We start from the raw sequence: 144,179 nt of genomic DNA on the forward strand, positions 1-144,179 counted from the left end.
TATATTTTCATATTTTCATTATCTGGAGGACCCTTGCTACACTGGCTTGGATGGGAGATGCTGCTCTGTTCCTAATCTGAATAAGATTCCGAAGTTCATTTTTTTCTGCTGAGAATCATGGGTGGCTTGTTAGGAATTTATTTTTTCCTCCTCTAGCCTTCTTTCCTGTGATGTAAAATAATGAATGTATTGAAATGCAAAAAATGTTAATGTTAGGTCTTATATTCTTTATTGTAGATATTGTATCATGTTCCATATCCATGTAAGCTAAGTGCACGTGGATCCTGATGAAGTACTGGATGTATCTGAAAAGCATTGATCCACTAAGCTCTTGTGATCATAACTTCTAGGATATGGATTACCTTTTAAAAATTGCATGTGTTTTATTATATGAATAAAACAACTTTTACTTTTATATTATGTTTGTAGTGACACTTAATACATCCCCCTCCTCTAATCTTTCATGTAGGAGATTTGGAGGTGTGCATTATCTTTCCATTTGATACCATTGCAATTGTTTACCGTTTCTTTCATTTCAGAAAAATACACTAAAGGTTATTTTAGTGCACACAAACACAATATATTACCCATTTTTTGGGTACAATTTAAAAGATGTGGGTGCATCAATTAAATTGATACCAAACAAGTCAAGCTTTAAAATTGTATATGCCTGTGAAACAGAAAAAATAAGGTACTCAAAATTGTACATAGGTGACACTTTAACAGCTTTTACAGCTCGTTATTTTAAAATTAGCCAAGAATGATGGTCCTAGAACTATTGCTCTCACTATAACTTGTGCAGCATTATCTAATATGTGTGAAGCAAGTATTATTTTGGTGCGTAGGCACAGGTGAGGCCGGCCTTTACACTTGCATGTGTGTGTATCTTACGTGTACATGGGAACAGGGGGTTTTAAAATTATTGTTGGAGAAGAGAAGCTGCTCTGTGTGAAAGTCAAATCCAATAACTTGTAGGTGCCAGATTAATGGATGAGTGACAATTCAAACAGATCCAAACAAACACCCAAGTGAGCCCGATCAGCAAATAAGCGCCACCACCTTATTAAAAACTTGCTTACCAGATGGCAAACAAAATCAAACAGACGGCTTTAGCCCAGCCAAGGCCTTTGCTTGTGTGGAAAGATCGTCTGGACAAGAATGGATAAGACTGGTGCCCATATACTCCAAACGCCCTGATGCCGTGGAACTCCGATGGACCCCAGTATCTTGTAACTCCTTTTGTTATATCCACAATGCTCTCTCTGCTTACAGAAATTGCTTTATGTTTTTCCTTCCACCTCTGACTTTTTTCTTTTTATTAAAATTATTGTTGTTTTTCTTTTTTATTACTTTTAGTTAACTTCAATCTTTTTAACTGTTTTACTTCTCTTACACACTGTGTTACACACAATGTTCATATCACATAGGGAGCTGACAAATGTTTAAACGTTTGGGTTGGTGTTGTTCACCATGAATAGGTAAAGTTCAACAACATTACTGCAATCAATGCAGGGGGGTGATAATTTTTCTATATTCCATATACCCCTGTTAAGGGGTGGGGGTAGTTGGGGAAATTGTGGTACAAACATTGCTCAACCACTTATTTTCACCCCCCGGAACCGCAAGTGTAAATACGCCTAAGTATTTCTAAATACTTGTTTACTCACTAGTCTCTTATAGGATAATTTGTTTCACCCGAACTGTATCTGTTGTACGTTAGCATGCCAGCAAGCTGTGAATCATAGTGCAGATCTGTCTATTCAATCAACAGAGAACAACAGAGAATCAACTGGTAATGTACAATTCAAAACAATCTTTTTTTGTTTCAGCACTAATCTACAAAAGTTAGCGTCTGTGGTTATTTTGAGTATATTGTATAATGTTAAATTGTCTAAACAACTACACTGAAATCATAACCAGAATCAGGGCTTTACGCTATGATTCAAAAATGATTATCCTTTTTATCCTATTATAACAATAATATGCTATTTTACTGCTGTCATTATTGTTTTATTCATAATTATTTACTGCGCAATATATTGAAAGTATCTTCTAGATTCTTATGCCTGTTGAAACAAGCACTTATTTTTGAACTCTAAATAACAGACTGACCTTTGGCTTGTTTCACGCTAGCACAAGCACATCGCTGTTGTACTAGACAATTACAGTTTATTCATTAATCATATGATGTAAATAACTGTTTTCTATAAACTTTCCACGTCATGCATATCTTATTACTCCAAACAGGTAATTAAGAGTTCAGCTGTTTAATCCAACTTCAAAGTGTCCATTGCCTAACATCTTTCATAAAGACGCACCATCTTTCATAACACAATGGTCTATTCTACGAGGTATAGAATTTTTGTTCCAGTGCATGCTAATCTAACATTGTGTATACTACAGCATGTAATAAACCACAGTTTATAATATTGTCAGATCTCTCTTATTAGAGCCTAACTCTGGAACGATAGTGCCCAATTGGCAGGCTTTTGCATTACTCGGCCCTCTTGTATTACGTGTGCATGTAAGTGGGGTTGTGAAAGTCAGAACTTGATGCTCCAGTACAATGTACTTATTTACTATTCATCTTTCTTTTCATACTTGCCATTTATAGCAGGTGCCTAGTGGATTAAATATCCACAATGCTAACTGTTCATACTGTAGATACTCTCTCATTGCAAGTTTTATATCTCACAACAATAATCAGTGCCTCTTGTCCTCTTCTTATCCACTCTAATAATTTAATTCATTTGAGATATGGTGAGGAAGAGTTAACATATCTGGCAAGTTGTTTACTTCTGTCTGTAAACTCATTGGTAAGATTTTAGCTACCACTTCCTGCCCTTGTAAAACCTGTAAAAAATATTGGGGAATACTTTCAGTGGGACAGCAAGGCATGGACAGTAATCATTTTTCTATGCCTTTCTCATTCTATTACAAATCTTGTTTTGGTTTTGTTTATGTCCCCATTGAAGAGACTTCCTGTTCTGGCAGAAAGAGAAAGGAAGTCTCTTTAACGAGGACAGAGGTGGCCAATAAAGTCTGGCAGGGACATTAATCATTCTCTATTTTATCTAAAATGAAACAAAAGTTTTGGCTGGGGTTTGTATGGAAAATGAGTAAAAAATGTGTAGACAATAAATATGCCACCGTTGTCATCTATTTATTGTTACTACTAGGGTTGAGTTTGCAGAAGGCAGATGTCATGCGATTGCACTCTGCACAAATGACCCAAAAGTAAAACATACCAAACACACAGAACACAGAAAATGGCGTAAATTGGCCGCGGCACTTTTATTGATTTCAAATTTAACCCATTTAGCAAATAACAAATAAATCAATTATATTCTCATATGACAATCAGATAATGCTTAGTCATAATCACTCAAGAAAAACTGAGCTATAAATTTATAATAAAGTCCCCCTTGATACAAAGGTGATGAACCACATAAAGTGCTTGTTGGACGGGCAGGGGGGTGGGTGGGTAGCTCTTCTTGCACAAACAGTACAGCCAAAAGGCTGACCACCAGCCAAGGCCCCCTTATATACTGAAGACACCCTGCTTGATCACTTTGGGGCAGAATTAACCTGCCACGGGTGCATCCTAATTAATAAAGGGAAGAGAATTAGGCCAATAGAATATTAGCCCAGCACACTTAACCCATACAAAAAGAGGAGGAGGGGGGAAGGGCAGAGGCAAGCCCATGACAGGTGTGCACAAATAAATTGTGCCCACTTTGTTACATGGGAGTGCATTCTGCACAAATGACCCAAAAGAAAAACATACCAAATTCAACCAAATGAATACAAATGAAAATACAGAACACAGAAAATGGCATAAATTGGCCATGGCACTTTTATTGATTTTAAATTCAGACCATTTAGCAAACAACAAATAAATCCATTATATTCTCATATGATGAACAGATAATGCTTAGCCATAACGACTCAAGCAAAACATAATGATCAATTTATAATAGATTTCCCAAAAAGCTGGGACGTTGATGCAGCCAAAGACCCGGCTTACCTCAAACCTGCGGCTCTCTCAGTACTGGCCCGGAAACCCACCTTCAAGGTCAACATGACGAAAGGAGATTCCCCCAATCATGGGCATAAACTTCTCCATGGAGTGGTTTATTCTTCTTATTTTCTCCAGACCCTTGTACTTAGGACAGAACCACCAAATATACCTAGGGACAATTTCGGAAAAAACCTGCATTTGGTGAGGCCATCTTAAAATGATAAAGATCATACCTGATCAAATGCATTACATCTAGAATTTTTGTACTACCTACTATACATCATTACCTCCCAGATAAACCACTAAAACAGATAGGAAGTGCCAGACCAAAAATAAATGAGAAATGTGATAGCATAAATTATGCCATTGGAGACCTCTTATTCCCTTCCATAAAACAATGAAACAGTGCGGATTGATATTTAAATTCTCTGAATAGCAATGCAAAGATGCCCTCCTTTGAGCCCAGAAAACAAATGAATGTCCAATGATCCAGACATAGTGCTTTAATCCTAAAATCAAACAGAAAGGTTAGGCCCAGCATAAATTCCAAACCGCTTAGACTCCCACCTACCCAACTTCTTAAATACTGCTGCGTCCAACCCAACCTACCCGCTTTAGTCACAGCCCCTGTATGAAATCAGTGAGGGATAAAATGATAATCTTGCAGACCCAAACACCAGAGACAGTTCTTGAGTACTGCAAGAATATGAAACTTTGTGACAGGAGAGCCATCCAAGTGTATAAATTAATTCCCCACCTTTTCAGGTCAGACGCTTAAAAATTCTCTAGCGACTAGGACTTGGCAAATAGGCCTGTTTGGACAAGAAAATAAAGAAAGCCAAACCCCTCTCCCTAATTAGTCCATTTTGGATTTCTGAATATACAACTGCAAACTGACATCCCCAAGAATCAAACGAAGAAGCATTAAAGTAGAACTATAGGCAAAACTTTTTTTTTCATTTTGGATAGAGCAAGGGGGGTTATAATCCCTGTCAGATTTTTTATGCCATCTGTGTCCCATTGCAGAGAGTTTCCTTTACTTCCTGTCCCATAGCAAAACAGAAAATGAGAGGAAATCCCTGCAAATTAAGGGAATTCCTTAGGGACCCCCAGCTTACCAGAACTAGTATCCCATTGGAGGGTCCCCCCTCTACTAAATTTCTGGGGACAACCCAAAATTTGGGATTTTTTTTAACTTTCACTTTCAATGATAATGGTAAACAGAACAAATAGAGAAGGTGAATTTCCTTAACGGAGGCACAGACAGCAATAAAAACTGATAGGTTTTCTAATCCCTCTCCACTCCAAAACTAAAAAAAAAGGTTTTCCTTTAGTTGTACTTTAACCCCAACTCCCCTCTCTTATTGTGCTGGACCAGTTCCAAGATGCGCATAGCACCAAAAAACGCAATAACAAAAATGGCACAAAAAAAGCAGGGCCTCATATGTGGAAAAACATACCGAACAAACTGCGCGAGACAAGCCTGCCGAGATATCAATGGCTATAGGCCTGCAGTCATTCAAGACAGTACGAACACGCTTATAGACTTTAACTGCTTGTTTGACCAGGAAAAAAAATTACCACAAGCCGGAAAACCCATAATTTTAAATAAAAAGGAAACACCTGCCAAAACTTTGGACAAGTAGCTATGGGAAACTCCTTCCTCAAAAAAGCCACATAAGAATGCCAAAATTTAGCTTTCCGAAGGTGAGGCAAAAGAAAAACCCATGCATTTGCAAAAAAGACACCCACTTAACCCATGCAGCCGAATAATCAGCCCATGTTTTGGGGGCAGCAGAATTTTTTACCACTACAGCAACTGCATTCAAACCAAGTCTAATAAATGATCCAGGCATGGAAAGCTGACCAAGTCTGCATCTGGATGAAGACTGCAAAAATGATGCATCTAGGAGCAAGATAAAGCATCTGCTACATCATTAGCATGCCCAGGCACATATTGAGCCTTCACCCAAGCATTTCATTTTAAACAAAGAAAAACAAAATAACGCTAAATTTAATGACCGGGGAATTTAGAAGACAGACAGTTAACAGCAAAGACCACTCCTTTGTTGTCAGAGCAAATGACAATACGCTTGTTGACAAATGCCACAATGACCAGGAAAAGTTCTAAAAGAACAATGTTTTTGGTAAGCTTACGGGAGAACCAGGAGTTTGGCCAACCCCCACCAGTGCGATTGCCAAATTGCTGCAAAACCCTGCGTCTCTGTAGCATCCGTGAACAGTCTGAAATCAGTCGTTAAAACAAAATCATTTTAAAAATAGGACTTACCATTATAAAAATCCAAAAATCTGCCAGAGACTAACAAATCATCCTTTAAATCACTAGTTAATCTAATGTGGGAGAAGGGGGACTTGAGCTCAGCTGTGGCTAGGTACAATCTCCTTGAAAAGATTCTGCCTGCTGGCATCACTTTACAAGCAAATGCTAGCACACTGAAGAGGGATTGCAGTTCCTTTAACCACTTCAGCCCTGGACCATTTGCCTGGCCAAAGACCAGAGCCCTTTTTGTGATTCGGCATTGCGTCGCTTTAACTGAAAATTGCGCGGTCATGCGATGTAGCTCCCAAACAAAATTGACGTCCTTTTTCCCCACAAATAGAGCTTTCTTTTGGTGGTATTTTTATAACCTCTGCAGTTTTTATTTTTTGCGCTATAAACAAAAAAAGAGCGTCAATTTTGAAAAAAACGCAATATTTTTACTTTTTGCTATAATAAATATCCCCCAAAAATATATAAAAAAAAAATTTTTTCCTCAGTTTAGGCCGATATGTATTCTTCTACATATTTTTGGTAAAAAAAACGCAATAAGCGTTTATTGATTCGTTTGCGCAAAAGTTATAGCGTCTACAAAATAGTGGATAGTTTTATGGCATTTTTATTAAGAATTGTTTTTGGAAGCGATCAGCAAATTTTATCATAACTGCGACATTATGGCAGAGACATCGGACACTTTTGGCACTATTTTGGGACCATTCACTTTTATACAGTGATCAGTGCTATAAAAATGCATTGATTACTGTGTAAATGTGACTGGAAGTGAAAGGGTTAACCAGGAGGGGGCGCTGAAGGGGTTAAGTGTGTCCTAGGGATGTGTTCTAACTGTAGAAGGGATGGGCTACATGTGTCACGACACTGATTACCGCTCCCGATCACAGGGAGCTGTGATCAGTGTCCTGTCACTAGGTAGAATGGGGAAATGCTTGTTTACATCAGCATTTCCCTGTTCTTCCTCTCCATGAGATGATTGCGGGTTTTCCCGTGGACATCGAGTCCGCGGGATCCGCGATCACCCTCATGGACCTCGTGGCGGGTGTGCGCGTGCCCACAATGCAGCTTCTTATAGGCAATGTACAGGTACGTTAATATGCCTGTACGTGCCATTCTGCCGACGTATGACAGTGTGAGCCGGTCGGCAAGGGGTTAACAAAAAAATAAATGGAAGATTTGGCTTTAGCAATTTTTAGCAACTTTATTCAACGGAAGTCTAAATTCCCCCGCTGCCATGTCTATATGAATTACCAAAAATTCTACCGAAGCAGAGGGGAAGACAGTTTTCTCCTCTGTCAGGGGAACCCCAAAATGGCTCATGAGGGAACAAAATAGCTGGAAGGAATAAAAACAGACTGCCGAATCAGCAGGGCCAATAAACAAAAAATCATCTAGATAAGGAACCGCATTATCAAAACCTCATCCAAAAAGGAAAGCGCAATGTAAAAAAGAAGACAAACTTTCGAAATAAGCGCACGAGAGGAAGCAACCTATGGGCAAGCACATGCCATAAAAAAGTATAATCCAAGCAAAAACCTAATGAATTGTAAGATACAGGGGAAATGGGGAGTAACTGAAATGCAGATTTAATGTTGGCTTTCGCCGTTAAAGCGCCCTGGCCAAAAGCCCTAATTTTCCTCAAAAGATGAATAAGAAACTCATCAATTTCATCATTCACGGAACCCCCTTTCGGATATGAAAGATGATGTATAATTCTAAATGAATTAGATTCCTTCTTGGGGACTGCACCTAAAGGGGAAATCCTAAAATTATGAAACAGAGGAGAAAGACAAGGACCTGCAATGCGACCCTCTGAAATTTTCTTTAGCTAATTTAAGATTGCCCACAACCCTGCATCCCACCCCGGAAAACCTAGGGATGTAAAAACACTGAGAAAAACCATCAGAGAGGAACTGTGCTATCTCCCAGTTTGGAAACCGATCCAGCCACAGATGCATATTTTCCACTCTCATTGGTTTTCGTGCTTTTGGGAAAATTTGCTCACGGAGGCACTGAGGCCCTGGACCTTTTAAAACATCTGGACAAGGGGTGCGATCCTGAATAAAAGGAACACTCATGCTTGTACTTGCATGTTGTGTTCCACTTGCACTGCGTTTAATCACAGGCATGACTCCTAGAAGCAGAGGTATGATGGGATTTGTAGTTTCACCACAGCTGGAGTGCCGAAGTTGCCTACCCCTGCTGTAAGGAGATGCATTAGAATCCTCCAGTGGCGTCTTGGGCATGGGAGTCGCTGAGGCAAAATTAAATTGAACCATAGGCCCATATCCTTCATCCCCCATTTCAGGCTGGGGTAAATGGACAATTTCTGCCTAAATGATTCATGTTATTGGAACCTGCCCAAGCCACTGAAGTTTTTGTATGCTTCAAGCACATTTTCCTGGTGCTGAAACAAACCACTAAACCTATCCAGGTGCTTCTCTCCCAGAATACTAGAAAAAATGCAGTAGGCCTGAAGCCAGTTATTAAAGGTTATTGGTACAGTCCTACGCCTATCTTCCTCACCCCGCTCATCCGGCTTTCTATCTGCCCTGGAAAGAAATTCCTTTGCAGAAGGAAGGAGGGACAGTAGGTCCACAAAATCCCCCTTCCAAATTCTCTCCTTTACAGTCATGGACAAATGGTAGCCAAGCGGGGAGATCTCACATGGCAGGGCTTCCTTATAACATGTCTCTGGCACAGGAGCAGTGGTTGAGGAAGGGTTAACTGCAACCACACTGTCAAACAGGGAAGAGTCAACACTTCCGGGGGCATCAGGCGGAACCCATATATTTGCAGGGGTATTTGCAGGGGTAGCATGCTGTACACCTGACTGGCTAAAGATCACAGCAGCTAACCTAGCTAAAGAACACATAATACTTTTTATCATAGAATCATTGGTGCACTCACTTGCATGACCAGCAGGGGCACAGGAACACTGGCTTCACAGGCCAGCTGCTGCTACCTCCACAGAAAGGCCATCCGAAGGAGGAAGGGGGGCATTCACCTCAGATGTCACAGAAACCGCTGTCTGTAGTTGCTGTTCTGGCCCACACCAAGCCCACTCAGGAGAACAGCTGGCTTCAGAAGGAAGCGTCTGTTGCCTCGGAGATGGCTGCTTCCCATCGGTTCCTCTGCTGCCACTTCTCACAGGGAACAGAGATAAGGCCCACCTCTTCCTCTGCCCTTGGTGGCCCGAGGTCCTCGTACGGCGGCTGTCGTTCTCTGCCTCAATAGGCCGTGCACTCCCACTCTGGCGGTCAACTTTTAGGAGCGCCGCGTAGCTGACCCAGATTTGCCGCAGTTCTTCCTCTCGTCACCTACCCACTTCCCGAACTTGACCTGCTGGTCTCTGCTGCCCTCTGCTCCACCCCTGATCCCTGCTCCAGACACCGCTGCAGCCATTCTTCCCCACTGATGGATGCTGCTTTCTCCAGGGGAAGCCTAACTAAACTTCCATGACAGATAAGCAGGGGCGAGGAACGTGTTCAAAAACTCTTCCTTATCTCTTCTTGCTCAAACCGTCTAGCCAAAAGGCTGACCACCAGTTGAGGCCTCCTTATATACTGAAGACACCTGGCTTGATCACCTTAAGGCAGAATTAACCTGCCACAGTGCATCCTAATTAATAAAGGGGAGAGAACAAGGCCAATACAATACTAGCCCAGCACACTATAACCCATACAAAAAGAGGAGGAGGGGGGAAAGGCAGAGGCAAGCCCATGACAGGTATGCACAAAAAAATTGTGCCCACTCTGTTACATTCTTGTTCCGCTAAGCTTTGGGCAGGAGATTCACCGCTGATGCTACCAAGGGACAAGGGAGCACGTGACACTATTGACTTAACCACTTCAGCCCCAGAAGAATTTGCCCCCTCAATTACCAGAGCATTTTTTTGCGATACGGCACTGCGTCGCTTTAACTGATGATGCTATACCCAAACAAAATTGACATCCTTTTTTTCCCACAAATAGAGCTTTCTTTTGGTGGTATTTGATCACCTCTGCGGCTTTTATTTTTTGTGCTATAAACAAAAAAAGAGCGACGATTTTGAAAAAAACTTTTTTTTTTACTTTCTGCTATAATACACATCCAGAAAAAATATAAAAAAAAAATATATTCATCAGTTTAAGTTGATATATATTCTTCTACATATTTTTGGTAAAAAAAATTTAAATAGGCGTATTTTGAGTGGTTTGCGCAAAAGTTATCGCGTCTACAAACTACGGGATCGATTTAGGGACTTTTATTTTTTTTTATTATATATGTAAAGTACTAATGCACTACTAGAAGTGTAAACGATCAGAGTAATAAAGTGCTTAGTGCAAAAGCTGTATAAAGCTGCTGAACTTCTATAGTGTTGCCAGCACCAATGAAAGTATATAAGATAGAGTTAAGCAGCGCTGAATATTCTAAAGCATTTTTTTAAATATAAAGTTCTAATATATTACAAATATCTCAGTTCCCAGTGTGCAAAACAGTGCAATACAATAACGTCAAACAAATTGGCCAACAAATAAATACAAGGATGAGTTATCCAATAATAAAGTGTATCCAAAGTATCAAAAAATAATAAAAAAGTGTCTCTTTGAGTATATAAATGCAAAAAGTATGTGCAAAAAAATGACAAAACAGGGGGAAAAGGAGAGGAGAGAGAGTCCAATTGTAGATAAAAAATGATAGCCTATAGATATCCTTCTCCAATCCACACCCAGTGTGTGCTAGCCTCTCACCTTAAAAATAGACCCCAAATGGGTCTAGTCGCGCATCAACGGACGTATGACACCAATATGTTCTATAGGCCCTCCATAGATATAGTAAATTGAGCGTGCTTTGTCACCCTGAGACAGGAAGTGCATTACTGGCCGGATCGCTAGGTGAAAATAAAAGGGAAAAAAAAGCATCTAAGGACTGGCTCTTCTCTTCTACCCTGTGGTCTTGGAGAAAATATTTTAGAGGAGCTGTTCGTGGACCTTGGATTCTATGGAGAAACAGTCTTGATACTTCAGTGATCATTTGTCCAGGATCCATCCACGGAGGAGGAAAAGAACATACCGGTGTCATACGTCTGTTGATGCACGACTAGACCCATTTGGGGTCTATTTTTAAGATGAGAGGCTGCAGTAGCACACACTGGGTGTGGATTGGAGAAGGATATCTATAGGCTATCGTATTTAATCTACAGTTGGACTCTCTCTCCTTTCCTTTTCCCCCTGTTTTTTCATTTTTTTTGCACATACTTTTTGCATTTATACACTCAAAGAGACCATTTTTTATTATTATTATTATATTTTTTTTATCGTTTTTACTGGTAATGGCAGCGATCTGCGTTCTTTAGCAGGACTGCGACATAAATCTGACCCCAAATCACACTTTTTGGGGACCAGTGACAATATTACATTGATCAGTGCTATAAAAATGCACTGATCAATGTAAAAATGACACTGGCAGGCAAGGGGTTAACACTAGGGGGCGATCAAGGGGTTAAGTGTGTTCCCTCAGCGTGTTCTAACTGTAGGGGGGATGGGCTTACTGAAACATGACAGAGATCACTGCTCCCGATCACAGGGAGCAGTAGATCCCTGTCATGTCACTAGGCAGAACAGGGAAATGCCTTGTTTACATAGACAGTTCCCCATTCTGCCTCTGCTCGCTGCGATCGTGGGACGCTGGCGGACATTGAGTCTGAGGGACATGTGGGCATGCTCCCGCGGTGGCACATGCACACCCACTATCCTGCTTTTACGGACTGATGTACATGTATGTAAGTTTGCGCAGGAGAGCCATTCTGATGACATATATTGGCGTGAGCCGGTCGGCAAGTGGTTAATATGGCCACAGGGATGGATCTAGCCTGTTTGATCTGGAAGTGTAGTAAGCAGGGGCACAGTCTGTGGGCTTAATGTCAACATGCTATCATTTTATCCTATCCTTTCCTCTCTTAGTTCCCTACATCTCTATGTGGCTGCAATAAAAAGCATATCTATTAGGCCAGTGTTTCTCAACCTTTTTTTGTCATGACATCTTTCCAAACTATGCACAATCCTTATACACCCCAGTCCTGAACTGCATTTATTGGGCCGAAGGACGCTGACATCTGCACTGAATGATCATGCCACTCTCTCCTTGGTGCCACATGGGGCCATTCCCCCTTCACATAAGAGCCTACCCATCACTTCAGAATCAGCCCCCGTTACATCACAGTCCCCCCATTACATTGCCTATTTCCTTGTCAAAAGAAGTTTATTGCGTATACAATGTTATAAAGATACATAAAGTAAGTTTACAAGGATCTATAAAGTAAGCTCATTGTTTTACAGTAGGGTTTATATAGGTAAATATCATGAAATTTCAAATATTAAACATTGGGTTCACGTAAACCTAAATTAAAGATATATATAATTTCCTTAGTTACTTTTGTAGGTATTTAAATGATTTATACCTACTATACATATTGTTTACAAGTAAAGTGTATATAGGTCAAATAAATTCTGATAATGAGCTTTAATCGTAAGGTGGAGAAAAGGAAAGAGAAAGAAGAAAAAGGGTTGAAAGGTAGAGGTATGGTCCACAAGGCTGTCCCGCTCGTCAGTTTATTATTCTTTTTAGTTCTCTTTGAAGCCTTAGAATGGGTGTCTCTGTAAGTCATTTAATCTGTTACCATGGCAACAGGACAGAGTCATTGAAGTTTGACAGGAACTGTTGTTTTATCCAAGGATGCCAACGTTTTTCAAATTTTGGAATTTGATTTTGATCGATGGCTACCATCTTAGCATGGGACATTGTATTATTCATTCTGTGAATTGTTTCTGCTAGTACCAATGTAGGAGATTTCCATGCCTTGGCCACTGTTTGTTTTGCAGCCGTTATTAGTTGGATCATAAGTTTGAATTGAGAGAGCGTTAATCATTCCGGTTTTAGATTAAGTAAAGTTATATATGGATCTGGTTGTATTATTTTTTTAAATATTTTAGATGCAATCACGAAGACTTCCTTCCAGAAGGTTTGGATTACTGGGCACGTCCACCATATGTGTAAATATGTGCCTATTTCTGGGCATCCTCGAAAACAAAGAGCTGAGGTATTAGGTGAATATTTTGCCACTCTAGCGGGTACAAGGTACCAGCGAGTTAGGACTTTATAATTTGTCTCCAGTGCTAAGATGTTGGGTGAAGATGACTTAGATGTGAGCCATATGTTAGACCAGTCCGTGTCTTCTAAAGTTCATCCCAGGTCCTCCTCCCACCTCTGAACGTAAGAGGGTCTATTAAGATTTGCTACTCCATATAATTGATTATAAAGTGATGAAATTGTACCTTTAGCAAATGGATCTTTTGTACAGATTGATTCAAAAATGGATAATTGGGATAATGGTGTATCCCCCTTTAGGAATGGTGTATAGAAATTTTTGATTTGGAGATATCTAAATATCTCAGAGTTTGGTAGATCATATTTTTCTCTAAGCGATGGGAATGAAAGGAATGATTTAGATGCTATGAAGTCATTTAGTGTCTGAATGCCTGATGTTGTCCAAGCTTTAAAAGAATTTGGGTAGATCCATGCCGGATAAAAGGCCGGATTTCTGATAAAAGAAAGGAGAGGATTGTGTGGAGATTGTAACTGATATTTGGTTTTTAGTTTATCCCAGAGAGATAAGAAGTGTTTAGTTATGGGATTATGAATTTTAAAGCGGTGTTTAGGATCAAGCCATAATAAATTTGTTATTAATAGAGGGTCATTTTCTGAAGCCTCTATAAATACCCATAATGGGATTTCCTGTTTTGCATGTTATTTGGACAGACTGGCCAAATGTGCTGCTCTGTAGTAGTTAGTAAAATTAGGGTATCCCAGGCCTCCTTTATTTTTGGGAAGATGTAGTGTGTATAGGTATACCTGGTTTAGAAGAGCCCCATATAAATTAAGTTGCTCTTTTTTGTACTATTCTCAAAAAATAGGAAGGAATTGGAATAGGGAGGACTCTGAATAGATAAAGCAATTTGGGTAGAATAGTCATTTTGATTGCATTAATCTTCCCTATCCAGGATAAAGGAAGTTGCGACCATTGTTTTATTAGATTTGTGATCTGTCTTAATACAGGAGGATAATTGGTTGAGAATAAGTGAGAATGAGATGCTGTTAAATGAATTCCAAGATATGGGATTGATTTTTCTGCCCATGTGAATGGGAGTGCAGCCCTAGCCAGGATCAATTCCATGTTTGTGAGTGAAATATTAAGCACTAGGCATTTCTTAGGATTAATCATAAGGCCGGATAGGGCTGCAAACCCATCAAGAGCTGGTATTAAGTTAGGACCAGAGACCTGTGGTGATGATAGAAAAAGTAATATATCGTCTGCAAATATACATAATTTGTGTGTAATACCTCCTACTTCAATGCCAGTTATAGTTTGGTTTGTTCTGATATATTGGGCCATGGGTTCAAGTATAAGGGCAAATAATAAGGGAGATAATGGGCAACCCTGTCGGGTACCTCTTTCGATATTAAAGGCTTCAGATTTGTATCCAGCATATTTTATATAGGCTTTGGGTTTATTATATAATGCTTTGATCCATGTTAAAAAGTGGGGTCCAAAACCCCATTTTTGTAATGAATATTGCATATATTGCCAGGATACTGTGTCAAATGCCCTCTTAATATCGAGAGATAGAAAACATAAAGGGATTTTCCGTTTTTTAGCAATATGTGCCAATAACACTGCCCTGCGTATATTATCGCCTGCCTGTCTATTTGGCATGAAGCCTACTTGATCTCTATGTATTAATTTTCCTATAATGCTATTGAGGCGTTTTGCTATTATTTTTGCTAATAATTTAATATCGAGGTTTAACAGAGAGATAGGCCGATAATTCACACAGGAAGTATCATCAGAAAGGGGTTTTGGGATCATACAAACAATTGCCATTAGTGTTTCTTGCCGAAAAGAATGTCCATCTAGAAGTTTGTTAAAAGTTTCAGTGAGAATGGGAGAGAGTATTTCTGAGAATGTTTTATAGTATAAAGCCGAGTAGCCGTCTGGGCCTGGTCTTTTGTTAAGTTTTAGGTCTTTTATGGCGTTAGCAACTTCATCTATAGTTATAGGCTCATCCAAACTGCTTTTTTGATTCTGAGATAACTCAGGTAAGGTTATTTTTGAGAAGAAGGATTCAGCCTCTGTAGGATTAAATTCATTGTTTGTCTTGTATAAAGTTGCGAGATGTGAGTGAAATTTATGGACTATTTTAACTGGATTACAAGTGTAAACATTTTTTGATAATTTCAAACGTATTGGTTTGAAAGATTTGTTAGTTGAATTTAATGCCCGAGCCAAATATGTACCTGGTTTGTTTGTATTCATGTAGAAATTGTGTTTGGAGCGTTTGAGGGATTTATCAACTGACTCAGTGAGAAATAGATCGTATTCCAATCTAGATTTTTCCAGATGAGATTTTGTACTCTGAGATGGATTATCTTGAAATGATATGTAGGCTGCATTAAAATTGAGTTCTAGTTTTTTTGCTAGATTTTTGCGTTCCCGTTTAAATAGTGCCATTTGTCTTTGTATTGTACCACGCAAGACAGGCTTATGAGCTTCCCACAGTGTTATTGGGGAGATGTCTGTTGTATTATTAATTGATATGTATTCCTTTAAAGCTTGTTCAATGGCCATCTGATGTAGTGGGTGTTTGAGCATTATGTCCGGTAAGTACCACGTTGGGTCATGCGCTTTTGGTATGGCTGAGGCTATAGTAGTGTATACTGCATTATGGTCAGACCACGGAATCGGAATTATATCTGATGACATAATTTCTGGTATCATTCCTATTGTTAGAAAAATATGATCTATTCTGGTGAAGGTTTGATGAGGGTGCGAGAAATAAGTGAATTTCTTTTTCATTGGGTTACTTTCTCTCCATGAATCTACCAGATTGTATTTGGAAAGAAGTTGAGAAAAAGGTAATCTAGAGGTTATTTTGGATGGTGTAAAAGGTGATTTATCTAGAAATGGGAGGAGGACCTGGTTCGAATCCCCACACATTATCACTGTTCCTATTTTGTGTGTATTAATCACTTGTAATATATGTGAGAGGAATGGTGTAGGTTGTTTGTTAGGAGCGTAGTAGGAAATCACCGTGATTGCTGTACCCATTATATAACCCATGAGTATCAGGTATCTACCTTCTGGGTCTTTAATTTCTGATGATAAGGTGAATGGTGTGGATCGGTGAAATGCAATTAGAGTTCCCCTTTGCTTGGTACAGGCAGAAGCCGTGTAAATTTGTTGATAAAAAGGAGAAATATATTTTGGAGTAGAATCTTTGGTGAAGTGTGTTTCTTGGAGGCATACTATGTGAGCCTTCTTGTTATGGAAAGTACGGAAGGCTTTGGTCCTTTTTTGAGGGACATTTATTCCCTGAACATTCAGGGAAAGTATATTCAGTGGTGCCATGGCAATAGATCAAATAGTTTTGACTTACTTTTTGTTATGCAGAGCTGACTGCGCAGATCAACCTGTGTGGACTGAAGAGATGAATAGATAGAAAAGAAACCAGTGAATTCTGGAGTAAAGAGTAAACAAAAAACATATGAGATTAGATGATACATTGTATAAATTATTTTTTGCAAGTAATCACAATTTACCCGTGAAAGAGAATAAATATCTCTCTCAGGGGAATAAGTGCCTTCGTCACACTCCCACATAATATGGTTGGGAGAATGAGGAGGGCTAATGGGGGTACACGGATCTTCCGCTTACAGGAGAGAAGTGCTATGTCAAAAGACATCAAAATGATGTTTCATTAATTGGAGTGCAGAATATAGTTTTTGTTGAAATTATTTATTCCAGGGTGGTTGTATATGGTTAGTCTTGCCCTAGGCTAAATAATTCAGTTATAAAGGTACTGTTAATAACTTTGGTATTGATGAAGATAGTTTGAATTATTTTGGGATTTTAACCCTTTTAGAGTAAACAATTACATATTTTATTCATACGTAACTGTTTAGATATGTTAACTCATAAAATTGAGGTTGTATTGCTTCAGATTAGAATAAACAAAAACATAATTCTAGGAACTAGTTAGGTAATAATATATTTGTTTTAAGAAAAGAAAGAAAAAGCTTCCATTACTTCTGGATTATTGAACATATTTGTCCTAAAAAGTAATAAATCTATTGTTATTACCTGATAATATATAACTGAACAAGAATTTCCTTATTTCACTTATATATTCTAAGGCTATATGAATCAGAAGTAATAAGAAATATAACTGGAATGTAACATGATCCCACACAGTGTGTGACTATCAGAATGCAGTTACATTCAGTTAAAAATTTGTTTTTTTATAGAGAACCATCTCTTAGTATAATAAATGAAGAGATATCAGGAATTAGGATGTCAGTCCATTGAATCTTCTTGGTCCATGGATGATGTGGCATAACGGCCTCTTTTGTGAGAATGATGATTCCCATTTTGTTCTGAAATTTTCTGGGTGCTGCCTGAAGGTGAAGATGATGCCATTCTTCTGCGTGTGGGAGTGTTGCTGCTTGTGGGTTCTGTCAGATTTAATTTTAAAAGGGTTTGTTGTAGTTCATCTGCTGATCTGCTTCTGTAAATTGTACCTTGGTAGTTAAATCTGACTGAAAAGGGGAAGCCCCCTTGATACATAATGTTGTGGTGTTGCAGTTCCATTAGTTGGGGTTTCATGGATCGTCTTTTAGTAATAGTAAGTTGGGATAGGTCAGCAAAAATTTGATAATTGTGTCCTTGAAAATTAAGTTCCTTTTTTTCTCTTGCAGCAATTAGTATTTGTTCTTTCGTTCTGTAATAATGAAATTTTGTGATTATATCACGTGGGGGTCCATCTTTCTTTTTGGCTGTGAGGGCTCTGTGTACTCTGTCCAGTTCTAAACGTTCAATAGGGATATCTGGCTTTAGTTCTTGTAATAGAGCAGTAATAGTAGATTGCAGGTCTGTCACAGTTTCAGGTATTCCCCTTATGCGTAAGTTTGAACGTCTGGCTCTATTTTTGTAATCTTCGAGCTTAGTTTGAAGTATTAAATTCTCTTCTTTTAATTGTTCCAATTCTGTTATATTTACTTGGGTTGTAATTTCAATTTCATCCATTTTTATTTCTAAGGCTGCGGTGCGGTTTCCCAGCTCTCTTATTTCTTTGGTTAGGCTTTTTGTTATTTGGTCTGAGGTTTGTTTTAAAGCCTTATGAAGCATCTTTTCAAATTGTAATAATATTACTGGGGATACTGAGGAGGCTTGTGGAGAAGTTTGTGAGAGGATTTGTTCTGTATCTGACTCAAATGGAGAGTCTTGCTGTGACATTTTCTGTCTGTGAGAGCGCCCTGATGCTGTATCTTGTAAGGGGACTGGAGCTCCTTCAGCTGCAGTGAGTACCTGTGAGCTCTTTGTGAGGTGATTTTTATTTCTGCCACGGTTTCCTCCCAGTACCATATTTCCTGCCCAAACTTTCACAGTTTGTTCCCTGGGGCAAAAAGGTTCAAATGGATACCTTTTGAGCCTGCAGGCTCCGCTTTGTCCTTCTCTTCTCTCCTCAGCGGTGTGGAGCTCTAACAATGCATGTCTGCTCCGCTAGGCTCCGCCTCCTGCCCTCCTACATTGCCTATTTCAAATCGGATATGTCTCCATCCCTTCAGAATTCCCCATCCTATTGGAGTCCCCCATCCCAGCATCTTAACAGAGTCCCCCATCGCAACAGTCCCCCTATCACAAAAGCGTTTCCCCCATTACAACAGAGTCCTGTCATCACAACAGAGCCCCCCATCACAATAAAGTCCCCCCCTTCACAACATTGTCCCCCTTTCACAAATAGCAGTGAATGTTACCATGCAATGCATCCTGGTCTGCTCCCCTATACCATGGAAACAAATGATGTGGTGCAGGGGATAGGGGCAGGGCACTATGTAGCCATCCAAAATAAAAATTGCGCTAATCAATAAACCAATTAAATAAATAAATAGTGACCACACTAACAATTGATGAAAAATGCGTAAAAAATATTAACCAATTTGATGATTATATAGATAAATCTAATAGACAATTAATCGCTATAAACGATTAAATGGTAAGTGCTAACAACATACTAAAAGGATAATAAAGTGCAAAAAATAACAAAAAACAAAAACAAAGTATATAAATTATAAGTCCATATTGTGATGAAGCTCCATGATGAATAAAATATAAGCCACCACCAGGTGATAAGCTATCTTCAGTGTCACACCAAGAGTGGTAATCAGGGTCGTTTACCAGAAACTTGGGACCACCTATCGCTAGGATGGTTGAGTGGGCAGGCACAATAACCTCTGCAAGGTAATGGGGAAAACCCCTGAAGGTAGTCAAACCGCAGGTAGATCTTAAAATGGGCACCACTCCACTCACTGCGATATCTCTGGGTCATCCACAGAATTTGCATAGGAAGAAAAAAGGCTCCAATAGTGTGATACCATTCAAACCAAGTTTTTTTTAAGAAGAAAAAGCCAAATGGCTACTTACAAGATTAAAAATTGTATGCGCATAAAGAAAACCTCTTTGCCAGCAAACAAACGTACACCGTCCTTCCGGGATTACATGGGGCAAAATGATGTCAGCGCGTAGCTCCGCCCAACATGTTTCATCACACGTGACGTCTTCCAGCCCCTTCTTGCCCCTGGAAGACATCACATGTGATGAAACATGTCGGTAGGATTTTGTATATGTAGGTTTTCTATTTTTTTATTTTTGTTATTAGTTGAACTAGATACAGTTGTGTCTTTTTGCAACCTGACTAAATATGAAATGATGTACTTTCACTGACACCAATGCTGGGAGTTCTTATTGTGGCCACGGACACCAATGCTGGAGGTTATTACTATAACTAACACAGGGAGGGCATTATTATTGGAGTCACTGACACCAATACTGGGGTTATTAATGTGATCATTGATACAAGCTGAAAGTTATTGTTAAAGGCACTGAGACATGCTAGGGGTTATAATTTGGGTCCCTGACACCAATGCTGGGGGTTATTACTGCCAACACTGATACCAATGTTGGGGGTTATTATTGCATCCACTAACACCATTGCTGGGTGTTATTATGGCAGCCACTTACACCCATGCTGGGGGTTATTATTGACACCAATGCTGGGAGTTACTATTACTATCACTGACACCACTGATAGGGCTTATTTTACTTTAATTTATAGTTCAATATGCCTTGTGATATGCTTCAAGAAATGCAGCAGGACCAAAATTATTCTACATTGAGGTACATTAACCATTTGCTGACCGTATAACCTAGATATATATGACAGCAGGGTGGCTCAGCTGCGCCAGATCATGTACCTAGCACGTAATATGACACTTCCGGGTAGGGTTTGCCAGTGCACGCTGCCGGCGATCCAGCCGTGCTGTGATTAAACACAGCAGATGTCAATCTCTGGGTGCTGGCCAATGGATTACTGCCGACACCCGTTGATCATCATGAATTTACACAGGACAGGGCTCTTTCTATGTAAACAAGGCAGAGCCCTGTCGTGTCGGGGGGGAAGTAATAGATTTTCTTTCCCTGCAAAGCAGGAAAGAAAATCAGTTACTTCCCTTAGTGAAAGCACAAAGTACACATAAACTCTGGCTAGGCACACATTTAACCTTTTGATTGCCCTAGATCAGTGATGGCGAACCTTGGCACCCCAAATGTTTTCGAACTACATTTCCCATGATGCTCAACTATACTGCAGAGTGCATGAGCATCATGGGAAATGTAGTTCCAAAACATTTGGGGTGCCAAGGTTCGCCATCACTGCCCTAGATGTTTAACCCCTTCCCAGCCAGTGTCATTAGTACAGTGACAGTGCATATTTTTAGCACTGATTACTGTATTAGTGTCACTGGTTCCCAAAAAGTGTCAAAAGTGTCAGTTTGTGTCTGAATGTTGCAATATCGCAGTCCCGCAATAAGTCGCTGTTCACCGCCATTACTAGTAAATTAAAAAAAATTAAATAAATAATCCAGTATATAATTTGTAGACGCTATAACTTTTGCTCAAACCAATAAGCATATGCTTATTGGGATTTTTTACCAAAACTATGTAGCAGAATACATTTTGGCCTAAATTTATCAAGAAATTAGATTTTTTTTAATTGATGTGCTTTATAGCAGAAAGTAAAAAACCGTATTTTTTTTTTTCAAAATTGTTGGTCTTTTTTTGCTTATAGCGCAAAAAATATAAAAACTGCAGAGGTGATCAAATACCACCAAAAGAAAGCTCTATTTGTGGGAAAAAAGGGACATACATTTTATTTGGGTACAGTGTCACACGACCACGCAATTGTCTGTTAAAATAACGTAGTGCCGTTTAGCAAAAAATGGCCTGGTCATAAAGGGGGGTAAATCTTCCAGGGGTCAAATGAGTAAAGCCAATTCATTTTGAATGGGCTGTCTCTGGAGGTGTTGAGGTCTCATTTGAGACCCTCTATAATTTTCAGGTTGTCAGGAGCACAAAAAATGAATGTCTATGTATATTGGCCACCATTCAATTTGTCTGCAGCAACTAAATGCCAAAGAAAAGGGTGCTCAAGCCTATACTCTATGCAATTGATAGGGAGCTCACTTGGGTGTAAATCATCACAATTTTACTACTCAAAATGCAACCTCCTTTATTATTGTTAATGCACAAGTAGAAAGCTGCAAGATTTGGTTGAGCCACACAGACTGCGTACAAATAAAATAAAAATGTCTTTTAATATAGCACTTAGTAAAAAGGATATAAAAATCCTGCAACCTCTTTGCCCTAAATCTCGTAAGTTGTAATAAATGCTACACTTTTTTTTCCTAATGCATCCTAAGGAACTTGTACAGCATTTACAAGTGCATTTCCTACTGTTTCTTCACAGGTCCCAGGTCCCAAAGTGCCATTCCCTAAAACTTGCAAATAGCAGAGGTCACACCAGTCACTGTTAATCAATTGATTGGAGGAGGGAGTCCCAAGGTAGTGGATTTCTGTCCTGGGTTCAAGGTCTTTACATTCTGTGTATGCAAGCTGGGGTCAGAAGAGGTATACTTAATGCCAGCTGGGAGTGAACACACAAATATGGCTTTATGGGACCCTCTATGGCAGGGGCGGGCTGGGCTGGGGGGGGGGCAGAGTGGCAATTTCCCCCCCGGGCAACTCTGATGGGCAACATTTACTGATGGGCACTGAAAGGCAGCACTGATTGGTGTCACTGATGGACACTGATTGGTGTCACTAATGGGCACAGACTGGCGTCACTTGCTGGGCACTGCTAGGGCTGCACTGTAATCAGTGCCCTAATTATCTGTACAGTTTCCGCTGTGAGGAGATGCCACTGATTGGCTGTCCTCTCCTCACACTCTGTCAGTGTGGCTTAAGGCTGCCAGCCCTCCCCTGCTATACGGGGGGGGGGCATTTTCAGAATGAGAGCAATGCATCCACAGCCTTGGAGAGAAAGACACACAGTGATCATGGTAAGGCTGAGATCTGCAGCACTATATTTCTACTTCTGAGACTTTAGCACCTTGTCTGGTATTCGAGGGGTTAATACCAGCTCCCAGCTGCTGTTGCTGCAGATCACTTTTACAGTACAGTGAATATGCTGCCCACATTGCCAATGCCCTGTGGTGGTTCCTGGGCCATCCTATTCCTCTGAAGAGCCCAAGATCATGATAAATGCTTTCAGGTTTTTGAGCTGGAAGTGCTCAGGGAACATCTGCAATGAATGAACCCAGAAGTGACAAGCATTTCATCACTTCCAGGTTCAGAGCTGTCATTTCCCAGCTGCTGTGGCCAAGGAAGCAGCTACATGAGCACAATCTGTGCTTGATCAGCTGCAGTGGGGGCAGGTAAGACATTGATTGAACCACTGATGTCTTTATAAAGAAAACCAATCACCTGCCCATGCTTTCACTTATTAGCAATAAGGTTAAATAGAAATGAGAAAAAAGTCTAAAAATTAAATACAAATAATAATAAGAAAACATAAAATAGAGAAACTCTTTCACTCCACACACACACTAGAATGCAGACAGATGTGTTGGGCCATAATTCACAATTAACTCTACAGATAACCTTTAAAAGCTTTTTAAATCCTCACCTTTGGACAGTTCTGGGTTCTGTAGTTTATTGCCATTTCACAGACATGCACAACTTCAAGGCTTGATATATCTGGTATCTACTGTATTTACTAATTCTAATCCAATATTTTATATTTTGGAAAAAAATGTGTCTTACATTGCGTTTGTGTGAAATTCTTTTTAGTGTATTTTTAGTGTTTTTTAAATAATTTTATGACTATTGTATATATAGAGGATAAATCATTTGAAGCTTATGTTCAAATGAAGTTTACATTGAGTTGAAGCTTATGTTAGCTGCATAACGGCTGTTCTACTCACCTCTCTGATGGTCTATGTATCAGAAGCTTGTGTCTCCTGCCATGTGTTGTGGTTTCATTCTTTGCCCCATACACCACAACAAAATATACCAGTGACCCATGGATCCGAGAATAACACCACAGAATGTATATGGAATGCTGAAGAGTCTTACAGAGACGACGACAGTGGAATGTTGAAAAGGTTGGAGACAATGGCATTTACAAATGATAGCATAAGAGCTCTTCTTTTGCAGAGACTGCAATGAAATTGCTTTAGTCTGACAGGGTTACTTTAAACAATTGCCCCTTTTGCTCCACATAAATTGGGCATCCTTCTTTCCACAGATGAGGGGTGACTTGAGTTACCTTGAATTTTGTAGCAGAAATCCTGCCAGTAGTCTGTTGGTCATGCATGAGTCATCTGTGTAACAAAACTGATGTTCACTCATATAATTACTGGGCTAAACGTTTTGCCTGGAGTTAGACTTTAATTTAAATTAAAAAGTTATGAATGTTTTGCTATAATTTTAGTTCATAAATGTAGACAAAAGAATACATTTATATAAGTAACAGATGTATTTTTCCTTTACAAATTTTGGGGACTTTCCACATCTCCTACACTTGAATTTATGAAAATAAATATTTAGAGTCAATAGCTAGGTTCCAGTATTTGACATAAAAATGTTTAAATATGTACTAATAGAATGATAACAGAGGCCATTGAGACATTTATAAATTTAAAATTAATGTTTTTTTATACTGACAGTCAGGGGTGGATCCAGAGTCTAGTCTCGGGAGGGGCACTGCCAGAAAATATTTTTCTTTTAAGGGCAATTTATCGGGTCAATGGCTGGTGTTGGCGCTTTCATCATCACTGCACCATGGTTGTTATGGTGTCAGGATGATTGAAGCGCATTATTTATATTATTACATTGTAATATAAAATGAAATGGTTCAACTCACCATAATGCAGAATCAGTGGGAGCTCTAAGTGTGTCACTTTCCATGTCGACCTGCCTTCAGATGCAGCTTGTCACTTGCCTGCCACCAGATGCTGATTCTCACTTGCGATGTCACCTGCCACATGTTGCTGATTATCACTTGCCACGTCACCTGCCACACACTGCAGATTACACTTGCCACGTCATCTGCCACACATTGTGGATTACACTTGCCACATCACCTGCCACACATTGTGGATTACACTTGCCACGTCACCTGCCACACATTGGGGATTACACTTGCCACGTCAACTGCCACACATTGTGGATTACACTTGCCATGTCACCTGCCACACATTTTGGATTACACTTGCCACGTCACCTACCACACATTGGGGATTACACTTGCCACGTCACCTGCCACACATTGTGGATTACACTTGCCATGTCACCTGCCACACATTGGGGATTACACTTGCCACGTCACCTGCCATATGTTGCTGATTGTCACTTGCCACATCACCTGCCACACATTGTGGATTACACTTGCCATGTCACCTGCCACATGTTGCTGATTGTCACTTGCCACGTCACCTGCCACACATTGCAGATTACACTGGCCACGTCACCTGCCACATGTTGCTGATTGTCACTTGCCACGTCATCTGCCACACATTACAGATTACACTTGCCATGTCACCTGCCACACATTGGGGATTACACTTGCCATGTCACCTGCCACATGTTGCTGATTGTCACTTGCCACATCACCTGCCACACATTGCGGATTGCACTTGCCACACCACCTGCCACATGTTGCTGATTGTCACTTGCCACATCACCAGCCACACATTGCGGATTACACTTATGTCACCTGCCACATGTTGCTGATTGTCACATCACCTGCCACATGTAGCTTATTGTCATTGGCCTGCTAAGGTGCAGATTGTCAGAGTGAAGGCAGGCAGCAGAGAGATGATGTAATCTCTCTGCTCCCCGCCCACCAATTCACTGACTGGCCAGTCTCTTCACTCACCTGTGGACCGGCCCGCCCCCTCACTCGATGTCTGCCCTGCACGCCCGCACACTCACTTGGTGACCCCCCTCACTCATCTGCCGACCTGCCCGCTTAGGCTCTCTCTCACCTGCCAACCCCCGCTGACTGGCCCGCTCGCTCTTTAACCCGCACACTCGCTCTCCCGCCCGCTCACTCATCCGCTGACTGGCCTGACAATCACGAATTTCTCGGAGGGGGCAATTGCCCCATTGCCCCCCCTGGATCCGCCCCTGCTGACAGTAAGAGAATGTCAATGTACTGTCGGTGAAGATGACTACAGAATCCAGCAGCCTGCACATCGTGGGACATACTTCATTACAGGTTTTCTTCTAAGATTGCCCTGTATTTGGCTCCATCCATCTTCCCATCAACTCTGACCAGCTTCCCTGTCCCTGCTGAAGAAAATCATCCCCACAACATGATTCTGCCACCACCATGTTTCAAGATGGGGATGGTGAGTTCAGGGTGATGTGCAGTGTTAGTTTTCCACCACACATAGCATTTTACTTTTACTGACCAGAGCACCTTCTTCCACGCGTTTGCTGTGATTTCCACATGGCTTCTCGAAAACTGCAAACAGGACATCTTATGGCTTTCTTTCAACAATGGCTTTCTTCTTGCCACTCTTCCATAAAGGCCAGATTTGTAGAGTGCACGACGAATAGTTGTCCTGTGGACAGATTCTCTCTGCAGCTCCTCCAGAGTTACCATGGGCCTCTTGGCTGCTTCTCTGATTAAAGCTCTCCTTGCCTCGCCTCACCTGTCAGTTTAGGTGGACGGCCATGTCTTGGTAGGTTTGCAGTAGTGCCATACTCTTTCCATTTTTGGATGATGGAGTAAACAGTGCTGTGTGAGATGTTCAAAGCGTCAAAGCGTGGGATAGTTTTTTATAACGTAACCCTGCTTTAAACCTCTCCACAACTTTATCCCTGACCTGTCTGATGTGTTCCTTGGCCTTCATGATGCTGTTTGTTCACTAAGGTTCTCTAACACACCTCTGAAGGCTTCACAGAACAGCTGTATTTGTACTGAGATTAAATCACACACAGTTGGTTACACTAGATTTTAGTTAGGGATATCAGAGTAAAGGGGCCCGAATACAAATGCACGCCACACTTTTGAAAACCATTTATCATTTTCCTTCCACTTCACAATTATGTACCTCTTTGTGTTGGTCTATATCACATAAAATAACAATAAAATACGTTTACATTTTTGGTTGTAACATGACAAAATGTGGAAAATTTCAAAGGGTATAAATACTTCTTCAAGGCAGTGTACTTGTATAAAAAGTATCCTGTTCTCTTACTTCCTCTGCGTGAAATCCCTGGTGATCCTGCCAGTCATACTGCTTTCCTATTAGAAACTGACCACACTAAGCAGGAGAGCACAGTGTGGTCAGTTCCCTAGCTATGCTGGCAACTCATAAAAACTAGGGTGATTCCTCACAGATGGCTGTTGGTTTATATTTTACAAGAATATAGAACTGCTGCCCTATTGGTACAACTACCTAATTAGATAGAGTCTGAAATGAAAAGTGTTTAACAGTAGTAGGTGTGGTGGCGTTCTATTGGTTTAAAATGTGTGGTGCCCTTTAAATAAATATCTGATGTTTTATTTGTTTAGTTTTTATACCTCAAAGTGCTTTTTTATTTTGCATTTGCTCTTATTAATGAGATTAAAAAGTGACAGGTGATCTTAGTTGATCAAAAATAAATAAATAAAACCATAGAAATGTAATGAACTTTACAGAAAATATCCTTGGGTAAGCAACTTTGGTTATTTTCTTAACTGGTGAATTATTTAACAGTGATAGGTGCCTTTTTAAATAAATCGCCGACAATTTGATAAACCTTTGCTGTGCAAAAAAAACTCCTTAAACAACATTTATAGATAAAGGGACCAGTGCTCTTTAAAAAATATACAGGTAAACAAATAGTCTTTGGTAAATGTAAAATACTCAATGGGTTATGTGACAGGTGCTCTTCAATCGTGCAAATTAAAAATTCAAAAAATCATGCTTTTGCTGGTGCTTCTTGTAGTGCCCCCCCTATAGTACTGCACTCACCACCTGAAAAAAACCCCTCTAGCGGGTATTATACGTTCACAGTATATGCCACTGTGTAGCAGACCCAGATACACAAGTCTTTTTTCTCCTTCCTTATATTGAGATTAAGCCTCTCTGTTTCCTCCACGTGCAATGAAAAATTGCATCCAATAGCACAGTACGATTTTCACTCTGCATAACCTAGCAACTTCATGCCACATAATTGGAGGCTAATTTTGGTTAGTCCAACTATGCAAATTCGGTGGTCATGTTTGGATGGCCCAGGCCAGAACTTCTGTTTTGTTTGTACTCTTGTTTGTACAATAGAATTATTTTATTCATTGGTGGTTTAACCTTGTTCCACTTGACCGGTCATGTCACATAACCAGTGTGTCACAAATAATTTGATCGTACAAATAAAACGGTAGTTCCAGACTGGGTCATCCAAACATGGCCACTGAATTTGCATAGTTGGACTAACCAAAAATAGCTGTCAATTATGTGGCGTGAAGTTGCTAGGTTACCACATAATATATATATCCCGCAAGTGTAGCAAGATGGCTCAGCTGCTGATGATGTTGTGCTAACGAAACACGTAGGGCGGAGCTTCAATCATCATTGCGTCATTTCCTGCTGAAGCTGTGGAATGCATGGCATCCTGGACTTCCTGGTTCTAAATGCTTATTGTTTGCAGACAAAGTGTGAGTACATTTCCAACTGTTTGATCGCAATAAACAGAGTGAAAACGGTACTATGCTATTGGATGTAATTTTTCTCTGCATGTGGAAGAAACGGTGAGGCTGAATCTTTATATGAGGAAGGAGAGAAAAGACACGTGGATCTGGGTCTGCTACACAGTGGCATATACTGTGAACGTGGGATACCCCCTAGAGGAGAGTTTTTTTATGGTGAGCGCTGTACTATAGGGGAGCACTACAAGAAGCACCAGCACAAGCATGAATTTTTGATTTGCACGATTGAAGAGCACCTGTCACATAACCCATTGAGTGTCCAATCAAGGAAATTTTACATTTACCAAAGATTTTCTGTTTACCTGTATTTTTTTTAAAGAGCACTGGTCACTTTAACCTATAAATGTTGTTCAAGGATTTTTTTTTGCACAGCAAAGGTTTATCAAAGTGTCGGTGATTTATTTAAAGAGCATCTGTCACTTTATAAATTTGATAACAAAATGTTTACCCAAGGATATTTTCTGTAAAGTTCATCAAATTTCTATGGTTTTATTTATTTTTGATCAACTAAGAGCACCTGTCACTTTTTAATCTCATTAATAGGAGCAAATTCAAAATAAAAAAGCACTTTGAGGTATAAAAACTACACTAATCAAACACCAGATATTTACTTAAAGGGCACCACACATTTTAAACCAACAGAACAGCGCCACACTTACTGCTGTTAAACACTTTTCATGCTGGGAACTCAGCCTGCTCCCCTCCAATGATCAGACTTGTCCTGACAACCCCCCCTGCATAGCCATTCACTGGAAAGTTCAGTGTGCTGCTGCTTCTCTTCCCCTTTTCTCTAATGCAGCTGAAAACAGGGGCAACAGAAGAAATGTGATTACTTATAAAAAAAGGGGAACAAGGTAGTTTTTTTTATATCTACACACACATGTTTTGCGTTTCATTTCAATTTTATCCTCTTCCCGCCCGTCAAATGACGCGGCTTCTTTCTGGGTCGACATCATATGATGGCCCTCCAAAATGACTGCTCTCGTGCGGCCCCTGGGGGGGGGGCAGCGTGGCGACAGTGGCAACTCCATCTTGCTAGAACACAGTGTGACCCCGATCTGTGTAAAGAGCCGCGGCTCTAATTATGTGATCGGCTGTGTCAAATCACAGCCGGTCACATGTAAACATGGAGATGCCGGTAATCGGCGCTCCTCGCCTCACACTGACAGAGTGTGAGGAGAGGAGAGCCGATCAGTGGCATTTCCTCACAGAGGACATCTAAGGATGTAATCAGGGCACTGATCATCAGTGCCCTGATTACAATTAAGTGCCAAACAGTACCAGCAATGCCAGCAATGCCACAGCCAACAATCAGTGCCCACAATTGGCACCAATCTGTGCCTACAAGAGCTAGCAATCAGTGACCACAAGTGCAACAATCAGTGGCCATCTGTGATGCCAGACAGTGCTGGCTATCAGTGCTGCCCATCTATGCCCATCACTGTTGCCCATCAATGCTCATCACTGTTAACCATCAATGCCACCCATCAATGCCCATCAGTGCTGCCCATCAGTGCCGCCTATCCACACTGCCTATCTGTGCCCCGTGCCCACCAGTGCCATTTCAGTGCCACCTGATATATCACTGACATGTCAGTGCAACCTATCAGTGCCCATAAGTGTGGCATATTCGTGCCTCCTCATCAGTGCCACCTAATCAGCGCCCATAAGTGCCACCTCTTCAGTGCCCGTAAGTGCCACCTCATCAGTGCCCATCAGTGCTACCCCATCAGCTCTGACCCAAGAGTGATTAAATCTGACCAATAGAAAGCTCTATTTGTGTAAAGAAAATGATTAAAATTTCACATGGTTACAATGTAGCATGTCCGTGCAATTGTCATTCAAAATGTGACAGCGCTGAAAGCTGAAAAATGGCTTGGGCAGGAAGGGGGTGTAAGTGCCCTGTATTGAGGTAGTTAAACTAAATGGGTTGTTTTGCAAGCTGATAGTTTACAAACACTTAAAAATGGTTTTAAAGCTTTAAGGTTTTTCACCTTAATGCATAGATTGCTGTGCTGCAGCTGCCCCCAAGACCCCCCTTTTTCCTGCTTGAGCCCGATCCAATCCAGCGATGTGCATGTGAGCAATTGCTCCAGCTGCTGTCAAACAAAAGTTGTGACACGGGAGTGGGGCTGAGTCCTGCTGTCTGTGCCAATGGACACAGCAGCTGAACTCAAGCGTGATCTCACACCTGTCAATGCGTCAACTAATGGATGATTGACGCGCTGATGTCATCGCCGAGTACCTCTTCCTGAACGGGTGTTTTTGCAGGCCGGCCAGCTGCTGTGTTTTATACTTGCATCCTTGCTTTTAATTCCGTTTTTTTACCTAAGTGTAACCTTTATTCTAATACATTCTCAATACCAACTGATTTGCACTATGGAGAGCCGTCTTTTTATTTTTTTGGGTCCTCCCTGTTGATTGCCCATTTATCCACCGGACGGAGCCATCCTGTTTTGCCTTTTTCCACACTGTGAAGTCATATTAGAACGTTATTACTGACCGGGCACCTGGTTTACTTACAAGCTGATTTACAGCTTGTCTTTGGTAAGCGTTCAATTTACCTGGTGGTGGATTTTTCACATGGCGTCATCTGAAGAATTGTTTAGCCTTATTGCACTCCTATTGGATATCATTGGGATTTTACATTCAGACTTTATTTCACTGCTGGGACTTTTTATTGTTTATATTATTTTTTTCCTTAATCACTTAGGTTGTTTTCAGTGTTTATTTCTGACACATATGTGGGTCCTTCAGGCATCTATCTATATATTATTTCACCTGTTTATAGAGCGGTTCATGTTTATTTATTATCTTTCATCCAGTGCTGCACTGACGTTTATGGATTCTGAGTCATGGGGAAAGCAAAAGAATTGTCAAAGGATCTGCGGGAAAAGTTAGTTGAACTGTATAAAACAGGAAAGGGATCTAAAAAGACATTCAAGGAATTGAGAATGCCAATAAGCAGTGTTCAAACTCTAATCAAGAAGTGGAAAATGAGGGGTCCTGTTGAAATCAAACCACGGTCAGGTAGACCAACTAAAATTACGCAAAATTACTACGCAAATGCCACAAAGTATCCCTCTTACAATATGCCAGACAGCACAGAGACAAGCCTCAAACCTTTTGGCACAAAGTCATTTGGAGTGATAAGACCACCATAAACGCTACATTTGGAGAGGAGTCAAAAAGGCCTATAATGAAGGTTACACCATTCCTACTATGAAACGCAGAGGTGGATCGCTCATGTTTTGGGAATGTGTGAGCTACAAAGGCATAGGAAATTTGGTCAAAACTGATGGCAAGATGAATGCAGTATGTTATCAAAAAATACTGGAGGAACATTTGCATTCATCAGCCAGGAAGCTGCGCATGGGACTTACTTGGACATTCCAACATGACAATGATCCAAAACACAAGGCCAAGTCGACCTGTCATTGGCTACAGCAGAATAAAGTGAAGGTTCTGAAGTGGCCATCTCAGTCTCCTGACCTCAATATCATTGAGCCACTCTGGGGAGATCTCAAACGTGCAGTTCCTGCAAGACAGCCCAAGAAAATTTACAGGAACTGGAGGATTTTTGCCAAAAGGAATGGGAAGCTTTACCATCTGAGAAGATAAAGCGCTTCATCCACAAATACCACAAAAGACTTTAAGCTGTCATTGGTGTTAAAGGGGGCAATACACGGTATTAAGAACTGGGGTATGTAAACTTTTGATCATAGTCATTTGGTTCATTTCTGCTGTCATTATGATTTTAAAAGTGTAAACACAGTTGATTGATAATAAATGGCTTCAGCCAAACACTAACCATGAGTGAAAGAAAAGTTTTTGTGTTATCATTCATATTCTCGGAAAAATGGCCAAGAAATGGTAAATTCTGCCAGGGTATGTAAACTTATGATCATAACTGTATATACAAAACATACTATATAAATGCCCAGCTTTATGTCTTCTGTACTAAATCTCTTTTCTTTGTAATGTGCTTTCCATGCTGTATGCACCCACAAGCAATTTTATTTATTTGTTTTACTTTGTAATAAAAGGGATATGCCACTTTACATGATCTCAATACATCAATAGTGCATGCAGGAAGAGAAGTCATTATACTTGGTATTCAGAGGCATTGATTATAATACATTGTTTTATCATTGTTTTTGACAGAAATACACATTGTTTGGATGATGATAAATGATGTTGTGCTCCCTCAGTGATACACAATTCATAAGTACTAATTACATTTGGTCAAATGTAAGGGGCTTCCAGAGGCTTACAATAACAATAGTCTGGTGAAATTGCTTTGTGTGTATTTGAGACTTACAACCATAATTAGACCATTTTTTGCGATGTAACAAGATTGAGAGTGCTCATCAGACATAGTGTGCATTCATGCCCTATATGAAAAATGCTGGTTTAAAATCAAAGAGAAAGAAAAATATCTAAGATGAATTGAACTTACTTTTGGACATTTAGATGAAAGGAGTAATCTTCAGCTCTTTTTGATTCATGTATGCATCTAGAAATTATTTGCATTGATGTTTATTGAATATAAGTCAGTGTTAAATAGTTGGAAAAGTGTAACAATGGGCAAAATAAAAATGATATGGTATATGATGAAGTCTGTTAATAATGTTAAAACAGCAGTTTATGTTTTTGTTCTGAGAAACCCACTGTATCATATTTGTATAACCTGTTGATCCTGCCAGTAGATCCTTTTTTTCCACTTTTTTTTCACACCTTTCACAGACAAAGCTGTCCATCACAAGTTCCAGTGATGGGAATTGAAACAAATTATTTAACACTGACTTACAAAGAATGGATGCAATCTGTTACTAACATTAACACAAAATGTTTTCATCTTTCTAAGGTCCCTCTGAAACGTTGTTTAATTACCTATTGATTCTGTTAGAAGATTCATTATTTTTTTTAATATCCTGTAATAGGAACAGCATAGACAAAATGCAACAGTCGAACAAAACATAGGTACAACCAACACATTTTTTTTTTTGCGAGAAGTTGAGTACTAATTTTTACTTACAGCAGAATTTGACAATTGTGTAAAAAACTCCTGCGCTGTCAAAAGAACCCTATACTAAAGGGACACTGCTGCAACACACAAGACTGCTCCAAAACAGACAAAACAAAAGTAAATTAAGAGGGTGGTGGCTGCGCTGTGATAGAAAAGGGGAAGGGGGGAAAAAGGGGGGGGGAGGGGAGGAAGGGAGCTAGACTAAATGAATCAATAAATACCAAATGACCTGAAAATGTGAATAGATAATGCGAAAGCGTACTCACAAATGCGAATAAATAAATAAGGTGTACGCACAAACAGATATCGCTAAAAATTGTATAACAAAAGTGCTGTAATCAAACCAGATCAAATAAATAAACTGGAGGTGTATACCAGCAAAGAGTGTACAGGGGTATATGAATCTACTTCAAAAGGGGCATTAATCCAAAATCTATCAAAGTAACATAAAAAACTTATAAAATGAAATTACTAAAACCATGTGTATATAAATGTGCTAATATAATAATCAACTGATGGTATAAGTACACACGTGAATAATAGTTAACAATGTGAATAAAGAATATATATAAGTGTCCATAAAAATAGTCCCAGTGGTTGGTGTTGGTGACCCGCCAACACTTGGCGTAAAAAAAAATTATTATATACCAGAGAAAAAATAAAAATAAAATAAACAAAAATACGACAGTCCCATCACCAGATGTGATAATCCTGGATATAGATAGAATAATGATGATGAACCAGGGGGTAAAGAAAACAGTGTGCTGACAGGTGGGGGCACCTCCGTGTTCCCAGGCCCCTTACCTTACAGCTGTAAGGTATACAACATATGTAGAGGAGGCCCCGCAGACAGGGAAGTCCAACAGTACAGCAGGTGGTGTTGATTGGTAATGCCGTATATCATATGTAGAGACAAAGAACGAGTGGTATATAGTATAATACCGTTTGATGTAAAGATACAGGTGGGGGGGGGTTGCACTCACTTTTAAGTAATGAGCGCACGCCTCAACCCACGAGCGCCGAGCTCGTATAATCTCAGGCTCTGGATCTTCTGAGAGATTCTCCCCGCTTCCAATTCCTCACCACCCGTTGTGCAGAGTTATATTGTGCGGGATATAGAAAACAGAAACCGCACATAGCATAATCCCGTATATCATATACTTTATTAAAGCACTCACAAAAATTCATGCACTTACATTTAAAACACAGCTGGGGGTAAAACATCCACGAGCGCCGAGCTCGTCACATCCAGCTAGTGTGTGGCAGCGTCCCGTGCTCCTGACGCGTATCGTCACAACACGTGACTTCTTCAGAGGTTAGCACGGGATAGAAGGCCAATGCTTATAAAGGGTCCCTGCGTGATGGACACGCGGCGGCCATTTTCCCGAAGGGCGCTAATGTAAGGAATAGGGCAAGCAACCGGCGGCCATTTTCCCAGAGCTTATCTATATGTGTAATGTCAGACGGAGCAATGTGTCAAGCTTTTGAAACGCAGCCAATTATAAGATAATAGTCATGCCGGATAAACAGCCCAGGGCTGTGGGGGGGGGGAGGGGAGGGGGGGGCTGGGAGGATAAAAACATACTTAGATAAAAAAATCATTAAAAAAAATTCTTCATTGTATAAATACACTGATCGGCTCACTTAATATTAACAATGATAACCTAATCCATAAAAAACAGACAGAAAAAAATTTATTATAAAAAGAAAGAAGTAAATATATTAGATGTCATTTTAACACAACGATTTTTTCAGGGGTACTATTATAAGGACTGTAAATGAGCAACTGGTGGCCGTTTTCAGAATCCACCATACTAAACAGTGTCAGATGGGGTGATGTGTCAATGGTACAGCCTATTTATGAAAAATGAAAGATATAAGACATACCTGATGGGGACATAATCAGCTCAAGGTTGCAGGGATAAGAAAAACTGGGATATTTTTTAAAATATAAAAAACGGGGCATGCTTAAAAAAAAAAATATATAAATAAAAGTAAAAATAGCAATTACAGAATGCTCCCATATATAAATACAGGGAGCCCCTTATAAAATAGTAAACAGGCTGGTAAAAAGGTAATAGGGAAAAAAAGGGAATTATTTAATATTTAAACTCACCATTAAATGGTAATAGTGGACATAAAAAAGAGAGGAATACAATAATCCCTAAAAGATAAAAAAATGTATATCAAAAAAATCTCTGGAGCTCGGGAGGTGTCACACACCAACTATACCAATAATCACACCAAAAAAATATAATACAGGCAGAGAACAGTACAAAGCACAGAATTGGACTAGGACTCCTGGCCTGTAAATCCATAATAGAATGCATAGGTGGATGATTAAGTCATAGAGAGAGAAGAGTGCGGGAGGGGGAGGGGGGGGCTTAATACTAAAAGTCGCTTATGAAGCAATTTAGGTCGAACTCGATATTGAGTCCCTTTGGTGCTAAGGTGTCCATGGAATATATCCATTTGGACTCTAATTTGCTTAGAGCCCTCACTTTGTGGCCCCCTTGCCATGGTCTCCTGTAGGGTTCAATACCCCAAAATTTCAAATGCCTTGGGTCTCTATTACGATGTTTATCAAAATGCCTAGAGACATTATGCTTGTCGAAGCCATTTTTTTATATTTTGAACATGCTCCTTAATACGAATTCTTAATAATCTTTTAGTGCGGCCTACGTACTGGAGGCCACAACTGCACTCCAATACATAGAACCGCACCTTCGGTATTACATCCAATAAACTCGTTAATATTGAATTTGGTGCCATTACTGTTTGATTGAAATGAGAATACTTTTTGATTCGGGTGTTTTGCTCGGGTGCAGGCATAGCAGCGTTTGCAAGGATAAAATCCTTTTCCAGTGAAGAAGGAGAAAAGTTTTTTTGGGGGATCAATCACGCTTTTGACTAGTCGATCTCTCAGGGTAGATGCCCTTTTATATATAAATACAGGTTTTTCTGGTAATATTTCTCCCAGGCCTTTATCCGATTTAAGGATATGCCAATGACGGGATATGATACTTTCAATCTTCTTATGTTGGAAGTTATAATCAAAGATTAAAGGAACCTGATCCTGTTGACGGGTAGGTGTCTTATCCTCGAGTAGTCCCTGTCTTTGCATCCTTCCTACCTCCATTATTTGATCGTTTATGAATTCTTGGTCATATCCTTTTTCTACAAACCTTTTTCCAATCATCATGGCTTGCGCATGAAAATCCTCATCTAGAGTGCAGTTGCGTCTTAATCGCATTATCTGGCCTTTGGGAATGTTGAATAGCCAGTTTCTATGGTGGCAGCTGCTTAAAGGCAAATAGCTGTTACGGTCGACATTTTTGAAAAAAGTCTTGGTGATATATTGGTTATTGATACGTGAGATCTCCAAATCTAAGAATGAAATGGACACGTCAGCTGTAGCCATCCAGATGGTGCCGGTGTCATTTCTCCCTTCTAATAACTGGAGCATTTGTTTCGTATCTCTCAGGTAGGCTTTTGTACTTTGGACTGCAGGCTGAAGGTACTTGTCGATATACTCGCCCAGTCTTGCTGTAATCGATTCTATGCCATTGACAATTGGTCTATAAGGAGGGTTAGTTTTATCCTTATGGATTTTGGGTAGTGCGTAAATGATTGGTGTTCTGCAAGCCTCCGGGACCAAGTATTTAGCTTCTTTTTTAGTGAGTATGCATTTTTTTAGGCCTAGTTGGACTACCTGTTCAAGTTCTTTCTTCCATTTGAATATAGGGTTATTGGGGAGTATGGTATATGTATTCGAATCTCCTAATAGTTTCAGCATGCCATTGTGATATTGTTCCGTGGTCAAAACCACAATGCCACCACCTTTATCTGAAGGCCTGATAACAAGGTTCTTCCTTTTGGTAAGTTTTTGAATTCCAGTCCGTATCACTCTGGGTTCTTCTCTTTTTTTATATGTTAGGTTCTTAATTTCTTCCGTTACCAGGTCCTTAAACACCTCTATGTGGGTGTTGTTCTTAGGTTTAGGGTTATAGATGGATTTATTCCTCAGACTACTATGTAATATTGGATCTTCTTGCACAGTAATAGTACTAATGGGTTTATCCAATAAATATTTCTTAATGTTTAATTTTCTTACATATTTCTGAATACTAATGTATGTTTCAAATTTGTTTAAATTCTTTACAGGTGCGTATTTTAGCCCTTTATCCAACACTGTTAGTTCTTCCTGAGTTAATGGTATATCTGTGAGGTTGAAAATACCTTCCCCTAAGTTTCCCTTTTCCTTTTGTTTTCTCTTTCCTGCTCTGCAACCTCTTTTTCTGTGGGGCTTTTTTTCTTCTTTGTTTCTTCTATTCTTCTCGGTGGATGGTGATCCATTCTTCTCTCTAATAAAGATCTATTATGACCTTGTTCATATTGGTTATCATGTTGATATCTTGCATCTCTGTCTGGGTCTTGAAGATCTCTCAGAGGGGCATAATAATTATGCGTGTGAATCGGGCTGCGTTCCCTAGGCCTATAAGGTGCATATGGTTGGTCTCTACCTTCTCTAGGACTATGTTCCCTAGGCCTATAAGGTGCATATGGTGGATCTCTTCCTTCTCTGGGTCCATAATGGTAGTTTGGGCCCGGACTTCTATCGTGAGGCCTATAGTACTCGTGTTGCCCGTATTGATTTTCTCTTGTTTCATAATGTGTATAGGGATATGCTGGGTGTCTCTCTTGTCTATGTGGTTCTTGTGGCAGTCGTCTTACATCTCTGGATGCATTCGGGGGTTTTGTCCAGTAAGGTCTTCTGTTATCATTCCTTCTATTATTAGGTTTCTTCCATCCCTGTTATGGAGTACGTGGTGGGTAGAAAGGTTGTCTCCGGGTGTTATATGGAGTATTGTTGCTGGGATGTCTATATCTGGTATCATTATTTGGGTATCTTGAAGAATCATCTCTGGGGGTGTAATTCTCCGGCTGTTTCCAGAGGGTACCTGACCGAGATGGTCTAGGTATAGGAGATAGGTCTACTTGACCCGGATTAATTTTCACCATCTTTTCTGGAGTGGATGATGCAGAGATGGGTTCAATCTGCCCAATATTATTCTGCCATTTAAATACTAAATCTTTTTTAAAGTCGCCAATGTCTCTCGAGAATTTTTTGCTTTTTCTCTGCTGGACTTCGGCATCTTTTCTAGAGAGATCTTTATTAAGTTGCGTAGTAAGGCGTTGGAATTCCTCAGTATCTCTATATGCCTCAAGTTGTGTTTTAAGGTCAGATATTGTTTGATCTACCTTTCTAATTTTCTTCTGCTTTCTTTTCAGCAGAAATTTTAACAGTTCAATACCCTTCTCATTAAAAAATCTGAACCACTCGTCGATGGATTCTTGATCTATAAGGCCATCATTCAGAAGAACGTCCCATCTTAGATGTCTGGGCACAATATTTGCCTTGATGTATCTGTCAAAGGTGGTGACATCCCACCACATATTAACTTTTTTCTCCATATTGTGACCTAACTTACGTACCAGGCTTTCAATAGTACTGTCAGGTGTTTTCTCTTCACAACTAAAAACTGCATCTAGGTCAACTTCTCTACGTTCTATAAAGGTGAAAATATCCATAACTGCAGCAGGGGTTAGAAAAAGGAGTGGATAAAGAAAAAACTGTGTAAAAAACTCCTGCGCTGTCAAAAGAACCCTATACTAAAGGGACACTGCTGCAACACACAAGACTGCTCCAAAACAGACAAAACAAAAGTAAATTAAGAGGGTGGTGGCTGCGCTGTGATAGAAAAGGGGAAGGGGGGGAAAAAGGGGGGGGGGGGAGGGGGGAGGGGTGGGGGGAGGAAGGGAGCTAGACTAAATGAATCAATAAATACCAAATGACCTGAAAATGTGAATAGATAATGCGAAAGCGTACTCACAAATGCGAATAAATAAATAAGGTGTACGCACAAACAGATATCGCTAAAAATTGTATAACAAAAGTGCTGTAATCAAACCAGATCAAATAAATAAACTGGAGGTGTATACCAGCAAAGAGTGTACAGGGGTATATGAATCTACTTCAAAAGGGGCATTAATCCAAAATCTATCAAAGTAACATAAAAAACTTATCAAATGAAATTACTAAAACCATGTGTATATAAATGTGCTAATATAATAATCAACTGATGGTATAAGTACACACGTGAATAATAGTTAACAATGTGAATAAAGAATATATATAAGTGTCCATAAAAATAGTCCCAGTGGTTGGTGTTGGTGACCCGCCAACACTTGGCGTAAAAAAAATTATTATATACCAGAGAAAAAATAAAAATAAAATAAACAAAAATACGACAGTCCCATCACCGTGCTATCCTCTGAAGACGTCACGTGACGTGACGATACGCGTCAGGAGCACGGGACGCTGCCACACACTAGCTGGATGTGACGAGCTCGGCGCTCGTGGATGTTTTACCCCCCAGCTGTGTTTTAAATGTAAGTGCATGAACTTTTGTGAGTGCTTTAATAAAGTATATGATATACGGGATTATGCTATGTGCGGTTTCTGTTTTCTATATCCCGCACAATATAACTCTGCACAACGGGTGGTGAGGAATTGGAAGCAGGGAGAGTCTCTCAGAAGATCCAGAGCCTGGGATTATACGAGCTCGGCGCTCGTGGGTTGAGGCGTGCGCTCATTACTTAAAAGTGAGTGCAACCGCCCCCCCACCTGTATCTTTACATCAAACGGTATTATACTATATACCACTCGTTCTTTGTCTCTACATATGATATACGGCATTACCAATCAATGCCACCTGCTGTACCGTTGGACTTCCCCGTCTGTGGGGCCTCCTCTACATATGCTGTATACCTTACAGCTGTAAGGTAAGGGGCCTGGGAACACGGAGGTGCCCCCACCTGTCAGCACACTGTTTTCTTTCCCCCCTGGTTCATCATCATTATTCTATCTATATCCAGGATTATCACATCTGGTGATGGGACTGTCGTATTTTTGTTTATTTTATTTTTATTTTTTCTCTGGTATATAATAATTTTTTTTACGCCAAGTGTTGGCGGGTCACCAACACCAACCACTGGGACTATTTTTATGGACACTTATATATATTCATTATTCACATTGTTAACTATTATTCACGTGTGTACTTATACCATCAGTTGATTATTATATTAGCACATTTATATACACATGGTTTTAGTAATTTCATTTGATAAGTTTTTTATGTTACTTTGATAGATTTTGGATTAATGCCCCTTTTGAAGTAGATTCATATACCCCTGTACACTCTTTGCTGGTATACACCTCCAGTTTATTTATTTGATCTGGTTTGATTACAGCACTTTTGTTATACAATTTTTAGCGATATCTGTTTGTGCGTACACCTTATTTATTTATTTGCATTTGTGAGTACGCTTTCGCATTATCTATTCACATTTTCAGGTCATTTGGTATTTATTGATTCATTTAGTCTAGCTCCCTTCCTCCCCCCACCCCTCCCCCCCCCCCTTTTTCCCCCCCTTCCCCTTTTCTATCACAGCGCAGCCACCACCCTCTTAATTTAGAATTTGACAATTCTTACTATTTAGTTAAGGGTATATTATCAATTAGTGGTAGTGATGGGCCAAACAGACCCCTGTTCGGTTCGCACCAGAACTTCAGAACACCGCAAAAGTTCGGACCCGAATAACGAACCCCATTAACGTCAATGTGACCCGAAAGTCAAAAATCAAAAGTGCCCATTTTGAAGGCTTATATGCAAGTAATTCGGCATACAATGGTTATAGGGGTCCAGGTCCTGCCCTGGGGAACAGGTATCAATATAAAAAAGTTTGTGAAAAACTTCATTTTTAAATGAGCAGTGATTTTTTTTATTTTTAAAGTGAAAGTCTAAAAAGGAAAAAATCCTTCTAATATAGTGCCTGGGGGGTCCCCTTAGTCTACCTGTAAAGTGGCAGATCTGCACCATGTATACAATCTGCTGCAGCAATAATTGCATTAAAAAAAATCCAATAAAAAAGACATTTTCCCTACAAGCTGCCTTAATTTGCTCAGCAACAGCTGGGGAGCCAGTGTGTATGATGAGGCCACAATGTAATGCACTGGGAACAAGATTAGAGATTTTTTTAATACATTCTGGTGTCACTTTGACTTTGTATAGAAGTAACGGGTGCGTAAAAATTGGCCTTTGGGTGTCGGTGGCGCCTTCCCACCGTAACCCTATAGAGGTACTCTTGATAAAAGCAAGAATTGGCCTTGCTGTAAAAAATTGCAATGATATGCACCTGTCAAACAGGTGCAGAAAAATTACTCTTTGGGTGTCGGGGGCGCCTTCCCACTGTAACCCTATAGAGGTGCTCTTGATGAAGGCAAAAAAATTGCAATGATATGCAAATGATTGGTGTTTTTGCTATGTCTGATGTGCCTGAGATACAGTTTGCAGATCGCAACAGTGCGATCTGCTGCAGAAGTGCTGGAAAAGGCCCAGACAGCTGAGCTTTGGGGAGTGGGCCGGGAGATAACAGCTGCAGAATGTGATGGAATAGGGTGGCTGCTCTCTACTCTTTCTTGATGTTGGCTTCCTTGGGTTGTGCCGCTTCACCTTCAGTTTCCTCCTCTACTCTATCTGGCAACCTCATCATCATCATCTCCATCTCCTCCATCTTCATTAATACCACTGGAGACAACTTGGCAATACGCTGCGGCTTTGGGGAACTTGAATGCCAGTTTGTCTAGCAGTGTTCCTCCCTCTCTCTAGGCTCATGTTCCTGTAATCCTCAACCTCAGAACCAACATCTGAATCCAGTAATGGCTGGGCATCATCAAGGACCAAGTGGCTGACGCTGTGGTCAAAAAACTCAGCTGACTCCTCAATGGCTGATGTTGGGGCTATGGCAGGAATAGATGTTGACAAGGAGGCAGGTTTATCCACTCTGTCAACTGCAGGGGACTGCACACTTGTCTCTCCTTGCATGACAGAGGATGAGGAGGATGAGGAAGATTTAGTAAGCTGATCCACCACCTCATCTGCATGCTGTGGCTGGATAGCACAGGCAAACTCACTAAACAGAGGAAATTATGCCCTGCCTGAGGACTGACTACCACGTCCACCTTTGCCTGTGGAGGTATTTGTTGCTGACCCCCTTACAATGCCAAGGTAACATCTGCCTTTCTTGTTGTCCCCCCACACATTATTGGGAGGGAAGGGGCAGTGCTTATAAGCAAATATAGATGTAGTACATAGATGCATTTTAATCATTGTAAAGAGGTGTTTGGTGCACTTTAATTTGAATACTCACACTACACAGAAACACTCCATGGATACACTATAATATATTGAAAAATAATGCGCCAAACGTACAGTGACGCACAGAACTATATGGTGTTAAACTGGCAGTAACACACACAAAAGTAAATGGCGTTAAACTGGCAGTAACGCACAAAACTCTATGGCGGTAAACTGGCAGTAACGCAGAAAACTATATGGCGTTGAACTGGCAGTAACGCACACAGAACTATATGGCGTTAAACTGGCAGTAACGCACACAGGACTATATGGCGTTAAACTGGCAGTAACGCACACAGAAGTAAATGGCATTAAACTGTCAGTAACGCATAAAACTATATGGCGTTAAACTGGTAGTAACGCACACATAACAATATGGCGTTAAACTGGCAGTAACGCACACAGAACTATATGGCATTAAACTGGCAGTAATGCACACAGAACTATATGGCGTTAAACTGGCAGTAATGCACACATAGCAATATGGCATTAAACTGGCAGTAATGCACACAGAACTATATGGCGTTAAACTGGCAGTAATGCACACATAGCAATATGGCGTTAAACTGGCAGTAACGCACACAGAATTATATGGCGTTAAACTGGCATTAACGCACACATAGCAATATGGCGTTAAACTGGCAGTAATGCACACAGAATCATATGGCGTTAAACTGGCAGTAACACACACAGAAGTAAATGGCATTAAACTGGCAGTAACACACAGAACTATATGACGTTAAACTGGCAGTAATGCACACATAACAATATGGCATTAAACTGTCAGTGATGCACACAGAACTATATGGCGTTAAACTGGCAGTAACGCACACAGAACTATATGGCCGTAAACTGTCAGTAATGCACACAGAATTACATGGTGTTAAACTGGCAGTAACGCACACAAAACTATATGGCGTTAAACTGGCAGTAACGCACAAAATTATATGGTGTTAAACTGGCAGTAACGCACAAAATGATATGGCGTTAAACTGGTAGTAATGCACACAGACATGTATGGCGTTAACATGGCAGTAATGCACACAAAACCATATGGCCTTAAACTGGCAATAATGCACACAGAACTATATGGAGTTAAACTGGCAGTGACGCACACAAAACTATATGGCATTAAACTGGCAGTAACGCACACAGAAGTAAATGGTGTTAAACTGGCAGTAATGCAATCAAATAGACGGTGTTCAACTACACTGATGCGATCTGAACTGTCCCTACTCTAGCTATACACTAATGTAAAGATTACTGACACAGTCTCACTACACTACACTGAAACTATCTGAGCTGGCCCTACTCTACACTAGGGATGAGCTTTATGTTTGGGCCAAACATGAGTTCAAATCGAACATTGGCTGTTCGCCCATTCGCAGAATAGTGAACAATTTGGGGTGTTTGCGGCAAATTTGAAAGCCGTGGAACACCCTTTAAAAGTCTATGGGAGAAATCAAAAGTGCTAATTTTAAAGGTTAATATGCAAGTTAATGTCATAAAAAGTGTTTGGGGACCTGGGTCCTGCCCCAGGGGACATGTATCAATGCAAAAAAAGTTTTAAAAACGGCCATTTTTTCAGGAGCAATGATTTTAATAATGCTTAAAGTGAAACAATAAAAGTGAAATATTCCTTTAAATTTTGTACCTGGGGGTGTCTATAGAATGCCTGTAAAGTGGCGCATGTTTCTGGTGTTTAGAACAGTCCGAGAGCAAAATGACGTTGCTAAAGGAAAAAAAGTCATTTAAAACTACTCGCGGCTAAAATGAATTGTCTATGGAAGAAATCAAAAGTGCTAATTTTAAGGGATAATATGCAAGTTATTGTCATAAAAAGTGTTTGGGGACCCAGGTCCTGCCCCAGGGGGCATGTATTAATGCAAAAAAAAGTTTTAAAAACAGCCATTTTTTGGGAGCAGTGATTTTAATAATGCTTAAAGTGAAACAATAAAAGTGAAATATTCCTTTAAATTTTGTACCTGGGGGTGTCTATAGCATGCCTGTAAAGTGATGCATGTTTCCCGTGTTTAGAACAGTCCGAGAGCAAAATAACGTCACACAACGGGAGCTTCCCATTAGAGGTGGATCATCTGGAGGATGAAGCAGGGAAGAAGAAGCTGGAGGAAGATGCTAGAAGAAGATCAAGAAGACCGGAGGAAGAAGCAGAGAACCAGAGGAAGAAGCAGAGGAAGATAGAGGAAGAAGCGGGGGAAGAACAAGATGGAGGAAGAAGAAGAAAACCTAAGGAAGACCAGAAGAAGATGGAAGAAGAAGCGGGGAAAGAAGAAGACATTAATAAAGGAATTGTCAAAAACCGGCTATTGTCTTTTTTAACATTTTTGACACTTTTTTGTGAAATGGTACACACGGGGAGGGGTGGGATCTGGGGGTCCCCTTGTTAAAGGGGGCTTCCAGATTCCAATAAGCCCCCTGCCCGCATACCCCCACAACCACCGGGCAAGGGCTGTGGGGATGAGGCCCTTGTTCCCATTAACATGGGGACACGGTGCTTTGGGGGGCTACCCTCCCCATGTTGAGGGCATGTGGCCTGGTACAGTTCAGGAGGGGGGGTGCTCTCTCATCCCCCCTCTTTTCCTGTGGCCTGCCAGGTTGCGTGCTTGGATAAGGGTCTGGTATGGATTTTTGGGGGGCCCCTACGCCATTTTTTTAAAAAATTTTGACGTGGGGTTCCACTTAAAATCCATACCAGACCTGAAGGGCCTGGTATGGAATTTGGGGGGATACCCACGCAATTTTTTTTTAAATTTTGGTACGGAGTTCCCCTTAATATTCATACCAGACCCAAAGGACCTGGTAATGGACTGTGGGGGAATCCCATGCCTTTTTTTTCAATGACTTTTATGTATATTGCTGGGACCAACAGTTCATTATAGCCACAAGTACTTTTAAATACTTTTTTCCTTTAGAAATGTCATTTTGCTGTGGTACTTTTCTAAACACGGGAAACATGCACCACTTTACAGGCATACTACAGACACCCCCCCAGGTATGAAATTTAAAGAAATATTTCACTTTTATTATTTCAATTTAAGCATTATTAAAATCACTGCTCCCGAAAAAATGTCCGTTTTAAAAACTTTTTTTGCATTGATACATGTCCCCTGGGGCAGGACCCGGGTCCCCAAACACTTTTTATGACATTAACTTGCATATTAACCCTTAAAATTAGCACTTTTGATTTCTCCCATAGACAATTCATTATAGCCCCGAGTAGTTTTAAATGACTTTTTTCCTTTAGAAATGTTGTTTTGCTCTCGGACTGTTCTAAACACAGGAAACATGCTCCACTTTACAGGCATACTATAGACACCCCCCAGGTACAAAATTTAAAGGAATATTTCACTTTTATTGTTTCATTTTAAGCATTATTATAATCACTGCTCCCGAAAAAACGTCCGTTTTTAAAACATTTTTTGCATTGATACATGTCCCCTGGGGCAGGACCCAGGTCCTCAAACACTTTTTATGACAATAACTTGCATATAAGCCTTTAAAATTAGCACTTTTGATTATTCATGCTCGTGTCCCATAGACTTTAATGGTGTTCGCATGTTCGAACAAATTTTTTGCCTATAAGCATGTTCTGCTGCGAACTGAACCGGGGGGTGTTCGGCTCATCCCTACTCTACACTAATGTATGTATGAATGACATGGTCTCACTACACTACAGTGAAACTATCTGAGCTGTCCCTACTCTAGCTGCACACTATGCAAAGCTGAATGATGGTCCTCCTCACTACACTCACACTATCCCTAGACTGACACTAAACTAATATTCTACACTGACAATTAGCAAAATAGCACATTATAGCACACTAACCTACTAATAGCACTGAACACAGCCCTGTTCTATCTCTCTCCATGCCAAAATCACACTGAAAATGGCTGCCATTGAAAGAATACATTTATACTGTGGGGCAGGAATGAGCCATGATTGGATAAAGTCATGATGACAGTGTCCAATCATGACTCTGACAGTGCTCTTTGCCCTGATTGGCTGAAGTGGGAGAACCGAGCGTGTCACTAGCCACGTCGCCTGCCACCAGATGCCATCAGGTGTCCCCAGCGGAGTCCCTCCTTACATCAGGTGCCCCCGCGGAGTCCCTCCTTACATGCAGCCTGTGTCACATAAAATGCAGCCTGTGTCACCACCAAATTGCAGAAGCCTGTGTCACCACCAAATTGCAGCAGCATGTGTCACCACCAAATTGCAGCAGCATATGTCACCACCAAATTACAGAAGCACGTGTCACCACCAAATTGCAGCAGCATGTGTCACCAAATTGCAGCAGCATGTGTCACCAAATTGCAGCAGTATGTGTCACCAAATTGCAGCAGCATGTGTCACCAAATTGCAGCAGTATGTGTCACCAAATTGCAGCAGCATGTGTCACCAAATTGCAGCAGTGTCACCAAATTGCAGCAGTATGTGTCCCCAAACTGCAGCAGTGTCACCAAATTGCAGCAGTATGTGTCCCCAAATTTCAGCATTGTCACCAAATTGCAACAGTATGTGTCACCAAATTGCAGCAGTATGTGTCACCAAATTGCAGCAGTGTCACCAAATTGCAGCAGTATGTGTCCCCAAATTGCAGCAGTGTCCCCAAATTGCAGCAGTATGTGTCCCCAAATTGCAGCAGTGTCACCAAATTGTAGCAGTATGTGTCCCCAAATTGCAGCAGTGTCCCCAAATTGCAGCAGTATGTGTCCCCAAATTGCAGCAGTGTCACCAAATTGCAGCAGTATGTGTCCCCAAATTGCAGCAGTTTCCCCAAATTGCAGCAGTGTCACCAATATGCAGCAGTATGTGTCCCCAAATTGCAGCAGTGTCACCAAATTGCAGCAGTGTGTGTCACCCCCAAACTCCCCTCCCCCGTTACTTACCTTGCTATGTGTTGTCCTCTCCAGCTGTGTCTCCTGTGGAGAGCTCCATTGTTCTCATACTTCCTGTTTCCTCGAGAGAGAGAGAAACAGGAAGTGACATCATATTCAGATGTCAATAAAACCGCCCGGTGATAGTAATAAATACTAGCACAGCGTGGAAGCTACTTTGTGAAGTGCCACAAGAGTGCACTTAAGGACCGTTTTTTGTATTTTTTTTTTTTTTAAAGGGCCAGCTTTAAAATTTTTTTTTTTTTTTTTTACTTTTTTTTTTTTTTGTGACTGCCTGGATGGGGGGCGGCGCCCAGGCGCCCCCTTTGGACGGACCACCACTGATGCAATGCTTGAGAGTACTGTCAGAAACTAATGACCTAATTGAGCAAATAAAGATCCGTGAGTGTGGACATGCTACATTTTTGGCTGGGGATATGTTGCAGAGGACAATACAAACCTGGAAAGATATTACATGAGACTAGTAGAGATCAATGCTATTAACCTAATCAATGTTCCCACTTCAAACAGCTGAGGTCCCAGAGCCATAAATCATCTACCAAAGGCGATATCAAAATATTTTCAGTTTTTGGGGATACATTTTATTAGCATGAATAAAGTGTATATAAACTCAGAAACAAGACAAAAACATATATATATATACCAGTCATTAGATGTGGTGGCTGCATGAGTTTTCTTTTTTGGCATGCTGTAAATAACATACTTCATATCTATAGCGGGAGGAATGGTTGCCACCAAGGCTACTTTTTAAACATGCCTGCTTTACTTTATGTGCATTTCATGGGAGGATGAGGGAATTAGAAGTTAACACAAAAACGATATTGTTTTATGATTCCAGTTCAGCTCACAGGAAGTGACAAGCACATTGCATTTCTGGCAGGATTAACAGGTATTTCTGTACATGCTGAAAATGTTCTTAGCCTGAAAGAATATGAATGCAGTCACCAGTATTAAAGAACTGCTAAGCCACAATATACTACATTTTTGTTGTTTAAACTGCTTTAAAGTTTAACTAGTCTTGAATAAAGTGGAGAGTAAGAAGGACACCTGTCAGGTATTTAGCTGTCTGTGCCCCCATTAGGAGAATCACCCTCTCTATTTGTCCTGTATACTGTTATCACTGAAATTGAAAGTGAAAAACCCCCCAGAATTTTGGGTCGACATCACAACACTAATAGAGAGGAAATCTTCCAATTGGGACATTAATTCTGGTAACCCTAGTGACACACCAAGATTCCCTCACTTTGGAGGGATTTCCTCTCGTTTTTTGTTTTGTCTATGGGAAAGGAAGGAACCCTCATTTACTCTATCAAAAATTTAAAAATATATATATTTATAATGTAAATATACTGTATTTATATTTATAATATACTATAAATATAAATAAAGTATATTTATATTTATAATATACTATATTTCTATAGTTACAGTTTAACCACTTGCCAAACACCCACGTGCAATGTACTGGGGGTAATCGATCGAAGTAGGCAAAGCGACATACCAGTATGTTGCTGCCTACTTCCAGGTTTATGGCGCGTGCGTGTGCGCTCCCCTACCTGACACACGCTGTGATTTTACACAGTGGTAGCCTGTCAGCAAGTCCCAGCCAATGATTTATGGCCACCACCTGCTGATCGTGGTCAATCTCAAGTACAGAAGAGTCATTGCCTCCATAGTAAAAGTCCTTTTCAGAAAGAGTGTGGATGTTTTTAGCATATACAGTGCTCAGCATGAATGAGTGCACCCCTTTTTAAAAGTAAGATTTTAATCAATATCTCAATGAACACAATAAAAATTTCCAAAATTTTGACAAAACTGAGTTTTATAGAACATTTGTTCGGCTCATTACACAAAAGTAAGGTTAGTAATATAAATTAGATTACAAAATCTTCAGTTTTACTGAAATTAGTTGATGCAACAAAAACCACTACATCTAGTATTTTGTATGACCTCCTTGAGTTGTAAGGACAGCACCAAGTCTTCTGAGCATGGAATGAACAAGTTGGCGACATATTGCAACATCTATCTTTTTCCATTCTTCATAACCTCTTTTAAGCACTTGCCCACCCACCCATAGTCATATGATGTTCTCAGCTTCCCGGCGGTATAGGGGCGCACGCGTGCCGCCACGTCACTCGGTAGCTGATGTATGTGCCCGACGGCCACGATGTCCGCCGGGCACCCGCGATTGCTGTTGACAGAAAAGGAACGTGGATCTGTGTGTATAAACACACAGATCCTCGTCCTATCAGGGGAGAGGAGACAGATCATATGTTCCTAGTATATAAGAATACAGATCAGTCTACTCTCCTAGTTAGTCCCCTCCCCCCACAGTTAGAATCACTCCCTAGGTAACACATTTAACCCCTTGATCGCCCCCTAGTGTTAACGCCTTCCCTGCCAGTGACATTTATACAGTAACCAGTGCATTTTTATAGCACTGATCGCTGTATAAATGTCACTGGTCCCAAAATAGTGTCAAAAGAGTCCGATCTGTCCGCTGCAATGTCACAGTCATGATAAAAATTGCTGATCACCGCCATTACTAGTAAAAAAAAAAAAAAATAAATAAAAATGCCATAAATCTTTTGTGCAAACCAATCAATATATGCTTATTGCGATTTTGTTTTACCAAAAATATATAGAAGAATACATATCAGCCTAAACTGAGGAAAAAATTTGTTTTTTGTTTTTTAAAAATTGGGATATTTGAAAATAGCGGCTTTTAAAATGCAGACCCTTCCTAAAATTCTATATTATTTCCGCTCACTCCCCATCCATGTGAACAATAGATTTTTCAACCAGGTGAATCTAAAGCTTAAAACATTTATTTGGAATGATAAAAAACCTAGATTAGCCTTCTCAATTCTTACCACTACTAAGAATAAAGGTGGAATGGGTCTCCCAGATATTCGACATTATTACTATGTGTCACTCCTTGATCAAATTAAATTTTGGTTTTCTAAGTCAGATGAGAAACTTTGGGTAAATATTGAAAAAGAAGTCACCAAGGGCAATGACATGTGTGCATTAGCTATAGCGTATGCTTTGCTTCCTAAAGTCGTAATACCAAAACTCATCACTGTTAAATCCAGGTTGATAGCTTGGAAACACATATTATCTAAATCAAAAGAACTAGGTGAACTAATTAAAATCCCTGTGCCCTTAAGAGTGCTGGAATACTGTAGAGCCCGTATCTCAGTGAATAATTGGATTTCACAGGGGTTTAATTACTATGTCAACCTACCCCTAGACTATAAAGAGATGGTGTTAAAAAAACTTAGACATTTTGAAAGATTAAAGAAACTTGACCCAGAATCGAGCATGAATATCCCATCAATAATCTGGAAGTTCCTACTGAACAAGCATGCTTGTGATAAGAAAGGAATATCCTTATTTTACAAACTTTTCTCAGAATTCCCTAAATCTATTAAAACCAATAATATGCTGAAATGGGAAAAGGATCTTTCCTTATATGTTTCTTGGCAACAGTGGAATAAGGCCATAATTCTGAGCACTAAGGCATCATCCTGCGTTGAACATTGGGATAATGCCCAAAAGCTACTAAGCTTTAATAACAGATGGTACCTTACACCATATAAACTTTCCAAAACCTACCCATCACTCTCCCCAACTTGTTGGCGATGCAATGAACAAACTGGTTCCCTTATCATATTTTATGGAATTGCAAAAATCTTAGTAGTTTTTGGAAATCAGTTTCGACATTTATTGCTAACCTCACTGGTAATTTACTTCCCCTTACTCCCGCAATGGCCCTTTTAGGAATAAATCTGGATCTTTACTCTGTAGAATATAGAACAGTAGTAGCAAATGTATTAATAGCAGCAAGGCTGACTATAACAAAACTATGGAAATCTAACGAAGCACCGAATTTATCTGATGTTGTTATAAGGTTGAATACACAAGCTCAATATGAGTTAATGTTGGCATATAAAAATTACAACACAGTCAAGTTTGAGAAATTGTGGCAAATATGGATCAGTCACCCTAGAGCTTCTACCTCACTCAAAAGCATGAGCTGCAGTTCTTAAACCATATTTCAGTATTATTCCATGAGTAATATCAAGGCTTCACAGTTCTCTCTTTTTCTAATTTCTTGAATTGTCCATGATAATGTTGTCATTATATTAGTTAGCGCCTGTTTACAGTTAGAACCCAATGGGGTAAACAGGAGTGTTACTATACTGTTTATGTATGCTTTAATTGATCATTTGTATGACTATTGTCCATTACTTTGATTGAGATTAGGATGTAAATGTTTTACTGCTGTACCTGATTGTTATATACCAAAACCAGCTGCCTTTAATTTTTCTGTTATTTGTATGGAAATTTCAATAAAAATTCTTTAATGATAAAAAAAATGGGATATTTGTTATAGCAAAATTGTCGCTATTTTTTTGTTTATAGCGCAAAAAATAAAAACCATAGGGGTGACCAAATACCACCAAAAGAAAGCTCTATTTGTGGGGAAAAAGTGTTGCATGAAGGAAAACAAAACAAAATAAAAGGAAAGGGAAGAACAGGTTCAGACAAGATTCAGAAGAGTTGATGTTTTTAAATGTAACCTTCACATGGTAAAACTCACTGAGCCACCAGCTGGGATGTTTGAAATACAAGCATGATGAGACCTCTGTAATGTGGGGTCTTAGGCTCTGGTAAGTGAGCTGTGATGGTGTCATGTTGATGGGTGGCTGGTGAAGGAGCTAAAAGGTTATATGCACAAGTGGGTTCATCTAACTTTCACAAGCGGATATATACACTGTTGTTTTTTTCACAAATACACTTTATGGTATGTGGAAGGAAGACTGCTTCTTATATTCATGGTCTGTGGGAAAAAAGTCAGCCTCAGCATTGGCAGCCAGTAGTTGGAGGACTGCCACTTGCATTGATGGGCAGGATGAGGGATAAAAACCCTTGCACTGACACCCACTGAAGGATCCTTCAGATGAGTTCTGAGACTTTCCCCTTGTAACAGTGGTCAAGGAGGGTTGCTAACCAATAGTGATCCTTCTCCTTGATGCTGCTTCAGGGAGCCCATGAACCGTAAGTTTGCGGAGGCATGGGAAACAGACTTCTGGGGGTCACTGAGGATTACAGTATCTGGAACTGCCTCCTCCCAACCACATACTACTTCTAAAGGTTCTGGGGATGGAAAACCATCTGTTAAAGGTAGACATATGTCATTCTCTGCTTCAATGCCTCCAAAACTGCCAGAATCCTCTTCCTCCTCCTCCCTCTCATCTTGTGTATTGTGTGATGCCGCAAGAATGGTGTCTTCATAAAGCTGGCCTTGAGAGGAAAGGAAGTCCTCCTTTTCCTCCCGCTGCTCTGCCTTGAGTGCCCTGTCCATATGCCATGCAGTGTCTGCTCCAGCAGGAACACAACAGGGATTGTGTCACTGATGCATGTATTGTCATGGCTCACCATCCTTGTCGCCTACTCAAATGGTGACAGTACAGTGCATGCATCCTTTATCAGCAGCCATTGGCATGGGGAAAAAAAGCTGAGCCGGCCTGAGCCTATCATGGTGTCATACTCACACCGGTACTCATTGACGGCCCTCTGCTGCATGTGCAGCCGCTGCAGCATTGCCAAAGTTGAGTTTCACCTGGTGGGCATGTCATAAATGAGGCGGTTTATAGCAGGTCAAATTGCCACTGAATTTCAGCCAGCTGAGCACTGGCTGTGTATGACTGTCTGAAAAGACTATAGACTCTTCTAGCCTGTTTTATCAGAACTTCCAACCCTGGGTACCTATTTAAGAAATGCTGCACCACCAAATTGAGGACATGTGCCATGCATGGCACATGTGTCAACTTCTGTAGCTCAAGGAAAACACCACTCTGATCAGTGTAGCTGCTAGGAGGATAAAACAGATTAAACGGCACACTAAGTCCAGGTGCTCTGGCTTAGGATGTTCTTTCAACAGCCCAGACAGGAACAAACAAAATCAAAGCATAAAGGAGCCGACACTTTTGGAGAAAAAACATTATCAAGGCAGGCATGGCACATGTGTCAACTTCCCCTGTCTAAGGGAAGACAGGAGGTTTGTACCATTATCGCACACCACCATTCCTGGCTCCAGCTGGCGTGGCATGAACCACCTCTGGGCCTGCCCCTGCAGAGCTGAAAGAATCTCTGCCCTGGTCTCCTGTCCCCTACACAGACCAGCTGAAGCAATGCATGGCACTAGGGATGAGCTTCGTGTTCGAGTCGAACCCATGTTCGACTCGAACATCGGCTGTTCGATCGTTCGCCGAATTGCGAACGTTATGGGCCGTTCGCGCTAAATTCGTGTGGCGCGTCACGGCCCATAATTCACTGCGGCATCGCAGTGCATTGCTGGCTGATGATTGGCCAAGCATGCACTATGACCCGCATGCTTGGCCAATCACAGCGCTGTCAGTAGAGAGAGCTGTAATTGGCCAAAGCCAGGGTGGCTTTGGCCAATTATGGCTCAGGGGATTTAGTACACACCCCACACTATATAAGGCCGCCTGCACGGCGGCCCTGTGTAGTGTGTGTTCCGGTGTGCTGAGAGATAGAGAGAGAGAGAGACAGTGTCATTTGATTTGAGTTAGATAGATTAGGCAGAACAGTCAGTCAGTTAGCTGCACTTACAGTGTATTGTGTATATATATGCACCCCAGGTGTTGCATATATATATATACACTGTATTCAGTTTAGCTAGATCCGTTCCTGTTATCTTCTATCTAGACTATTTACATTTAATGCAGTGCGTCCTGCTCACAGTGTTCAGCTAGATCCGTTCCTGCTATTTACATTTAGTGCAGTGCGTCCTGCTCACAGTGTTCAGCTAGATCCGTTCCTGTTATCTTCTAGACTATTTACATTTAGTGCAGTGCGTCCTGCTCACAGTGTTCAGCTAGATCCGTTCCTGCAATTTACATTTAGTGCAGTGCGTCCTGCTCACAGTGTTCAGCTAGATCCGTTCCTGCTATTTACATTTAGTGCAGTGCGTCCTGCTCACAGTGTTCAGCTAGATCCGTTCCTGCTATTTACATTTAGTGCAGTGCGTCCTGCTCACAGTGTTCAGCTAGATCCGTTCCTGCTATTTACATTTAGTGCAGTGCGTCCTGCTCACAGTGTTCAGCTAGATCCGTTCCTGCTATTTACATTTAGTGCAGTGCGTCCTGCTCACAGTGTTCAGCTAGATCCGTTCCTGCTATTTACATTTAGTGCAGTGCGTCCTGCTCACAGTGTTCAGCTAGATCCGTTCCTGTTATCTTCTAGACTATTTACATTTAGTGCAGTGCGTCCTGCTCACAGTGTTCAGCTAGATCCGTTCCTGCAATTTACATTTAGTGCAGTGCGTCCTGCTCACAGTGTTCAGCTAGATCCGTTCCTGCTATTTACATTTAGTGCAGTGCGTCCTGCTCACAGTGTTCAGCTAGATCCGTTCCTGCTATTTACATTTAGTGCAGTGCGTCCTGCTCACAGTGTTCAGCTAGATCCGTTCCTGCTATTTACATTTAGTGCAGTGCGTCCTGCTCACAGTGTTCAGCTAGATCCGTTCCTGCTATTTACATTTAGTGCAGTGCGTCCTGCTCACAGTGTTCAGCTAGATCCGTTCCTGTTATCTTCTAGACTATTTACATTTAGTGCAGTGCGTCCTGCTCACAGTGTTCAGCTAGATCCGTTCCTGCAATTTACATTTAGTGCAGTGCGTCCTGCTCACAGTGTTCAGCTAGATCCGTTCCTGCTATTTACATTTAGTGCAGTGCGTCCTGCTCACAGTGTTCAGCTAGATCCGTTCCTGCTATTTACATTTAGTGCAGTGCGTCCTGCTCACAGTGTTCAGCTAGATCCGTTCCTGCTATTTACATTTAGTGCAGTGCGTCCTGCTCACAGTGTTCAGCTAGATCCGTTCCTGCTATTTACATTTAGTGCAGTGCGTCCTGCGCACAGTGTTCAGCTAGAGCCGTTCCTGCTATTTACATTTAGTGCAGTGCGTCCTGCTCACAGTGTTCAGCTAGATCCGTTCCTGTTATCTTCTAGACTATTTACATTTAGTGCAGTGCGTCCTGCTCACAGTGTTCAGCTAGATCCGTTCCTGCTATTTACATTTAGTGCAGTGCGTCCTGCTCACAGTGTTCAGCTAGATCCGTTCCTGTTATCTTCTAGACTATTTACATTTAGTGCAGTGCGTCCTGCTCACAGTGTTCAGCTAGATCCGTTCCTGTTATCTTCTAGACTATTTACATTTAGTGCAGTGCGTCCTGCTCACAGTGTTCAGCTAGATCCGTTCCTGCTATTTACATTTAGTGCAGTGCGTCCTGCTCACAGTGTTCAGCTAGATCCGTTCCTGTTAAATTCCTACTGACCGGCAGGCTTGTCTGGTTACAGTATATAAAGCTACCTGAAGAAAATTACAGGTGTTCTATTTGATCCTATTAGTACCACGGTCAGGCAGCTAGACTATTTACATTTAGTACAGTGCGTCCTGCTCACAGTGTTCAGCTAGATCCGTTCCTGTTATCTTCCTACTGACAGGCAGGCTTGTCTGGTTACAGTATATAAAGCTACCTGAAGAAAATTACAGGTGTTCTATTTGATCCTATTAGTACCACGGTCAGGCAGCTAGACTATTTACATTTAGTACAGTGCGTCCTGCTCACAGTGTACAGCTAGATCCGTTCCTGTTATCTTCCTACTGACAGGCAGGCTTGTCTGGTTACAGTATATAAAGCTACCTGAAGAAAATTACAGGTGTTCTATTTGATCCTATTAGTACCACGGTCAGGCAGCTAGACTATTTACATTTAGTACAGTGCGTCCTGCTCACAGTGTTCAGCTAGATCCGTTCCTGTTATCTTCCTACTGACAGGCAGGCTTGTCTGGTTACAGTATATAAAGCTACTTGAAGAAAATTACAGGTGTTCTATCCCAGCTTAGTGCAGCTACAGGCCATTAGTATGTCTGGAAGGCCAAGAAGGAGAGGCAGACAGTCACAAGCCAATAAGAGAGGGCAAGCAGGCTCTGTGTCTAGTGCTGGTCGTGGAGACGGTGCATCCTCATCAGCACGTGGCCATGGGACACGCTTGGCCTTTTTTTCGGCAGCTGGCCATGTTGAGCCGCAACATGCGGAAGACTTGGTCGAGTGGATGACCAAGCCGTCCTCATCCTCCTCATCCTCTCTCACCCATGCCCAGGGTGCTTTGTCTGGCAAAGCAGCGGCCTCTTCCCTCAGCTCAATGTCATCAGTGACTCCTTCCCTAGCTCCACCATGTCCTCATGAGGATTCCCTCGAACTGTTTGACCACAGTGTTGGGTACATGCTCCAGGAGGATGCCCAGCGTTTGGAAGGCTCTGATGACGATACTGAGCTCGATGAAGGCAGTAACATGAGCGCGGACAGAGGGGGTGCCCAAGAAGGACAGCAATCTGGCAGTCATGCTCCCCCTGCTGCAGCATACTGCCAGGTTTGCTCCAGTGATGAGGAGGGAGGGGATGATGAGGTCACTGACTCAACGTGGGTGCCTGATAGGAGAGAGGAGGAGGAGGAGGAGGAGGAGGAGGAGGAGGAGGCGGCAGCACATCACCAACGAGGCAGGATGCCCTCCAGGGGCCAGCCTAAGGGCAGCACATTGACTGCATCACACCCCAAAGCTCCACATGTGCAGGGCGCTGCAGTCTCTGCGCGTTATTCAAAAAGTTCTTTGGTGTGGGCCTTTTTTGAGATGAGTGCATCAGATCGCACCGCTGCTATTTGCAACATATGTCTCAAGCGTATCTCGCGTGGCCAAAATATCTCCCGCTTGGGTACCACATGCTTGACCAGACATATGTTGACCTGCCATGCAGTTCGTTGGCAAGCGTATCTAAAAGACCCACACCAAAGAACAAAGAGGATCTCTCCTTGCTCCTCATCAGCTGAGATTTCCAACCCCACTAGACCTTCAGTCCTCTCTGAGACCTGCAGTGAGAGGAATGAAGGTGTAGAATTAGGTGTGTCACAGCCAAGTACTTGTGGGCAATCTGCTTTTGGTACACCGACGTCAGATTGTACCAGGCAAATTTCCCTGCCCCAGCTGCTGCACCGCCGAAAGAAGTTTGCTCCCAGCCATCCACATGCCCAGCGGTTGAATGCTAGCTTGGCAAAATTGCTAGCACTTCAACTGCTGCCTTTTCAGTTGGTAGACTCTGCCCCCTTCCGTGAGTTTGTGGAATGTGCGGTTCCTCAGTGGCAGGTACCCAAACGCCACTTTTTCTCACGGAAGGCGATTCCGGCTCTCTACCGGCATGTGGAAGGCAATGTCCATGCCTCGCTGGACAGGGCGGTCAGCGGTAAGGTGCATATTACCGCTGACTCATGGTCCAGCAGGCATGGACAGGGACGTTACCTAAGTTTCACGGCGCATTGGGTGACTCTGCTGGCAGCTGGGAAGGATGCAGGACAAGGTGCAGTAGTGTTGGAGGTTGTTCCGCCACCACGCCTCCAAAATGCTGATTGTGACACACCTCTCTCCTCCACCCCCTCCTCTTCTTCTTCCTCCATGGCCTCTTCCTCGGAACCAGCGGTGCTCCGTAGGCGTTCAAGGGGCTACGCAAGTACGCAGGCCAAAAGATGCCATGCGGTGCTTGAGCTGGTGTGCTTGGGGGACAGGAGCCACACTGGGGCAGAGGTTCTGTCAGCTCTGCAGGGGCAGGTTCAGAGGTGGTTGACGCCACGCCAACTTAAGGCAGGAATGGTGGTTTGCGACAATGGCACCAACCTCCTCTCTGCCCTCCGACAGGGACAAATGACCCATGTGCCCTGTTTGGCTCACGTCCTTAACTTGGTGGTGCAGCGGTTCTTGGGCAGGTACCCGGGCTTACAGGATGTCCTGAGGCAGGCCAGGAAAGTCTGTGTGCATTTCCGCCGGTCATATAATGCCAGTGCTCGGCTGACGGACCTCCAAAAGGAGTTTAACCTGCCCAAGAACCGCCTAATCTGTGACATGCCCACCAGGTGGAACTCAACGTTGGCCATGCTGCAGCGGCTGCACACGCAGCAGAGGGCCATCAATGAGTACCTGTGCGACTATGGCACCAGGACAGGGTCAGGGGAGCTTGGTTTTTTTTCCCCACGCCAGTGGGCCATGATCAGGGATGCATGCACTGTCCTGTCACCATTCGAGGAGGCCACGAGGATGGTGAGCAGTGACAGTGCATGCATCAGTGACACTGTCCCCCTTGTCCACCTGTTGGAGCACACGCTGCGTGGAATAATGGACAGGGCACTTGAGGCAGAACAGAGGCAGGAAGAGGAGGACTTCCTTAGCTCTCAAGGCCCCCTTTATCCAGACAGTGTTCCTGCGTGCCCGCCGATCACACAGGAAGAGGACGAGGAGGAAGAGGAGGAGGAGGAAGATTGTGTCAGTATGGAGGTGGAGCCTGGCACTCAGCATCAGCAGCAGTCTTTAAGGGATCAGTCCCAAGAAACACATGGACTTGTACGTGGCTGGGAGGAGGTGGCTGCGGACCATGTCGTTCTTAGTGACCCAGAGGACTCCGGACCGAATGCCTCAGCAAACCTACGCTGCATGGCCTCCCTGATCCTGCAAAGCCTGCGTAAGGATCCTCGTATTCGTGGTATCAAGGAGAAGGACCAATACTGGCTGGCAACCCTCCTTGATCCACGTTACAAGGGTAAGGTTGCGGACCTTATCTTGCCATCGCAGAGGGAGCAGAGGATGAAACATCTTCGGGAGGCCTTGCAGAAAGGTCTGTGCAACGCGTTCCCAGAGACTGGGAGGTTACAAACTCCTGTTTCTGGACAACGTGTTGCTGAGGCTTCGGTCAGTCAAAGAAGGAGCGGTGGAGAAGGTGGCCGTCTGACCGATGCGTTCAGACAATTTTTTGGTCCGCAGCCCCAAGGTATGATCGGTTCCAGCAACCATCGCCAGCGTCTGTTTTACATGGTGCAGGAATACCTAGGGGCAAGATCAGACTTGGACACCTTTCCCACCGAAAATCCTCTGGGTTACTGGGTCTTGAGGATGGATCACTGGCCAGAGCTTGCACAGTATGCAATTGAGCTACTGGCCTGTCCTGCATCCAGCGTTCTTTCGGAACGCACATTCAGTGCTGCTGGAGGCGTGGTAACCGATCACAGGGTGCGTCTGTCCACCGACTCGGTCGATCGGCTGACCTTCATAAAAATGAATGAGTCTTGGATCACCACCAGCTACCAAGCACCTGATGCTGATGTAACCGAATAATTTTTTTTGAAATCTCAGATCCCTTCAAAGACTGCCTATGCTGATGCTGAGTGACTATCCCTGAGTAATTATCCTCTTCCTCCTCAATCATCACGCTGATAGCTTGTAAGAACATTTTTGGTTCTGGGCGCCACCACCAGTGCCTAAGGCACAATTTTTCAGCCCCTGTTTAACAGGGGCGTGTAATTACAATTTTTGATGTAATACTTTGCAGCAGGGCTCGTTCCTGCATTCCAACTAGAGTGTCTGTGAGGGGTTGCAGTGTTGTGGCACCAGCACCAGTGCCTAGGGCCCAATTTTTCTGCCCCTGTCTAACAGGGGCGTGTAATTACAATTTTTGATGCAATACTTTGCAGCAGGGCTCGTTCCTGCGTTCCAACTAGAGTGTCTGTGAGGGGTTGCAGTGTTGTGGCACCAGCACCAGTGCCTAAGGCCCAATTTTTCTGCCCCTGTCTAACAGGGGCGTGTAATTACAATTTTTGATGCAATACTTTGCAGCAGGGCTCGTTCCTGCGTTCCAACTAGAGTGTCTGTGAGGGGTTGCAGTGTTGTGGCACCAGCACCAGTGCCTAAGGCCCAATTTTTCTGCCCCTGTCTAACAGGGGCGTGTAATTACAATTTTTGAAGCAATAATTTGCAGCAGGGCTCGTTCCTGCGTTCCAACTAGAGTGTCTGTGAGGGGTTGCAGTGTTGTGGCACCAGCACCAGTGCCTAAGGTCTAATTTTTCAGCTCCTGTTCAACAGGGGCATGTAATTACAATTCTTGATCTAATATTTCACAGCAGGGCCCTGTGAGGGCTTACAGTGTTGTGGCCACAGCAACACCTAAGGCCCAAATTTCTGCTGAGTATATAGGGCAGGACCCTACTTTCAAACATCTAACTTACAAACGACTCCTACTTGCAAACGGAAGGAGACAACAGGAAGTGAGATGAAATCTACCCCTAGGAAGGGAAATTCTCTCCTGTAAGAGTTAATATGGGAAAACAAGTTCTCCTTTCCACTGATGCTTTCCAATCCTTGTTCCACAAAAAAACCCAAATTTTCAAAAAACATTTTTCATTGGGACAAAAAAGTGAGGTGAAATCTTCTGAAGAGGAGGAAAGACAGCAAAACAAATGTCACAGGGGTGATAACCCTTCCCTATGTTTTCCAAAAAGCTTAGAAAAGATTTTTTGGCTGGAGCTAAACACGTTAAAAATGTTCAAAATTACAAACAGATTCTACTTAACAACAAACCTACAGTCCCTGTCTTGTTTGCACCGCCTGTATACTGCTGTTCAGAGTATATAGGGCCTGGTGGCCCCACACCTTTCCTTATTTTAATTTGGGTGCGGGGTTCCCCTTAATATCCATACAAGACCCAAAGGGACTGGTAATGGACTGGGGGGTACCCATGCCGTTTGTCTCACTGATTTTCATCCATATTGCCATGACCCGACATGACATTAAACCCGCAAGCAGTTTTAAATGAGATTTTTTCCTTTAAAAATGACATTTGGTGCAGGGACTGTTCTAAACATGGGAAACACGCGTCACTTTACAGGCATACTATAGACACCCCCCAGGTACGATATTTAAAGGAATATTTCACTTTTTTTTTTTTACTTTAAGCATCATTAAAATCACTGCTCCCGAAAAAACGGCCGTTTTTAAAAGTTTTTTTTGCATTGATACATGTCCCCTGGGGTAGGACCCGGGTCCCCAAACCCTTTTTAGGACAATACCATGCAAATTAGCCTTTAAAATGAGCACTTTTGATTTCGAACGTTCGAGTCCCATAGACGTCAATGGGGTTCTAACGTTCGTGCGAACTTTCGGTCCGTTCGCGGGTTCTGGTGCGAACCGAACCGGGGGGTGTTCGGCTCATCCCTACATGGCACCTTTTGGACTGACTCATTGAATAGCCCCTTCAATGCTTAGGAAGTACTGGTGGTTCATAGGACAATTTAGCAGAGGAGAGCATGGAGGAGGAGGAGCTGGGTGTAGCTGACAAATCTCGCATCATCACCACTAGCTGTATGGAGACAAGGCGGCACAACAAGCTTCAGCACTGAGCCCTGTCCTGTATCTTTCTGAGCTGCAAGCAGTTACCCAGTGTGTTGTGAACTAAATATATCATCCCTGACCATGCTTGCTGGACCACGTGTCAGCAGTAACATCGACCTTGCGGCGGACTACCTTGCCCAACAATGCCACAACATTGCCTTCCACGTGATGGTACACGTGATGGTCTTATGTACAAAGAAATAGCAGCTAGGAACCTGCAATTGTGGTACAGCACATTCTGCAAATTCACTGAAGGGGGCAGAACCACCAGAGGGAAAGGCAGGAGTTGTAAAGCCAGCAGCTTTTCCAAGCTTGCACTTATACACTGGGCATGTGAGTGGCAGTGACTGTATTTTTTTTCAATGCAGCAGATGGGGCAGAGAAATTTGCCTGTACAGTCTACAGTTGGTGGTGTGCTACTGGCAGACATGCTGCAAGGACCTTTGACACCCTTCGCTATACCATGATCCCTGTCAGTGGAAGCTGCTGAAAGGTCATGGGGTATAGCGGGAGTAGACCGGAAAGGTGAGAAGTGAGGAAGAGCAGAATTGCATCCCTTTTGTATGGCGTTCAGGTGCTCTTGCCAATGGGCTGAGTGATGGAAGGTTAAATACCTTATCAAGCATGTGGTACCCAAATGGCTGGAGTTTTTGCCACTCTTGATCTGCCCTGACAAAATAAAATGACACTAAAGTAAAAACGAACAGTCACACTACACTCACGCTGTATTATCATTGCTACTAGTGAGTTAGTGTGTTATTGTGCCTCTGAGTGTAGAGTGTCAGTGTGACTTTAGTGTAGTCTGAGTATAGTGTAGTGTCAGTGTAGTGTGTCTGTGCAGTGTCAGTGCAGTGTTAGTGTAGTGCGAGTATAGTGTGAGTATAGTGTAGTGTCAGTATAGTGTGTCAATATAGTGTGAGTATAGAGTAGTGTCAGTGTAATATTAGTTTAGTGCAGTGTTTAACACAGCATTACATAACATTTTGTGCTGTATACAGTGCTTTATACCCCCCTTTTTTTCTGGTTGCTGCAGGGTTTTTTTTGGGGGGGGAGGTTGTGTCGTGCCCGCTCCCTTTTTTTAAATTGTCAGCTGCAGTTTTTCTGACCACGACGCTGGTGCACCAAACACCACTTTTCATGGAATAAAGTGCATCCAATAACACGTTTCCCAGTATCTATTAAATTTGGGTATAAATCCCACCATCATGTCTGGGAGGCCAACAAGGAGAGACAGACATTCTCATGCCACATCTGTGTTCACAGGCAAAGGTAAACATGATCCATCCTCAGGCAGGGCACATTTTTCACTGTTTAGTGATTTTGCCCGTGCTATCCAGCCACAGCATGCCGAGGAGATGGAGGACTGGCTTACTAAACCATCCTCATCCTCCTCATCCTCTATCACCCAAGCTGAGACTACTGTGCAGTCCACCACAGATGCCAGAGCTGCTCATTCTGCCTCCTTGTCCACAGCTACTCCTGCCATAGCTCCAGCACCATGCATAAAGGAGTCAGCTGAATTATTTAAACACAGCATCAGCCATTTACTTTTTGACACTGCACAGGCATTAGTTAATTCTGATGTTGGTTCTGAGGTTGAGGAAGGGAGTAACAGGAGCCTACAGAGAAGGGAGAACACTGATAAACAACAAATTGGCAGTCATGCTCCCCCAGCTGCAGTGTATTGCCAAGTTGGCTCCAGCCTCCAGTGATGATAAGGATGAAGGGGATGACGATGATGAGGTCACTGATGTGACTTGGGTGTCGGATAGAGTAGAGGAAGAAAGTGAAGGGGAGAAACAAGTCCAACAAGCCAGGATGTCCTCCAGAGGCAGCCATCATTGAACAGTAGAGAGCAGCCACCCTATTTCATCAGATTTTGGAGCTGTTATCTTCTGGGCCAATTCCCACAGCTCAGCTGTCTGGGCCTTTTTTAGCACATGTGCAGCAGATCCCACCATTGCAATTTGCAATTTCTGCCACAAGCAGATCAAGCGTGGCAAAAACAAGAGCCATTTTGGTACCATATGCTTGCAAAGGCATTCAAACTCCTATCACTTAGACGTTGGCAAGAGCACCTGAAAGCCACACAAAAGGGACACAATTCTTCTCCTCCTCTCATGTCTACCCTCGCTATATCTCATGACCTCTCATCAGCCTCCACCGACAGGGATGATGCTATAGCAAAGGGAGTCATAGGTCCTTGCAACACATTTTGCCACCACCAACTGTAGAGTATAGCAGGCAAATTTCTCTGCCCCATCTGCTGCATCGAAAAAAAATACACTCCCTGTCACCCATATGCCCAGCGTCTAAATTCTAACTTGTCCAAATTGCTGGCTTTACAACTCCTGCCTTTTCATCTGGTTGATTCTACCCTCTTTTGTGAATTTGCAGAATGTACTGTACCAAAATGGCAGGTTCCCAGTCGCTATTTCTTTGCACGTAAGGCCATTCCAGCTCTGTACCAACACGTGGAAGGCAATGTTTTGTTGGGCAAGGTAGTCAGCAGCAAAGTCCACCTTACTGCTGACACATAATCCAGAAAGCATGGTCAGGGATGATATATTTAGTTCACAGCACACTGGGTAACTCAACTTGCAACTAGGAAAGATGCAGGACAGGGCCCAGTGCTGGAGCTTGATTTGCTGCCATGTCTCAATACAGCTGGTGGTGATGCGAGATCTTTCAGTTGTACCCCCTCCTCCTCCCCCAATGCGCACCTCTGCTGATTTGTCCTATGAACCACCAGTACTTCCCAAACGTTCAGGGGGCTATTCAACGAGTCAGGCTAAAAGATGCTATGCAGTGCTTCAGCTGGTCTGCGTAGGGGACAGGAGCCACACCAGAGCAAAGATTCTTTTAGCTCTGTAGGTTCAGGCCCAGAGGTGGTTTACACCATGCCAGCTAAAGCCAGGAATGGTGGTGTGCGATAATGGCACTAACCTTCTGTCCACCCTTCATCCAGGGGCAGATCCAGAGCCTAGTCTCGGGAGGGGCACTGGCAGAAAATACACTAACTGACCCCCATACTACACTAACTGACCCCCATACTACACTAACTGACCACCATACTACACTAACTGACCCCCATACTACACTAACTGACCACCATACTACACTAACTGACCCCCATACTACACTAACTGACCACCATACTACACTAACTGACCATTATACTACACTAACTGACCCCCATGCTACACTAACTGACCCCTATGCTACACTAACTGACCACCATACTACACTAACTGACCGCCATACTACACTAACTGACCGCCATACTACACTAACTGACTTTCTCTCTGTCACGAGGGAGTCTCACTCACCTTCATGTCTGGCTTGCGGAGGAGGAGAAGACAGCGGCGGCTCACAATGCTTCTCTCCCCCGCGCTGTAGCTGCCATGTTCAGTGTCCAGCGTAGCGCACTGTGATTGGGCATATGGAGGTCATGTGCGGAGGTGGGACTTCAGGAGCAATCAGGGACAGACCAGCTCTACGCCTCACCTGACCCCCATCCGCCCAATCACAGGGCGCCGGACACTGAACATGGCGGCTGGAGCCCGGGGACACAGGAAGATAAAATTAGGAGGAGGCAGCCAGTGACACATACTGGCGCCCCCTTAAATGTCACGCCCGGGGCACTGGCACCCCCCATGCTAGGAGCTCACTCACCTGCCAACTCCCGCTGACTGGCCCGCCCGCACACTCGTCCCTGGGCCCTGACTGGCCTGTTCATCACACTAATTTCTCAGAGGGGGCAATTGCCCTGTTGCCCCCCTGGATACGCCCCTGACCCAAAGTGATATAGATAGATGTCTTGCAAGCTACCAATGAAGAGTGTCCGAAGAATGTTTTAAACGTAAGCATATTCACACTCCCATAATCTGTGTTTAAAATATAAAAAAAAATGCAGCGCTATGTGATATATCACTCACTGAAAAATATATATATAATTGCGGTGGGAAATCTTCACAGCTATTTTTTCACTGTGGACTTGCTGAAAATAAGTTTTGAATATATATATATATATATATATATATATATATATATATATATATATATATATATATATATTTCACTGTGGACTTGAAATTAAGAATTTTTGCTATTTTGATGTTTACTTCAGTATTTTTATATTTCTTTTACTGGGCACTTGCTTACTGTAGCCATTTCAGACAGTCATACACAGCTAGTGCTTGGTTGGCTGAAATTCAGCGGGAATTCCAACTAGCCATAAGGAGAGTTGGAGAAGGGGCCCGCCTGAATGATGCATTTAAAAACATTTTTAGTCCTCAGCGCCCAGGACTGTCAGCTTCCACATCCCATTGGCAGTGGCTGCATCATATGGTGGAAGATTATCTAGAGGCAAAAACAGCCATGGAGAGCTTTCCAGTAGATGATCCACTGGGTTACTGGATCATGAGAATAGCCCACTGGCCAGAACTTGCCCAGTATGCAATTGAGCTGCTGGGCTGCCCTACATCCAGCATGCTTTCCGAATGGACATTTAGTGCAGCCAGAGGTTTTGTGACAAAGAAAAGAGTGTTTCTGTCCACAGACTCCATTGACCGGCTGGCATTTGTCAAAATGAATCAGTCTTGCATTAGCAGCAGATATCAAGCCCCTGATGATTTTGCTGATTAAATGTTTTTGGGATCTGGAATCTTTGCAAGACTGTCTAGGTTGCCTAGCATTGTGGGTGTTGATTTTATCTTGAAGTATTTTTTTGGTATAGGTTTCATTTTTACAGAAAGGCCAATACTTGCTTTCATCAAATATACTTCTATAGGGTTTTATTGTGGGAAGGCACCACCAACACCCAAAGCCCAATTTTTCTGCACCTGTTTGAGGGGTGTATATACTATAATTTTTTTACAGAAAGCCAATTCTTGCTTTCAGCAAGAGTACCTCTAGCCATTTCCTACTCTCTCCAGCGGTGTGTCTCGGAGCATTCCGCGGGGAAATTTTTTTTCCACTGGTCTATAGATCAGCAGTGGCTTCAGTGGCAGAATGAGTTTGTCACTAAACCCAGAACCATTCCTTAATGGCCTTACTGGTAAACCAGTAATGGTGAATTTGAAATGGGGTATGGAATACAAGGACTACGTGGTCTCTGTGGATGGCTACATGAACCTGCAGCTCACCAATTAAGATAAGGGGATGTAGCTCAGTGGTAGAGTGCACGCTTTGCATGTGTGAGGCCCCAGGTTCAGTCCTCAGCATCTGCAAGTAAGCCTTACTTACCATATTCCAAGGGAAGCAGCTGCAACCCAGGCACATGCACACACCTGAGAAACATTTGGCCAAAACAACCCTTACAATAAACATGCCTGTCCTCACCTTCCAAAGCCATTAGCATGTAGAAGGGTAGAGCAGACAGCCTGGAATTCTTTCCTTTTCGCCTTGTCGGCCTGCTAACCCCTTTTTGGGGGTCTTATTTATAGATACCAGGGCTTTTAATTTTATTTTTAATTTATGTGAAACATGGGCCAATTCAGATAATTAAATATATGGATTGCTAACACTCTATTTCATTCCGATCTAATGACTGGAAGTGATATAATCGAACATTCACTTCCGGTGCTATGTCATTTCCACATGGGGTCACTAGCACTTTATAAGCGGTGTTGTTTGTGGGGTCCGCACCCCAGATGACGGCTTTTTAGCGGAAACGCGTCGGGTGGACCCACTTTTCATTCACCGCTCCTGTTTTTTGTACCATATGAAGCCTGTGATAATCTTTTAATATACTCTGGCGTCCACTGGATTTTTATATATTGATGCCTGATAACGGTTGTGGTCAGCTGTAGAACCGTTCCTAGGATTTGTTGTACCTGCATAACCAGGAGTATACTTCAAGCCAGTTGATCCAAAGCTTTTATGACTTGGGTGGTATAAGCCTCTCCAAGTCATCAACCTCTGGTAAGCCTCCCTTTTGTTCATTGGTGGTGGCTCTTTCACTATACTGGTCCCTTTGGAGTATTGGCGTGTGATGAATGACCGTTCCAGTGCATTTTTGATCACTCTTCCATCCATGGACTCTGTTATTTACATTTATTAGTCACATTTTAATTTTTAAGATGTTTAGTGTTTGGATTCATTTTTTGGCACTATATTTGCACCTATTTTTCTTACTGTGATACTCTTTTCACATCTTTTGATTTATTTCATATTGTGGTATATATAACACGTTGTTTTGTATACACATCTCAGATTTAGTGTAATCTGTATTTTGGGCTATTTAGATAACTCTTGCACTAGTGATATTTGATGTATCAATATTTTTACACAGATTTTGCATACAGTATACTTGTAATTCCAAACTTTTGAGACTTTTTGCACTTGATGTTACTAACACTTCAATGGTTATATGTAACATATTATTCATAAGGTTTTTTTTAGCGCTACACTTTTTTACACTTACACATATTGCTTTTTGGTCTATAGCTGTGTTGGCTGCTATTTTTACCTTCTATCTACACAGCGCTGTATATCTTTTTTCCTTTTTAAATTAAGAAAAGTATATTGATGGGGCATTCTGGTTATCTTGGAGAAGTTCTAATAAGGTGTACTAATGTATTGTATATGCGAGGAGTAGAAGAGGAGGAAGAAGATGGTGAGATGAGAGAATAAAGCAATTTCCAAATTAGTTTTGTAAATTTATTTTGAAACTTCTCTTTTGAGGTTATTTTTGGACATTGTTTTTGTATGTTTTGTTAGGGAAAATAAAGATTTTTTTTTCAAGAGTACCTCTATAAGGTTACGGTGTGAAGGCACCACCAACACCCAAAGCCCAATTTTTCTGCACCTGTTGCTTCTATCCAAAGTCTGCCAAAGAGACACCAGACTTTGTCTAAAAAAAATTGTTAATCTTGGCCTGAGTGTATGTCACGTACCTTGTGGCAGAGCCTGACGTGTAGATGGAGACCTCTCGTACAGCCCTGGCTCAAGGGCCACTGGAGTTGCGACAGTGGCCGCAAGAGCGCAGTGAGGTAAGAGTGCCTGCAAGATCTTCCGTTGGCCACAGAGGTGTGTGGCAGGTGCGTCACCAGAGCTGGGCTGGATGGTTTAAGCAGCGGATGGCAGCAGGAACAGTAGATGCAGACACACAACGGATGCAGGACCGGTGTCACCAGGCACCATTCAGAGCAGGACAGACGGATAACTGGATGCATGGTCAGACAAGCCAGGTCAGCAACGGATGATCAGAGAGAAGCATAAACGGAAGGCAGAGAATGGTCAATGTGCAGGCAGAAGTTGGCAACAGGATATCAGGCAGATGAGAGATATGGCAAAGTCTAAAGACAAGCCGAGGTCAGGATATGTGGAGAGCAAGCATGGTCAGGATAAGAAGGGTCAAACACAGGAATCAAGCAGACATCACAGGAACAGGTATACAGGTAAAGCTGCAGATCAGACAGCAATGCACTAGTGCAGCTGCCCTTATACAGGCCATGTGGAGCCAACAATAATGGCTAACAGGCACGTGCATTTTAGTCCGTGTGCGCTAATGTTTCTGTGTATGCGCATGGACGTTAGCCTACGCCCGGCAAGAAGGGCACCTGCAGATGCATGTCTGTGCATACATATCTGCCTCTGCCTAGGAGCTTCGGCTGCACTATGACCAGCACGTCCCTAACAGTGTACTATAATTTGGCTTCTTCACATAAGGCTTGCGCACTTTGGTGCAAAACTTTGTTATTTCCATCCAAAGTCTGCCAAAGAGACACCAGATATTATCCAAATAATCTCTAATCTTGTTCCGAGTACACTAAATTGTGGCCTCATCATACAGACTGGCTCCCCAAGCCGTTGTTTACAAAATAAAGAAAGATTGAAGGGAAAATCAATTTAAATGTTATTTTTTTTTCTTTATATATGTCAGTTTTTCTGCAGCAGGTTCAATACACGGTACAGATGCACCAGTTTACAGGCAGCCTAAGGGGACCCCCAGGCAATTTAAATGAATTTTTCATTTTTATTGTTTCACTTTAAACATCATTAAAATCACTTTAAAAACGATCTTTTAAAAAAAAGAAAATTTGCATTATTACATGTCCCACAGGGCAGTACCCAGGCCCACATACACTATATACAGAGATATAGATATATCTATAGCTATATATATATATATATATATATATATATATATATATATATATATATATATATATATATATATATAATACTGTATATATTCTATTTATCTTTTTTTTCTAAAAGACCCCTTTACAATTTTATTTGCATGCCCCAGTTTTATATTTAAATGTTTCATATCTCTGTGGACATTTTTATGCTAAATTATAACTAAATATCTAGAATGAATTTTTTTGTTAAAACTTCCTTTGTAGTTACTAAGAAACAATTGTTTCACAAGTGTATTATAAGTCCCAGATCTTCATTGAAGCTGTTTTATAAATTGCTGCAGGAACTGAAATAATCTTGCCGTTTATTAAACTAATCCCCCCACCTTCTGCTTTACTTGTATGGCACAGTTCCCATATGGCCTGTTCTATAAATCACATACAGTTTATTTTCTTACAACCTGTACTTTAAGCTGCATGTTCATTTAGCTCTTTTCAGACCCCAGAATCCTAATATTTATAAAAAGCCTGTTTTTAACCCATTTTTAAACGTAGCCTACAGAATTCGTCAAACGGCAATTAAGCTCATTGTACTGTAATGGTTATTTAATGAATACTAAATTGTAATGTTACACATCCTGAACAACTAGTCATTGGGTGTTACAGCAAATGACTGCATGAATGGATACTTACAGATGTAATGCTCTTCAATTGGCAAACCCATAAAACAAATGCTTTATGACAATCCAATAATTAAAACTTATCTAATGCAAAATGAAAGCCAACTTATGAATGCATTTATTAATTATTGTGCCTCTCCCCTGACTTCTCCATAGTTTGTAATGACTCTTGGATGTAGTTATGTACCATTTTGTTCATCACTACATGTATTTAGCATTTTCATAATAATGACAGATCATATGTTCAATTAATGTTAGATAATACAATATGGTGAACAAAGTGTAGGTAAGGTAGCACAATTATTACCCTTGGTTTTTTACTGTATTTTGGATAAAACAAACAAATCCAGGGCTAGTACTGTGCCACCAGTATCTTCCAATATAGAGCACCTCAGTGTGTTTGTCTGTCTGTATCTAAACAAGAGTTTATAATAAGAAAGATTATTATTAGGGTTGTGGTTAAAATGGTGGTCATGGTATTGGTTAGCATTAGAATCAAGGACACAGAAAGAGGATGAAGGGAGTAGAAAAGGGTGTCACTCTCATCACTGGGAGCTTTGCAATGAAAATGACCAATGCCAAGCTTCAAGAGCTAAAATCAAATATTTTGTATTTTTAAAAGAGTGTATTTTCTGTGTGTGTTTCTTGCACTGTGTTCAAAATGCGCTGCCTTTGCAATCTTTTGAGGGTACCAATACATAGTTAACAGCACCCCAAGTGCAGATTAGTAGGTACCAGATTGAATGGTACATCAGTACCTTGCGATTTGGTGAGGCACCTTTTTCAAAAGTAATGCATGCAATACTTTTTGTGCTTTCTGGTGTTATTTGCAGCCCATTCAAATGCCAAATCGCACTGCAGGGGAATGCACAGGAAAGTGGAACCCAGTCCCGTGCAGTTTTGGTGTGACCTTGCCCTAAATGTAACAGTTCCACTTATGATTTATTTTTGAAAGAAATAGAGAAAAAAAGAGGAAAACATAAGTCCTAGCCTTAGGCCATTTTCACATGGGGCTGACTGCGGCTGCAATCCACTTGCTTAGCAGGGGATCTGTCCGCTGATCCCCGCTGAGCAGGTGGATAACAGGTCTGTGTCCGCTCCGCTTATGCAGAGCAGACACAGACACAGACTGCTCTCCTCTATGGTAAAAAAAATATGTGTATATATTGCGCTGTCATAAAGATGTAAGCAGCTAGCACGAACAAGTGATCTAATCCTGTAAGTAAAATAGTGTAGAGAGAAGTGCAGCGCTAAGAAGTCAAAAAAATAGTGGATGACATTAATTCATATCATACAATGAATAATATATATTAGTACATAGATTCCATAGGTATATAATATCATGCGGTGAACATTCTAATAGGGCGTACACACGGTCGGACTTTGTTCGGACATTCCGACAACAAAATCCTAGGATTTTTTCCGACGGATGTTGGCTCAAACTTTTTTTGTCTACACACGGTCGCACAAAGTTGTCGGAATTTCCGATCGCCAACCATGCGGTCACGTACACCACGTACGACGAGACAAGAAAAGGCCGGTTCAGAACCAAGCGCGGCACCCTTTGGGCTCCTTTTGCTAATCTCGTGTTAGTAAAAGTTTGGTGAGAGACGATTCGCGCTTTTTCAGACTCGTGGCTTTCAGATCGTTTTCTGCCATTCAGTTTGTGCTTGTGGGTTTGTATCTGCTCTTCAGTGCGTGCAGTCAGTTCGTATCGGAGTTTTCTGTGTGATCTTGCCCGCTCGTTGCTGTTTTTCAGGTCACTCTTCACAGGCCTTGCTGTTCTTCAGTGCGTTCTGTTACTTCGTTCTGAGCAGCTGACCGTTTTCTAGCCATGTTTCGTATGCGTACTCCTCGTAGAGTTCGTGCTGTGCGGGGACTTGGTGTTGGGGTCCTGACCTTGACACAAGTCCAGTCCATGAACAGGGTGGGGAGGAGTTCATGGACCAAGAATTGGTTGCTCCAGGGTGACCAGTTCTCTCATATGCCTTTGCTCCGTGAGATCCGTGAGAATAATCCTGATGATTTCAGGAACTTTCTCCGGGTGACGGACCCCGTGTTTCACCGTTTGTTGGCTTCGCTGACCCCCTATATCAGCAGGCAGGATACCTGCATGAGGCAAGCCATCACTCCGGAGCAGAGGTTGGTCGCTACCCTGCGGTATTTGGCGACAGGGAGAAGTCTGCAGGACTTGAAGTTCTCGACAGGCATCTCCCCCCAGGCTCTGGGTATCATTATCCCAGAGACCTGTTCTGCCATCATCCAGGTCCTGCAGAAGGAGTATATGAAGGTAAGATTTTTATCCTTTAATATCACATTTTATTGTATTGAATGTTTGCTAATATATTGTATTTCTTTCCTCATTCCCTAATTACCATGCTTGTAATATGCTGTGAATGTCCCCTTTGTTCTCATGCATTCTGGATTTTTATGTAATTATTATTTTAGGTCCTTCATACATATTTGCCCTTCACTAACCTCCCCAGCATGGTGTCTCCTGGCCCTATATTCACCTCATGTAGTCACTTAACAATGTATTTTATCAGCTCCATAGTAGTGCTTTACCCCAAACACCCCCTAAAATGTTTGGAAATGTTATTTTTGATTTAAATTCAGGCAGAGTGCCAGAGGCTTTTTTTTGTGGTGTCCCCAAATAATTTTTTTTCTGACCACAATTTCTTTTGTGGTCAGATTTATGGATGAATTCCCCAAAGCATGTAGTGCAAGGGCCTGCCTGTATACTTTCCAATGGTACTGTTTAAAGTTTTTGTATCCTATTATTATCTTGATAGGTAATAGCAGAATGTCCAAATGTCCTCAAATGTGTACAGTGTGTATTTATATCTTTGTATTATGACACTTCTTACCTGTCCAGTGGTCTGCCAATAGTGTAACTTAGGAGGGGCTGTTCAAAGTAATACCCATTATTTAGGCATTCATCTCTCAATGAAGTGAAGAGGGTTACCTGTCCAAGATTTACACACACCCCCTATAATGTTAGAAATGGCCCATGAGAGGGGGGGAGGGGGAATATGATAGGTGTACCTTATACTTTGGCGTTGTTAAATTCCCCTTAGTAAATGCTATCTGGAGGTTGCCCCATAATGTTTGTGTATAATCTGCTTGCCATGTTTCAGAGTAAAAATAGTAATGTTTATTGTTTTTTCAGCAACAGTTTCCTTCCACGCCACAGGAATGGCAGACTGTGGCCTCCCACTTTGCCGAGCGGTGGGGCTTTCCTAACTGCGGAGGGGCAATTGATGGGAAACACATCCACATCGTCCCACCACCCAACTCGGGGTCGTACTATTATAATTACAAGGGGTTTAATAGTATAGTGATGTTGGCGGTGGTGTCAGCTAATTACGACTTCTTGTATGTGGACGTGGGGAAGAATGGCCGGATGTCCGATGGTGGAGTCATCACCCAGACGGAGTTCTACAGGCGTCTCCAGAATGGCAGCTTGGACTTGCCAGCTCCAGAGGACAATGTGGAAGGACTCCCATTTGTGTTCGTTGCTGATGAAGCGTTTGCGCTGGGGGACCACCTGATGCGGCCATTCCCAATGAGGATCCTCACCCCAGAACAGAGGGTTTTTAATTACCGGCTGGCCAGAGCCCGAAGAGTGGTGGAGAACACATTTGGAATCCTGGCCAGCCGGTTCCGACTATTTCTGACACCCATCCATATGGCGGAGTATAAACTGAACCATATTATACTGGCGTGCTGTGTTCTCCATAACTTTTTAAGGAAACATTCGGCCAACTATGCTGGCTCAGTTGGGCCTGAGGCCGGAATCCTACATCAAACCACACTGACGGCGCTTGAAAGTGGCCGTCCTGGCTTGCCCTCCCTGAGTGCCCGTGATGTCCGGTTACGCTACCTGGAGTTCCTTGCGGGTAGGGGGGCTATCAATATGCCAGCAAATCTGTGAAGCCTTTTTTTTATAATAAAAAAAAAAAAGAAATTCTTGGTGGACCTTTACTGCTTGTGTTTGTTTTAGCTGACCCTGACAGAAATGTGTTGAGTCCAGAAAATGTCGTGATTGTGTAACCTTATACAAAGCACTGTTGGCTGTTATTTCATAAATGCAAAAACACATTTCACTTCAAGTGCACTTGCAACTGCACTGAAACTTCACTTGTAGTGCCAAGAGGATTTGCCCTTAGGAAATAACACCCATTTTTGCAGAAAACAGCAATTACATCACCCCAAAAGTGTTGTATTGTAGTGTTGAGACAATAATCCACACATTCTTGAGTAAGCAACTTTTTTATACCTGCACAATCACATGTGCATTTACCAAAGGTTTTTAAAACAAACCAACATGTTTGTTGTATAACAATTTTTGCAGTAGCATTATCAAAAATCGAAATGTCCATTTCAGATAAAACAGGCCTGTGTAAAACCAACAAGAAAGCCAAAAAACTTGAACTTACAAAGTTCACATTAGGTAAAACCTGAAGGCTATATCAGACATCAGTATTTAGGAACTGGGTTTGATATAGCGTTCAGATGGGGGGAAATCACCCCTGGAAAAGCCAAATTTGGAAGATGCACACCAATTTACGAATGTCAACATGTGCTATCTGCCATCAGGGGGGATCAAGGGACGTGTTTTGGGGGAGCAAGCCCTTCCTCAACGCTACTTTATAATTGAGGAAGGGGTTGCACCCCCAAAACGCGTCCATTGATCTCCCGTGATGGCAGATAGCACATGTTGGCACACTGTGTGCATCCTCCAAATTTGGCTTTTCAAAACATTGCAAAAAAATTTAAAAGATTGGACCACAATCCAAAAAGTGATTTTGTGGGGTTTTAAATTCGCCCCAAAACATCAATGATGTTATTATTTTTTTTAATAACATCATTGATTTTTTGCTGTATGTTTTGCAGTTCGACATTACACCCCATGATCTCCCCGATCAGGATCTGGGCACTTTCTGATGTGAAACGTTCTGAATCCACAACATCACGATCACCTAAAAAGAGAGAAACAAAACAAAAACAGGTCTCAAAAATCTGCCACCATCCATCTCGTTTACCTGAGCCTATGGTCGCAGACACTCACCTGTTGTGGTGCCAATCTCCACCACATCTTCTTCTTCCTCCTGCACTTCTTGGGTTGTTGGTATTTCACCTTCTTCCAGAGGTGGGGGGGTCTCTGGTCTCCTCAGATGAGGGGTGTCCTCCGAGTCTTTTCTCCCCTATGTAAAACAAAAATGGTATAATTAGCACACAGATATTTGATGGCAGAACTAGAAATAGGAAACATTGCTTGGAAGTGGGGTACAATTGTCTATTTTAGACGAGTTCCAAGATGTATTTTTTTTATTGGCCTTTGTCAAGCTGCAATACTTTACCTGTTTAGTACAAGCTTCACAGATGGAGACCCCCCTATAGTATACACTGGAGCACCTGTGTGGCCCCCTAATAAAAATGGTGTTCTTGTGTCCCACACTAGTGCTCCAGTGTCCAGATGTGAAAACAGCTGCTCAGTGTCCTCTCCTTACACAGAATCAAGTTGGCATTTCATTCTAGTAACAAAACCATCTACACAAACAACTATTTGGCATCCAAGTAGGCCCAAAAAAAATGTGTGAAAATGCATATGGCCTAAACAATGGTGTTTTAGAGGCCGAAAGAAAAATGTTTGATACGAACGAATAATGGGCCCATGAACATTAAAGTTGCCCTTTTAAACTGTACCATTAAGAAAAGCATATGGAGCAGCACGAACGCAATAAAGACAGAAAGAATAGGAACACAGCACAACTACTTACTTTTTTGCAGCACTCTCCGGATCTTTCGGTACTGCTCTGGCTCTCTTAACTTCAGGTCCGACCACCGCTTCCTGAGCTGATCTTTCGATCTTCGTACCCCGAAATTCTTGTGAAGGCTTTTGACCACTTTCGCCATGATCTTTGCCTTTCTGATGTTGGGGTTGGGGTAAGGTCCATACTTTCCGTCATAGTCGGACTTCTTCATGATGTCGACCATCTCCAACATCTCCCCAAAGGACATATTTGTGGCCTTAAAACGTCTCCTTCTGGATCGGGACGTGTCCGGATCCGGGCTTTCCTCCTCCTCCTCCTCGTTGCTATAATTAGCACACACCTGCTCTAACTCCGCCATGTGCTCTTCACCCACTGCGCCGAAGGAAAAGGGGCGGGGAATAGACTAAAAAGAACGTCAGGGGCGGGCGGAGTTACACGCATGCGCAGTGTGTATAAAGCGTAACACGCGTGTGTATTACGTACGATCTGTGAGCGGAGGAAGGAGCATTGGACGCGCCGATCGTAAGAACGAAGGTAAGAGACAAACTTGTGCCTATACTGCTTCTACATTGAAGCCTATATTGTAAAAAGATTAGGAGAGTTTTGTCTGACATTAGGCTTTGTCTTGTGTTGTGTCTTGCAGTGAACATGGATATCTTAGTGAAAGACAATGACTTCATGTCAGTATTCATAGATATCTTAAGGGAGCTGCCCTGTCTGTGGGAGATTAAACACCCCCATTTCAAGAACCAAGCAAAGAGGAAGGCAGCACTGGTGCAATTGTGTGAAATTGTGAAGCAGGTGATCCCCACGGCAGACATCACCTATTTAAAGATCTTAATTGGTGGCCTGAGGAGCACATATCTAAGGGAGCGCAAGAAAGTCCTGGATTCACAGAGATCAGGAGCAGCAGATGACATCTATGTCCCCAGGATGTTGTACTACGACAGGCTGCATTTTCTGGCAGGTCAGACTGAACCCAGGCCATCCCTCTCCAGTCTTCCTTCCACGCTTCCTTCCCCCCCGGCTGAGGCTTCTGACGCCCAACCTGGGCCTTCCAGGCAACATGTGGAGGAGCCCAGATTGAGCCAGGTATAGCATTCCTCTAAATATTTCTGCTTGTCCAATCAATGATGTTAACTAGATGTTAGTTTGGAGTACTAATTTAGGATTGTGATTGATGAAGCAACAACTAAAACCATGTCCCTTTTTCATACACAGGGAAGTCTCAGCCAGGAGCTGGCCGGGCCGAGCCGGCTGGCTGATCTGCAGGTCCCTCCACCCCCCCTGAAAAGAAAAAGTGGCAGTAGGAGGAGTGCCCTAGAGGAGGCTACCGGAGGACTCTTTTGGAGGGCTACAGAGGTCCTGGGAGCACCACAGACCGTGGGGGAGGACATTGCTGCCACCATTGCCTATAAAATGCAGAGGATGGAGGAGGGCCAACAAGTCTTGTGTGAGGCGCTCATATTGGAGGCTCTTAACAAAGGTATGAGGGGCCAAATGACAGCTCAGACACACCTTTGCGATGGTCCTCCTCCTCCTCCTGCAGGTCCTCCTCCTCGTCCTCCCTCTCCTCCAGGTCCTCCCAGTCCTCCTCCAGGTCCTACTCCTCCTCCTGCCACATCTCCAACTGCACAGCAACAGCCCGGAATGAAGCGTGAAAGGAAGACCAGAAAGTGAGGACCCTGGATCCAGTCTGGTCGGCCAAAAGATGCAGCCTCTTGTGGTACCACAGCCTGGGAACACAGATGTCATCTGCTGCTATCTGGATCTCTGCGAATTCTGGACCAGACTGCCCTCCCTTACATATGAACTCCTCAGGCCACCAATTTTGATGTTCAAGAATTGATGTCTGCCGTGGGGGTCCCAGGCTTCGCTAATTTCTCCTGTTGATCCAGTGTTGCCTTCCTCTTTGTTTGGTTCTGAGCCCTTAATAAAGGATTTTTGTTTTGAATTATACTCTCCTATGTGTTTTACTTCAAAAAGGACAGTTTTTTTGTGAGGATTCAGGTACATTTCAAATATACAATGTGAAATGAACAAGGGACACCAACACCAAACAATCTCCTTGAGATTAAATAATAAAAGATATCAATGGTGTTGGGGTAACTTCACACACAAAACACACACAAAAATATTCTGTATTAAAAATAAAAATAACATTGAACAAAGATCAGCCTTTGAAAAAATCCAAACATTAAATAAAAAAAAAGGCTCAAAATCCCCCAAAAAATTAAATAAAAAAAAAAAATTCTGTCAGATGTGACAACTAATAACAATATATTCAGGGAATCCAAATAAAAAAACAAAAATAAAACTTTGTGAGAAGTGTGTGTGAATATGAGCAGCAAAACTACTTAATTCTTGTCACATTATAAAGAAGAAGAGAGTGCGCTGTATTAAACCATTTTTAACATTGCAGCGTGACGAAGTAAAATAAGTCAAGTCACGAAGTAAAAAATCTTGAAAAATATATAACACCAGGAAGTGTAAAGAAATTATGTAGTGTTAATAGAATACAATCCACCACCGTTCTTAAGGGGGGCTTACCAGAAAGATTGGAAACAGATGGGTATATACCCACTGTGTCAATCAAGCTTGTAAAAGTGGGGATCCTAGATGGTTTCTGTTTATTATAGACGCAAATCCAAGTGACCCGGGTACTTGCAAGGAATATATATGGCAAGGAGGGCAAATCCAATCAGACATCCAAAGTATATGTGGAAGGAATATGAGAGCACATAGCGTAATACTGCATAAAAAGCTTAAAGCATATTTATTGAAGACAAAAAAAAACACATATTTATGAAGAGTAAAAACAGCGCTTAGTACATAGATGGTATGGCAGTGTCAGTGGTGTCAGCAGTCCGTCTCGACGCGTTTCGTCCTACAGGACATCATCTGGGGTACCACACCACTGTATACACTGCCTTTTATATATGGTAAAATAAACCCATGCTAAAGAGTGGCTCCAATCCGCAGCGCCGTTAGGTAAGAACGGCTTCCGGGTATACGAAAATGGCGCTGGCCGCGTGCGCTGCAAGCCTCGCTTGGGTGAGTGTATTGGAACGCATGGATGTACAGAGTCATGGCAACATCCTGCGTTGCAAGCCTCACTCACAAGGCGCAAGTCCAAACCACATCAGTGTAGGCTAACGGCGTGTGAGTAAAGGAAAAAGCATTGTGACGTCGCGACGTTGCCCTCCAAACCTCACTGTGAACAGGGGACAAATGGAACCCACAAAAGAGACGACTTGATGTTTAAAACAAGACGCTGTCCAAAAGGGTTTACATAAATTAATAATACGGAGGGTCTTACTGGAAAATGTATATATGAAATTAATATATGAAATATATGTGCAAGGTCGTATATCAAAGGTGGGCATATAATAAAAATGAAGCATGACTCACCTGTTCATACAAATAGATAGTATGAACGTATGTATTCATAAACCATATATATCTAATTTGCATGGCCAAAACAGAGAATGTATATGCTGGTATATCTAGTATCCGAAATAAGTAACTTTAGAAAAACATTTAGAAGATATTTGTCCAAAAAAATGTGAAAAGTATACGAAAGTATTGTAAAAAATGTATATAAAAAATAAAAATAAAAATATAGAGCCATTGTCTAGCATAGAGATCTAAAATAACAAATACAAATTATATAAACCAAAATAACAAGTACATATTCTAAGACAATTCTATGAATAATGTGGATCATAAGTATTGTCCAGAACGGACAAAAGAATCTATTGTTTAAGAGAAGGGACAGACAAGAGAAGGCATACTAATTTAAGATTGGTTAATAAAGGCGTTAAAGTCCCACTCGACATTAAGCCCCAATGGCGAGTGGGATTGGAGTTCGTATATTCAGTAGGTCTCTAATTGTGATACGCCACGGGTTAGAGCCCCTCCGCGCCAAGGGGGAACATATCTGTTGATGATGAGAAATTATGATCCGTACGGATCTCGATTGTGGTACTGTCTATAGTGTCTGGGGACAGTATGTTTGGTATCTCCCCCAATTATTTTTGCTACATGTTCGCCTACCCGGGTGGAAAACGTCCGAGTAGTACGGCCGACATAGTGTTTCCCACATGGGCAAGTAATAAGGTATACAACGTACCTCGTTGCACATGTGCAGAACACTTTAATTGGGTAGATTTTGTTAGTTACATTTGATCGAAATTCAAGTATTTTGTACCTACCATTTGTGTTATATTGGCACACAATGGCCACAATGGCTGCACAGGGTAATTACCTTATCCCTGCACATTTATCATTTGTACTTTTTGCTTTATTGTATTTCTGCACAGCTCAAATCTAGTTTATGTTTCTATTGGCTTATAATTTTTTTGGTTACCTTTTGTTTGAGCCTCACTGCTTGCCCCCCCCTTTTTTTTCCCCTCCCCTTCCCTGTTCCTCCCTTCCCTCTCCTTTTCCATTCCCCCTCCTCCCCTCCCCTCCCCTCTTGTCCCTTATGACAGGCACTGTTGCTGGGCGCCCCAGTTGTGTGTCTGTCCGCTGCGGCCCGGTGGGCTCCCTGGCGTAGGGACTGGCTCCGGACAGGGCCACTTTCTCCTCTTGCACCGGTCCTGACCGGGATCCGTATCCCCTGGCCATAGGGCTAGTGCGCATGAGCGCGTGTGATTCACTCACGCATGCGCAATGCGGGAGCTCTGACCCTGTGACATTGGAGCCGACAATGCCGGCTGGCATGCAGCGTCGCTGGGTTGGGAGCTACAAATAACAGGCGGCCAGCCTGTTTACCCACGTTATGGACTCTGGGCGTCCTGGAACACTTTACTCCAGCCAGCATTCAGTAAGTTACCTTGCAGCCAACGTTTTTTTATCATAGCCTCATGCAGTGCCTGTCATCTCAGGTCACTGGCTATCGGACCTCTTTAATGTTTGGTACCATTGTTTTATTTTTTCTTATAGACAACTCTGGCATGGTGGGGATTGACTCTCCTGTGCCTCTACCCCATGCCTTTGGTTGGAGTACTGCACACTGTGGCCGCTGGCTGATATCTTTGCTCTCAGCCAGACCACTCATCCCGGGACCCCTAATACCTATTCGCTACATCCTGATGGCCAGGTACTAGCTGTGTTCTTTATTTATTCCATTCACTCACTTTCACCCTCACCTCCCAATATTTCTCCTCACTTTCCTTCATCCCTTCAGGTTCACAACCAATCACTGTGTTTTTCACAATTTTACCTTTTATACTTGTTTCTTTCACTTTTTTTCACATTTTTGATTATTTGATATTTCTTCCACTGAACCATTTTTTTACCTTGCACTTTTTCACCGGTCCACCACTGTTCGGCTTTGTAGGCCCATAGCACACTCACCCAGTGTTATCAGTGTTATCAGTGTTATCATTTTTTTACCTTCCCGACCACAGCCTATCCATTTAAAATAAATTAATTGTCTATCTAGATTTCGGTCCATAATGACTTTTAGCTCCCCTGAGTCACCGCGGGAGACCCCTTGGTGGCCATGCCTTGCGGTCGTGGCCTGTCGGGACATGGGTAAGTAGTTTTGGCTCTCTCTCTCTCTTTCCCCTCTTATGCAATAAATATCTAGTCTAAATGTTGTTACAACTATACATTTTTTATTGTTTTTTACTGTCTTTGCCTCTTGGTGGTCACACTACCATTTTTTGACTCTTTGTTAATTAATTCACAGACTCTCCTGAGGAGGTGGCTTTTGTCCGCGCAGCTTTTGTCGAGTTACGTCTGTGATGAACTGTCCCACTGTTATTCCCCAATCTTGGGGTTAGCTGTTCCAGTGACATATATAATTTATATGTTTTTATTTGTAAATGATCAGTACCTTTGTATAAATAAATCATTTTTATCTTTTACAACTGTCTATTTGTTACATATTCACAAGTTATATTTTTTTACTGTACCGCGATAGTCCAAACAGCCCCAATGTCCTTGTGGTAGCCTGGCCGGGGACCAGGCTTCCCATTCCTTATTAATTGCAGCCGCCAGGAGTGTGTGAACCCCCTGGAAGCCGCCACTGTAGTTTCTACAGCAGTGACAGTAAAAGTGAAAGAGCAATAGTAAAGGTGTTGGCGCTATAAAACATCATGAATGAATACATCATAAGAATTGGTATAGATATACCATGTGCAAAAAAGCTAACTAATAAAGTCCAAAGTGACAATCCCAACAACATATACATGTAGATATAAAATCTTCTTGTTTGATGTTCCTTCAAATACAAGCTTTACCATGGGTGCTTCGTGGTGAAGCTTGTATTTGAAGGAACATCAAACAAGAAGATTTTATATCTACATGTATATGGTGTTGGAATTGTCACTTTTGACTTTATTAGTTCCCAAGTCTCCTGGAACTGGGCTGGGGTGTCCAATATGGAGCTCACCATCTTCTCTTAGGACATTATCCAAGATATTTTGTGTTTAGCTGCCCCAATTGAGATCTTAGGAAGCTTCCAGGCTTTAGCTATGGTAAGTTTAGCGCCTAGTAATATAAAAAATATTAGTTTTTGAGAAAATTTCGGGACCTTGGGAATTGACCGATCAAGAAAGGCTGTCGAAGGAGACTTGGGAATCGTAAGTTCCGTGACTTTGGATATTATTTGGAAAATCTTGTTCCGGAAGCTTCTGATTTTGGGACAATCCAACCATATGTGCATCATGGTTTCCCTCATTTGGCACTCTCGGAAGCATAAAGGGGAAACTGATGGAAACATGGTGGAGAGCCTGGAGGGGGTCATGTACCATCTGGTGATGACCTTATACTGGCTTCTATTAGTGATATATTGAGGATACCCTTGAAAGATCTGGAAAATGCTCTGTGCCAGGATTCCAGATCCCAAGATTCCTGCGTATCCTCCTCCCATTCCAGCATATAGGGAGATTTCCGACCATTTAAGGCAAGTGACGAATATATTATGGAAATCCAGGAGTTGTCCGCACCATTGTTCATAAGGGGTAAATTGAGGTGGCTCAGGTTTCGTGGTCCAGATTGAGTGAAGATAATGTGACAGTTGCTGAAATCTAAACCTTTCTGAATTGGGGAGGTCTAGAGTCTTAATACAGTGGGTAAGGTCAATAGGTCCTGCGGAAGTGAAATAGTGCCCGATCCAGTACATCCCCTTATCCAGCCACCGCCGAAATGCTCTGATATCCATGCCTGGATGAAAATCCAGGTTATGGAAAATGTGTGCTAAGGGTTTGCATTGTGAAATCAAGGAAGAGGAATTCCTGAGTGTATCCCATATCGCTAAGGCATGTGACAGGGAAGGTGACAAGATAGGAGACCTGGCTTTAGGAGAACACCAAAGGAGAAAGTCCAGGGTGAAGGATGGGACTGCCTGCCTCTCCATATCTACCCAGTCTGGTCTAAGCCATTTTAGAGTATACCGTGGATAGCTGAGCTAGTCTAGCTGCTTGGTAGTACCAGAAAAGATTAGGGAGGCCTAATCCCCCCTTATTCCTCAGTCTATAAAGGGTTTGTCATGCAAGGCGATGGCCAGATTTACCCCAGATAAATGTAATCACTTTACTTTGGAAAGATGAAAGATGGTCCTTTCTAATGCAAATTGGGAGTGAGCAAAAGAGATATAGGAGTCTAGGGAGTAGGGTAATTTTGATGGAATTTATTCTGCCCAGCCAGGAGAGTTGGTGTGGAGACCACTGTTTGAGATCTGATTCTAGTTTTTTGTAGATGGGGGATAATTAGCTTGGTATAGTTCAAATTTGGGTGTAAGATTTTTTCCGAGATAACGTATAGAGGATTCACTCCATGAGAAGCAAAATGAATCCTTCAGCTGGGCTACCAGCGACGGCCGGAGAGAGAGTGCTTGTGACTTAGTGTAATTAACTTGTAAACCTGAGATGCTAGAGAAATCATCCAGGAGTTTACATATAATTGGCAGAGAAGTGGCAGGGGAGGTGACGAAGATGATGAGATCATCAGTGAATAGGCCACATTTGTGGATTTTGGGCCCACATCTAACCCCTGCTATGTCTGGGTTGTTATGGATAGCAATTGCTAAGGATTTGATTGCTATAGCGAAGATAAGCGGCGACAGGGGGCATCTCTGACGCGTTCCCCTCGCTATTTTCATGGGGTCAGAATGCAGTCCTTGTAATTTGATCTTAGCCTCGGGAGTACAATAAAGAGATTTAAGGAGCCCAGAGAATCGAGGGCCGAAGCCCCAAATTTCCAGAGTGGCAAACGGGTAGGACTAAGAGACAAAGTCGAATGCCTTTTGGAGGTCTAACGACAGCAGCATACCAGTTTGAGCATGACCGCCATCCCACCCAGATTGTAAGATAGAAACTATATCCACTGCTCTTCTGATTTGGTCGGGGCCCACTTGGTCTTTGTGAATATAAGTTCCAACGAAGGACGCTAGGCGATCGGCCATGATTTTAGTCATTATTTTTAGATCGTTATTGATCAAGCATATGGGTCTATAGTTACTAACCTCACCTGGGTCCTTGTCTGGTTTTGGGATGACGGTTATGAATGCAGCATTCAGCTGCTTGTCCAGAGGTTCCCCTTTGGATTTGTAATTAATAAATTTAGCCAAATATGGTGCTATGGTATGTGCAAACACTTTATAGTAGGGTATAGAGAACCCATCTGGATCCGGGACCGAGTTTTTCTTTAAATTTTTAATCACCTCTAAGACTTCCTCTGTAGCGACTGGGGCTTCAAGCCTGTCTCTATGCTCCTCTGATATGATGGGTATGGGTAGATTTTCTAGGAAGTTAGGTAGATCAGGGGATCTTTTTGCCCTTTGTTCGCTGTATAGGTTAGCGTAGAATTTGTGAAAGGCTTCCATTATTTTGAGGGGGTTTGCCGTGGGTGGTTGGCCAGCTATTTTTATTCTGGGGAAGGTGTATGTGCGGGCGCGCGGTGTAAGTTTGGAGACCAAGAGAGACCCAGGCCTGTCCTTCTGATGGTAGTATTTCGCCCCTTGCCATCTGATACTTTTTCTGCATTAGCTGTTAGTGCTAGGTTAAGTTCGAGGTGAGCTGTATCAAGGCGGGACATGGGGACTCGGCGTGGATCTCTCTTGTGCCCCAGGCGGAGTGTCTGGAAAGTCTTTTCCAGATTCTCAATGTCGACCTTTTTAGCTCTTTTCATTTGGGATGCTATTTGGATGATTTTGCCTCTGGATGACCACCTTGTGAGCCGCCCATAGGTTCTCCGCCGAGATGTCGGCAGTGTCATTCAGTAAAAAATATTCAGAAATGGTCTTTTCAATTTCTATTTTTCTAATAGGGTCCGAGAGAATCGTTTCATTTAATTGCCAGTAAGGAGATTTGGCTTGAGGAGTACGGTTGTTTATCGCTATGCTCATCATGGAATGATCAGATCAGACCGTGTCTATGATTAGTGTTTTTTGAACCGAGAGAATTAGGCTTTTCGAGACCAAAAGGTGGTCAATTCTGGCATAAGACTGATGCGCATGGGAGAACTGCGTGTAGTCTTTTTTGGTGGGGTTTAGTTCTTTACAGATGTCTGTGAGGCCCTGCTGATATATCAGTTTAGCGATCTTGGAGCTACTCCTGGTTGGGTGGATGATTTGTGCATGGGGAGGTTTGGATTTGTCTAGGCCCTGATCGAAGGCTACATTAGAGTTCCCGCCGAGAAATATGGAGCCTTCTAACAGGGGACCCAGTGTCTTGAATAGATTACTGAAAAATTTCAGTTATCCTGAGTTGGGGGCATAATAGGACACCAAGGAGTAGAGAGGACCATCAATTGTGCCTTTGATTAGAACATACCTCCCCTCTGGGTCCCGCCGCCCCGACTGCAGAGAAAATCTGCAGTTCTTTGAAATGAGAACAGCTACCCCTCTGGTTTTATCTTCTGCGTTAGCCAGTAAAAACAGGGGGAACTGGGCGTGCATGAAAGAGGGCTTGTACCAGATCACTTACTTGGTGGAGGTAGCTATGTTGGTCTGGAGGCCTCGCAGGAACGGAGATCGGTAGCTTTCTGTGGGAAGGATGTTCGCCAAAGGTCCGACATCTGACTGCAAGAGATAGAATAGTTAGAATAGAGTGGAGAAGGAGGGAAGGAGGGGGAAGGAAAGGAGGGGAGCCCAAACCTTTTAGGGGCCTGAGTGAGCAGCGAGTGGATTGAAACCCACTGCTCAACACCATGGTAATTATGTCCATTCCCTGCTGACAGGATGGACACCTAACCCAGGGAGGAGGTGTAACCAAATCCGTGGGGTAGAGGGAGGCGTGGCATCACTGCCTCGACCTCAGCGCACCTTTGAATTAACTGCTAAATGAAAAAAACCAGCATCTCAGTTTGGGGGGTCAGTGGGCCCCGGGAGTCCATCCCCGGCGGCCCGCTTCCCCCTCCCGAGAGAAAGACAGGAGGGAGGCTCGGGCCCCAGGAACCCGCCACAGGGAGACAGGGCCATAACTGTGTACAGAGCAAATAACCATTGAGTATGAGATAGCAACAGAACAACAACATTAGCTTCTGTAGACTCAAACTGGAGCCTGGAAGAAAAAAAAATGAAAAATAAAAAGTCTTAAGTAGGCTTCAAGTTGCTGCATGGACTGTGACAATAGAGCATAGCGGAGAGGCCAACATAGGATTTAAGGAGGATATGACCAGAAAAATGAGAAGGAAAAAAAAGTCAAATAAAAATCTTAAAAAGTGAATGAACTGTTTCAAATAAGAGTAGGAGGTTGCCCGCCCCAGTGTCTCCCGGAACTCGGGAGGGAGACTAAGGTGGGAAGTGCATTTAGAGTGACATCAAAAAGCTTGACTCGGAGTGTCATGGAGGTCTGGTTTCCTTGGATCATTTGAATTTAGGTTTGTCCCAAAAATTCATCAGAGGACTCGCTGGAGAGGGGTGCTTGGTTGATCCTGCAGGGGAGTTAGTGAGGTCCATCGCTGCTTCTTGTGAGATGAGGCGAAGTCCTAGTACGAGTAGTTCACCTTCTTGGAAGCTGTGAAAGGAGTGCATCTTGCCTTTATAGTCAAACTTCAGCGCAAAGGGGAAGGCCCACCTATATTTAATATCACGCTGAGACAAAATGGTAAGTAGGGGTTACAGGGCTCTCCTTTTTTGTATCGTGGTCGGTGAAATGTCTGCAAACACTTGAATGGCGTGCCCTCAGCATATGAGGGGGTGTTGATATCTGCACTTCTTCATTATCTCTCCCTTCACCGAGAAGTAATGGAGTTTTACCACGACATCCCTGGGTATGCCATCCTTCCTAGGGGGTCCTAGAGTTCTGTGAGCACAATCGATCTCCAATTTGTCTGATGAAATGTCAGGGATCAGCTGTCTGAGAAATTCTTGCACCACAGATATGGTGTCAGTGATCGATTCTGGGAGCCCCCTGATTCTAAAGTTTTCCCTTCTGGATCTGTTCTCCAGGTCATCGATCCAGGATAATGCAGTATCCAATTGATCTTGTAGCACCTGGATATGGTCAGAGTTCTGTCTGGTTTTCAAAATCGTTTGGTCAAGTTTATTTTCATCCTGGTGCCTAGGATCTGGAAGTCCTCCCTTATATCTCCTGTAATTTTGGCTGCAGTCTGAGCTAAGCCTTTTTCCAGTAGTGCTGACAGTTGGGAGAAAAGATAAGGGGCTGAAAGCATTGTGTGGGGAGTAATATCTGTCAGGACAGGCCTGATTGCATTGTGAGGTGATGTAGGCCCAAGGGGGGAGTGCAGGAGTTCCTCCATGGTTTGTTCAATAAGAGATTCTGTGGAGGCTGGGGAGTGAGCCATGGACATCAAGGTACTCATGGGGGTCCCAGGAGGGTGGGTGCTGGTCATGGATGCATAGGATTGCCTGCCTCCAGGGATCTCCTCAGTGTTTGGCACGTGTGGCTGCATGGCGCCCGCCATCTTGGATTCGGCCCACTCTGTAACGGCCCTGAATTGTGGCTCCAGGTCTCTTTTAAATGATCCCGCGGACATGAGTGAGTGCCCCAGTCGTTCTGCAGGTGGATGGGGTAGGTATCACGGCCCCCAGGGCCCCGGATCCCCCGCTAGGTGCGCCGGGTGGTTAAGGCAGCGGGGAGCTCCTGGCTTAAGCGGCCACCTTGGAGCGGTCCGCGCATGCGCCTCTCATTCATGATGTTTTATAGCGCTGTAACATTGGGGGTGTTTAGCTCAGTGGTAGATGCGTTTTTCCAGAGCGTCCACAGCAGTCAATTATCAGGTTTGATGGCGTGGCAGCCCATTTTTATTAAAAGGAGCAAAATAAAAGTTTATACACAAGATTTCCCACACGGGTTCTTCTCCAGTAAATTCACACAACCGAAAATACCAAGCTCCCTGGCTACTAGGCTTACTTTGCCTTGCAGTTCCCTGCTGGCCTACTCCTGGCTTCAACAGGATTCTCCAGCCCCTTAGATTTGCTCACTGTCCCCCAGACTTCAGGACTTCCTTCAGCTCCCTTGGACTTGTTATTCGCCTCGGCTCTCCCAGCTTCCCAGACTCTCCTCTGGTCTCCCAGGCCCTTGTAGCCATCCCAACCTTCCCAGTCCTTCAGACACAAAGCCCCCCCTGTCCAGGGATGTAGTCTCACACAGGGCAGACAGTTTTCCTGACAGGGGTCTGTCTTTACACAGTAGCAACAAGCTGCTCACACTCCACCTTCCACCTCCTACTACTCTCACCAGCCCATGATTACAAGGGCTGTGTGCACCTGGGCACACACCCTGCTGGCTGTCTACAAGACCCAGACACAGGGTTGGAGATCCCGTCCCACCCAAGACTCTTATGCCCCGTACACACGGTCGGATTTTTTGACAGAAAATGTTCAATGGGAGCTTGTTGTCGGAAATTCCGACTGTGTGTAGGCTCCATCGGACATTTTCCATCAGAATTTCCGTCACACAAAATTTGAGATCTGGATGTCAAATTTTCCGACAACAAAATCCGTTGTCTTAAATTCTGATCGTGTGTACACAATTCCGACGCACAAAGTTCCACGCATGCTTGGAATCAAGCAGAAGAGCCGCACTTACTGTTGAACTTAATTTTTCTCGGCTCGTCGTATGTGTTGTACGTTCTTGACGTTCAGAATTTCCGACAAGATTTGTGTGACCGTGTGTATGCAAGACAAGTTTGAGCCAACATCCGTCGGAAAAAATCCATGGATTTTGTTGTCGGAATGCCCGATCGTGTGTATGGGGCATTAGGGGTCTCCAAACTACAGAGCCCAGTCTGAAAATAGCAAAATCTATCACATGGGGCACCACATTTAACCCACAATATTTTAGTGACAATAAAAGGGTTAAATGTGCCTAAGCAGTAAGTTGGAACATTTTGTCTTGAATTCATCCTGAAAAATAGCAGTCCTGACATGTGCCTATTGCCTCATAACTGTATATCTTCAGTGTAAGAGGCACAACTGTCTCTGACTACTAGTGGCACAAGATTTGCTGATGTCTCTGTGTTGCTTTCTTTGACTTTATGTGTTCTTGTGATTGGTGTTTTCCCCACTTCTGCTGCTTCTTGAATATTATCCCACCAGTTATCAAATTACCACAAGGGGCAGCTTTTGATAAGAGGGAAGCAGAGCCCTGATTCTGTACCAAGATAGTTGCCTCGGAAAAGACATGGTATGGAGCAAGGCATGGTAAGTCATTAATTTGGAAAAGATCAATTGCAGGGAGCCTAAAGACAATCATTTCTACTAATCATTTGACCTCAAATTGCCTTTTTTTACACAGCATCCACACAGTGGCGTCACTAGGGTTGGTGTCACCCGGTGCCAAAAAAATTGGTGTCACCCCCCTCCACCAACTACCTCAGTACAGACCCCCCTCCACTAACTACAGACCCCACTCCATCAATATAGCCCCCCTCCCTCAGTACAGACCCCCTTCCATCAATATAGACCCCCCCACTAAGTACAGACTCCCCTCCCTCAGTACAGACCCCCTCCATCAGTACAGACCCCCGCTCAGTGCAGACCCCCTTTCCTCAGTATAGACCCCCCACTAAGTACTGACCCCCTCCCTCAGTACAGACCTCCCATCAGTACAGAAACCCTCCCTCAGTACAGAGTCTGCAGACCCCCCTCCATCAGTATCAACCTCCCACCTCAGTGCAGACCGCCCCATCAGTACATACCCCCCCCAGTGCTGACCCCCATCAGTATAGAATCCCCCGTCAGTGCAGACTCCCCCATCAGTATAAAATCCCCCCCTCAGTGGAGAGCCCCCCATTAGTATAGAATCCCCCCTCAGTGCAGACCCCCCATTAGTATAGATTCCCCCCTCAGTGCAGAGCCCCCCATTTGTATAGAATCCCCCTCAGTGCAGAGCCCCCATTAGTATAGACATCCCCCTCAGTGCAGCGCCCCCCATTAGTATAGAATCCCCCTCAGTGCAGAGCCCCCATTAGTATAGAATCCCCCTCAGTGCAGAGCCCCCATTAGTATAGAATCCCCCTCAGTGCAGAGCCCCCCATTTGTATAGAATCCCCCTCAGTGCAGAGCCCCCCATTAGTATAGAATCCCCCAGTGCAGCGCCCCCCATTAGTATAGAATCCCCCTCAGTGCAGCGCCCCCCATTAGTATAGAATCCCCCTCAGTGCAGCGCCCCCCATTAGTATAGAATCCCCCCCAGTGCAGAGCCCCCATTAGTATAGAATCCCCCAGTGCAGCGCCCCCCATTAGTATAGAATCCCCCTCAGTGCAGAGCCCCCCATTAGTATAGAATCCCCCTCAGTGCAGAGCCCCCCATTAGTATAGAATCCCCCTCAGTGCAGAGCCCCCCATTAGTATAGAATCCCCCTCAGTGCAGAGTCCTCCATTAGTATAGAATCCCCCTCAGTGCAGAGCCCCCCATTAGTATAGAATCCCCCTCAGTGCAGAGCCCCCATTAGTATAGAATCCCCCTCAGTGCAGAACCCCCATTTGTATAGAATCCCCCTCAGTGCAGAGCCCCCCCATTAGTATAGAATCCCCCCAGTGCAGAGCCCCCATTAGTATAGAATCCCCCAGTGCAGCGCCCCCATTAGTATAGAATCCCCCTCAGTGCAGCGCCCCCCATTAGTATAGAATCCCCCTCAGTGCAGCGCCCCCCATTAGTATAGAATCCCCCCCAGTGCAGAGCCCCCATTAGTATAGAATCCCCCAGTGCAGCGCCCCCATTAGTATAGAATCCCCCTCAGTGCAGCGCCCCCCATTAGTATAGAATTCCCCTCAGTGCAGCGCCCCCCATTAGTATAGAATCCCCCTCAGTGCAACGCCCCCCATTAGTATAGAATCCCCCTCAGTGCAGCGCCCCCCATCAGTGGCGTCACTAGGGTTGGTGTCACCCGGTGCCAAAAAAATTGGTGTCACCCCCTCCACCAACTACCTCAGTACAGACCCCCCTCCACTAACTACAGACCCCACTCCATCAATATAGCCCCCCTCCCTCAGTACAGACCCCCTTCCATCAATATAGACCCCCCCACTAAGTACAGACTCCCCTCCCTCAGTACAGACCCCCTCCATCAGTACAGACCCCCGCTCAGTGCAGATCCCCTTTCCTCAGTATAGACCCCCCACTAAGTACTGACCCCCTCCCTCAGTACAGACCTCCCATCAGTACAGAAACCCTCCCTCAGTAAAGAGTCTGCAGACCCCCCTCCATCAGTATCAACCTCCCACCTCAGTGCAGACCGCCCCATCAGTACATACACCCCCCCAGTGCTGACCCCCATCAGTATAGAATCCCCCGTCAGTGCAGACTCCCCCATCAGTATAAAATCCCCCTCAGTGCAGAGCCCCCCATTAGTATAGAATCCCCCCTCAGTGCAGACCCCCCATTAGTATAGATTCCCCCCTCAGTGCAGAGCCCCCCATTTGTATAGAATCCCCCTCAGTGCAGAGCCCCCATTAGTATAGACATCCCCCTAAGTGCAGCGCCCCCCATTAGTATAGAATCCCCCTCAGTGCAGAGCCCCCCATTAGTATAGAATCCCCCTCAGTGCAGAGCCCCCATTAGTATAGAATCCCCCTCAGTGCAGAGCCCCCCATTTGTATAGAATCCCCCTTAGTGCAGAGCCCCCCATTAGTATAGAATCCCCCCAGTGCAGAGCCCCCATTAGTATAGAATCCCCCCAGTGCAGCGCCCCCCATTAGTATAGAATCCCCCTCAGTGCAGCGCCCCCCATTAGTATAGAATCCCCCTCAGTGCAGCGCCCCCCATTAGTATAGAATCCCCCCCAGTGCAGAGCCCCCATTAGTATAGAATCCCCCAGTGCAGCGCCCCCCATTAGTATAGAATCCCCCTCAGTGCAGAGCCCCCCATTAGTATAGAATCCCCCTCAGTGCAGAGCCCCCCATTAGTATAGAATCCCCCTCAGTGCAGAGCCCCCCATTAGTATAGAATCCCCCTCAGTGCAGATCCCCCCATTAGTATAGAATCCCCCTCAGTGCAGAGCCCCCCATTAGTATAGAATCCCCCTCAGTGCAGAGCCCCCCATTAGTATAGAATCCCCCTCAGTGCAGAGCCCCCATTAGTATAGAATCCCCCAGTGCAGCGCCCCCCATTAGTATAGAATCCCCCTCAGTGCAGCGCCCCCCATTAGTATAGAATCCCCCTCAGTGCAGCGCCCCCCATTAGTATAGAATCCCCCCCAGTGCAGAGCCCCCCATTAGTATAGAATCCCCCTCAGTGCAGCGCCCCCCATCAGTGGCGTCACTAGGGTTGGTGCCAAAAAAATTGGTGTCACCCCCTCCACCAACTACCTCAGTACAGACCCCCCTCCACTAACTACAGACCCCACTCCATCAATATAGCCCCCCTCCCTCAGTACAGACCCCCTTCCATCAATATAGACCCCCCCACTAAGTACAGACTCCCCTCCCTCAGTACAGACCCCCTCCATCAGTACAGACTCCCGCTCAGTGCAGACCCCCTTTCCTCAGTATAGACCCCCCACTAAGTACTGACCCCCTCCCTCAGTACAGACCTCCCATCAGTACAGAAACCCCCCCTCAGTGGAGAGCCCCCCATTAGTATAGAATCCCCCCTCAGTGCAGAGCCCCCCATTAGTATAGAATCCCCCCAGTGCAGAGCCCCCATTAGTATAGAATCCCCCCAGTGCAGCGCCCCCCATTAGTATAGAATCCCCCTCAGTGCAGCGCCCCCCATTAGTATAGAATCCCCCTCAGTGCAGCGCCCCCCATTAGTATAGAATCCCCCCCAGTGCAGAGCCCCCATTAGTATAGAATCCCCCAGTGCAGCGCCCCCCATTAGTATAGAATCCCCCAGTGCAGCGCCCCCCATTAGTATAGAATCCCCCTCAGTGCAGAGCCCCCCATTAGTATAGAATCCCCCTCAGTGCAGAGCCCCCCATTAGTATAGAATCCCCCTCAGTGCAGAGCCCCCCATTAGTATAGAATCCCCCTCAGTGCAGAGCCCCCCATTAGTATAGAATCCCCCTCAGTGCAGAGCCCCCCATTAGTATAGAATCCCCCTCAGTGCAGAGCCCCCATTAGTATAGAATCCCCCTCAGTGCAGAGCCCCCCATTTGTATAGAATCCCCCTCAGTGCAGAGCCCCCCATTAGTATAGAATCCCCCCAGTGCAGAGCCCCCATTAGTATAGAATCCCCCAGTGCAGCACCCCCCATTAGTATAGAATCCCCCTCAGTGCAGCGCCCCCCATTAGTATAGAATCCCCCTCAGTGCAGCGCCCCCATTAGTATAGAATCCCCCCCAGTGCAGAGCCCCCATTAGTATAGAATCCCCCAGTGCAGCGCCCCCCATTAGTATAGAATCCCCCTCAGTGCAGCGCCCCCCATTAGTATAGAATCCCCCTCAGTGCAGCGCCCCCCATTAGTATAGAATCCCCCTCAGTGCAGTGCCCCCCATTATTATAGAATCCCCCTGAGTGCAGCGCCCCCCATTAGTATAGAATCCCCCTCAGTGCAGAGCCCCCCATTAGTATAGAATCCCCCCCAGTGCAGAGCCCCCATTAGTATAGAATCCCCCAGTGCAGCGCCCCCCATTAGTATAGAATCCCCCTCAGTGCAGCGCCCCTCATTAGTATAGAATCCCCCTGCACATGTCCACCCACATACTGTATGCATAAAGTTTACAGACCTCAGCGCGGACAGATGCACACAGCCGTGTGTGTCCCTCGGGCTCCTCCTCCTCCTATGTGAAGTAAACAGGGAGGAGGGGGAGGCGGCTTCAGAACGCTGTGCTGAGGGACACAGCACAAGCCGCAGCGGGCAGTGTAGTGGTGTGTGCCGCTACCTACGGGTGTCACCCCTCTGGCGGGTGTCACCCGGTGCGGCTCGCACCCCCCGCACCCACCTAACAACGCCACTGCATCCACAGTTGAGACCCTTTTTAAATCATATATTATTTTCACATGTCCTATTGACTTCTTTATTTTTTTTTTTCTTTATACATTTTTGTTATTGTGTTAAATACAGAAGTTTGTGAGTTCTCTGTGGCTAAGTGAAAGATACTAGCTACACAGGCAATGCATTTTAATAAGTAAACCAACTCATAGACGCATTAGAATTGATTTACTGGAGGCAAATAGGATGTTCAGTTTTTAGAAGTTTCACTTTGCAAGGGAATTTTCCCCAGAGTTTAATGAATGGAGTGAAGATCTGTTGACTTCCATCATCCAATCCTGTACAAGCAAAAATTCATTTTTCTTTATTTTCCTTGCACACGATTGGGTATTCTTTGCAAAATGAAACTTCACCACATTCATTAAGCCCTGGGGTGAATTCCTTTCCAAAGCACATCTTCCCTTTCAATGTGAACACAGCTTATTTACCTTTAGTAAATCAACCTCATTGCACAAAAGAGCAATAAAGTACATACACTGTGTAGCACCGCAAATGGGGAAACAGGGCTTGCTGGTATAATGAGTACACATGGCTGCTTTTATCATCATTACAATGTATACACAGAAATTAGCTCTTTCAAAGTATTAAAACATATTAATAAAACTATTCACATCAAGGTGACCTTTTTAGCATGTTTATTGAAAAGCATAGAAAGGATATTGTAATAAAAATGGAAAGAATATGACCCATCATGACTCTGGTTAGAAAAGTCTACCCACTTAAACCCAATGACCAGGCAAGTATGGCATAAATTGGAGAACCAATCAGGAGAATAATATTAACTCAGAAGGAGCTGCAGAAATTAAAAGCCAAAATAAGTAAAAACATCTAATGAACATCTGTAAACTAGATTCTCCACAAATGATAAAAACAATGTAGCGCATAGTATGTGTGTATATAAACCAAAATATAAAAAATATTACTCAATTATATTTCAGTCCAAAAAATATTAGTGAATCTTTGATCATATAATAAACACAAAGTCAATAAGCAGATGGGTGAGGGGTGTAATGTCCCGCTGCATAGGAATATGGATATAATCCCAAAGGAGGATGATGTTCCAACCGTTGGTAAAAGGTTGTATAGATCCGTGGGGAGAAGACACATCAACCAGACAAGGGCATCATGGGGAAAAATGGTATGTATAGACTCTTACCAGATCCTATGGACTCCCTTGTCAGCGACAGGGAGTCTGGAAAGCAGTGTGCCACCCAGGACATAAGGAAGGATATCCCAGCAGTCGAACTCTCCAAGTTGGACTCTGCGTAGATTTCCAGGGGTCACCAGGCAAGTCCTCGCAGTAGATAACCAGAGTATGGATCCGGAAGATAGAATATCCCTCGTGGAACTGGAGTAAATACTCACTCTATGTGAAAAGAAAAAATATGCTTCCACATGGTGCAGATAAAAGGGGATTTTTTTTATTGCTAAAAAACTTTACAATAAAAACGTGATCACAGCAAGATAAAAAGGAGAAGGCAACATGGAGAATGATCAAATGGTCCGACGCGTTTCGACCTAGGGGTCTTCTACTGGGGCATGAACCATCCACTCCAGGCTGCCAATATTTATAAATAAAATAGCTAGTAAGGACCAATTACAAAAAAAAGAAATCACATAATTTCATTGGATCAGTGTGGTCAGCTGATCCCACTCAGGATAGCACAACATGGAAGAAAATACATAATCTCATTGACCCTGTGTAGTCAGCTGATCCCACACTGAATGACAAAATAGGGGAGAACTAATCGCATTATAATGAGACTGACAGATGGACCTAACCGCTAATAAAAAGGTCGGCTGGAGGATCTAGCCTCGTAATCAGGGATCTCCACTTCTAATAGGGCGTACACACGGTCGGACTTTGTTCGGACATTGCGACAACAAAATCCTAGGATTTTTTCAGACGGATGTTGGCTCAAACTTTTTTTGTCTACACACGGTCGCACAAAGTTGTCGGAATTTCCGATCGCCAACCACGCGGTCACGTACACCACGTACGACGAGACTAGAAAAGGCCGTTTCAGAACCAAGCGCGGCACCCTTTGGGCTCCTTTTGCTAATCTCGTGTTAGTAAAAGTTTGGTGAGAGATGATTCACGCTTTTTCAGACTCGTGGCTTTCAGATCGTTTTCTGCTGTTCAGTTTGTGCTTGTGGGTTTGTATCTGCTCTGCAGTACGTGCAGTCAGTTCGTATCGGAGTTTTCTGTGCGATCTTGCCCGCTCGTTGCTGTTTTTCAGGTCACTCTTCACAGGCCTTGCTGTTCTTCAGTGAGTTCTGTTACTTCGTTCTGAGCAGCCGACCGTTTTCTAGCCATGTTTCGTATGCGTACACCTCGTAGAGTTCGTGCTGTGCGGGGGCTTGGTGTTGGGGTCCTGACCTTGACACAAGTCCAGTCCATGAACAGGGTGGGGAGGAGTTCATGGACCAAGAATTGGTTGCTTCAGCGTGACCAGTTCTCTCATATGCCTTTGCTCCGTGAGATCCGTGAGAATAATTCTGATGATTTCAGGAACTTTCTCCGGATGACGGACCCCGTGTTTCACCGTTTGTTGGCTTCGCTGACCCCCTATATCAGCAGGCAGGATACCTGCATGAGGCAAGCCATCACTCCGGAGCAGAGGTTGGTCGCTACCCTGCGGTATTTGGCGACAGGGAGAAGTCTGCAGGACTTGAAGTTCTCGACAGGCATCTCCCCCCAGGCTCTGGGTATCATCATCCCAGAGACCTGTTCTGCCATCATCCAGGTCCTGCAGAAGGAGTATATGAAGGTAAGATTTTTATCCTTTTATATCACATTTTATTGTATTGAATGTTTGCTAATATCTTGTATTTCTTTCCTCATTCCCTAATTACCATGATTGTAATATGCTGTGAATGTCCCCTTTGTCCTCATGCATGCTGGATTTTTATGTAATTATTATTTTAGGTCCTTCATACATATTTGCCCTTCACTAACCTCCCCAGCATGGTGTCTCCTGGCCTATATTCACCTCATGTCACTTAACAATGTATTTTATCTGCTCCATAGTAGTGCTTTACCCCAAACACCCCCTAAAATGTTTGGAAATGTTATTTTTGATTTAAATTCAGGCAGAGTGCCAGAGGCTTTTTTTTGTGGTGTCCCCAAATAATTTTTAGTTACCCTCCCTCCCCCAACTGCTAAGTCAGCTGATCCCAATTCTCTATGTATCCTCAATCATCTATCTGCTGACTTTGCCAAACCCATACACACTATACCCATCTCTTTTGTGGTCAGATTTATGGATGAATTCCCCAAAGCATGTAGTGCAAGGGCCTGCCTGTATACTTTCCAATGGTACTGTTTAAAGTTTTTGTATCCTATTATTATCTTGATAGGTAATAGCAGAATGTCCAAATGTCCTCAAATGTGTTCAAAGTAATACCCATTATTTAGGCATGCAGCTCTCAATGAAGTGAAGAGGGTTACCTGTCCAAGATTTACACACACCCCCTATAATGTTAGAAATGGCCCATGAGAGGGGGGGGTGGAATATGATAGGTGTACCTTATACTTTGGCGTTGTTAAATTCCCCTTAGTAAATGCTATCTGGAGGTTGCCCCATAATGTTTGTGTATAATCTGTTTGCCATGTTTCAGAGTAAAAATAGTAATGTTTATTGTTTTTTCATCAACAGTTTCCTGCCACGCCACAGGAATGGCAGACTGTGGCCTCCCACTTTGCCGAGCGGTGGGATTTTCCTAACTGCGGAGGGGCAATTGATGGGAAACACGTCCACATCGTCCCACCACCCAACTCGGGGTCGTACTATTATAATTACAAGGGGTTTAATAGTATAGTGATGTTGGCGGTGGTGTCGGCTAATTACAACTTCTTGTATGTGGACGTGGGGAAGAATGGCCGGATGTCCGATGGTGGAGTCATCGCCCAGACGGAGTTCTACAGGCGTCTCCAGAATGGCAGCTTGGACTTGCCAGCTCCAGAGGACAATGTGGAAGGACTCCCATTTGTGTTCGTTGCTGATGAAGCGTTTGCGCTGGGGGACCACCTGATGCGGCCATTCCCAATGAGGACCCTCACCCCGGGAACAGAGGGTTTTTAATTACCGGCTGGCCAGAGCCCGAAGAGTGGTGGAGAACACATTTGGAATCCTGGCCAGCCAGTTCCGACTATTTCTGACACCCATCCATATGGCGGAGTATAAACTGAACCATATTATACTGGCGTCCTGTGTTCTCCATAACTTTTTAAGGAAACATTCGGCCAACTATGCTGGCTCAGTTGGGCCTGAGGCCGGAATCCTACATCAAACCACACTGACGGCGCTTGAAAGTGGCCGTCCTGGCTTGCCCTCCCTGAGTGCCCGTGATGTCCGGTTACGCTACCTGGAGTTCTTTGCGGGTAGGGGGGCTATCAATATGCCAGCAAATCTGTGAAGCCTTTTTTTTTATAATAAAAAAAAAAAAGAAATTCTTGGTGGACATTTACTGCTTGTGTTTGTTTTAGCTGACCCTGACAGAAATGTGTTGAGTCCAGAAAATGTCGTGATTGTGTAACCTTATACAAAGCACTGTTGGCTGTTATTTCATAAATGCAAAAACACATTTCACTACAAGTGCACTTGCAACTGCACTGAAACTTCACTTGTAGTGCCAAGAGGATTTGCCCTTAGGAAATAACACCCATTTTTGCAGAAAACAGCAATTACATCACCCCAAAAGTGTTGTATTGTAGTATTTAGACAATAATCCACACATTCTTGAGTAAGCAACTTTTTTATACCTGCACAATCACATGTGCATTTACCAAAGGTTTTTAAAACAAACCAACATGTTTGTTGTATAACAATTTTTGCAGTAGCATTATCAAAAATCGAAATGTCCATTTCAGATAAAACAGGCCTGTGTAAAACCAACAAGAAAGCCAAAAAACTTGAACTTACAAAGTTCACATTAGGTAAAACCTGAAGGCTATATCAGACATCAGTATTTAGGAACTGTGTTTGATATAGCGTTCAGATGGGGGGAAATCACCCCTGGAAAAGCCAAATTTGGAAGATGCACACCAATTTACGAATGTCAACATGTGCTAGCTGCCATCAGGGGGGATCAAGGGACGTGTTTTGGGGGAGCAAGCCCTTCCTCAACGCTACTTTATAATTGAGGAAGGGGTTGCACCCCCAAAACGCGTCCATTGATCTCCCGTGATGGCAGATAGCACATGTTGGCACACTGTGTGCATCCTCCAAATTTGGCTTTTCAAAACATTGCAAAAAAATTTAAAAGATTGGACCACAATCCAAAAAGTGATTTTGTGGGGTTTTAAGTTCGCCCCAAAACATCAATGATGTTATTATTTTTTTTAATAACATCATTGATTTTTTGCTGTATGTTTTGCAGTTCGACATCCCATGATCTCCCCGATCAGGATCTGGGCACTTTCTGATGTGAAACGTTCTGGATCCACAACATCACGATCACCTAAAAAGAGAGAAACAAAACAAAAACAGGTCTCAAAAATCTGCCACCATCCATCTCGTTTACCTGAGCCTGTGGTCGCAGACACTCACCTGTTGTGGTGCCAATCTCCACCACATCTTCTTCTTCCTCCTGCTCAGCTTGGGTTGGTGGTATTTCACCTTCTTCCAGAGGTGGGGGGTCTCTGGTCTCCTCGGATGAGGGGTGTCCTCCGATTCTTTTCCCCCCTATGTAAAACAAAAATGGTATAATTAGCACACAGATATTTGATGGCAGAACTAGAAATAGGAAACATTGCTTGGAAGTGGGGTACAATTGTCTATTTTAGACAAGTTCCAAGATGTATTTTTTTTATTGGCCTTTGTCAAGCTGCAATACTTTACCTGTTTAGTACAAGCTTCACAGATGGAGACCCCCCTATAGTATACACTGGAGCACCTGTGTGGCCCCCTAATAAAAATGGTGTTCTGGTGTCCCACACTAGTGCTCCAGTGTCCAGATGTGAAAACAGCTGCTCAGTGTCCTCTCCTTACACAGAATCTAGTTGGCATTTCATTCTAGTAACAAACCCATCTACACAAACAACTATTTGGCATCCAAGTAGGCCCAAAAAAAAATGTGGGAAAATGCATATGGCCTAAACAATGGTGTTTTAGAGGCCGAAAGAAAAATGTTTGATACGAACGAATAATGGGCCCATGAACATTAAAGTTGCCCTTTTAAACTGTACAATTAAGAAAAGCATATGGAGCAGCATGAACGCAATAAAGACAGAAAGAATAGGAACACAGCACAACTACTTACTTTTTTGCAGCACTCTCCGGATCTTTCGGTACTGCTCTGGCTCTCTTAACTTCAGGTCCGACCACCGCTTCCTGAGCTGATCTTTTGATCTTCGTACCCCGAAATTCTTGTGAAGGCTTTTGACCACTTTCGCCATGATCTTTGCCTTTCTGATGTTGGGGTTTGGGTAAGGCCCATACTTTCCGTCATAGTCGGACTTCTTCATGATGTCGACCATCTCCAATATCTCCCCAAAGGACATATTTGTGGCCTTAAAACGTCTCCTTCTGGATCGGGACGTGTCCGGATCTGGCTTTCCTCCTCCTCCTCCTCGTTGCTATAATTAGCACACACCTGCTCTAACTCCGCCATGTGCTCTTCCCCCACTGCGCCGAATGAAAAGGGGCGGGGAATAGGCTAGAAAGAATGTCAGGGGCGGGCGGAGTTACACACATGCGCAGTGTGTATAAAGCGTAACACGCGTGTGTATTACGTACGATCTGTGAGCGGAGGAAGGAGCATTGGACGCGCCGATCGTAAGAACGAAGGTAAGAGACAAACTTGTGCCTATACTGCTTCTACATTGAAGCCTATATTGTAACAAGATTAGGAGAGTTTTGTCTGACATTAGGCTTTGTCTTGTGTTGTGTCTTGCAGTGAACATGGATATCTTAGTGAAAGACAATGACTTCATGTCAGTATTCATAGATATCTTAAGGGAGCTGCCCTGTCTGTGGGAGATTAACCACCCCCATTTCAAGAACCAAACAAAGAGGAAGGCAGCACTGGTGCAATTGTGTGAAATTGTGAAGCAGGTGATCCCCACAGCAGACATCACCTATTTAAAGATATTAATTGGTGGCCTGAGGAGCACATATCTAAGGGAGCGCAAGAAAGTCCTGGATTCACAGAGATCAGGAGCAGCAGATGACATCTATGTCCCCAGGATGTTGTACTACGACAGGCTGCATTTTCTGGCAGGCCAGACTGAACCCAGGCCATCCCTCTCCAGTCTTCCTTTCACGCTTTCTTCCCCCCCGGCTGAGGCTTCTGACGCCCAACCTGGGCCTTCCAGGCAACATGTGGAGGAGCCCAGATTGAGCCAGGTATAGCATTTCTCTAAATATTTCTGCTTGTCCAATCAATGATGTTAACTAGATGTTAGTTTGGAGTACTAATTTAGGATTGTGATTGATGAAGCAAAACATTACAACCATGTCCCTTTTTCATACACAGGGAAGTCTCAGCCAGGAGGTGGCCGGGCCGAGCCGGCTGGCTGATCTGCAGGTCCCTCCACCCCCCCTGAAAAGAGAAAGTGGCAGTAGGAGGAGTGCCCTAGAGGAGGCTACCGGAGGACTCTTTTGGAGGGCTACAGAGGTCCTGGGAGCACGACAGACTGTGGAGGAGGACATTGCTGCCATCATTGCCTATAAAATGCAGAGGATGGAAGAGGGCCAACAAGTCATGTGTGAGGCGCTCATATTGGAGGCTCTTAACAAAGGTATGAGGGGCCAAATGACAGCTCAGACACACCTTTGCGATGGTCCTCCTCCTCCTCCTGCAGGTCCTCCTCCTCATCCTCCCTCTCCTCCTGGTCCTCCTCCAGGTCCTACTCCTCCTCCTGCCACATCTCCAACTGCACAGCCACAGCCGGGAATGAAGCATGAAAGGAAGACCAGAAAGTGAGGACCCTGGATCCAGTCTGGTCGGCCAAAAGATGCAGCCTCTTGTGGTACCACAGCCTGGGGACACAGATGTCATCTGCTGCTTTCCAGATCTCTGCGAATTCTGGACCAGACTGCCCTCCCTTACATATGGATTCCTCAGGCCACCAATTTTGATGTTCAAGAATTGTTGTCTGCCCTGGGGGTCCCAGGCTTCGCTAATTTCTCATGTTGAGCCAGTGTTGCCTTCATCTTTGTTTGGTTCTGATCCCTTAATAAAGGATTTTTGTTTTGAATTATACTTGCCTATGTGTGTTTTACTTCAAAAAGGACAGTTTTTTTGTGAGGATTCAGGTACATTTCAAATATACAATGTGAAATGAACAAGGGACACCAACACCAAACAATCTCCTTGAGATTAAATAATAAAAGATATCAATGGTGTTGGGGTAACTTGACACACAAAACACACACAAAAATATTCTGGAGGAAAAATAAAAATAACATTGAACAAAGATCAGCCTTTGAAAAAATACAAACAGGAGGGAGATGGGCGGAGCCTAGCGGAGCAGACATGCATTGTTAGAGCTCCGCTGAGGAGAGAAGAGAAGGACAAAGCGGAGCCTGCAGGCTCAAAAGGTATCCATTTGAACCTTTTTGCCCCAGGGAACAAACTGTGAAAGTTTGGGCAGGAAATATGGTACTGGGAGGAAACCATGGCAGAAATAAAAATCACCTCACAAGGAGCTCACAGGCACTAACTGCAACTAAAGCAGCTCCAGTCACCTCACAAGATACAGCATCAGGGCACTCTCACAGACAGAAAATGTCACAGCAAGACTCTCCATTTGAGTCAGATACAGAACAAATCCTCTCACAAACTTCTCCACAAGCCTCCTCAGCATCCCCAGTAATATTATTACAATTTGAAAAGATGCTTCATAAGGCTTTAAAACAAACCTCAGACCAAATAACAAAAAGCCTAACCAAAGAAATAAGAGAGCTGGGAAACCGCACCGCAGCCTTAGAAATAAAAATGGATGAAATTGAAATTACAACCCAAGTAAATATAACAGAATTGGAACAATTAAAAGAAGAGAATTTAATACTTCAAACTAAGCTTGAAGATTACGAAAATAGAGCCAGACGTTCAAACTTACGCATAAGGGGAATACCTGAAACTGTGACAGACCTGCAATCTACTATTACTGCTCTATTACAAGAACTAAAGCCAGATATCCCTATTGAACGTTTAGAACTGGACAGAGTACACAGAGCCCTCACAGCCAAAAAGAAAGATGGACCCCCACGTGATATAATCACAAAATTTCATTATTACAGAACGAAAGAACAAATACTAATTGCTGCAAGAGAAAAAAAGGAACTTAATTTTCAAGGACACAATTATCAAATTTTTGCTGACCTATCCCAACTTACTATTACTAAAAGACGATCCATGAAACCCCAACTAATGGAACTGCAACGCCACAACATTATGTATCAATGGGGCTTCCCCTTTTCAGTCAGATTTAACTACCAAGGTACAATTTACAGAAGCAGATCAGCAGATGAACTACAACAAACCCTTTTAAAATTAAATCCGACAGAACCCACAAGCAGCAACTCTCCCACACGCAGAAGAATGGCATCATCTTCACCTTCAGGCAGCACTCAGAAAATTTCAGAACAAAATGGGAATCATCATTCTCACAAAAGAGGCCGTTATGCCACATCATCCATGGACCAAGAAGATTCAATGGACTGACATCCTAATTCCTGATATCTCTTCATTTATTATACTAAGAGATGGTTCTCTATAAAAAACCTGTATTTATAACTGAATGTAACTGCATTCTGATAGTCACACACTGTGTGGGATCATGTTACATTCCAGTTATATTTCTTATTACTTCTGATTCATATAGCCTTAGAATATATAAGTGAAATAAGGAAATTCTTGTTCAGTTATATATTATCAGGTAATAACAATAGATTTATTACTTTTTAGGACAAATATGTTCAATAATCCAGAAGTAATGGAAGCTTTTTCTTTCTTTTCTTAAAACAAATATATCATTACCTAACTAGTTCCTAGAATTATGTTTTTGTTTATTCTAATCTGAAGCAATACAACCTCAATTTTATGAGTTAACATATCTAAACAGTTACGTATGAATAAAATATGTAATTGTTTACTCTAAAAGGGTTAAAATCCCAAAATAATTCAAACTATCTTCATCAATACCAAAGTTATTAACAGTACCTTTATAACTGAATTATTTAGCCTAGGGCAAGACTAACCATATACAACCACCCTGGAATAAATAATTTCAACAAAAACTATATTCTGCACTCCAATTAATGAAACATCATTTTGATGTCTTTTGACATAGCACTTCTCTCCTGTAAGCGGAAGATCCGTGTACCCCCATTAGCCCTCCTCATTCTCCCAACCATATTATGTGGGAGTGTGACGAAGGCACTTATTCCCCTGAGAGAGATATTTATTCTCTTTCACGGGTAAATTGTGATTACTTGCAAAAAATAATTTATACAATGTATCATCTAATCTCATATGTTTTTTGTTTACTCTTTACTCCAGAATTCACTGGTTTCTTTTCTATCTATTCATCTCTTCAGTCCACACAGGTTGATCTGCGCAGTCAGCTCTGCATAACAAAAAGTAAGTCAAAACTATTTGATCTGTTGCCATGGCACCACTGAATATACTTTCCCTGAATGTTCAGGGAATAAATGTCCCTCAAAAAAGGACCAAAGCCTTCTGTACTTTCCATAACAAGAAGGCTCACATAGTATGCCTCCAAGAAACACACTTCACCAAAGATTCTACTCCAAAATATATTTCTCCTTTTTATCAACAAATTTACATGGCTTCTGCCTGTACCAAGCAAAGGGGAACTCTAATTGCATTTCACCGATCCACACCATTCACCTTATCATCAGAAATTAAAGACCCAGAAGGTAGATACCTGATACTCGTGGGTTATATAATGGATACAGCAATCACGGTGATTTCCTACTACGCTCCTAACAAACAACCTACACCATTCCTCTCACATATATTACAAGTGATTAATACACACAAAATAGGAACAGTGATAATGTGTGGGGATTCGAACCAGGTCCTCCTCCCATTTCTAGATAAATCACCTTTTACACCATCCAAAATAACCTCTAGATTACCTTTTTCTCAACTTCTTTCCAAATACAATCTGGTAGATTCGTGGAGAGAAAGTAACCCAATGAAAAAGAAATTCACTTATTTCTCATCAAACCTTCACCAGAATAGATCATATTTTTCTAACAATAGGAATGATACCAGAAATTATTGCATCAGATATAATTCCGATTCCGTGGTCTGACCATAATGCAGTATACACTACTATAGCCTCAGCCATACCAAAAGCGCATGACCCAACGTGGTACTTACCGGACATAATGCTCAAACACCCACTACATCAGATGGCCATTGAACAAGCTTTAAAGGAATACATATCAATTAATAATACAACAGACATCTCCCCAATAACACTGTGGGAAGCTCATAAGCCTGTCTTGCGTGGTACAATACAAAGACAAATGGCACTATTTAAACGGGAACGCAAAAATCTAGCAAAAAAACTAGAACTCAATTTTAATGCAGCCTACATATCATTTCAAGATAATCCATCTCAGAGTACAAAATCTCATCTGGAAAAATCTAGATTGGAATACGATCTATTTCTCACTGAGTCAGTTGATAAATCCCTCAAACGCTCCAAACACAATTTCTACATGAATACAAACAAACCAGGTACATATTTGGCTCGGGTATTAAATTCAACTAACAAATCTTTCAAACCAATACGTTTGAAATTATCAAAAAATGTTTACACTTGTAATCCAGTTAAAATAGTCCATAAATTTCACTCACACCTCACAACTTTATACAAGACAAACAATGAATTTAATCCTACAGAGGCTGAATCCTTCTTCTCAAAAATAACCTTACCTGAGTTTTCCTCAGAATCAAAAAAGCAGTTTGGATGAGCCTATAACTATAGATGAAGTTGCTAACGCCATAAAAGACCTAAAACTTAACAAAAGACCAGGCCCAGACGGCTACTCGGCTTTATACTATAAAACATTCTCAGAAATACTCTCTCCCATTCTCACTGAAACTTTTAACAAACTTCTAGATGGACATTCTTTTCGGCAAGAAACACTAATGGCAATTGTTTGTATGATCCCAAAACCCTTTTCTGATGATACTTCCTGTGTGAATTATCGGCCTATCTCTCTGTTAAACCTCGATATTAAATTATTAGCAAAAATAATAGCAAAACGCCTCAATAGCATTATAGGAAAATTAATACATAGAGATCAAGTAGGCTTCATGCCAAATAGACAGGCAGGCGATAATATACGCAGGGCAGTGTTATTGGCACATATTGCTAAAAAACGGAAAATCCCTTTATGTTTTCTATCTCTCGATATTAAGAGGGCATTTGACACAGTATCCTGGCAATATATGCAATATTCATTACAAAAATGGGGTTTTGGACCCCACTTTTTAACATGGATCAAAGCATTATATAATAAACCCAAAGCCTATATAAAATATGCTGGATACAAATCTGAAGCCTTTAATATCGAAAGAGGTACCCGACAGGGTTGCCCATTATCTCCCTTATTATTTGCCCTTATGCTTGAACCCATGGCCCAATACATCAGAACAAACCAAACTATAACTGGCATTGAAGTAGGAGGTATTACACACAAGTTATGTATATTTGCAGACGATATATTACTTTTTCTATCATCACCACAGGTCTCTGGTCCTAACTTAATACCAGCTCTTGATGGATTTGCAGCCCTATCCGGCCTTATGATTAATCCTAAGAAATGCATAGTGCTTAATATTTCACTCACAAACATGGAATTGATCCCGGCTAGGGCTGCACTCCAATTCACATGGGCAGAAAAATCAATCCCATATCTTGGAATTCATTTAACAGTATCTCATTCTGACTTATTCTCAACCAATTATCCTCCTGTATTAAGACAGATCACAAATCTAATAAAACAATGGTCGCAACTTCCTTTATCCTGGATAGGGAAGATTAATGCAATCAAAATGACTATTCTACCCAAATTGCTTTATCTATTTAGAGTCCTCCCTATTCCAATTCCTTCCTATTTTTTGAGAATAGTACAAAAAAGAGCAACTTCATTTATATGGGGCTCTTCTAAACCACGTATACCTATACACACACTACATCTTCCCAAAAATAAAGGAGGCCTGGGATACCCTAATTTTACTAACTACTACAGAGCAGCACAGAAAATGACCCTCTATTAATATCAAATTTATTATGGCTTGATCCTAAAGACCGCTTTAAAATTCATAATCCCATAACTAAACACTTCTTATCTCTCTGGGATAAACTAAAAAGCAAATATCAGTCACAATCTCCACACAATCCTCTCCTTTCTTTTATCAGAAATCCGGCCTTTTATCCGGCATGGATCTACCCAAATTCTTTTAAAGCTTGGACAACATCAGGCATTCAGACACTAAATGACTTCATAGCATCTAAATCATTCCTTTCATTCCCATCGCTTAGAGAAAAATATGATCTACCAAACTCTGAGATATTTAGATATCTCCAAATCAAAAATTTCTATACACCATTCCTAAAGGGGGATACACCATTATCCCAATTATCCATTTTTGAATCAATCTGTACAAAAGATCCATTTGCTAAAGGTACAATTTCATCACTTTATAATCAATTATATGGAGTAGCAAATCTTAATAGACCCTCTTACGTTCAGAGGTGGGAGGAGGACCTGGGACGAACTTTAGAAGACACGGACTGGTCTAACATATGGCTCACATCTAAGTCATCTTCACCCAATATCTTAGCACTGGAGACAAATTATAAAGTCCTAACTCGCTGGTACCTTGTACCCGCTAGAGTGGCAAAATATTCACCTAATACCTCAGCTCTTTGTTTTCGAGGATGCCCAGAAATAGGCACATATTTACACATATGGTGGACGTGCCCAGTAATCCAAACCTTCTGGAAGGAAGTCTTCGTGATTGCATCTAAAATATTTAAAAAAATAATACAACCAGATCCATATTTAACTTTACTTAATCTAAAACCGGAATGGTTAACACTCTCTCAATTCAAACTTATGATCCAACTAATAACGGCTGCAAAACAAACAGTGGCCAAGGCATGGAAATCTCCTACATTGATACTAGCAGAAACAATTCACAGAATGAATAATACAATGTCCCATGCTAAGATGGTAGCTATCGATCAAAATCAAATTCCAAAATTTGAAAAACTTTGGCATCCTTGGATAAAACAACAGTTCCTGTCAAACTTCAATGACTCTGTCCTGTTGCCATGGTAACAGATTAAATGACTTACAGAGACACCCATTCTAAGGCTTCAAAGAGAACTAAAAAGAATAATAAACTGACGAGCGGGACAACCTTGTGGACCATACCTCTACCTTTCAACCCTTTTTCTTCTTTCTCTTTCCTTTTCTCCACCTTACGATTAAAGCTCATTATCAGAATTTATTTGACCTATATACACTCTACTTGTAAACAATATGTATAGTAGGTATAAATCATTTAAATACCTACAAAAGTAACTAAGGAAATGATATATATCTTTAATTTAGGTTTACGTGAACCCAATGTTTAATATTTGAAATTTCATGATATTTACCTATATAAACCCTACTGTAAAACAATGAGCTTACTTTATAGATCCTTGTAAACTTACTTTATGTATCTTTATAACATTGTATACTCAATAAACTTCTTTTGACAAGGAAAAAATACAAACATTAAATCCAAAAAAAAGGCTTAAAATCACCCAAAAAATTAAATAAATAAAAAAAAAATACTGTCAGATGTGACAACTAATAACAATATATTCAGGGAATCCCAATAAAAAAACAAAAATAAAACTTTGTGAGAAGTGTGTGTGAATATGAGCAGCAAAACTACTTAATTCTTGTCACATTATAAAGAAGAAGAGAGTGCGCTTTATTAAACCATTTTTAACATTGCAGCGTGACGAAAGTGCTGTATCCATTGTGAACGCTAAGTTTACCAGACTGAGCTGTTCCGTCTTGGAATTTCTTCTGAGCATGCGTGGCACTTTGTGTGTCGGAACAGGCCACACACGGTCGGAATTGATGCGATCGGATTTTGTTGTTGGAAAATTTTAACTCCTGCTCTCCAACTTTGTGTGTCGGAAAATCCGATGGAAAATGTCCGATGGAGCCCACACACGGTCGGAATTTCCGACAACACGCTCCGATCGGACATTTTCCATCGGAAAATCCGACCGTGTGTACGGGGCATAACAATAGGAAGTGGCGTCTAGCTGAAAGAAGCGCCAGATGCCAATCCGAATACATGTGCTGTGTGGACCAGATAGCCAATCAAGGGGCCGGCCAAAAATCCCGCCACAGCAGCCGCCGGTCCACGTGTCAAACCAAGGGAAGTGACGTTGCGCCCAAAAGCTTGCCCGACGTCAATCCCAAGTCACGTGACCAGCAACGGAAGCCCCGCAAGGCCATGGGGAAATGAGATCCCGTGATGCAGGAAATACATTCTCCATGGTCAAACTGCGCATGTGGACCTGGAATCAACGCTTCTCCCACATGATCAAATTAATGTATCACGAAGGAGAAGAAATATCCTGGGGGGCAATAAATTACAGGGAAAGCACCACAGTCATCTTATTTGGGATGAATCAAACAGAATAAACAACTAAAATTAACACATATTGTAATATGCTAAGAAAAAAAAAAGAACATATGAGTTCACTAATGGATAGACACCTGAAGCAAAAATGTAAATAAATATGGGTACTGTAAAATAAAAAAACCTAAAAGAAATGTGTGAAAATGTATATGTGTCCCCTAACTATAGTGTACCCATCTGCATGGGCTAGTTAAGGAAAGGGAAAAGGAAAATAGAATGGGAAATGAATAACTAGGTTTGATTGATAAAAGAGTTGAGGTCCCACTCCACATTCAACCTGAATGGGAAGTAGGACCTCAACTCATATATCCAATATGTCTCGAGGCGCGAAACGCCGCAAAGACGTGACTCACCCCTCCAATGGGGGACGAACCTATCAATCACTTTCAATCACTTGGAATAGAGTCCCTGAAGGGTCTCTATTATGACACTCCAAATAGTGACGTGGTACTGTATGTTTGCTTTTACCCTTCTTAATCCTGGTCACATGCTCGTTAACCCGGATGGAAAAAGTCCTGATCAAGCGAACAACATGCTGCTTGTGGCAGGGACAAGTCAATAAATAGACAATGTATTGTGAAGAACAAGTGGTGAAATGCTTCATGTAATATATACAGGAAGTGACAGTGGATTTGAAAGTGGTGCTTTTACACCTCCCTCCAGTGTTGTGGAGACACACCTTACATTTGCGGCAAGGGTAATAACCCTTGCATTCCTGAAAAAAAGAGACTTTCTTAGGAGGGTCTATTGTGTTCGGAGCTACTTGTCCTTGAATAGACCGTGCACCTCTAAAAATTACAGCCGCTTGTTCTGGTAAAACAGAACCAAGAAGTCTGTCGTTTAAAAGCACCCTCCAATGTCTCTTCAAGATTGCCCTGATCTGTTTAGATTGGGTGGAATAAGTGGTAAAAAAAGACCATTTAAACTTACAGTCTGAGGTAGTTTTGGGGCGCTCTATTAAAGTGGAGCTTCTTTCTATGGACAAGGCCCTATTAATTTCCCCATCAAGAAGGTCGGGGTTATAGCCCTTTTCCAGGAATCTATGTTTAAGGACCTGAGATTGTAATAAAAAGTCTGAGGTTTTGGTACAGTTGCACCGCAGTCTTAAAAATTGACTGCGGGGCACTGATTTGAGCCATTGGTCTCGGTGGCAACTGTCGACCGGAATGTATCCATTCCGGTCGGTAGATTTGAAGTATGTTCGAAACTCCAAATGTTGTTCTACCACAAAAATTTCCAGGTCTAAAAAGGTGGACCGTAGATGGACTGGCCTCATAGCTCAAAGAGATCTCTCTAGTATTAAGTGTGATCATGAAATCGTCCAAAGATGCACGATCACCGTCCCATAGGAAGAGGATGTTGTCTATGTATTTGCACCAGAGAACTAACTCGGGTCTCCGGGCTGCATAGACAACATCCTTTTCCCACTGGGCCATGAAGAGGTTGGCGAGGCTGGGGGCAAACTTGGCCCCCATAGCCACGCCCCTCTTCTGAAGGAAGAACTGGTTTTGGAACCAGAAATAATTATGCCTGGTGGCAAATTTCAACAGCTGCATAATAAAGTTCCGTTGTAAGGAGGGAAGTCTATTATTTCTGGATAGATGGTTCTCAACGGCATCAAAACCCAAACTGTGCGGTATGCACGTATAAAGTGCCGCTACGTCGGCTGTAACCAAAAGCATCCCTTCTTGGAATTGGACTGACTCTAATAACTTGATGGTATCCCTGGTGTCTTTTAAATATGAGGGAGTAGAGCTAACCAACGACTGTAAGTGAAAGTTCACATATTTTCTGATCCGGGCCGTGACCGAGTTGATCCCGCTGATGATTGGTCTGCCAGGGGGATTGACAGGGTCCTTATGGACTTTAGGGAGATAATAAATGGCAGGGCTCCGTGGAACCTTAGGGACTAGGAAACATTTTTCTTTTTTATTAAGGATCCCTAAAGCAAATCCCACATCAATCAATTCCACCAGGGCCTTTTTAAAGGTCGCAGTGGGATCAGTAGGGATGGGACTATATGTGTCTGAATCATTGAGAATTTCTTTAAGGTAATCAACCTTATCCAAAACCACAATCCCACCGCCTTTGTTGGCGGGTTGGATTATAAGGTTCTTTTTTTCGCATGATTTTAAGCCAATTTTAATATCCTCCGTTAGTTTGTCTAAAAATAGGGATTCGACAATCCCGAATGAACAAAATTTTGGTCAGATGAAAACACATCTGTATGGTGGGAAACCATATTGTTGGTGGAGGGCCTAGAGGGAATTCCTGTAGAGGAGGCAACCATGTGGATGGGGGGCAAGGAAGGTTGTGTTAAAAAGTGCCTTTGTATGCTAAGCTTATGCGTAAATTTGAGAACATCAATAAATGTGGAAAATTTATTGAGGGGTTTAGGAGGAACAAATTTAAGTCCTCTATCAAGGACAGATTTTTCAGCTTCTGTCAATGTAACAGAACTCAAATTAAAAATACCTGTCCCTCTTACGTTCTTTTTCTTTTGGCCTTGAACCCTCCACCCCCCTCTGGTTCCTCTTTTCTTTCTGGATGTCCTGGGTGTCCTTCCATGGCTCTCTGAAAACCCGAAGGTGGAATGGGACCAGAATGGTTTTGATTATTGATTATAGTTAAATGGAGATCTATGATAATAGTCATTCTCCCTCTCATTGAGAATATGAATCCTCACGTGCATCATAGGAGACACTATCTCGAATTGGAGTGAACCGATTGCTAACAGGAATCGGGGTGCGATAATTATAGTCAAGATTTTGGTGCTGTGGCGCATGGTAATCTTGAGAATTACCCCGATTAAAAGGAGGACCCCTTGGGTTGCTCCTATAATAAAGGTCAACTGGATGTCCTCTAGGTTGACCTCTGCCTCTCCCCCCCGGGGCTCCACCTTCCCGTGGAATAAGGGGAGGGGGAGGACCCCGGGGAGGCCGAGGGGGTCCCTGTCTCGGACCTTGTTTTTTGGGTATGACGTCTTTAGATCCTGGTTTCTGAGATGGCTGGTAAACCAGTGTTCTATCTGGATGAGCTATGGAAGGAATGGAAGTTTCCATAGATAAAGGTTCTCCATTAGAAGAGGGAGGTATGTTAAGCTTCCTCTGCCAATTGAAAACTATGTGCGTAGTATAAGCAGTGAAATCCCTGTTATACTTTTTTTGCTTTTTGTTTCTTTGGTCCCTTTCTTCTTTTTCGAAAACATTTTTCAAATTAGTGGATAATAAAATATATTCAGCGGAGGTCTTATGTGGGATCAACTTGTCTCTCAGTTCTCTGATTTCAGTGTCTATGAGGGACAATTTGATCTTTTTCTTATCAACCAGGAATCCAAGTAGTTTTAAACCCACTTCATTAAAGTATTTGAACCATGATTCTCCACAACACTGAGCTTTATGGTAAAGTAACACAAAGAAAGCCATCCCAGAAAAAATTCTTTTGTGTTTATTGATGCATTGGTGAGGCATTTCTACATTGCAAGGACAGTGTTAGAAAATGTATTTTTATTTCTGAGTTGAAAGATGAAGATCCCCCAGTCAAAACATACCCACAATGTCTAGCACCACTCCAAATCTGCTCCACTTGTCATTCATTGGCTATTCATAGGTGCTGACTCCAATGGGTTGTCTCTACTTCAACTTAGGATATATGCACTAGATGAGAGTCACACTCTGTAGTATTATCAATCTATTGCTTTATTTCATTAAATAAAAAGTCCACCCGACAAACCACACTCTCCACAGACATTTCACCCACAATGGCCTTGCTCACAGGGATTTTTCATGGAATAAAGCAATAAGTTGATTTTAATATGGAGTGCAACTCTCATCTAGTGCATATTTCCTATGAAGAACCCCCAGCTACATATGTGTGTCTGGAAGATTACCTGATGAACTTTGGGTTGTAATGCTGTATGCGCTCTGATTTTGTAGAGAGTTTGCAATTATTTAGAATGTGTTCTTTTTGTTTCATTCCATGTGAAAAAGGGCATCTTATTATCAAGAACTAATTACCTCACATTACTCTATATGTATGTTATTTCCATCCATGTTTGCCTCAGTATTTTTCCACTAGGGAATATGGAGAAATTGACTTCCTAAGCAAATACCTTTCGAAATGCTTACCTTTTACATTGTACTCACATAGTTGAAGCCTCATTCTCTTATGAATAGTTTTTCTGTTTCAATGTGTTTATTGAGAATCTTGTAATAAAGGTACATAAGATAACAATACAGATATTATCTCAGAACTAGGGCCAACATGGCCAATCAGAAAGGACATATGCATACGGAATGTACAGTCAACACTATATGCTTAAAATTAACAGAGTGTTATCTGTTATATTTGTCAAAATAGATGCACCTGGAGCATCCCCATAGAGAAAATGCGAGAAATTCTCAATGATCCAGGGATTGAAGTATAGAGGGTAGTTCTAGGGAGGGCAGTGAAGATGTTCCCAAACCTAAGCAGTCCCAGAGTGCCTCGCAGGTCACCCCAAAGGGATCACGCTGTGACCCACACGGCTCGCCCTGGGCCGGATGGGCGTCTCGGCATCCCCCTCTTCTTATAAACAGGAATGTGATGTATCATGCTACCCTGGTTACCTGAGGAGCTTTTATTTCTTGTGTTGGGATAACGATGCATCCCATAGGCATCTTCAGTAATATGTCAAAGTATAACTATATGTACTGTTAGTAAAATCTGATAACCCCTTAATGTCCAGACTCAACGGGATCATGTGGGGTAGGAAGAGTAGATGAGAGAGTCAAAGGAGCAGAGTGAGAGTATAGAAGGGAGAGTAGAGAGGGAAGTAGAAGGAGACATCCAGTAGAGTTTCTTTTTAGGGAGGAATATGGCCTGGGTAGAGAGGGACCTTGGTATACACGCCCAAGGTTCCCAAAAGGCCTTGAATTTCCGAACTTTCTCTAAGAGTGTTGCTGTCATTTGTTCTTGGGTCATGATCCAGGAGATTTTGCATTTTGTCACCTGAATCGAGACCCTGGGCTTCTTCCAGGCCCCCGCCAAAGAAACTTTGGCTCCCAGGAACATGAAGAAAATCAAAGTTTGTGGGTGTTTGGGGGTGTTGTCTATTCTGTGTTTCAGAACAGCTATTGAGGGGTCCTGAGAGATTGCTATCCCCGTGACTCTCCTCACCAGATGGAAGAATTTATTCCAGAAGCTTCTGATGTGTGGACAAGTCCACCAAATGTGATACATGGTGCCTATTCGATCACAGCCCCTAAAACATAGGGGTGAAGCGTCTGGATATATCTTCGCTAGTCTAGTGGAGACATAATACCATTTGGTGAGTAGCTTGACATTTGCTTCAATTAGTCCACTGTTCATTATACCCTTGTATGAGCAACGGAAGGAGAGAAACCATTTTTCGGGGTCCATGTGAAGTTCCAGGTCGGACTCCCAAGCTCGAGTGTAAGAGGGTGAGTTCGTATTTTGTATATGAGTGAAATGCCACCTCTGTGATCCATGAGGTTGGAGCACCAATGTTCATAGATAGTGGGGTAGGGGGGGTGATTTGTTTACCCATAGGGTGTGAAGAAAATGCCTGATCTGGGAAAGTCTGAACTTTTCAGTGTCAGGCATCTCCAGTTTACTAAGGCAAAACCCCAATGTGATAGGGCCTGACGAGGTGAAGAAGTGGCCTATTCTGAATAACCCCTTGTTCAACCACCATTTAAAGGCTTGAATATTCATCCCCGGCTGAAAGTTTGGGTTATGGAAAAGATGGGCTAGGGGTTTTAAGGGTGAAATTAGGGTGGCCTGTTTATGGAGTGTATCGCATAGTGTCATAGAATGAGAAAGGGTGGGAGCCAAGGTGGGGGCCTCTGCTTCGGGGGGCACCATAAGAGGTAGTCTATCATGTGGTGAAGGACAGCTTGTCTCTCTAGCGCTATCCAGTCCAGTTTGGATCCCTTGGAGTAGACTAGGGAGATCTGAGCTAGCTGCGCCACCTGATAGTACCACCAAACATTTAGGAGTCCCAGCCAACCTTGGTTCTTGAGTCTGAAAAGAGTATCTCTAGCGCAGCGGTGACCCTTCTTCCCCCAGACAAAGCTCACTATTTTAGAATGAAATTTGTCAATCACCTTTTTGGGTACAGGAATAGGGAGGGAGCGGAAAAGGTAAAGAATATAGGACATCAACGTCATCTTTACCGCATTTATTTTACCAAGCCAGGACAGACCACACCTCGACCAAGTCTTAAGGTTCTTCTCCAGTCTCCGGAAAATCCGGGGGATAGTTAGATGTATAAAGTTTGATTACATTATCTGGGAGTGTGATTTCTAAATATGGTATTGATTCTGAGGTCCAGGTAAAGGGGAGGTTGTGTTTCCATTGGTTTAGTAAAGTTTGAGGGATTGTTATATTTAACGCAAGTGATTTTTAAGGATTGATTTTGAGGCCCGAGATAGTACTAAATTCTTGGAGTGTTTTGAGCAGAATAGGATTGGAGATCAATGGAGACATTATGAAGAGTAACATATCGTTGGCAAATAACACGCATTTGTGTTCTTGGGTGTCACAGGTAACCCCCTTAATATCCGAGTTTGATCTGATAGCTATGGCCAAAGTTTTGATGCCGATTGCAAAGGTGATAGGGGGCATCCCTGCTTAGTGCCTTTCTAGATGTTAAAGCTTTCGGAGTAGTGACTCATAAGCCTGTCTTATGTGCTGGGGGTCGAATATAGAGAGTGGATAATTCCTATGAAATTAGGACCGAAACCCCATCTTCCTAATATCTTGAATAGGTAAGGCCAAGCGACAGAGTCAAAAGCCTTCTGCAATAGAGATCAGCATGCCGTTTTGGGGAGTACCTCCATCCCAGTGGGATTTCAGTAAGGAAATAATGTCTATGGCCCAACTAACCTGATCAGGGTCCTGCCTTCCCGGTATTGAGTTCCCTGTACAGTTTGGCGACAGTGTGAGGTGCAGTGCAACCATTCCGGTCCCCCGCCATAAAGAAAAAAACATATCTTTAACTAGCGTTCCCTATAAAAAAAGCTTAGATAACTAAAATAAAAGAAGAGGGGAGAAAACCCAATGTGGGCCCATTCTCCAAGGGGCCTGCGGGACTGTTGGAGAACCCTGTATCCTGGGGTTCTCCACTGGTACCTCAGGGTCCCCATAAAACAGCTAAGAATGCCCACCTTTACTACTCGGTCAGCTTAAAAGGTTTTCTTAGAGAGATTAATACATTTAAAAAATTGAAAAGAACCGGGGAAAACGTAACTTTTTTAAGGAAAAAAACAGTAAAATTGGAAAAGGATAAAGTTGTCCATAAACTATTAAGTGCTGGAGTAGAGCTGAGTAGAACAGAACTTCCAGTGTTGTTGATCGGTCCATTATGGAGGGTGAGAGTCCTTTTGGACTGCTGCTTCTGCCAGACAGGTGTTAGAGGACTGGGCGGAGATGGACGTTTGGCAAAAGGGGTCCTCTGCTGGTGGTCGGCGGTAGTATCCCTTGAGTGATTAGTCCCAGGTGGATCAGCAAACGTTCGCCTTCAGCAAAGGGAGAAAACCGATAGGGCTTATTCTGGTGGGAGAAATTTAGGCGAGAGAGGAAGGCCCACCTGTAGGCAATTTCTTTTTGTGTTAGGATCGGCAGCAAAGGTTTCAGAGATAGTCATTTTTGGACAATGAAGGGGGAAAGATAAGCAAATATCTGTATCTGGTGGTCTCGGATTGAGAGTTTGTCGGTCGTCCGTGCAGCCTTCATCACTTCTTCTTTCACTGTGTAGAAGTGGGGCTTGACAATAATGTCCCTGGGGAGGCCATATTTCCTAACAGGTTGTAGTGCTCTGTGTGCCCAGTCCAGTTCCAAACTGTGCTCTGGGATGTCCGAAATGAGGTTCTTTAGGAGGGAGCGGACAGCCGGTTGAACATCTTTCACAGCAGCGGGATCTATTCTCAAGATCATCAATTTTGAATAGAGCCATTTCCAGTTGGACCTGAATATCTTGGATTCTGGCTGTGTTTTGGTTGATTCTGGCTGCTGACTGATCAGTCTTCTTCTCAATATGTTCAATTCATGTCCCTAAATGCTGAAGTTCAGTGTGTATAGCAGAGGTAATTTGTGCTGCCGTTTGTGCCAGTCCCCTGGATAGCATGGTTGAGAAAGCCAACATCATAGCCGGCAGGTCAGCAGGGGAGTGAAGAGATGTGCGGTGCTCAATGTCAGAGTTATCTGGGGTGGCCAGCAAGTCACTCATGGGGGTTAAATGGAAGTCTCCCATAGATCTGCCTATTAGGGATTCAGTTGAACTGATGAAAGCAAGGACAATTGAGGTGTACTCACTACAGTATTTCCCTGTGTAGGGACAGGTGCTGGGACCTCGTCCTGATCCGCAATGGATTCATCTGTCCTCTGGTCTGTGCCTCGTGTAGCTGTGGCCACCATCTTGGACCGGCCGAGGTGCTGTAGTACTGATTCAAGCTGTCTGGTGAGATCCCTTCTGGCGGGGCACCCTGACATCAGGTTATACCTGGGTGTGTCCCTGAGCAATCGGCGGTGGAGCGAGCTCGATCCGAGGGCTCTGTCGGCTGCGGTGGGGTTCAAAGGGCTGGAACGGTGCGGAGCTCCATGGCTAAGCGGCCATCTTGGGAAACTCCACGCATGCGCCTCTTATGAATAGTTTTTCAAGTTACAAAGTGTGTTGTAAAGTTTCCTTTTTGTTTTTTTGGAGGTTAATCTCCATGGACAAATAAACTTTAAGGATTTCAGCTGTTTAGCTCTGTATTCCATTGTTGCCACTGCTTGTTAGATAGCAGTAGGGCTTTAGGAATGCAATATCATTTTTTTTTTATAACATGTAAATTAAAATGTGGTTTGAGACAGTGTAATGCACCTATTGGTTTCCCTATACTGTATTACCTGCCAGCTTCTTTTTTTTTAATAAATATTTTATTGAAAGGAATGGACAATGCAACATGAAAAAAGACAGTCATAGAATCATAAATGATGTCATGTTTTCCATAGCTATTGCCAATCCATGCATTTTTCTGATTTTCAAGTGATAGTTGGAAAAAAAAGAGATAATTTGGAAGGGGGGAGAGGAAAGAGGAAAGTGGGATGGGGGGAAAATAGAAGCCTCCTCCCTGCCTGACAATTAACAGGTATTCTCAAAAAATAAAGCAGAAATTAGGGGACTGGAAGCTGCCATGGTGATGCTAGTGGGAACTGATCTTTATGGAAGAAGTAAGGGGTCAAGATCTTCCTGTTTTTTTTTTTTTTTTTTGCCCTATTCCTTTATTGTAATGATGACATCCTTCATCAGTTAAATTTCCTGAATTCTAGCAAGCCAATGAAATCTAGTAGGGGGAATTGTGCTCTTCCATAGCACCGGGATATAGACCTTGGCAGCTGTGAGTAAGTATTTCAGCAAGGAGTTTTTATACTTTTTGTTAAACATGATGTATTGTGTAACAGGTAAGTCAATAGATTCTTCCCAAGAATCACACCTGTAAATCATTTTATTATTTGTTCAACCATGTCCCAAAAGGCTTGTAACTTTTGACAGTCCCAAAAAATGTGGAGGAGAGAGCCGTCAGATTCCCGACAGCATCAGCAGGTGTTTGGTACCTGGGGGAACCAAATGATGGAAAAACTTTGTTTTAAGGTCCCTTTCCCATTGCTACAGGAAAGGGAGATCTTGCAGGGCTGCTAACAGGAGGCTCACAGATGCAGCAGTAAATGTCATATTGGCTTCCCCACCAGGCAGGTCTGCTGAAATGAGGGTGGTTCTCCCACTATGTGGTATTTCTTCGGTAGGTGGCAAAGGTATCCACTCAGTTAGGCGTATTGAAGAAAGTCCAGTGTATAGGAGAAATTGGAGATCTCATGGTGTGTCATAAGAGGGGGATTATGAGAGAAATATAGTAGGCAGAATGTGTCCTGTCGTGCGAGTGCCCAAAATTGATGGTCACTTACTGTATGCCTGGTTGAAAATTAGGTATTCCCAGCATAGGGGTTAGAGGACTGAGATGTGGTGAGAGTGTTGATGTCTGAAAGACAGATCTAGTAGTTTGAATTGTGGCCCCTATAAGTGGCGTAGTTGCACCGCTGTTGGATTAACAGTGTCTTGGAACTATGGAAGACTTGCTAAGGGGAGGTAAGTAGGTGGCTGTTCTGAGTATACCCATGTTTTTTTGTCTCGGTGGGTGCACCAGTTGATTACTTGGGCTAAAAGCTGCTTTGGTTAGGGACAGAATTGATCTGTGTATCCTTGCAGGGTTACCTGGTCAGATAAATTTCCAGAATCTAGAGTGCAGGTCATGCAAAAAAAGTATAGAAGGCATGGCATCACATACATTTTGATAATGTTATTGCACCCAAACCATGTAAATATTTCCCTATCCCAACAATGCAAATCCAATTTAAACTTTCAGGCAAGCAGGAAGAAGTTGAGTTCCAAGATTTTTCTGAGGTTTCGGGGCACATTCATTCCCAGGTAGAGTTTGTGAGAGCATGTCCACTTAAATTTAAACTGGGTCTCTATCAGTTGTTTAGGGGTGTGGCCGATCCCTATACCCATAGCCTCTGACTTTGAATAATGAATTTTAAAATTCAAGAGAGATCTATATGTATATAATTCTTGCATAAGAGATGGCAATGATGTTAGGGTTGAGGTCACAAAAAAGATTATTTCATCTACATATGTGGCCAGATTATGCTCCATGTTCCCACTCGCCTGCCAGCCTCTTGAGTTGAGTGATCTACAAAATTGTGTCTGAGATGCAGTATAGATTGACCCAGCATGTTTGTGAGCTGACCACTCCCTGTTAAAGTGTTAAACCCACAACAGTAAAATCAGTCTGTACATGCATTAAAACATGCTTGGTATACTCACTGTGCAACCTAAGGGGTTAATCCTCTGCATTATGTAAAAAGGCTGTTTGATCTTGTCTCCTCTGATCCTCCCCTTCTTTGAGAGTACCCATTCATCTTTGGATAGTACAAAGGCTAGGGGACAAGCTGTACATTCTCAGTTTGGTGTTTCTTTGGAGAGTGCATGTGATCAGCACAGGAAGAATTAGCACTGTTCAGGCAGAGGGTCAGGGGTCATGCATCCTCATAGGACAATCATGGGGGGAATGAAAACTCCTCCTACAAGCTTTAACCAGACACTGATAGAAGTAACATGACTGCTCTAACTGTTGATAAGAAAAGGTATTTAGCAGTTTATATTTGCTAAAACTATTGCATTTCCATGTTCTGTGTACTGTGGGAGACCAGATATAGAGATATAGTGAATGCAGGGTCCTGAGTTTAGTAACACTTTAAGCTTGATTAGTGGCTTAGACCAGGCTTTAGCAAACAACTTCTGGGAGGGTCTGTCTTTCCCTGCAGGTTGTTGTCCGATATTGGAATCTGAGGGCCCTGTTCTTCTCAGGCTGGAATGTACTATGTTGGAGGTCCTGAGAGGACCTAATTTATGCTGGTCCTACTTAGAGGAACCCAAGAACTTGGAACAATGGTGAAGAAACATGAACCTTCTGGAACTGGGTCTGATGCTGCAGTCACCTACCTGGTATAGTAAAAACAAGTGAACCTATATTGTACTGCAGGGGCAACCTTGGCCCTCCAGCTGTTTTGAAACTACAAGTGCCATAAGACATTGCAAGACCCTGACAATCACAGGCATGACTCCTAGAGGCAGAGGCATGATGGGATTTGTAGTTTCACCACAGCTGAAGTGTCGAGGTTACCTACCCTGTTGTACTGGATGCTACTTCAGCATGTTGTGTGCATAGTAGCCTCAGAAGAGATAAATAGCTAACAGAACAACAGGGCCACACATCTATCCACCAAAGAGGACCTGAACTGCAATGAATTTTCATTACATTACTGACTTGAAGGGTTACTAAATCCTCATTTTATTTTTTAAATAACAAACATATCATACTTACCTCCTCTGTGCAGTTGGTTTTGCATAGAGTGGCCCCAATCCTCCTCTTCTGGGGTCCCTCAGTGGCGCTCGTGGCTCCTCCCCTTCTTGAGTTCCCCATCGGAGAATCGCTCCTTTTTGGGACACCTGTGCGGGCGCGCTCCCAAGTCCTGCTGCTGCGTCTATTGAAACAGACAACAGGACTCGGCCCCGCCCCCCTGGTGCCCACGTCATTGGATTTGATTGAAAGCAGCGGGAGCCAATGGCTGCACTGCTATCAATCTATCCAATCAGGACACGAGACACCGTCCGAGGCTGGTGTGCTCGTTCCCGTTGCAGGAATTAGGGCTCAGGTAAGTAAAAGGGGGGCTCGGGGTGCTGCTGCATGACAGGAGGTTTTTCACCTTAATGTATAGACTGCATTACGGTGAGGGTTTACAACCCTTTTAAAATGGCCATATTAGGTCAATTTTGTAACATCAACTGCAGGGCTAGGAATCTCCTGCCCACAGCTCATTGGACCAAGAGGGACAGCTGGCTTCTTGGTTTGGATTTGAACCCACTTCCAAACAAATGCAAGGTTATCCCTAGCCAGCAGTTACACAGCATGGTGAACCTGCATCCTACTGTATATTGTCCTACCTCACTCGGTATTTCAAATGATGCCTTCTGTGTTGTACAACGTAAAACAGCAAGAAAGCTGACCTTGTACTCAATGTGTTATTCATGTGCATATGGTAAAACCAATTTTTGTGGCAATTGTGCTTTTACATTCTTTTTTTTTTTTTCTTTAGCTTCAGTTATTTAAGTCTGTATACATGAAAGCTTCCAGGAAATGTACTTGTTATTACAAGGAATGTTGCTTACCTGCTGCCAGGGACAATAATATTGCTGACAAAACAGAACTTGTTACTTCACCACAGTAACGCCCAAAACTCCCCTGAAACTACACTTTTCCGAGAGGATCAAGGGACATCTAGTTTCAGGAAATTATGAGGGCAACAAACAGGAAATTCCTCCAGTGACCTGCAAATGCAAACAGCACTAGAGAGAAGAGATTATGTCAAAGGTATTTGAAACTGCTGTGTACAAAATAACAGTACAAGTGTCCTGGCAGGTCTGATACGGAAAATATAGTGCGCAATAGTGATGGTCCTGGATTTGAGCTGTAAATGCTTATGAATGCCCATTTAATAGTCTGTGACTTTCTAATTTGATATTATACATTGGCTTATCATTGGAAGAACCTAGTATTTTACTAGTCTTACTGAAGTATCTATGTTATTTACAGTACTGATGTAGGGGTGTGTTCCCTAGCAGCTTTGCTGTATTTTGTTTCTTTCACTTTTTCAGGTTTGTTTGGGGAGCACTGCACCCAGGAATGATCTGTATGACCTCACTTACCGGTCACTTTGCTGAGAAGGCTCCAGAGCCCAGTGTCAGGGGTGAATACAAAAATTGCTGTCTGTTTTGTCAGCTGGCCAACCCCTGGTAATATTGTTATCAGTGGGTTTGACCTAGCTTTGACAAAGCAGGGGGGACAATGTTCTGAAAAGGTTATTTTTTCCTGCCTCCCTCCTGGGGAAGCATGGCTGTTAAGAAAGTCGTATGCTTGGTTTGAGTCTCTCTTGTGTAGCAAGATGTAATTTATGGATATTGTTCCATAACAAAGGAAAACGTACTAATCAAAAAGGTAGGCAGCTATGGCCAACCTCCTACTTTCTCTGGCTTTAATATGTTCTGAGTCACTGACCCTGAACAGGTATGCAGCAACTGAATTAGAAATGGAGCCTGAAATTCTGATTTGCATACGTGTTCTGGGTCAAATACAAAAAGTATTTAAGCCATTTGATGGGAATGTCAGACACTGCAGTGTAGTGCTTTTGGTAAGTCATTGTTCTCCAATGCCTCATCAATAAATCAAAACTGAATTTCTACATTTCCCCAAAGTCGCCTGCTCTAAACGGTGACATGCAGCTCCGCATTATAGCTTATTTAATGGCATTTTATACACAGGAAAATAGGCCATCACGATTTTCTGGTTACATTTCGCATTAGAGGTACATGACAGTAACTATGCTTATCAATTCATTCTTACATAGGCTGTAGTTTTATTGGTACATTTTCCACTTCTGCAAAATAAGGCTGTTCTGAATAATTCACAAAACACTACAGAAATTGTAGAGACAAATTTCTCTGAATTGGTAAAGAGGCACAGTTGGAAATTCGTATGTAAATATTTTGATAACACTAAACTGATTTATGTATCCCCTTTGAAATGATGTAGTTTCCCTAGGTTTAACCTATTCTTACTTGGTAATTGAAATGGTCACATTCATTTTGCAAACTAAAATCTTTAGATGACTGCATTTGAAGAACAATGGAGGAAATATTGGAGTGAACAACAGTCATAAAGGTACATTTTTATCAAACTACAGCCACAACTTTGTCTATACCTTTTACCTGTCCTGTACTTTCAACAGTTCTATAACCCCCTCTGTGACTGTCACCCCCCCCCCCCCTCCAGTCTATAACTCTCCCTTTGCCTTATCTCACTAACTATGCCTGTTTTATTACCATTGCTGTTTGCATTTGTGCTTGTGTTTGTTTGTTTTTTGTTTTTTTCTTTTCCCTCAGAGATGATCTCTTTTTGTGACATTCTGCTAAAACTTTTGTGAATCAGTACTGCTTTGGACCTTGAAGAAGGGGACATACCCTGAAAGCTTGTGCTGAAAAATTGTATATATCACGGACAAAAGAAAAAAATATCACGGACAGTACACAATTGTTTTTGTCGCAAGTGCACTAATATGGCTACAATCAACTCAAGCAACTGTCCTGATGACATTGTGAATAAATGAAAATATTCAGGTGTCACTCAGACAAGAAGACACAGAGAGGGATGAGAAAAAAAATGAGGAAAAAAATAATATATGCACCCATTTTGGAAAAAAGCAAAAATGTACATTTAATATTTTTTTGCATTTGAGCCTGCAACCCAGACCAGTAGATTATGGGGGCAATGCTCTGGCTCCTGCCAACTGTTCCTCCAGTTCAGTTCTGTATTGAGGTACGGACCTTTAGCTATGAAACTGGGGGAAATACCAATGAACTACAAGTGAAGGATGTCACCACGCTTGTACTCCATTGAGAACTACAGTCTTTCTGCCATGGTGGATGATGGTACGTATAGTGTTTTCCTTCACAGATTCCAGTAAATAATTTTTTTGTTTATTATTTATTGCATTTGATTTTTTTTTTTACACTATCTCTTAAATTTTTTTATTACTTTTATTGCTATTACAAGGAATATAAGCATCCATATAACAATAGCAGTGACAAGCCCTCTTTACTGAGATATTTAGGGTCTATTAGGGGCTTCCCTGGCCGCCAAAGCATCAGATCAAACTGAGATTGGTTTGATCCGATGCCTTTACAAGCCAATAACTGTTTTGTAAACAACAAGCCGAGTGGTAATTGATATATTTGATATATTATTGTATTCAGAAGGTGTTACGCTACACTAGTGAGTTATAAATTATAATAATTAGTGGGGTGGAATCGCTATTTAGTGTTTTAGCTGGCAGCACCCAATATTTTTGTTTCACAAGATTTTTGCTTTCTAAATATTCACATAGGGATTGCACTGATTGCGATTTAGGCTCGGTTCACACTAACTTGACTCCAAAGTTGCACAACTTTCAGTGCAACATTGGAGTCCAACTTTGATGTGACTTTTTACACTCTGTGGCATCGAAGTCGTATCAAAGTCGGACCAATGTAGTGCAGGAACCTTATCGAAAGTCGGACAGACTTGTGTAGTATCACTTAAGACAGCTCTCATAGGGAAACATTAAAATTCACATGCCATCTGACTTGGGGTCTCACAAGTCACATCCTATGTTGCATCAGTGTGAACCAAGCCTAAGATTATGAAATTGGGCAATATTACCAACACAAATTTAGCCTTTCCACTGGACACCAAAACAAATAGTTTTTTTTTCCATTGAATGCAAATGTAAATGCAGTATTCCACTGAACACCAATGCAAATCTAGCACGAATATGAAGAATTCACCACACAACTAGACTATGGAAACTTTTTTTCTTAGTTTACTAAATACTCTTGTAAGTTTGAAACACATAAAAACTGTATCTTGTGCCATTTAATAAACTAAAGATGGCAATACACTGTTACTTTTTTTGGTGCCGCTAGTAGGCATAATAAAAAAAAAAAACAACAGATTACTTAGTTCACACAAATGAGGTGGATGGAGGAATTCCCCCTCACCAGGACATTGTATTCTGACAGTGACACTCACTGCTATCAGAATACACTGATAACTGGCTGCAAGTGATTGACTATGGTTGCTGATCACTAAAAAAACTTCAACCTGTCTCTTCACAGAATTTAGTTAAATAATTCTTTTGAAAAGGGAAGACCACTCAACCCTACTAGTCTGGCCGAATTTCGATCAGTGTATGGCCAGATTAGATAAAATGTTTTCCATAGTTCCATAGTTCAAATTTGCAATTAATTCTTCATATTCTAGATATTTGGCTGCGTGCTGTTCTAGTTTGCAGGGCCAGCAGATATAGTGGATGGCCATGAGAGCTAAGATCCACCTAGAGCAGTTTAATTAATATTGTAAATGTAATCTTTCCACCGAGCCCAAATGCAAATTTAATCTGCTAATTTATTGTTGCCACTGAAAACCAATACTAATATGGTGTTGCCAATTACCACTGAGTATCAATGCTAATTTAGTCTTACAATAAAGCAAGTTTAGCTTTACCAATAAGTACAAATGCTAATTTAGTCTTGCCACTGAGCACCAATGCTAATTTACTCTTGCTGCTGAACTGCAATATAGATTTATTTAAAATGAAATCTATGTGTGCTTATATTAAGTTGTAGCCAAAACTGAGTATTTTTGCAAAAACAAAAACAAAAGAACAAAAAAAAGCACAGGTTTCACATAAAAAAGAATAATTATAAAATGTATCTCTTTAGTTTTCTTTTTTTTATATATAAAACAAAAAATGCTCCTGATTATATATTTAAGGATTCCTCCAAGGTGAAGATGATGAGAAAGACGCCTCTAGTATAATCAAAATGTATAAAATTTGTAGTGTGGCTTTATTTTAGGAATGCAGTCTGTTTTCGCTTGTTAAAACAAGATTCTTTTTTTTTTCTACCATCGATCCTAATGTGTCATAGTTTATGTCTTTTTTTCCTTGCGTTTCTCCTGAAAGAGTAAGTGACATTACAGATGGATTTATCTGGTTAGACATGCAGTATTACAATATTTGTTTTTCTTAGCCATAGACATGCCTCAGAATTTGTTGGGGCATCTACCTTATCTGAACCTAATTGCCAAGATATTCCTTTATTTGATAATGTTGGCTGAACAAGCATTATTGTGATCCTTGTGATATTGTGATAGACTGCAAATATCTTGAATTTAGGCTGTACAAAGGGTGTTCTAAATATAGGGAAATAATCCTGGGATCAAATGGGGTCTGGGGCTTACAGCAGCTTAGAACCACAGTCAGACTGGGTGGGCTAAGCCATTTACTTTTGGCATCCATGTAACCATTCGACATTTTCAGCAGAATGATGTATTATGCTGCCAGTGTGTGTGACTCTTACAGACCGTGTCACTTGAAAAAAAGTCACACATTATGACATATGACCTTAATAGCTATCTCCTGGCTGGTTTCGTGATCGAAGAAAATGCTACAAGAGAATGTGCAGGAAGTGATTTCCCTTATTGTACATTTAGCCCAAGAGAATAAACACAGCTCTGCATGGAAATGTGAAAATCTGTGTTTTTCCTGCTGTTCAGCCAATAAATCTAATTCTAATACTGCTATCCTCTGCCAAAACACCAATGTTTTAATCCAATTGTATACAGTTTATTTCTCTGGGAACAAAACAAATGAATGGCTGTGAGGTTAATGAGTTATATGGAATTTGTAAGAAGCTTCTCATGCAACTGCAGGACCGCACTAATAATGTTTATTACTTAAGTCCAGCAGAGATTGACAACCATTGCAGAAATTTGTTATTTTTTTTACAAGTTACTGGAAATATAGAACATAATGTGCTATGCTTATAATTTAAAATGTATTAAGCAAGGACAATTAAAGTACATAGACATGTTGCTTTCATTCAAATCCATACCCTCTTGTTTCCTCTTCTCTAATCTTTCTGAATAACCAGATTAATCTCTTAACTAATTTGATCACAATAATCTGCATTTTCATTGCTGCTATGAATTACTGGACCATGCACAACATTACTATGACTACTTTCACCCCTACAAAGTGGTTATTTATATAAATAAGAAAGACACCATTTTTTTATTTTCTACTGCTAAAAAAGTATAAGCATTTTACTAATTATTTATTAAGCCTGTTAATATGGAGTATCACAGAACAGGATGAAAAAGTATATAGTGCAGCATTTTATTTATAATATTTTACGCTCATATCTCTTCACTATCTTCCAAAATGGCTAGATGAACTTTAAGTTGCTGTCAAGTTGGCATTACTCTCTGGCTAAGTTACATCAGTTATTATCTGATTATCGATTTCTTTGCTGGTGAGGATGTGGCTTGGAGGCCACACATGCTCATATATGGTGGACATGTCCTCTCAAATACCTATATTAGTCTTCTATTTGGCCTTTGATGTTACCCATACAAGGCTAGTTAGTGTCTGATAATCCTTGGGTAGTTCTATTCCACTGCTCCTCTGAACCTATAGGCCCATACAAAAGCTCTGTTATTCCCCATCTACCTAATGCACTAAAAAGATTGCTTGATCCCTTTATATTAGAAAAGACAACAAATGCCACCCTTAAAACTTAGGTTCCAAACCATAGACCATATCTACGAAATGAAAGACCTTACTTATGAGTTACGTAACTCACAGTCCACCTTTGCCAAAATCTGGGCATGTTGACTAGCTCTCAAGACCACCTCCTATTATGTGGAGGTTTTGGCCTTTGACAATTCTGCGAGTCCATAATAATTCTATGGGTATTAAAGCTTATTAATGATTGTTATTTACATCTCTTTACCTATTTGGGATCACTTCCTTGAGCATGCCCCCCCCCCTTCCTCCTCTTTCTCTGTATCTGTTTGCTCATCCCTTCCCATTCAATTTTTCCTTTTTTCCCCCTCATCTTTCCTTCCTTTTTATACCTTGTCTTAAGATTGAAACTTAATCAAGATGACTGATTGGATTTTGCAGATGTGTTATTCATGTTTGCTATTTTTTCTTGCAACTATGTTTATGAGTATCTATCTTACTTACCCTAAATCTTGTTGGAGCCAACTGCTATTATATTCTTTGGCAACTATATTATTTTATTTCGTTGACTGTTGTTCTACATGATATGGAAACATTTCTATGTGTTTCTTGCATATGTTTCAATAAACATTTATTTAAAAAAAACAAAAAAACAAAAACTATTTTACTCAAACTTTTTCACATTGGGGACCTGTGAGTCAATGTACTTTTTGTAAAGTTTATCAAAGAGGTATGGCTATTGTTAAGGGACTTCTAAAGTATGCGTCTCTTAATAGAAAGCAATTAAATTATTATAACTTTTACAATATGAATATCCTAAAGATTTGTTGTAGAAACCTATTTATTGTACTGCGTTACATATATCTAGGGTGTAAATATAACAATACACTCACTTCCTCCTGCATGCTTGGTCAGAATTAGTGATGTAGAAGCTTAGTATGGGAGCATGGAAACATTTTCAGAGGACAGTCAAATGGCAGCACACATGTTTTGTTATGGCAGGTGTCCTTTAATCATAAGCCTCATTTGGATGTCGCGCTCTCTTATTAAGTGCAAGTGTAAATTAAATTAATTATACAAACTAGGTTGAGTGTAAAAAACTTGGTTGAGTGTAAAAAACTTGGTTTAGTGTCAAATGTATATGGACATATATACACTAAACTAAAATTCAAATATGAAATCACCCTAACATAATATTATTCAAATTCAAAAAATGTTCAAAGAATGTTCAAACTCAAAAAATCATCAAACCAAACAAAAATGTTATGATAAAAATATTGAAAAATGTTCAAAATTCAAAAGTAAAAAAATGGAATGGATTAACCTTTTACAATACAGTACATAATCAATAATTTGACAGATAACAATTTAAATCAATGTCAATGTTGATACCAACGGGAGTAAGTGTATTTAATTTATATATCCATTCCGTTTCATTTTATTATATTCTTTGGACCATATTGCCTCCTCTCCAATCAACATTATACCAAAAAAATTGGCTAAACTGGGGTCCTTGTTGTGATATATTCTGAAGTGATTGGAGAGGCTATGTTTTAAAAACCCATGTTTTATATTGTTTAAATGCTCGTCGATACATGTACAGAGATTCCTTTTGGTACGTCCCACGTACTGTAACCCACAAGGGCAGATTATAAGGTATAGTGTATGAGAGGTTCAAGCGCTGACGTGGTTAAAATTACTATTACAGAAACCAAATGGTTAATATGAGATGACCAAATAATATAGCTGCAACTGAATAATTGCTGGATCAATAAATAGTAAAGTGGTCAGTTGCACTTATATTAACCTCATATTCCCTTTAAAATAGTGAAAGGTAAAAATATATATACTTCTACAAATACCTACAAATAATCTATATCTACAAATTCATACAAAATAAATATAATATAATTCAATCTAATCCACCATTAAACAAATACTGTGCTCATAAAAAATGCATAGGTGATAAAACTCACTAAAATGTGTATATGCTCTTAAAATATATCTGTTGTTTATAATAAAATTATATCTGGTTCATTACATAGTTTGCTACTACGAAACTTCCCAAAAATAAATAAATAAGTGCAAAATGTGCAGAAAGTATACACAATTATCTTCCTTTTTCTAAATAATCCTTCATGTGAAGTGTAGGCAATTCATCAAGTGTTAATAGAACTACTCAGTGTTAATTATATTGTGACATTATTGAAACAAAAAATAAAATAAAAATAAAAATAAATATAAAAGTAGTGTCAAACAAGTGTGTTACTTTTATTTTTTCACTTCTTCTTTACTCCTAATTGCTCCTCCACTCAGATTCCGGACATGTAAAAAGAGAAATTAAATATCCATTGCGCAGAGATTAAACATAAATTAGATACTATCTATCAGATAGAGGTGTTCCACTCACATACTCTCCTAGAAGGGATCGCTTGTATTGATCAGCTGTAAACCGGAGCTGAGCGGCAAGGTGTTTCATTCACCGCCGCTACTATCTCACACACTGCAGATGCTGGGGACTAAACAGGCTCCTCCTACATGTTACGTCACTGCCACGTGCCTTTTTTCACTTTTTATTTTTGGGAAGTTTCATAGTAGCAAACTATGTATTGAACCAGATATAATTTTATTATAAACAACAGATATATTTTAAGAACATATACACATTTTAGTGAGTTTTATCACCTATGCATTTTTTATGAGCACAGTATTTGTTTAATGGTGGATTAAATTGAATTATATTATATTTATTTTGTATGAATTTGTAGATATAGATTATTTGGAGGTATTTGTAGAAGTATATATATTTTTACCTTTCACTATTTTAAAGGGAATATGAGGTTAATATAAGCGCAACTGACCACTTTACTAGATTATAAGGTATGTTACATGAGTAGATTTACATGTGATGAATTTTTCAATCTTATATTCGTTCCCCGTTACTAATAGATACTAATTGCTAAGAGATAAGACATTGTCTAAATTGCTACTGAACAACCCAAATTTATTTATCGGCGTGCACCTAATCTGAGGAATAAATTGGCCCCTAGTGTACTCAACCCCCCAAAGAAAAAAAGTACTTTCTTGGATCTAAAGGGATTTTTTTTTACTGTAAGAAATGTAAGGCTTGTAAATTGACTAGAAATAATGTGAGGAAAGTGGTTAAATTCACATCCTTTAGTATGGGGAATGAATATAAGATTGAAAAATTCATCCCATGTAAATCTGCTCATGTAAAATACCTTATAATCTGCCCTTGTGGATTACAGTATGTGGGACGTACCAAAAGGAATCTCTGTACACGTATCATTGAGCATTTAAACAATATAAAACATGGGTTTTTAAAACATAGCCTCTCCAATCACTTCAAAATATATCACAACAAGGACCCCAGTTTAGCCAATTTTTTTGGTATAGATAGGCTATTTGTTGATTGGAGAGGAGGCAATATGGTCCAAAGAATATAAAAAAATGAAACAGAATGGATATATAAATTAAATACACTTACTCCTGTGGGTATCAACGTTGACATTGATTTAAATTGTTATCTGTCAAATTATTGATTATGTACTGTATTGTAAAAGGTTAATCCATTCCAATTTTATCCCTTCTACTCCTCCTCACTCCTTATGTTTTGTAACCTATTTGGCCATTAGATGGCAGTATCCTTAATAGCGTAAATATTTATTTAAATTCTGATTCCCTTTTCTTACCACAAGATGGCATCACAAATGCTTTTTTCTTCTTTTTTGCATCTATTTGGCTTTTAGCCACAAGATGGCAGTCAAAGTTAAATATTTTAAATAAATTTTATTAAATTTTATCAATATGATTATAATATACTAGTTTTTTATTGTTTATGGTTATCCAGCTAGTCCCATTTAAATCTCCTTCTTAATTGCTAGGGATTGAACTGGATTGGATATCCTTAATTGGTGGATGTATTTAGATGGAGGCGACGTGCCCATTCACATGACCCCTGATGATGTCAGAACGCACTGATGAAACCGGTAGGGTGTTTTAAATGTGACACTTCACTTCCGCTGCTTGGTACGCAGCTGGAGCACAAGTGGCATTCCCTTTTTCTTATGGATCTGCTTGTTCAGCTGCTATAAGTTTTATTTGTTTTTTACCTCGTTAATAAATTTTGAAATACTTCACCATGGGAGCCTTCTATCTTTTTCCCAATTTATGGCATTAATGGTCTGTCATGACCAATCCTGCATCGAGGTTTACTAACAAGCACATCATAGTGTTCCTGACCACACAGCGTTTGAATCAAGCTGTGGCCGTGGGAATCCATTTGGCACCTTCCATTGAAGCGTTTTTGACTCCTGTAATTGGGGTCACGACTTCTGGTGAGTAGACTGGAAGATAAACCTCTTGTATGATCGCCGAATATAGGAAGATTTTGTCCAGGAGCTTTGTAGATTTGTCTATTTGAACACTATTATCAGATTTTGCTTGTTTGAATTTTGAACATTTTTCAATATTTTTATCATCACATTTTTGTTTGGTTTCATGATTTTTTGAGTTTAAACATTCTTTGAACATTTTTTGAGTTTGAATAATATTATGTTTGGGTGATTTCATATTCAAATTTTAGTTTAGTGTATACATGTCTATATACATTTGACACTAGCACTTTTTTACACTCAACCAAGTTTTTTACACTCAACCAAGTTTGTATAATTAATTTAATTTGCACTTGCACTTTATTAGAGAGCGCGGTTCTAATTAATTCACATATTAATTATTCTCTATTTACTTTAAGCACAACGTGCAGCTCTCACATAACATATATGGTAATTATTTCAGTTTTTAATTATATTTTTATTTTTTCTGCGGGGGTTGGTGGAATCCTTTCCACTTTGTAACATTCATTTGGATATCCCCCTTTTTTTATTGCATCTGCAGATCAGTAATAGGACTTGCAGCAGTCTTCAGTCCTTTAAGGTCCTTGATGGCTACTTGGCTGGAGCATGTGTTTGTACATGGATATGTTAGTGATGAATTTCCAATACGCAGCCTATACTGTTTTGACCACATTGCCATGTTACAGTGTTGGAGCTAGAGCGATGCAACTTTTAAAGATGCGCTAGTCCAACTCAGACCTTTGAAGATGCTTTACAGAGAGTGAAGCCGTGTCATTTACTAACCACAATGCACACTAATATTTAAATTTAAAAAGCCAGCTGATGAAGAATAATACAAAAAAAATAAGGAAAGCAATTACTAGAAACAGGTTTTTATGGATGGCAAATCAGCCAGGAATGAGAAAAACATGTAAAAAGTGACAGTATTACTGGTACAAGAGAAAACATTGTTCTGGTTGCATAACATTCAAGAAAAAAATTACTAAGAGTGTTTAAAGTGAATGAGATAAAAGCTATGATTGTTTTGCTTTTTTAGCTATTCCACTTTTGTTTGAATTTCTTCACATACAGTATGTCACTATAAATGTTAAAAGATTACATTGTCAGTGTAAGGTATCAAACGTTGCCGTATACACATTTTAAAGTACCTCGTATAAAAAGAAAAAACAAAAATACCAAAAAAAGACAAAAAAAAAAAGAAAAAATGATTATGCTGAAAAAGCAGTTGTGCATTTGTCCTAAAAGAATCGTGTGTGTATCTGTGTGTGAAGTGAAATGATAACTTGCGATAGGCTGCCAAACACCAACTATTTATATTGAAAGAAACTGTTAAAGATTTGCGCTCAACTTAACCAGAAAACAAAACAGTTTGAAGGAGAACAATAAAGACAACAAACAAAGCTTGCAAGAAGACTGCTTTGTTTATTTAGACTATTACACATTGCCCTCTCTAATCTCTCAGGGACATTATCCAACGTCTCTGCTAGTAATAAATCCAAACAATATTGTAGCAACTGTATACATCGAAAAACCGAATGTTCAATGTCAACATATGATTTACTTGCTCAAAGCACACACCTTCTTACATTTTATCACCCAAAAGGGTGACATTTCTTTAAAAAAAAATAGACAGCATCAGGGTAAAAGAGTCCCTAAATGTTCACTTTAAAACCCCTTTTATTGTCTAAAAGCAAAAATTAGAAGAGAGGAATCAAACGGAAACACCACTATCCAAATTTATAAAATTAAAGAAAATACGGGACTGGAGGTCACAAGCCTCGGGACTTTGAGGGTGTTCAATGTGTTTAGATAATGTTTAAGTATTAATTCTAAAGAAAAAATTTGTGCTAGGTGTGCAAAAAATTATTATTATGTGAGTATAACAACCTGTGAAAGGATATCCTGCAGCTATACACTATAACCTTGATAAGGGGCACCACAAAATAAGTATAAAAAGAAGTGCAGCGCTGGATATATAAAACACAAAAATTGGTAATATTAAATAGATATATGCTATACGTGATCCGAACAAATCGTGCAAAAATCATATGATTTGTCCATACATGATCAAACAAATTAGATGATGAAAGTGCTTCACTGTAGGGATATGTGCGTGGTTCCCACCACCGCAAACGCCTATCCTAATCAAATTTAAGGTGCATCAACAAACATAAAGTGTCCATAAAAAGTATGAAGTGACTTTGCTGTATGAGTAAATCTGTGACTTCCACCGTGATGAATGCCCATCACCTTGAAGAGATTAAAGGTTTACCAGACAGCATCTAATCAGAGGCATGATAACATCAATTTGGGGTGTTGTCTTCTCAACTAATGGGTCTCTTCTGGGATGGTGGATGCCTGTAAGCAGACGGTCACCATAAGCCTCCAAATAGCGGTCCAGTCGGGAGAGGTCACTCCCAGCGATAATAAAATATCCTTTCAGCTCGGTCAAATCTAGGGAAGGTAAGGACCCCTCATTTCTTTCATATTTGAATGGTCCCTGGAGGCTTATCACTCAGAGATATCCTGTTCACCTTCTATCTGCCGCTGTTATCTGCAGCGGCAGATAGAAGGTGAACAGGATATCTCTGAGCTTCCTCAGGAGATTTTGGTTGTGGCATCTATTAAGCTATGGGTAACAAGAGATTCAATGAATGCTCATGTTACAGTATAATGTGCATCTATAAAATATCAATTATCATACAGAATTAATTATGTGAGTGGTATCAAAATGTAATTGAAAATATTACAAGTTAAGGGCATAGAGACAATAGAGACATAAAAAATGGCTATAAGAAAAAAACAAAAAACTGACAAACAAAAACGAAAACGAAAAATATCGATGAACCTTACCAACACTGCTTCAAATCTGTATATAACTTTTAATTGAAGATAAATAGTTAGGAACTTCTATTGTGCAAGTACAGATTGCCACACCCAAAATCTCCTGAGGAAGCTCTGCCGAGCGAAACATGTTGTGAAAGAGGTATTATCTATGCATCATATCCTAGTGGAATAATTGTATTTGTAATATGTATTTGTCTCATGTTTTTTTTAATGATTTCTAAATAAAATTTATATGTTTTATCATATGATAATGGTGAAAATTCAACCCTTAAACATTATCTAAACACATTGAACACCCTCAAAGTCCTGAGGCTTGTGACCTCTAGTCCTGTATTTTCTTTAATTCCCTTTTAATGCCTATACCACATTCATGCAATCAGAAAATTAAAAAAAAAATGTAGTGCTAGATATCCATTAGGATAAGCTCAACTTAAGTGTTCTTCCAACTATTCACTTTTTCATGTATTTATCATCACATACTGTATTTCAGTAAAACGATACTTAACATTCAAATGCTAATTATAACAAGTATCTGGTAACAATTTCTATCACTATTCTTTTGGACTGTTGAGGGCAGGTCTGCTAGTATTATAAACGAGTGTGAGTGGCAAAATTATACTGAATGGCTGGATCTGTGGGATCCAAGGGCACAGCTGGCCTCCATATTTACAGTCTATAATTTATTTATAGTCTATAACCATTTAAGCTTCATCTAAACTTATATCACAGATTAGTTGCAGTGATATTACACAATAAAGGTATTTGTTAGAATTATCACCCCCAAGAAGATAGATAGATAGATAGATAGATAGATAGATAGATAGATAGATAGATAGATAGATAGATAGATAGATAGATAGATAGATAGATAGATAGAGTAAAAGATCATGAAAATGCTTTATGGGGATATTCACACTTGCAAATGCATCAGCACCGCGATTAGATGCGAGAACCCCAGAGGGGGTTCCCGCGATTAGCTGCAAAAGGCAACCCATTAAAAGCAATGGGAGGCTGCCAACTCTTGTGGCTTATCATGACCACTCACATGTAATCTCTCATGCAGCGATCACATGAGAGTGACAATCTGCACCCAGGGCCAATCACTCGCATTTGTGATTTCTGCATGATTGATTACATGCAAGTGGCTGTGATTAGCTACTAGAGCTGGCAGGCCTCCCATTGCATTTAAATGGGCTGCCTCTCACAGCAGCTAATAAAGGGAACCTCATCTAATCGCAGTGCAGCTGCATTCCCAAGTGTGAATGCACCCTTTAGGGTAAAAGATTATAAAAGTGGACATTTCACAGAGTAATGGGCTTTGACAACAGTATTACTAAAAACTTCATGAAATTGTAAATTCCTGAAAAAAAAAATTCAAATATAAAATATACAATATATCACATTCATGCAATCATGCGGTATAACACATTCATGCAATCAGAAAATGCAAAAAAGTATAGGGTTAGATTTCCTTTAAAAATAAAATCAACTTTTATAAGTTCTTTTAACTACTATGCATTTAGGGCCAGTTCACACCATAGAATTGCAGTTCGGATGCGTTCCAGGTGCTTTTCTGCATGCGCGTTTTTTATGTGTTCCAGTGCATTTTTGATGCGTTTTTGGTGCATTTTTGATGCAGTCCAGTGCTCCCCCCCCTCTTTTTTCTTAACCTTAAATAAGGTCAAGTGTGTTGCAGTGCGTTTTTGGTGCGTTTTACAGTGTTCCAGTACAGTCCAGTGCAGAAAAAATGCAGCATGTTCTACTTTTTTTTCTGGAATTGGAACGCACTGGAACTGCAAGCACTGGTGTGAACTATGCCATTGAAAACCATATAATCTACTTTCCATGAGTTTTTGATGCAGGAAAAAATGCACTGGACTGCACGAGGTGTGAACTGGCCCTAAATGTATTTTTTCTTGTTATTATTACAGCTGCGTTACTACATTTTTTAAGGAAAAAAGTACTTACTATGAGGTAACCAAATTCTAGTTAAAACAAGTATATTATATTTTTGTTCATTATTATTTTGGGTTGTTGAAGGCAGTTTTGCTAGCATTATTATAAATGCTTATGTACAGTGTTTAGTAAGAGTAAGTAAGGTAAGGTAAGAGTTTAAAACATATGAGGGAAAGGACTAACAATCACATCACATTTACCTTTCTTTTTACTAAATCGGTGGGTACCAGACTAGACAGTGAAGTAGCCAAAATGGTGGATAAATGGTTAGAAATATGCTGTTCTAAAGCAACAGCTTTAGATGGTAGGTTAACTGAATTAAACTAAACTGATTTAAACTTGGTGGATTTATTTTTTAAATAAACAATAGTAACCTATACCTACATTTCTTATGTATTTGTTATTCTAATATAATAAAATAGTTTCTCATTCGATATAATCAAATATTATCAAAATCATTAATAACAGCTTACACACCATATATATGAATTGCTTGAAGCTCAGAGTTAGTCATTTATTTAACAGGTCTTAGACATTTTATCGTTAATTTTCTCTTAGACCCCTTTTACACTGAGGCATTTTACAGGCACTACAGTGCTAAAAATAGCGCCTGCATAGCGCCCTGAAAGAGCCACACCTGTCTCTCCAGTATGAAAGCCCGAGTGCTTTCACACTGGAGCGGTGCGCTTGCAGGACATTAAAAAAACTCCTGCAAGCAGCATCTTTGGAGCAGTGAAGGAGCGGTGTATACACCGCTCCTAAACCGCTCCTGCCCATTGAAATCAATGGGGCAGCATGGCTATACCGCTGGCATAGCGCTGCTGCAGCAGCGCTTTGCGGTGGTTTTAACCCTTACGTGGCAGCTAACGGGGGGTAAAAGCTCCCTGCTAGCGAATGAATAGTGCCATGAAATTGACGGTAAAGCGCCGCTAAAAATATCGGCGCTTTACCGCTGACAGACCCACTGCCCCAGTATGAAAGGGGCCTTATTGTCAGGTCAGCAAGCATTATGTGCAAGTATTAGGAAAATAATTTTGTCATATATACTTATAGCTTAGCATGACACTGCAGTCTTCCCACTGTCAATCCCACATTCCTGGATGATGCATCTTATTTAGAAGATCATATGCATTAATTTCAAGACTCTCTTTTTGGCCATACTTCTCTAGAGGATCACAGGAGTGCACTTACTTGTTCTTTTCTTTGACCCAGAATCAAATGACAGCCTGCTAAAACCTGCTGTCAGCTGATGTTACAGAGCAGCTTCAGGCTCTGGAAGGGTCCCAACAATAATTTTGGAACCCTCTTTTTGTGCCTCTGAGACCCTGAGACAGCTAATCCTGCCCCCTCTCCTGCCTGGCTCTCCAGTAAGAGCTTGAGGGGCAGAGCAGAGAGCGGTGACTGACAGTCACCACTCTGCTCCAGGAAGACCAAGAACTGACTGATCAGTTGTCATGTGTGATCGCTCATTTCTCTGGCTTAGAGCTGGAAGGGGACAGCTTCAGCATCAGACCGATGCTGAGGCATGGAGGTGAGTATGTATGTTTGTTTTCTTGCATTCACACACTTTTCCTTTAGGCATAAACAGTGTAGAAATGATTGTACGGCGACATCCAACAATATTGTGTTACAGAATGATTAGAGGAATATACACGTTGTAGTTAGATTTCTTTTTCACCCTTTTTCTGAATGCCAGGAATGAGTAAAACAGGAACGATTTTTCTTCTGTTGCAAACCATTTTATTAGGCTTTGGGTGCAATTCTAAACCAAAGTCTAATGTAAAAGGAAAGTACCTTTTAATAGAAGCTATGCACATGACACATATATAGGAGGATTTTTATTTGAATGTATCAAGTAACATTTTTTTAAATACCTTTTTTATAAACGTAGATGTGTGAAAGCACCAAAAGACATTTTTGCTGGTAGGGCACACCAAAAAAGGGGTGTTGTGGTTTATCAAAAAACCTTTTGAAAGAGTACACATTCCTCTGGTGCTGGAATATGTGCTATACAGTCACACTCTTTGATTGTGGAATAAACCACTCAGAATGCCGTACAATGCAGAACACTAGAGGAAAAAAGTGCAGTGCCTTGTGTAGGAGTGGAGGAGCCACAGACTGGAGGTTACAATTCTCTAAATCACACCAATTTAGCCACACCCACATTTCTTAGGGTGTAGAGCACATATTCCAGTACCAGAGGAATGTGTACTCTTTCAAAAGGTTTTTGGATAAACCACAGCAGCAGTTTTTTTGAGTCCTGTCCTAGACTCTTGTTAGATCTGAAAAGACTACACAGTATGATTAATAAGTTGAAGAGTCATCAAGGGGTATAGGGGTTGATTTATTAAAGGCAAACAGGCTGTTCACTTTGCAAGGGAAGTTTTACTCTGCATGGAAATTTTTCCCAGAGCTGATGTCCATCATCCAATTGTGCAAGCTAAAATGCTGTTTTTTTCCTTGCATTTGATCAGGTATTCTTTACAAAGGGAAATTTTTCCACATTCACTAAGATCTGGAGACAATTCCATTGCAAAGTGCAACTTTCTTGACAAAGTGAGCTACCTAATTGCCTTTAGTAAATCAACCCCATCCTTGCAAGCAAGGAAAGTATACTATTCTTTGTGATAGCTACAAAGACTGTGTATGTAATCATGGATTCCTGCATCTGACATCTAGAGATGGAATGAGGTACTATGACAACGAAGGTGCTCCTAATCATCAGATGGGAGGTTACACCCAAATCCTTCTTCAGTGGATTCAGCTGCAGTTTCAAGAGAATTAGATAATCTGTCATGTTGAAATAAGACACACATCCATTAAGTTTAACAACTAACAAAATACATTACGTCCTCAAAATCCTTTACCTATAGATGATCTAGAGGAAGGCAAAAACCCTTCAAACCAAAAAAAGATCCAATTTGCTCTAACAAAAAAAATAAATAAAAATTTTGACCCCAGGACAAATGAGGTCCAGATTCTACTAAGTAAATTTATATTGTGAGCTGTTAACACATTTATTTCCTTAAAAAATATACTGGGTATGCTAGAACCATTCTTTCAATGTCTTTTGGGCCAGTCTGGTAATGACTGGAGATGTCAAAGGTCCTCTTTACCTTCCTCCAAAACTGGGTTCATCCTAATGAAGTGTTACTGTTCTTTGCACCATTTCCTTGTGGGTCCAGTGTAGTGGGATGAGCCTTGAAGCCCTGAGCTCACAAGAGGTGAGTTGATTAATGTGAAACACATTTCTACAAAAATTTCTTATAGGACATCTAAATCTTCTGTACCTTTTTCAACTACACAACATATTTTCTTTGTTGTCATACTAATGTTTGTAAGGGGACATGATTAAGTAATTGTCTTGCAAAGGTCTTGACTCTTTAAACCAGGGATCTTAAACTGACGGCCCTCCAGCTGTTGCGAAACTACAAGTCCCATGAGGCATTGCAAGGCTGACAGTTACAAGCGTGACTCCCACAGGCAGAGGCATGATGGGACTTGTAGTTTTGCAATAGCTGGAGGGCCGCCAGTTAGAGACCCCTGCTTTAAACCATCAAAACATAGTTATCATCTTCTTATTCCTGTCTTGCATACATACTTATTCATCCAGTCACTTTTCTTTGGGTAAGTCAATGGGGTTGACTTACCAGGCAAATAGATTGTTTGCTTTGGAAGAAAATTTTTGCTTTGCAAGGGAATTTTCCCTTAGCTTAAGCACTTGCCGACCACCCTATAGCAGTTTTACTATGTACTCATACCCCCTAAAATTTTCCACATTTTGTCATGTTACTACCAAAAACGTAAATGTATTTTATTGGGATTTTTATCTGATAGACCAACACAAAGTGGAACATAATTGCATAGTGGAGGGAAAATGATAAATGGTTTTCCAAATTTTTTACATATAAATATCTGAAAAGTGTGGCTTGCTTTTGTATTCAGCCCCTTTTACTCTAATACCGCTAACTAAAATCTAGTGGAACCAACTGCATTCAGAAGTTAACTAATTAGTAAATAGAGTCCACCAGTGTGTAATTTAATCTCAGGATAAATGCAGCTGTTTTGTGAAGCCCTCAGAGGTTAATTAGGGAACCTTAGTGAACAAACAGCATCATGAAGGCCGAGGAACACACCAGACAGGTCAGGGATAAAGTTGTGGAGAAGTTTAAAGCAGGGTTAGGTTATAAAAGAATATCCCAAGGTTTGAACATCTCAAGAAGCACTGTTCAATCCATAATCCGAAAATGGAAAGAGTATGGCACAACTGCAAACCTACCAAGGCATGGCTGTCCACCTAAACTGACAGGTCGGGCAAGGACAGCATTACCAGAAAAGCAGATAAGAAGCCCATGGTAACTCTGGAGAAGCTGCAGAGATCCAGAGCTCAGGTGGGAGAATCTGTTCACAGGACAACTATTAGTTGTGCACTCTACAAATCTGGACTTTATGGAAGAGAAGCAAGAAGAAAACCACTGTTAAAAAAAAAAAAGCATAAGAAGTCCCATTTGCAGTTTGTGAGAAGTCATGTGGGGGACACAGCAAACATGTGAAAAAAGGTGCTCTGGTCAGATGAGACCAAAATTAAACTTTTTGGCCTAAAAGCAAAATGCTATGTGTGGTTGAAAACTAACACTGAACATCACCCTGAACTCACCACCCTCACCATGAAACATGGTGGTGGCTAGGGATGAGCTTCGAGTTCGAGTCGAACTCGAACATCGGCTGTTCGCCAGTTCACCGAACAGAGAACAATTTGGAATGCCGCGGAACGCCCTTTAAAAGTCTATGGGAGAAATCAAAAGTGCTAATTTTAAAGGCTTATATTCATGGTATTGTTTGGGGACCTGGGTCCTGCCCCAGGGGACATGGATCAATGCAAAAAAAAGTTTTTAAAAAGGCCTTTTTTTCGGGAGCAGTGATTTTAATAATGCTTAAAGTGAAACAATAAAAGTGTAATATCCCTTTAAATTTCGTACCGGGGGGTGTCTATAGTATGCCTGTAAAGGGGTGCATGTTTCCTGTGTTTAGAATAGTCTGACAGCAAAATGACATTTCAAAGGAAAAAAAGTCATTTAAAACTACTCGCGGCTATTAATGAATTGCCGGTCTGACAATACACATAAAAGTTCATTGATAAAAACGGCTTGGGAATTCCCCACAGGGAAACCCCGAACCAAAATTTTTAAAAAAATGATGTGGGGGGTCCCCCTAAATTCTATACCAGGCCCTTCAGGTCTGGTATGGATATAAATGGGAACCCCGGCCAAAATTAAAAAAAAAAAAAGTGGCGTGGGGTCCCCCTTAAAAATCTATACCAGACCCTTCAGGTCTGGTATGGATTTTAAGGGGAACCCCGCGCCAAACGGCGTGGGGTCCCTCCAAAAATCCATACCAGACCCTTATCCGAGCACACAACCTGGCAGGCCGCAGGAAAAGAGGGGGGGCGAGAGAGCAGCCCTCCTCCTGAACCGTACCAGGCCACATGCCCTCAACATTGGGAGGGTGCTTTGGGGTAGCCCCCAAAACACCTTGTCCCCATGTTGATGGGGAGAAGGGCCTCATCCCCACAACCCTTGGCCAGTGGTTGTGGGGGTCTGCGGGCGGGGGACTTATCGGAATCTGGAAGCCCCCTTTAATAAGGGAACCCCAAGATCCTGGCCCT

This window comes from Aquarana catesbeiana, linkage group LG02, assembly GCF_042186555.1.
Source record: "Aquarana catesbeiana isolate 2022-GZ linkage group LG02, ASM4218655v1, whole genome shotgun sequence".
NCBI classification, from domain to species: Eukaryota; Metazoa; Chordata; class Amphibia; order Anura; family Ranidae; genus Aquarana; species Aquarana catesbeiana.